Source organism: Lineus longissimus, chromosome 15 (assembly GCF_910592395.1).
Source record: "Lineus longissimus chromosome 15, tnLinLong1.2, whole genome shotgun sequence".
Lineage (NCBI taxonomy): Eukaryota > Metazoa > Nemertea > Pilidiophora > Heteronemertea > Lineidae > Lineus > Lineus longissimus.
Genome location: NC_088322.1, coordinates 12,871,791 through 12,977,217, shown reverse-complemented (window position 1 = coordinate 12,977,217; position 105,427 = coordinate 12,871,791). Strand labels below are relative to the sequence as shown.

The following is a 105,427-nucleotide window of genomic DNA, read 5'->3' as shown; positions in this document are numbered from 1 at the left end:
CTTCTCTACTAGGGTGGGGAGCACATCTGAACAACGGGGACATGTCCATAAGGGGTCTATGGACAAGGGAGGAGACCATTCTTTCAATAAATATATTGGAAATGAAGGCTGTCCTTCTTGCCGTGAGGGCTCTTTCCCTTCACCTGAAGAATCGGAGAGTAACCCTGTTCTCCGACAATTCTACAGTAGTAGCATATGTCAGGAGACAGGGAGGCACAAAGTCCGGCATTCTTTGCCAGCTTACTTGGGAGCTTTACCATCTTTGTGCCGACCTTGGAGTATCGATATGTGCCAGACACATACCGGGCAAACGCAACATCCTTGCCGACGCCCTGTCCCGTCAGAACAAACTAGTTCAGACAGAGTGGACACTCCATCAGGAGGTTGTAGACGACCTTTGTCGCCTTTGGCAATCTCCGAAGGTAGATCTGTTCGCCACCAGGCTGAACAATCGCCTTCCCATCTATTACTCTCCACCTCCGGACGAAGAGGCCCTGAAAGTCGACAGCCTTACAGCCTCTTGGGTCGGGCTGAACGCATATGCGTTTCCACCCCTCCCTCTCATCCAACCAGTCCTGAACAAGATCTTGACCAGCCACCCGGTGAGAATAACTCTCATCGCACCTTGCTGGCCAAATCAGGCCTGGTTCCCAGCCTTGCTGGAGCTCCTGATAGACCACCCCAGGAGTCTTCCTACTTGGAAGCACCTCCTGTGGCACCCCCTGGGGAGATGCTACCACCAGAACACTGGATTGTTCAAGTTTCACGCCTGGAACTTATCCAGTTGCATCTCCACCAGAGAGGCTTTTCGGACATCGCTGTCAAGCGCATGTCCGCACCTCAAAGGGGGTCTACCCTTGATGTGTATCAAGGAAAGTGGTCTACCTTCACTTCCTGGTGCAGGGAGAACGGAGTTAATCCGATCTCTCCCTCTATATACAGATTAGTTGATTTCCTTATTGAATTATTCACGGAAAGACAACTATCTGTCACGGCTATAAAAGGGTACAAGTCCGCCATCGCTTCTACCCTCCGTGTTTTAAGCACCTGGGATCTTCGTTGGGAGGACCAAATAACCCCTCTTTTCAGAGGAATGTTATTAGAGCGTCCTAGACCGGTTCACAACACCCCTAAATGGGACCTTTTTGTTGTCCTTAAGGTGCTCATGAGGCATCCTTTTGAACCCATGTCTATTTCATCCATGAAATATCTGACACTCAAAACGGTCTTTCTAGTAGCCTTGGCTACCGCCCAACGGAGATCAGAGCTCCATGCACTTTCTTTTAAGAAGCTGGCTTTTAGAGAGGGAGGGGAGGTTATCCTGGCTTTCATACCAGGATTTCTGGCAAAGAACCAGGGACCGGCCGCCTCTCGGCCCCCGGTTACTATTCCCTCTCTGTCAGGAACGATCTCTTATGATCTTCCTGACAGAACTTTATGTCCCGTCAGGGCCCTAAAGTTCTACATAAATAGGACAAAACCTCCCGGTATCCGCCAGGGGAGAGAGCGTTTATTTTTGTCCTATAAGGAGGGAAATAAACGAGAGATAGCGGCCGCCACTATTTCAAGGTGGATTGTGGAGACTATTCGTCTTTCCTACAACACCTTGAAGACTTCCTCTGATCTTCGTGCGCTAGCTAACATCTCAGCGCACGAAGTTAGAGCACTAGCCACCTCCTGGGCTAACTACCGAGGAGTTGCTCTTCAAGAAGTCGTTTCTGCTGCATGTTGGAGTAATCACTCCACATTCTCTCGTTTCTACCTACGAGACGTTTCATCCCTCGTAGATGGCATGCACACAATCGGCCCGATTGTGTCTGCGGGGCATGTTGTTTGATCCTGGCTAGATCAAAAAAGGGGGGGAAGCCCGATTGAAGAGTCAAACGCGCATCTTGCGCCATTTTTGATATGCCCTATCTTCAACAATCCAGGCAACCCCTAGTAGACTAGAAAGGACGCAATTTCTTATTGTTGTTTAGCAATAACTCATTCTACACCCTTGAACATGCCTTACTTGCTCTAAGCTCTGTTGCCGGAAAGAAGATGGTTTTATTACGCAATTCTAGTGCTTTCCAGAGAATGGGTCTATTACTCTCTATAATATGATTGTAATACCGAGATCAAAATACCGGTCCTCCGGTTCTCCCCATTTCTTTCCCCTGGCGGTCCTCCTTAGCTAATATGCCGGTGGTGCCTCCTGGATGGAACAACAGCTCAGCCTTAGGTAAGTCCTCGTTTCCCACCTCCAATAGGTTGCTGGGATTCGATGCAAAAGTGTTCCATAGGTAAGTTTGAATGACACAAAATGCCCATTTCCTTACAAGAAATGGCCATTTTGTTAGTTCATACTTACCTATGGAACACGGCCCTCCCGCCGTCCCCACAAACGGGACATACTCTTTATTAACGCTCAAGAGTAAAGACTAAATATGGCGGCATGAGATCGGCGCGATCTCGTGGGATCGGTCAGGGCGCCGCCTGGCGGCCGAGCTGTTAACTCAGTTCTCCCTTTAGAAAATTAAAGGGATACTCTTGTGTTTGAGCCCAAATGGAGTAACATGCAAAAGTGTTCCATAGGTAAGTATGAACTAACAAAATGGCCATTTCTTGTAAGGAAATGGGCACTTTGATCGTGTAAAAATACAAGTTGATAAATCGGTAGGATTACGCTATACATAGCTATATGCCTGTATGTCTATCAAAAAGGCCGTTTTTGAATATGTTATGTAAATAACTGTATCCTAAAGGCTAATCATTCACTCTTGTTCGAAATAACGATTTCGAGCTTTTGAGAAATCTTAAAGGCTTTTCGAATATCGTAGATACAAATAAGTGGAAACCCTTGATGTTTTTCTATTCAAAAAACTTCATTTCTGAGTGTGTGTGGCGGTGGTTTTAGTTAAAATCGATTTATCTTCGTCATACTTGTGCAACTATTGCATTCGAAAATAACATTTAATTGCACGTTCATGTGGCATTGTCATCGTGAATCGCATGGTCCTGCCTTTCTGTACTGTCTATACAATATTTCTTTCAGGAACAACTTTATGAATGTCTGGGTATACTTCCAGAAAATGAGCTACCAAACCGTCCGCAAACAAGAGGGCTACAAGTGGTTTGCATTATTAAGTAAGTATACATTTTGTTTGTCCAATTGCAAGTTTAAACCAGGAAATATACATACCGAGCAGGATACAAGAAGTACGGAACGATTATGGAAATTTTTCCTACGGCCCTCCTCAATCCCAACATGGTGACCTAAATGCACCGGTGCACAAGCGATGAAAAAAATCTTTGCTGAAATCACACGGGGAAATGTAAGCTAAACGTCGGTGAGATTTTATATAACTACTGAGCGTAAAGGCGATACAAAGGTATCGATAATCATCAGTGTTCACAGCTGGTCAATTGCACCCCCCCCCCCCTCGAAAAGGTGACTCGGAAAGCAATGTTTGATGCTCGTTTGAGGCGCAGAGCTGCACGTCTTCATCAGACGGTTAGGTGAACGCTAAGTTTGTAGATGTCATCACAGGTTATGTTGTTTAGTTTAGAATACGAAGGGTTTCCACTGAATGCGATTAGACGCGACTTCGCATGGCTTGCGAAACAAATTGATCTTTGCATAGTTTGGGTGCGGTTTGGCATGTGCTGTGATCGCAGTCATATTCTATAGAAAGCTACCGAGAACTTTCTTCACTTATTTCAGGTGACATAGGCGGCGCTGCTGGTCTTTTCCTGGGCGCATCAGTCCTGGTCATCCCAGAGTTTGTCTACTTTTGCGTGCGGAAGGCAAGTGAGCGCGCCCGAATCCGGAGAATCCGCCAGTCCGTGGATTCGCAGCACACGCAACATATCACCACGATTGAGGTCCAACCGAAGACACTTGGGTTGGAAAAGTCGCCGATTGATCTGCCACCCAAGCGTGCCCTGCCACAGAGAATCGATGCGCTCTGGCAAATCACATGAACGTTGTTCAATTGACCTGTGCTACTGAGATCATCAAATATCAATGTTATCTGAATTTGAAAGACTAGGACTTATGACTAACAGTGATGGTTGGTTACGGGTGTACAGTTAGTTTTGCCTGTAGATGTTTTTGTGGAAGGAAAAGACTTCCGCATGTTTTTCTTTACTATACGGTACTGTTATAGTTGAAATCAAATACATAGTTCTGTCATCACACAATATAAGAAGTCTCTATGGCCTATAGGTAAGTCAAATGCCTAATAGAAGGACTTCGTGCAACCAACGTTAAGATAAACATTCGGATCATGGACGCAACTCTACTTTCAGCGTTCGATTTGCGATCTCAAGACAGGAAATAACCACCTGAACACCATCCGCGATTCAAGGTGCATGATGAGATGGGTTTTTTTTAAATTTATGTATTTAACTCATTTGTCGTCTATTACTAGCCCTATATCTAATACTTGCCAAGTTTTTTGGTTATTATTTTTAAATGTTATTAAGTGCACATCAGGCATGTGAAAGCGACCAGTGCGAAGAGCAAAAATAAAACCTGAAGCCCGATTTGTATAGTTTTTAACGCGGTTAAGGATGAACACAATAATCCAATATCAACTGATATCAACTATTTGAAAACAGGATTTCCCAAAAAATGTAGACAATGAGTTTCAAGATTTGTGCACCCATAAATTTAATATCTTCATAGTACGGAAAGAACTCGTGCCTGAGGTGATTTTGTAAAAATATGTAGTTACAATCAGATATCTAGGGCCAGTCTGTTTGGTTTTTATCTCTTTCAAACTATTCGGCAAGTGTTATTATAGTTCATCATCTCGGGATGTAAATGCTTCATTAATTACAATTTCGGGAAATTGAAACGTGGAGTTGCTTCTTCTTTTTTCTGCAAGCGTTCATCAGTAAAATTCCCATGGTCTCCATTGATGGATGATCTGCAGCCTTCTTATCTCAGCGATGATTCAATTAGTGAAATGAAAACCTTCAAAGAATGGCGTTAATCCTTGCAATGCTAATCGGAAATTAGGAATAATTAATCCTATTAAATGAATGAACAAATCTTTGTTGCAAAATGAATGTGTAAATTGACAACTTTTCAATTTCTCTAACATCTCTGTCTGTGCTAGTTTTTCCCCTTCCTCTAAAACAGTCTTCTTAAGGGTTTCTACGTCAAAACTGGCATCAGAACTAGCCTCCCTTTGTTTCTTTCTAATGGCATTCTTCAAGGAAATGTACTTCTCCTTCTCCTTGAGGAGTAAACTGAATTCCTCTGTAGAGATGTGAGAGTCAGTTAAGGCTTTACTGACCAAATCATTGATTGTGTTAAGTTTGGAAATGGCCAATTTTGATATCTTCTCATGCTTTTAAATTTTCCTAAGTATGACCTTCTTCTGAAAACTAAATAGTGATGAAATAATGGCACTTGCTATTGTCACACCACTCAAAGCAAAACCTATTGGGGCAGTGATGAATCCTGCTACTGCTTGAATACCAGCAGAGCCAGCAGCCACACTTGTGAAATTTAGGGCATGGCTAACCCCAGTAATAACATCAAAAGCTTTCTTGTATTTCATAAATGTTTTCCGCCTGCATTCATTCTCAGCTTCAAAGAACTCTTAACTTCACTGATTTGACTAAGACTGAAACCCTGAGGGTTTAAATCGGACTTCGCCCCTATAGGCAGGTTATTCTGTTCATCGATCATATTATGATTACTCATATTTTGATTACTCATATCTTGATGATTTAAATCTGGTGTTTTAAGTAAAAAAAAACCAACGGCAATGCCATCAGTTTCCTCGAATTGTTGATAAGCTTCCGAATGTAAACTAAACGTGAGATAACCCTGCCATAAAAAAGATTAAGCTTTCTTGCCGTGATGAAACATATACAAGAACAACCTTAAAGTGACTCTGATGCACAGAGTGAGATTCCGTGGTGCTTATGCATAATTTCTATCATCAGAAAAAAAACTGTTTTGAGGACGAAGTTACAGCTCGCTTACTGAATTACAAATCAGAATGCTGTAAACTTCGCTTTAATCATAAGCAATTGAACGTTGCCACGATGTATTTTTCAGAACTTTAAAAAAAGATTTCCTATGCTCCTTAAACCTGGGTGACTCGCACAAATTTGGAAAAATCTTAGGGCAAGTACGTTGAGAGTAATTTAAAGTGCAAACCTTCCAAAAAACCGAAGTCGAAAAAGTTGATATTTTCGGTTTATAGCATGACCGCAACAGCATTATAGAGAATATCACCTTCTTTATACCTTAGTGTAGGAACACTTGTTTTAGTGTTTACTACCTTTATTAAGTTAGCGCACAGCTGTACTGCCCCCAGTTTTATTGAAAATTGGTTTTACAGAGAAGCAATGTCTTAAGTAGGAATTCTGTCGCGTAATGCGTGGGCACCATCACCAGTTCCCATTTGCTGAACAAAGCTTCGATTCGAAAAAATCATAAGTACTTCATCCTCCTTTATCTTTATGGCTTGCCACTCGGAATCTGACAGGCCCCCTATACGCAAAAATTGTCATGCAACAAAGGAAAGAGACGGCTTAAGAAAAAAATATGTTCAACCAAAAATAGGCATATTGCATGTTACCCGTTTTCCTCGAGTTCACAAAGAGCCAATGCTTTATACGGAGTTGTGGTTAAACGGAACACATATTAAAACATTTGCAGATGCAGCCGATGCTACTCTGATAAAATATCTAAGGCAACTTTACAGCGTTCGTGGAGAATAATTACACTGAAGCTTTCTAGATGCGTTTGCCAATTCTGTTTGATGATAATACGGACTTCTTTAAAGAAGTGCCCGATGAAAACGATAACTGAAGCTGAGAGATATGATGTTCCGGTTCTCCGAGGACGCTCCCCTCCGGTGGAAAGATACTTCCACGTTGGAGGGCAGTATTAGGGGAAGCACTGCCTAGCATTGCGCTAGATAGTGGTTCATAAATCAACGAGTTAAGTAGCGCTATTTTCTTTCACATTCATCAAAAGTTTTACTTGACATCGGAAAAGGGCTTCTCTATTCATAGGTACAACATCTGCAAACACAACCTACCCGGGAACGAAGGGGTCCGTACGACGAACACAGGGCATAGCGGAGCTCTCGATGCTTTATCACACTGACAAACATTAGTGACACAGTACAGCGACCGCACAAGTCCATTCAATAGATGATTACGCCCAATCCATTACACGGCGCGTTTTACACAGCCGCCTCAACGTAAAAAACAACAACATTGACCAGTGATGGATTTACTCGGTAATTGCTCCGAAAAGTTTGGATCAGCTGCTAAAATCTCCACTCAAATTAGAATTGGTGACCTTCATTCTTCATCAGTGGTGGTCACACAACAGGTGCATTTTTAAAGTGGTTTGTTGTTCTAATGATCAACAGTTAGCAAGGAATAGATTGGGTAGCACATCATGAGGAATGAATGATTTGGCGCCATTTCTTACATCCCGATTAACATGTACCCAATCATTCTTCCATTATTCAAACACTATTTAAATAATGTAAAACGAATTGTTAACACGTGGTGGTCTTCAAGATGCGTTTTACTGGACTTACATACTACTAGTATGAGTTGTCTCCTTCTGTATGTTACTGTCACCTGACGTGTGTCAATTTTTATGAAAGGCAGATTAATGACATGGTAGTACCAGTGCTGTGATAATTTTAAATCGACCTGAAAATAAACGCGAATAAAATGGTTGGAGCTATAGTTATACCAAATGCAAACCTCCAGCATTTATGAACTTCAAACAGAATAGGAGATGGGTCCTATCGCATAAATTCTTGTCCTGTACGAACGGCTAATTGAGTTACGTTATTCTGCCACTGCGCGGAGATGGTTGAATTGAAAATGACAAAATCGTTAGATTGTCATTGAATTTCTTCTTCTTGATTCTTCTGTCTTTGTTATTTGTCGTTTCATTGAGATGCCCAATACCATCTGATAGATGGGCAATTTTACATAACTTTCAAGATATCAAATGCCTTTAGGCACTTAAGTTCCGAGATATTCAAGCACTACTTGCGAAGTCAAAGTCATATCAATTTCGGCACTCAATGATATCAACAACTGTATACAGTTTCTTGTGTTCCAGTGCAAATCCAGCTCCTTTAACACTTTCAAAACGTCCGACGTTACAAAATACAGCCACCAAGATGCACGAATCGAACGGCGATCACTTTCGGTTTTTTTTCTTAACAATGCCAGCAGAATGCCACCTAAGATGAAGCTGAAGCATCTGTCTAAAGAAGAAAGTGTAATCGAAAATCTCGGGAGCAATCTACGGATAGTTTATTCACTATTTCCGAACCGGCGGCAATTGAATCACTTCCCCATTAAGACGGAATCTGCTCCTAGCAGTTCGGAGATAAACAATCCTACGAGTTTCGTGATTAGGATCTACTGTGGACGAATTTCGTCAGAGTTCTAGAATTCACGTAATTTGTTTTTTTCCATATTTGTTTCTTGTGGGGAAAAGAGTAGTGGGAATCACAACTGCTGTCCTTAGACTTATAATGATACCATTAGTCACCGCGTGATGGCGCATTGGCCGTGGGAGAAATTCTACACCATTTTACATTTTCGCTCTCCACGGTAAGATTTTGTCGTTGTACAATCTTCGCCTCAGAATGAATTGATGATTTCTGTGTTATGCATTCGTCGGGAAAAATACTGATTACTGTTAATTAGTCATAGGAGTTGCCTGTATCATTCACGATTTACGTAATTCCATCATTGATGTGAACTTTCAGATTAAAATGCCGCTGTCGTTGCGACTGAATCACTTCTTTCCAGTACGCTAAATAGAAATCACGACAATTTCAGCGTATATGACGTTCATCCTGTCCACTGCAGGTTTTCAACGGGATCTCTTCAATCAGATCGATAACAAGAGTATATCAACCAACCTACGCGCTGACAACCGGTACGAAAACTCAGCCAGGTTGAAAACAACCCATGTATCGTTAACTTCCGAAAACTGTCATGCCTCTCCATTTGACCGCTACCCAAATTAGGAAAGAAACCTGGCCAATTACCACGTGATAAACCAATTTCGAGTCGTGGGGACGTGTCAATCGAGCCTAATTGACATGAACACTCAATACAAATTTCGCGTGACAGTAACCTCCAAAATATTCTATTACGTTGACCTATTCAACCTTGAAACCTTCGTGACTTGCTGGCTAAAAGAAAGATAGTTGGCTCAAAGGAGGCTGATTTACATGAAATGTGTATTGTGCACCTAGATGACTAATGAATCTTATGGTTTTTGTGATAGGCCTGAAAAACCGTGTATATGATGACCGGCATCTCCAAGGCCAAGGGATGGGATTGACCATCACATGGTTGTCAAATTTTCTGGTGGTGACCGCAATGCGAACGAGCACAGTTAGACCAGGTGGAATTGAACTCTACCTGAGGTCTCTCCGAACCTAGAAATGTAAAGTTGTGGGGCCCAAAAACAATTTGATCTCAGCATGGATGAAAGGCGTGTCTTGCTTCTTGGTTGCCTAACCGATTATTGAGACTTGATGCATTGGCGACGCGCTTCGCGGAGGCAAGGATCAACATCATGACACCATTGAGGTGTTTTTGATTCCCCTGATAATACGACGACACTGGCAATGCGACAGCGTCGATCTATCGGGGTTTTAAACTTAAGTTCCGACCTTGGTTGCACTCGGGTAGCGCAAAGTATTTCAACAGGAGGTGCGGGTGTTATATATAAATAACCAATACTCTGTTTCTCTACATCATTGTATTTCGAGATTAGAAACAAGATTGGAAAAAAACATCAACGCTTTCAGAAAAAAAAATTACTAATGAAACAGGAGAAAGAGGAAACTGAGGTAACGATCCGCCCTCTCATTTAAAGCTCGGCTTATTCCACCTGTGTCAGTCACTCCCGGTGTACCCGTGATGGAGTAGTCGAGAATGTAAAGCAACCTTGGTAGGGAGTTATTTCATCGACCTACCTTTAACATGGTTTCGCAAATTGCAGCTGATACGTCCAGCTCTGCACTAACGGACGTTATCACCTAACTTAATGTATTCTCATTTTATCGAATAGATAACAATTCGGAACTCGGAATTCGTCAAAGTTACAAAGCATCGCTGCTGTTAGTAAGGCAGCGAATGTTTGTTTTTCGATGGCAAAAAAAGTTCTTCAAGCTCATAACATCAATGCCATGCTATGCTTTAGTTTAACATGATAACGCTTGGTTGATGGACGTACTAGAACAGGTAGACCACACGGCTATCCATGGCAGCTCTAATTATCAAGGTTAGCCACCAGTCTTGATAGACTAGTTCCTCTCCGATCGCCTGATTATTATTTATTTATTCGCTTCAAATCTGCTATGGTCGAGTCATCCATCACGCTGGGAGCTAGGAGAGATCTGGCTTTGGATAAATGAAAGTAACATAGTTCTCATGAACGAACAGTTTATTAGCTTTTATTCATGAATATCCAAGCGAAGTGCTCATTTTATTATTTCCTTTTTCAAGAAAAAACAGTATCGAGATATACAAAAAACGCAGCTAGTGACTAAAAAAATGTGCAGCTAATCAAGAATTTCAAAGTCAGGTGATCCGAGGTCCATTGACCCATTAACATTATTGTAGGCCATGCTTGTAGGGCGATTACGCTAGGGATACTAAAGGCATGGTAGATTGTCTACATGGTATCTCAGTTACCTTTTTTTAACTGGACATATAGGGGGGAAAGGAACTTCATGGCGATGGTGGCGAGACTGTGGCAGCGGGCGACAACAATACTGTTCGTTTTAGTATGAGATCGACATGGACTGGTAGCTCAACATTCGCAATGGAATTCCACAGGGGGACACATAATCTACCGAGCATAGAGTCCTCAGTGGACAACAGGGAGTTAATTTCATTGAGAAATAATGATTTATATCATGCAGATAGTCTCCTTGTGAATAGCATAACCTACGTGCAGCAACAACGCAACGAATACATTTGTTTTAATGTGTAGATATTGGTCTGATAACAGCCGGAAATTACTTTGATTCAAATGAGATGTCGGCTCTATATCGGAGTTGTTCTCCACAGTCATCAATGGCAAGGGCATCAGAAGGAAGACAACACGGTATCAACTGATAAGAGGTTAGTCAGCTTGATATGAAATAAATATTGCCATCCCTAGTAAGATCAAAGCACGTGACACGCGAATAGCCGTTTCCTTCTGGAAATAAAAAACTTTAGAAGGAAAAGCAGCCCACTCGTCACTGTCGGCAAGCAGTGGTTTGGACGGAAAAGCAGTCCGCTCGTCATTGTCGGCAAGCAGTGGTTATTCACTCAGATTTAAAGTAAGTGGTGTGGTGCCAATCTCTTCGATGACGTTGTTCGGGAGCAAAAACTGCACGCGAATTCGTTCGCTTGCTCTCGACTCGTCGAGAGCATCGGCATCTGCATAAAGTCCGAGGTCACATATCAGACATATTAGTTGCATCCAAACTATATGCATGATCTTTGATCACTGATAAAATGATTTTGGTATTGGTTTTGGTGCTCCAGATGCAACATAACATGAAAACGACAACAGTAGCAACCACAATAACAGAGGATGTGAAACAAAATTGATTAAAAAACTTCCTCTTGCACCTGCTTTGTCTCCATTGGATCATATAATTCGAAGTACATCTACTTCGCACGCGAACGTATACGTAACGGCTTCCTAAGCAACGAATGCGCAAACTCAACTCCGACGGCAGCTCCGAGCTCATAACGAAAGGCAGACGCGAGGGAGGGCTTGTCGCAAGTGGATACCTATTCGTTGCTCAAGACTTCGTAAGTTCTTTTTAGTAAGTGTATACGTCTGTGGGAAGCTTTCACGTTTAGTGGATGCTGGACTGTTATCAACAGGTCGTCGAGTTAGCAGTGTTGGATAAGTGAATAAGCGAGGTTATAGGAAACGGTAAGTGTTAGTTTTTGAAACTTTGATAATAACTTTAAGTAAGGTAACCGCACGTTAGGAAAGCGACCTGTCAAACTTGCTTCGGTCGAAATAGGAACATGGGAAAATTTCACTAATTTATCTAATGAGAAATATCAGCAGTATAAACTGCTGGAGAAATCAAGTCATTCGCCTTAAATGCGACAGCGATCTCTTTGATACCAAATTAAGGCGATTGCATGCTTTGTCTTACGTAAAATTCAGCAACCAGATATAGGTGCGTGTGATTTTGCAACCATAGCTTGATATAATTATTCCACCAGACAGGCGATAACAATTGACTGATAATCATGTCGAACTTATCCTGAATTTTGTTACCTTTTAAACATGATATAGTCATTCGCCCGGGGTAAATATTTGCTTTACGTGTTGAATAACTAACGAGCTGATTGGATAACCGACTAATTGGCAAGATACAGCGATATCGGCTTCTCAATAGCAACTTGCCGATACCAATGATATTGCAACAAAAACGGGTGGACCCATCGTTAAAGAAATAAGCAAAATTATCGTGCTCATTCGGAATATGTTGTGTTTTTTTACTGACCGATGTTCTGTTCCTGCATTACAGGGAACCTTTGAACAAAAATATTTCACGTTACAATAGTCGACTGAAATTATTCTGCATTGATTCCTTGAAATTGACAGGACCCCTCTCTCTTATTGATGAAAATATCGGAAGGCTATGTCTGGTTTGTCGAGAGATATGATAATATGAGCCAACCTCCTCCGGGTAATCTTAAAGAACAGCCAGAGGCTACTGCCATCATTCGACCTATTTTTGATGACATCCACTGCAAGAGATCAAGCATTTTGATCACGCAAGGGGTATCGCGGTGTACTCGGTAAACACATGTTAATTGCGTCAGACAACCACGGTCTTCGCCTGAGAATATTCAGATCAAGTGTGGTCCAGTTAACGCAGCAACTGGACTGACTGAAATCCCGGTTCAGACTCTGGGCAATGTCATACAATATATGACAAATATATGACTGACATTCCATTTCAGCTGTCATCGAAATGACAATTTAATTATCATTGTGATGAGGTTAATTGTGATAACTGTACGAGCTGGTAGGTCACGATCAGGAGCTTTTTGGGCGAAATGGCAGTCGTAGTCCTGTCGACCATTCAACCAACCGTGATATTAAACCTCGTCAGCAGCCTGCAGCAGCGTATGGCAATGTCTCAACGATGGCATCTTCCCTTGGCCACGACTTTGTAGACTGCATAATTGCCGCCCAGAATGCCCCTTTGAAGTTTTGTTGACACTCATTACTTGCATCTATTACCTCGTAATTCGATAACAGTAATGACCCAAGATACTCTTTAGATGTTAGTATACTACGAGTGACGTCATTAAGTTGAATGTGGGGTGAAGTTGCTTCACATCAGGGTAGCAGGCAAAAAGCGGTAAAGGAATGTATACAATTTCATGCCTTCCTATCATGACAAAAATCCATTTGTCTGTTTTTATGCACCCTGTGTACTTAGCTTAGCCTGCAGGTTACCATAACACGCTAAAGACCTATGGTTGAAAGGCATACGTAAGTGCCACGACATACGAGCGCACCTGAGGTTCCATTTCACTAGCGGGTTGATATTGCCACCCAAGCATTTTAGACACATCATCAGGTAACTTGCATTGGTGGTTCCATTGAAGCTAAAGATGAGATGAATGTAGGAAGTGGTAGGCCTGTTGATAGATGTGTTCCTTTCCTCCAAGTATACAAATGGCCAAAATCGTAAACAATTCGGAGCAAACCGTGTTTCGTTGGAATGCTTCAGAGATTTACTGGAGGAATTGATACAAAGAAACCATTATTATTTCTTGCCAAGTACCGGGGAAGCAGGTGGAAGGGGGGGGGGGATGCTGGCAGTTACCATTATGTGAATAGGGTAACTCAGTTTTGATAAACGTCAAGTTGTGGCAATGGTAAAAGTTGGTCAGACCCCAACGTAGCATTACTCGGGGCGTGGCGGAAATATGGCATCAGAAGAAAATGGAAGACACTGCTGCACCCACAGTGCACAAAATGCAGACAGCAGTAAAATGAACAATCAGTCCGCCTCAACCAGCAAGATCAGAGCAACATGCGCCTCGTTTTGTTGTGACGGGTTACATTTGTCATTCTTTTTTTATTCCAGATGAAACGAAAGTATGAGAGAATGAGATCGTTCGAACTCATTCTGTTAGTTTTATCATATTGCGGCTCCAGCAGTCTAGCTTATCGGCTTAAGTATCCAATTAAACTAATTGATCGATATCCTTCCAATAGTTTTTCTCCGCCGATACTTTATTGTGTTTTAGTTTCATTTTAATTGCCGCGGATGGCAATCATATGTCAAGATCATAAATTAATGATACGGTAGGCTTGAAAGGGAGCAGTGCTTGAGATTTCGTTCATACCGGAGGGGACTTATGCCCACCTAGTGAAAGAGCACTTGTTATAGTCTAAAAAGAGCAGGACACTTCATTTCTCAACTGAGCAAGGCTTCAGAAACCCGGTTCGCAATCGAGGTTTATAGAATAATATGCCTTCCAACACTCGTTTCCAACTATTTACTCAAGGTCCTACGGTAATATCCGATGAATGACTTTGGGTACTCGTTTAAGATGAGGACATGTGAGCAATTATTTTAAGACTCCATAACAGTGACAGTTGTGTGGCAGCACTGATTTGTGGTTAATCGCCCAAATTATGAATCACAAGAATTGAAAGGCACAAACATTTGGCGGTTCACATTAAGACTTAAAATAACCGGTTCTTTCCACCGAATTATGAAGTATCTTCCTAACCGCAAACCAGATAAGCTGAACTACGCAAAAAAGTGAAGCAAGTTATTAGAACACGTCAGTAAAGCCCCCACATTTCATGATCACCTGTGAAGACCTAGAACCGACTTCTACCATAACTGACAGAATCCTACTTTCGTTGAAGTTCTTCTGCGGCTTCTTGCTAATTCAGTGGCAGATTATCAAAGGATCTTTTCGACTGAGGGGGAAGAAAACCATACTTTGTGTAAGATTACGCCGTCTGGATGAATGAAATTATTAGGGAGGGAGCTATTTCCTGACCTCCTGTACGTTCGGTTCATTTTTTAATTGAAAGACGCGGTCGCTATGAGGTGATTAGGGTAAATGGACATTGTGCATCTTCCCCAAATAACTATCTATTATTTCATACAACCCATAGAGGATAAATCAAACACACATTTTTTATTATGGCACGCAACATCCGGTAGATTTCGCATCATCAGTTTATTGCTACGAGCAGTATTATTGGTTGGGCCGTCAATGACCAAAATGTGCTTGCCATCGGAAGAAAACATATTTTTTAGTTACAAGTGCGTCTGGCGCTCTATGTGGGCCCCAACACTGCGGGCTTTGTGGCTTATGTCATGTTCTACGAGGAATAATACCTATAAATAGTTAACACCCACAGACATAATAATCCTACTACCATTGCTCACAGGAATAACTAATAAATAAAACATGGATATGATATATATTTATTGGTTTTATCTTGCCAGTTTCATTAGAATATTTGAGTGCTGTTAAGCATATCCCCCTGGTCTAATTGCAGATAGCCTTAGGTACGCTATCTTTCCAATCGTCTACGGTAGCTAAACAAGTATTGCTACTAGCCTTTGAAATAAACAAATTTTATATGATCCTAATCATTCTGACCCTCTCAAAGTACCGCAGAGAGGCAGCTAACTCAGCAATTCATCGCATCGAAAACATCGCAATCAGTTGTTTAAGTATCCTTATCTTTCTGATAAGTTCCAGAGCAACACTATAAAAAGATACACTGCTATAGAAGCTCAAGGTAACTTGTAACTATCATGCAGTGAGTATCAATTTGCTTAAAGGTGTTGTCGTGGACATTGCGTTAATCCTTAGAGGGCCTTATTGATACTACCAGCGGTGGTGTGCAAGTTTTCGTTCTTAATATCAGTCGTCTGATTATCAATGTGACATATGCTTAGTTCTCTCAAAGTCTGATCATGAACCATTTAAAATAATATTAACACTCAGTATTGGTGACATCTTCGTTACAGTCTGAAATCAGTGTGTACTTGATAACAATTATATTGATAATGATGATAACGATAATACTTATAACACTATATGTACATGACTGAATAAAAAAGTAAATGAATAAAAAAAAGTCGTGGATATACGGAGAATCGAACCCATGACCGCCGGATCGAAGGTCCAGCATTCTAACCGTTGAACCACAGAACTTTTCATGTTAGAGTGGAGATTTTCTTCGCCTGTAATAGCCAAGCTATGGCGATATGAACTTTGTGTGACAGAGAGCGACATTTTTATTTCACACAAGCTTCAGGTCACCATAATTCGCAATCTGAAATTGCAGCATTGACGCTTGCCAGCGCGATATAATTTGGCAAATGTTATACTCATATCTTAATGGTGGATGCCTGTCTTGCACTGCCGGCCCGTACAAGTTATGCATGTAGTTTATTAAGATAGAGGGGTCGCTAAGCAAAGTTGATAGTAACGAGTGTTCCAGGTCATGCATGGGGGAGCTTATCGTGGTGATAAGCGACATCGAAATTGAAATTAACGATGCAATGAAGTATTCGATTATACAGAATAATACGAACGACAATTTAACGACATGTGCCGTTTCGATGAATTAGTTGGTGGTAATTATTTCGGTTTATTTTACGACCTTTTCAAAATTAATTGATTCGTGTCCGTTGCCATCTGCGGCAGCACGAATGATCACTGCCCGTAACTGATTTGCAATATTTCATTGACTTTCTTATTGTTATCCCATTCCATCATTATCGCATGAATGGTTGCATATCATCAAAACGTCGGCAAAAATAATAATACTCTTTCCACAAGAGATGCTTAACCATCGGCAATTTCATAACGCCATGGTCAGAATTCTATTGCGGGATAAGCTCGTGATGTAAAAGATCTGTGATTTAAAAAAGGATATCCGTTTTCTCTAGACAAGACAAATGGTTTTAACATTACGAACACTAATCCAAATTAAGACTTTATACTCACGATCTCTTTTGACTGATTCAACATTTCATTTCGTTTAGAGGAGTAGGATATAATAACACTGTCACTGAAAACTATTGCTGTAGCAGACAGAATGACGCCAAAACAAGGCACGAAAACTTCACGTGATTTTGATGAACTTCGGTGCTAGATTTGGTCGTTTCGGAGGCTGACATGTCTATGACTGTGTTTTCAAGCATTACAAGAAAACAGCACAGACATTTTAATCCATAAAATGATTTCTGATGGTGCGATTTATTCATTAATTGTTGCAACCAGGTAAATAGCGAAAATGAAAAGAAGAGCAGCAAAAATTGGATGAACGGTTTTTCCAATTCAAGGTATGGATCTTCAGTGATTATCCTTCTTCTGACAACATTTCGTTCTCGATTACCAGCTACGATAGCATTATGATAAATGGACGTTTTTTGGCACCGACTATTGATTAACTAACGTTCTTTGTGGCAAGCTTGAGAAATCATTACTTGTAATTAGAAGATGTTATTTTCTTCATCAATCGCAATAGTAACGCAAATCATTAAAAGAAACTGGTGTAATGGATGTCACGTCAAAATATACATCACTGGCCGCCGTAAATCGCGTCGTCGACGAGCTACCCAGCGCGTAGGTCGCGCGTAAGTCATGTCACTTTCCCACGGGGTGATTACGTCGCACAGTGGGGACAACCAGACGCAAAAATGAGCGGTTCTGGAATTTGTGACGCAGGATTGCTCATGTTCTAATCCGCCAGTTCAGGTTGCTCAACATCATAATGCAAATAAACATCTTCCGCTCCCTAATTTCAAAAGCCAAAAATATTGATTCTGACGGATTTATTGCAGCACGTATTACCGGTTTATAAATTTGAATCGCAACACTACATTTGGATATGAGCCTGTAAAGTTTACAGCGCGACTTGCAATTTTACCAGATAAAGAATGCCAATACGACGAATCAGACACTAGAATCTCAAAATCAGACTCAATGGGATAGCCTCCCTATGAAGTGTGACGGGTTCCTCCCTTGTCAATTACTGTTCCACCGTCTTCATTACTACTGGAAATGATGTCTTACTGATGGGAAGTGCGAAAAGCTGATATCACGCATTCGATCGTATTATACCAAGATATCATTCCTCAAGAGAGCCAAACAAGGCATTTTCCTAAATTACATGCGGATTGACATAACACTGACGACAATACGAGAAAATGCGAATATAATGAACGGAACTGTCGCCAGATATTGTTCTACCTCTTCTTGATTACTTTGAAAGGAAGGTATTTCTTTATCTCGATAGGGCAGGTATTATGAATGCCGATAGAAAAGTTGGCTACCTGTTTTTGAGAAGGGGTCTTGGGTGGGGGTAATTGTATTCCGCCTTAAGTTGTTGTTGGAAAACAACATTTTTCAATTAGCGGCTGCGAATTTTTTTATTCTTTCAAGCTGCAAGAGCATGTGTACGGAAGTAACCTATCAGTAGATCTACGTGCATTGGTCGTGTACGGAGCACAAGTTCGTTAAAGTATGCCATTCTTGAGTTGTATATTTTTTATATTTGAAAATGTTCTTTAGTTTAGCTACCGTAGGGCGAATAGATATCACGTTATGACTCCGATATGAAATCGGAGTCAGAAACTCATCCTAACTTTTCTTATATAGCGTGTGGGGGTTTATCGACCCAAACATGCATTTCATTGGTGAAGTAAATACGATGCTGGTCCTGCCGCCATTTCGTTAACCATGGAAAGCTCTCGTTTACAAAAGAAGCATATCAAACTGCGTGGTGTACTACATTACCTTGAAACCCTACACGAGGTTATCCGAGGTTATCCCATTCATCTTCAGGCATGTTTAAGATATGTGACCCGAATACTGGGTAAATATGCCACCTTCTAACGCAACAATGCTTGGAACAGGCTTGCCGCCTGTCTCTTGCGTATAGGATGCAGAGTATAGGTAAAACCGCTTCGAAATTACCTATTGCTGGGTTGCCCCCAACTGAACTTATTCTCACATAAACTTAATAAATATTATCGATACCCAATACAGCGTTGCAGTGTGAAGTAATTACAGTGAAGAAGCCAGAACGTGCAGGTTCCATTGTTGGTAGCTTTCTGCAGTATGCTGACCAGTTTTAGAAGCATTTCTGAGATAAACGACATATAATAAGTTTCATACACTTTGTACCAACATCCGATACCTAAAATGCCCTTATGTTTACTGTATCTCCATTCAAGACGCAGCCCTTACCAAAAAAAATACCAAAGTATTCCGAAAATGTCTGAACATACTACGAGCGCTGTTAATTGTGTTTGGCTAAGACTATATATTAATGACAGGTGTTGTTACTTTACGTGCACTGTGGTTGTTCAATTGCAAAATACGTATGACAACTAGGACCTCGAGAACTATCACACAGCAACAGCCCTCGACGAAGCACATCGTTTTAGAGTAAGAAAAAAACGAACGTTAATGAGTAATACTACTCGCGATCACTGCGTGAAGATTTTCGCAAACGACTTTTTTCTGTTTCACAATAATCTAGACGTACCACATTCTCACCTGGTAAACTTTGTATCTTTTAAAAAGCAAAATTGAAACCACACATTTCAGTTTAAAAACAACGATTTTAGTTAGTGGTTGCGAATTTCAGATTCTTTCAAACTGCGAGAGCGTGTGTGCGGACGTAACGTAGAGCGGTAGATCTACGAGCACTGGTCTTGTACTGAGAAACAGTTCTCTCAACAGTGCAATTCTTGTATTTTAATTGACCGACTGCGAAATTTGAATTGTCAGTAAGTTGATGAGAACCAGCTGCCGATTAGGTGGGCAACTTTTTTATGGGCTGTCGGTGTTTTATTTTAATTTGTATGGATAACATACTCATTAGGATAATTCTCGATCAGTCCGAATAGTTTAATAAAATTTGTTTTCAAAAAATAAACTTTTAATGATTTATGATTCTACGGTTTTTAAGCTGCCAGTAGCTGTAATTATTTTAGGGTGTGTCAAAAATACCTTTCCGACGCAGAATAGAGTGATTTACACTGGTGCTTTTGACACTGCTTCCATCATTGTTAATAGTAACGACTGCATACGACAAACCTTATCAACAGCAGAATAATTTCAAGGCCAGTGTTGCTTTTGTCATCACAATAAGGATTGGTTGAAAGTCGACCCAAAAACGTTTGCTCGGTATAGGCTATTTAGCAGCGTCTTAGTTTCGACCCGCGTCCGCGTTGCACGGATGATGCTGATATAATGTGGGACAGGTTCTGAGACTACGCAATGGGTGATATAGACTGCTCGTCTGTCAGTTGCCTTTACAAAATATTTTTGTGTTGAATCGGTATGGCTGGAATCAATCACTTCGCACTCGTCGAAGGAAAGATAATCGACCAAGTCTGCAGCAGGGCGGTCGAGCAGAATCAACGAGTCATCGAGATCGGTTGAAACCAGCCGGAAGTCACGGCCAGAGGATTGAGGAGAGACAGACTAATCACTCGATGGCGCCTTTGTCACAGAGAAGTGCGATTTTGCATGACTGTGCACTGAACATTTCAATATAAGGGTAAAGCATTAAAATGCCTGAAACATTTTCGCGAGATTCGTCATACCAAGTTAGTTGTGTGAAGAATAGGAGAAATTGAAAAAACCGAAAAGGAACTAAAGTTAAACGATCAAACTCGGTTTAAAAGGTGATACGCCAAAGGTCATTTGCATTCGACGCTTCACATTGTGTGACTACTGATTCCAGTTCAGTAAATTTGAACTTCAAGCGGCCTCGATGAGCCATACTCACACATACCGCATCAGAATTGAAAAATATGGCGTGACACAGCGGTTTTGTTTAACCACCCTAAAGCAACGAATGGTCAATTATATTCTTTTCGTCTGCATTGAGAAGCCAATTACACATTATTGCCGAAGGGATTTAGGCACATCGAGATGGATCGAGGGTCATCAACATGCTCGACTTTTTGATCCCCCACGACTGAGATTGCGGCAAAGGCGATCAGTGTTTGAATTATCATCTTCCCCTGTCACAATGCGTTAGACTCATGGTGCTTTTTTAAACCGGTGGTCAGAGATGTTTTCAAAAAGCTTCCATCTCTAGGTTTATTGGGTTTATTGGGTGTAACGCTTGTTTCATCAAGCCTATTTATCCATTATTCTACGCATAGGCATTACAATAGAGTTCGTTTACAAATGCACAGCTTTAGGGCCCGTTCTCATACAGGTTTCGGGCCTTATTATTTACATATAGCAGCTGACATTTTTTTTCTATTCCTGTTGTACTAGGTGACTCGAACAATGTGACTTTCCATCAGCGAAAATGAGTCCATTATGTGTATATAAATATAAAAAATCAACACAAGGCGTCGTGTTCGTGTTCGTGCACCCCCGCTGTCCACATTTTATCGAAGCATTTACTTTGTTACCAATTGTCACCAGTTTCCTTCAACGTGTAATGAACCTCCGTGTATGCTTTGACACTGAGTTGGCGTAGGTAAACGTGAAATAACTACCAGTAAATGTACAAGTGTCTGTAAAATTGTAAAATGTTGACCAAATAAAATGTTTGAATATGTTGCATTCTGTTGACATTATGCTTTAAAGATGTATTTAACCACCGTCTTTTCCCGTTTTCATCTTATATGAAGCAGTTGACTTCTAAAACGAGTCCATAGCCTGCGTAAATGCATGCATTGCAAAACAGGTATTGTATATACTGACAACGAAGACATCATTCATCACTTACGTGCGGTTTGTTAGCTGTGAAACAAGGTGAACTTAACACTACCCGGCAGAAGCATCTCCTCACGAAGTTTACTATAGATACATCCCCAGGCCCACTCCTATCATTTATCATTTGCAGAGGTGATATGTTAGTACATTGCAGAGTGCAATACAGTACCGGTGTGTAATGTAAACACAAAATGTATACAGTGAAGATGCAAAATAAATTGACCACAAAAGTTTAATTTGGAACCGACATGTAGACGATGATATATTTCTACATTGATCGAGTGAAATAATACAGTTCCATGCCAGATCCAAGTATATCTCGGTGACAGCATCAATAGCACTGTATGACTGTCAGCTGATAGGACTATACAGTTTGACATAAAACCTGGTGACGGCCACACTGAATGATAAGCAAATGAGAGTGGGCATTTACTTAGCAGGGTTTGTTAGGTTTACCATCATACACAAATCTAGGTCTGGTAGACATTGCAAAATATGAGTGTTAGTCCTGAGTGCTGTATAGCTACGGCTCGGACCAGTCCTGTCAAGAGAATGGAGCTTGAATCATGACGTATAGGCTAAATGCAAGGGGGAATAATGTGAAGGGCTTTGGGTGAATGAAACCAGTTGGATTTAGCACTATGTACATGTAAGTCTACTAGTTATTATCATTTTTATGATACTACTTTCATTTTTCTCTATCAATGCATATGCATGTATTCATTTTGGCTTCTTCTGGGTTTTTTTAACAAGATTATCCAAGTTACGTTAAGTGCAAGTACACTACTCTATCACACTCACCATCCCCACCCCACGCAACTACCCCGGGATCCTTTTTAATAAAGCTTGATTTGGCACGGCTGAGGGAAATGTCATGTTCTATCCCCCTACCACGCAAACAGTTCTTCAGAAGTAATTACCACATCGAGATGTACAGCACGCATACTCATTAGTTTTGTTTTTGTATATAGCCTTGCTCGGAAAATGTAGGGGGCAGAAAAAGCTTGGCCCTCGCATAATGAGAACGGAATCTGTATGTGCTGCAATTCATGTTTTTATGTATTTTGATGAGAAAACAGTTGTTTCCGCCCTTCGATCGCGGTGGAGTTAGCCTTTTGCGATACTTCCGACACGTCTCCACATCTGTAATAACACAATAGTTGCCGCTTTCAAAGCGAACTGCTCGAGACTATCCCTCAAAGACGATGCCATATCGGAAAACATGCATTATGTCTTTTGCCGGTATTTCGCCAAAAAATAAAATGAAAAAAAATGACTGATGATTGCATTGAATATTTTCGTGATTTGTAAATCTGGTCATCGTGCAGCTATTTTTGAGGGAAAGTTTTTATTATGCTGCGATATCACCTAATTCATCATGGCCTATATTCTTCTCTTCCCCGCAGTTGACATATTCATGTATATAGCAGATTAGATTTGCATCGTCTGACAGAGAATGTTTCACTTTCGAGTTTGGTGCCAACTGATCCGTTCTTGTGTTGTGAAAAGTGCATATACGATATTACTAATGGCACTGGTAAGATTTCCTTAGGTCATCGGAAGTAAATTCGCCGCTATATTTATATTACTTCCGATCTACAACAATATTTTCATACCATAAAAGTACCCTTAAGCCCCACTATCATTATTGGATGAAAGAGCAGAATAGGGGTGATGCTATGAATGTAACATGTCATAAAGTGCCATGGTTATGAATTAGCCCGAGGTACCTCTGGCTTTTAATGGAATTGGCAATGCAAGGCGGTTGAATTTACCACTAACGGTGACCAACATCTCTTTGTGACACATCTGTTAGAACTCTAGCCGCTTTCAAAATGATCTGCTCGAGACGAAGAACCCTCTTGATACAGTATTGAATTGCAATTGAAGCACTAAAAATACGACACAAGGCACGCGAAGGTGCATACTGATTTCAGGTTTACAATATAAAATTCAGTTTGCACCCACGTTATAACTATAAAACGTTTTTTTTTCTAACAAAATAACATTCTCACGTTCTCACATTTAATCAATAATATATCTAAAGCCAACTGTAGTGTAGCACATTAACCGTGCCATGATTACCTCATCCTGTTTTCAGATCAAAAATTCAAGCCAATACTACACACCAGTGAAATAACGAAAATAATTAGCTCTATGTGATTTCGTGGCACGCGTTACTCTAGCTATTTATTGTAAAGTGATCGTACGAAATTCACTGGCCGAAAAAAAAACTCGTAAATTTAGTAAATCGTAAAAATCAAATTAATATCAATAAGAATCAGTTAATTGTTCATTCTCAACAGATCCACGGGAATTCCATCTTTCAAAGTTTGCAACCTTTCCAATCACATTCGTTCACCACTATGATTTCAGAAACGATGTCACCATGCTTGAACCTGCTGGTTTGCATCCTTTCGCGAGAAATTAAACTTCGTTTTATTTGTATTTTACGTTTTTTTTCACATTTGATGATCGTTGAGTGGGTAACATTTCGATGGCACGCAGCTAAACGCTGCTGCCATTTTACGAAAAATCTACTCCAGTCATTACGCAGTAGCTTGAAAGGTACACTTGAACACGTGAAGAGCCATTGGAATTCAATATTGACGATGTTCCAATTAACTACTTGGATGGTCGAGGAATTTTTTCCTTCAAGGTTAATGATGGCAAATTGCATTTACCATTGGGAAAATATTGAGGATTTCTAATGAATTTGTTTGTTTGCCTTTAATTGCAACGAATTTTCTATTCCAATTTTTTAAAATCCACCATGTGTTAGCAGCAGGAGGCCGATTCCCAGGTCTACTGTTTTACGATACTCTGGAGAATAACCAAACGAACTGTAAAGGAAACAAAATGTTTCAATGTAAAACAGCATCATATTCTTCCTGTTTGCACCTCGTTGCTTTATGATCACACTCATATTTTTCAAACTTCAAACATCAAACCTTTTACGGCAGAATAGAAACAACAGCAGAGCAGTAACTAGTCACGCAAACGTGATGAAAATTGACCTACAAATGATATGAGCGTGCATAACGCGATGTTGATTAAAATGTTGACACAATATTGGAAAATTCAAATTCAAATTCATTTTCAACTTTAAGATTTTCAGCAAGAGGACCTGGCTCTTAACTATAAGACGTTCATCTATTGACAGTGTTGGCCATTTGCGTTGAAAGGATTGGGTCACGAAGTCGATTCCCAAGTGGTTCTTCTGTAGACTAATACTCCCTAATGGTCAATAACAGTAAACAAATGGCCTGCTAATGCATTCAGCATCGCCGTAATGCTATTGAGCTACCTAGAACAGTAAATCAGTAGCTTGCAGACAACAAGTATGCATTGGTCTTCAAAAATAGTTTTGCCAACTGCAATTAATACGCACGATATGAGAGTGCGTTACAGAATACTCGTTTCTCCTCAAAGCTACTCAATAATAGCAATAATAGAGAAAGAAGAGCTGTTGTGTGATGCTTGATTCAAGATATGAATACATATAACCCTGTAAGTGGACGTCTACTAGTCTCCCGGGTTTCGACACAGTAACTTGGTCTGCGACTTGAAGAAAAAGACAAGATGTTGAAAAAAACTCTTGATCCTGCGCGTATCTTAATTCGCAGAATAAGGCAGTACTAATGAGAAATTGTGTCATCGATATTTTTCCATTTTCGAAAATCGATGGTGTGGGATACCCTACTGCAGTTTTTTATACGCGGGGAATAATGGAATGAACTTTCCAACGAGTTTAAATTGAGGCTTAATTTTGTTTCGACAAAATATTGTCGAGTTATTCTACACATCGCCCAACATACATTTCAGAACTCTCCTTCAACAAATCGGTGCCAAAAGCAATTAGGAGAGTGCTTAATAAACAATGACTAATTCCATTACTAACCGTGTCTATTTCTCACAATTGCATTATGACCGCTAAAATCCCTTGTCCCTCCCGGCAGGTCCTCCCTTGATCAACTGTCGTGACCGATTTATTACAGCCAGGGCTAACTGGAAGAGGCAGAGGTGTTTTAGATGGCAAATACAATGTTCGTATAAGTCAGCGATGGAAATTGCCACGGGCTAGTCTACTTTCATGTCCGCAACATACTGGCTTGAAGTTCTTACAGCCATAAGGTCGGAAACTGTCGCCGTCGTGAATTCGGAAAGGGTCAGAAAAGTAATTACTTCAGGTCACAAAGATGAATCAAAGCTTTGCAGTATTTTCAATAAAAACTGGAATGCTCTTCAAAATATTTCATTGCCTCTTTCAAATAAACTTTTTTTCAGTCAGTCCAAAGAGACACCAAATCCCTTACCAAATCCAGGCAAGAACATTTACTTTTCGGCAACTTCCCGGGTTTGCTGGCAGTTTGGATGACACTTTGTGGTCTTTGGAGTTTGATATGACGCAATTTCAAGAAGCATCCGACTCCAGTCAATAGTTCAGGGCATCCGTTTTGGTACAACACACACATATCCTGCTTACAGAGTGTAAATAGCGCCGTAAACAGTGGATGTTGAGCCTGCAAAAGTCTGGGAAGGTTCCTTGAATAATTCATGCAATTTGTACCTACACCACAAAATATATTATTCGGAAAGGTTTACAACTGTTACATTGAATAGTATCCTCAATGGTATTCTCGTGTGTCGAATTGATCGCATTTGAATAACAATATTTCAGCAGCTTTTGATATTTCAACTTTTGCATGGAACCGACATTGTTTTCGAGAAGGTTTGTGTTGATGTACATGTACGTTCAACATTTCAATTTTGTCCAAACCGTTTTTCTTTTAATATTCCCTGTTATAAAAACGATAATGCCATGATTGCATCTGATGACTAAGAACAACTCGATTAAAATGAAAATTAGATATCTTACAGAAGTGAAAGGTGTTTACATTCTCCACTCCGATCATGCAATAAAAGAAACCACCGGGGTAGGGTGAAAGTTATCTTTGGCATCATGAATCCTGAGTACTGCATTCACAAATCATTGTCGACTCAATCAACACAGAATCACACCCGTTCGTAGATGGATAGTCGAACTAATTCCCCAGTGTCACATTGAACGATAAAAGAGAGAAGACCAGGCCATCATCACGAACAACAACAGATGAAATAATAAAGTCACAAGCTTTGCTAATTTGGCGCGAAGTCTCATCTGTGCTATGGCGCTTCCAAGGTCTAATGAACCATTTGCATCGCAGCGTACGCAAGACACGTTCACTATCTCTACACGTGATCAAGCAATTTCCGCAGATGACATTGAGTATGGGTTATAGAAATGCTCGGATATACTTCTAATCGACTGACAAATTGAGTGACAGGGAGGTAGCGTTTTACCAATACAATAGCATCGAGGTTGTTTTTTTCTTGGAAGTGAAGCATTCAGGCCATAGTCTATTCAGGATTGTGTCGATGGGGCAGCGGTAGCGCAATGGAAGAAAGTCGGCCGCATGATCAGGAGGGAGGTTGTGGGTTCGACTCCCGGCCGAGTCACCAGTTCCCCTACGGGTCGAGTTCAAGTGAGCGCCTTCTGGATGCTCCTTGAAACCCCTGATTGATTTCTGCGGAGACCGGGTGAAGCATTCTTGTCCACATTCTGTATTGTCTATTTCAATATCACTCAATGGCACTCAGATGAGTCCCTGTTTGTGGGTATGTCTTCTCCCTATTGGCTATTTCAAGAAGCCACGGAGAACACTTCATTCAGATTAGAAAAGCCAATAAAGTCATTTAAGCAAAGGTATACAGTCAATACCAAAAGCGATGAATCTTCTGCCGTATTTGTCACACACAAAGAGACGACAAGGTGGTTGACAATTGACGGTTCTGAGAATACATTTATTGGATTCCCTTAAGGCGTTCCGGCAGGTGCCAAGAGACAGTCAGTTATTCGAGTATGTGCCCAACGTCAACGGATTAGGTCAATGGCTGGTGACCACCATTTAAAATGCACACTTTTAAAAAGATGAATTCATGTTACATATCACTGGAAAATACAAAAATCGCGCCTTTTAAAGATACACAATTACTTGTGATGAGTGAAGGTACCGAGTATCTGGATGATAGGTATCATCGCTAGAACTTCGAGGTGAAGTCATTGGGCAATATGTTTGATTGGATTTAGGTAATTTCACTAAGAGCTGGAAGCACCCAACACCCTTACACGCACAATTTCATTGTGCCTTAAAGGAAGGATTCTGGACATCCCTTCAATTTGTTGATTCTCAGATAATCTGTTTCAGCTGACTGAGAAGGTCCACATTTCTAACTTCTTAAGCCAGCGAGTATCTACAAGTCATATCATGTACATTAAAAGCGAACCGTAGTTGTAAAAAAGTATTACCGTTGAGCAAACACTACACGGAACATAAGTTATCACGGTCAACCAGTCGAGAATATGAAGTGGTACGTAGGTCACTAAAGGATTGCAGAGAACTAGCCAAGCATGAGTCGAAAAGCCTAGCAACACGCGATAATGAATTTTTTGTTCACTTCTCACGTCGTTCGAGTGTGACAAGAAACAGGATATCGTGCCACTTTTTTGAAGACTCGTCTTCCGATCCAATGGATACTTTTAGACGACTATTAACCGGTTTTACTGCATGTTTGGAAGAGGTATGACGCTCCTGTCTTTTCTTTAACTAAATGATATTGGCTATGTTGCACCATGCTACGTACACACACTCACTTTTTCTGGTAAAAACGTTTATTAAAGTGTTCCCGGAAATGCGTGGCTTACGAATGATACATGTCAAAACATATTGATTTGATAAGATGGCTCCACAATAGTGCTTTATCATCATATGTTTCTTTTTTTTCTATCCAGACAGAAATAACGAGAAAGTCAAGAAGCACTTAGAACACTTACATATAAACAACATTAGGGGGTCTCTATAGTGGACAATACACTCGACCATGGTAATAGATTTTGATAATTAGACTACCTAATACAAGATGTTCTTTAATCAATTAACTTGGATGCTTATGTTGTGGCTGATAGTGGTACAGTCTGACCAGCCACACTTAAGAACCCACCAACTTGCCTCAGGGCGTTTTGCATTGTATCTATCGATAAACTAGATAAAATCTAGTTAGATACTCTTCTACAGCTGGTATTGGTAAAGTTCGATGAAGATAATGCGCATAATGATTTATTCCGATAACAGGTATCGAACATGGGGAAGGCTCGATGAGATCAATCCTCAGACAAGAATATTAGTTGATGTCTGGTTGTTCAGACTGGTAGGTCGTCGATTTAAAGAAGAAAAAAAAGGTTGAATTGAGGTAAACACTTCTAAATGTTGCAGGGCAAATGCTAGCTCAGTTGTCTGTAGCTCGGCTTCAATGAGAACTGTGTTGTACGCACACGAGGGTAGGACGGCTGACATGGAAAGATTGCCACGGAATTATAATGCACTTCCCCGTAGTGCGCACTGGGTACCCTCAACCATTGCATTTCGGAGTGACGTACATGTACATAATAGAGTATAGAGAACTGTCGTGAAACCTCGTACAGATTCTGACTTGTCATTTGATCGAAGCATTATACAATTACTGATTGAATGTGTATGAAGCTGGATGTCATTGCAACCCTTACGAATGAAGTACGAAGATATTTGGAGTCATCAAGGTCTGCGCGAAATAATGTCCCGGACACTCATATATCAGCTTTCATACGCACCAGGAATCAAGGAACATTTCAAAAACCGTCGTCAATAAAAAGAACATTCGTACTTCGTCATTCGTATAACGCTTTGTAGGAATTACGAAACCTGCCTATCAGTTTTCTGCGAGGAAGTGATGAGCGCAAAGTAATAGCATCGCAAAGAACATCTTGACGATTTTTTGTGACATAGTACAACAAGAAAGCTATCTTTCCCAACAGATTAGATGGTCTTTGATCGAGAAGATCTATCAAGGTATGATGAGGCTATCCCATTTACAATTCTCGAGGTAACTTAGCTTTCTTGCATACCGAAAAAAGGTTCAAAATGAACGCATACTGATAGAAGAGTACTGTAATTACATAAATTACAGAGAATCATTGAATGGTCTCTTGGTCGCATGGTAATAGTCCCACATGGGAGATATTCCGTGCGCATTGGTGCATTTTCATATTGGCGCGGTACAGACGCCCCTTTTATCCATCCAACTGCACGTCCAAAATGCCATTGTATTCCGCAGAAGTGGCGTTCCTGATCATCTGGCTACGTGTATCGCCAAGCTGCAAGTAAAAGCCCCTCATCTCCACAGAGGATTATGCTAAGCAGGTACACCGGAACGTAATATACTAAGTTAATCAGGGTTATTTTGGGCCATGTCCATCTTACACTATTGATGTCTCTGTTTGATGTTTCATACAGTTGATATCCCCAGGAAACAATCTTGTCAACTGAAACCGTTTGAAGTTTATCCGGTTTAAACCTACTAACACGTTAAGGTAGTAAAATGCTTAAGATTATAAAACGCATCGATGTTTACAGACAATCCTTAATCATCGAGGCAGATTTTAGACAATTCTATTTATCGAATCAGATTATAGATCGTCTACTTATCTATCGAGGCCAGTTTATAGAAATTATTTCAGTCCATAAATCGCGGTAGGTTATTGCAAATCTACTAGTCCACATACCGCCAGGTTGTAGAAACTTTTCATTTGGTCAATTGATGCACCTTATATCCTACGGACATTACTGGAGGACAGCGGCACTTCCGAACGTTTTTGTTTCGACTTCTTTGACCGAGTATGACCGGTAGTGATAAAAATGTATGCAATTCCAGCTGACGAAATCCACGAATCTTTATAATAATTCTTGTCGAAGAAGAAAGTTGGTGCGAAAATCGCCATAGATTAGCGCCAGTCAGGCGATAGCATGTGATTCGACAAGTATCGCTCCCATGGACAGTTCACTGAGGCAGAGATTGGTCAAACGCCTGATGACAAGTGACGCGTAGCCTGTTTTCCGCTGAAAAATATCAACACAATTCAACGTGAAAATCTCAATACAACTTCGACACAATACTGCAACACAAAAGTGTTGAGAAATTTTTTAATTTTCGGAATCTACACGGTTTCATTTTTTTTATTTCGGGTTGTTACCATTTCACCTAATTTCTGAAATACGGGTACATGTACGACGCAAATGTAGGTACAATGTGTGTGTTATCACACTAACATCTCAACCACAAAATACGTTTCGTTGTAAATCGCATAGTGCTTGCTGGTTGCATCTGATCTTGTTTGCAATGGTTGCTCTTGCAAGACTAGCACGAATGTAATGAAACCTCTCTCCTATATAATTGTCAGCAGATTATTGAATAAATATGATAAAGTACCGACACATCCTTGCTATTAGTTATTATTAAGTAAGTTAGGAACAAGTCCAGCAACAACGACGAATTCCAACGTTTAGTTGGTAAGAAAGGCTAAAATCAGTCACGAAAAAGCATGTCAAAGAAAAAACAGTTATGAAAGTCTCCTTCTGCTAACTGGTTGTAAAAAGTTTGAGAGATAATACTGGTAAATGGGTCGTTAAATTACTGTATTTGACCAATCCCCTGATCGAACAAACTTATCTCATCCGAAATGAGGTTTCAGCCAAGTAACACACGACCCTCCCTCACGTAATCCCGAAAGAGATATCATTTTCTGGATAGGTGACTTATCTCAATCAAATTTGAGGAATGATAATTGGCGCGTGGTCCAATTACGTATATCTCCAGTAGCTTAGAGACCCATTAAAAGCTCCCCCTCAGGAAACCACCCGTTTTTCTGATTAAAATCATCAATGTGTAAAATTGGCAGAACTGGTATTTCTGATGAGGCGATACATGAAAAACTCCACCCCGATTGAAGGTAACTTCAGGTGCTTTGAATAACAATATCTGTTTACGACACGGCAAGTTCCCGAATTACATTTGCGGATGCTCAGGAATTTTCTAAATTGGATAGTGAGTTTAACTGGTGTACTTGTATTTTGATCAACTTACATGCAGCCTATTTACGTTGGCGATTATGCTGCCAGTACAATTTGTGGGATACATCCCCCATCTGGGAACCAGTTTACCCATCAGTGATAGCAACGATCTGGAATTCAGGTCCATCGTCAGTTGTCATTCTATTTGTGGAGACGTTTTCTACAGACTTGTCACCCGTTATGATTAGGATATGCTAAACTGGCATCACCGTTCATTGAAAATAGGGATTTCGGATGCTGCCCGTATCATTTGAAAGTGGCAAAAGAAGTAAGAGGATTCGGCTATGGTCAGAATCAATATGCCAGCGTTGGGTATCGATGTCATGCTGTGGTGATTACGAATCAAACACCATAACCACAGGCTATGCCGCCCTTTGAATACCAGTAAAATGTCATGAATAGTCTGGTCCGACTACTGGCATTCTTCGATTATGGTAAGCGAAAAATATTTCTGATTTGCACGAGGTTTGACAATCTCAGCGCTTCCTACACATAGTTTCATAGCCTACTCTTTGACGTCGCGAAGAAATTGCTGTAATATTATTCCATGATCAGGCGTACGATACTCATGACAACTGACATGTTCATGACATCTAATACTAAGCGACGTCCTCATGTCTCGTCCCGCCAATAATATGCCAAGCTGTCAACACAAGCGTATTCTTCGGGGCGATTATGTATGCCAACATGACGCAAAAGGTCCAATATACATCGATGGCTTACCAATTTTTGGGTTGCAATATGTAATTCTAATCCGGCCGCAGTCATTCAGAAAATTTCAAACATTGATAACTTCAGCACGAAATCACAATCAAATATTGACTTTAATCATCCTTGATTAATCGGAAGTGTGATGTTTTTGATTATCAATAGATTTCTCATGCATTGTTTTGATTGGAAGTCAGCTGGTCGCTATTTAACTCCAAAGATCATCAGCTTTTTTGGCATTCGAGATTAATATCTTAGATCAGCTTGCAAATAAGATGTTATTCGAAACCCCAGTCAGTGTAGTGCAAGTCTCCGAACGGGACAAGATGTGATTGATTGCGTCTAGCAACAGGTTCATTAGCTTTTACATACTGTTTATCTTTCAAAACCGTTGACTTCGGGCTTTTTAAAAAGATAGAAGCACCGCAAAAGACTGTGGCAGCACTATTCTGATAAGGCGTTAAAATCTGCCAAGCTTTTTTCTGACTTCGACCAAAAGATAAAGCGTTTCTTTCTTCGGTGCAAATGTCACTGCGCTGCTAAATAACTAATAAGCCCTGAGGCAGAAATAATCATTAAAGTTCTATGCGGCTCCTCCCCCCCCCCCCCCTTGAAAATTCGGTCATGGCAATGCCACCTAAATAACACACCGGTTGTGTTGGCTTCAAGTAAATGTACCAACACTTCGATCTCAGTACTGCACAGAACTATTTTAGGACACTTAATGATAATGTGATGAAGTAAGTAAGAACATAATAAGAATAAGAATAAGAAATTAACTATCATCAAAGTCATTTCGATTCGATTGCGATATTCATATCTGCAATATACATTATGTCCATCAAAAAGATTAATTCTCAACGAGTAAATAGTTTCCTGTATCGTGTTGATTTGTCCTTTGAAACATAAATTTCTTATGCTTCTGCACTTCCGAGAAGTAGTTGACATGTTCAATAGAAGCGCTATCAAAGCGACGCGTGTCGAATATATCATATAGAGTATGGTAATCAGTGTATTGTAGTAGCTCGTCATATTCAAACCTAATAAAAGTAACAAATGCGCCCGCAGAAGTTTGGGAGGCACTTTGCAGAGTATTATGCACTTTTAGGGTGGATTTATCTATTTGACGCAAGCCCGTCTACCATCATCACGTACCAAACATTATTTGTAGACAGGGCATGTTTTTATTCAGACATTAAGCATGGCTCTGATCAGACTCAGACACACCATTTGAAGTGTGGCCTCAACGAAAACTATCTAAGGATCAGAAATTTAAGAGAGTGACACTTGCATTTTTCATTTCCTCATGTCTTTGCAAGGTGCCTTTTGGCATATTCACTGTCTGATAAAACCACCACATTATGACAAAGCATAATCTAAAGTGTAAAAGGTCACCAATAGATCTTTAAACATGTGGCCGAAGTACCCCTTGGTTTTAATCATCAATTGACCGAATACCCTTTAAACATTTCCTTATTATACGTTCGACCAGCAAATTCAAGACGTCAAAAATTAAGACATGTTCATGAAACTGGAAGAAATCATAGAAATTTTGAATATATTGAAGTCCTATCAATTTCTAACATCGCTGGTCCTTAGCTCTGCCATTGTAAAATTCACGCTTGGGATCTTTAATTCGAATCCCGTAGCCCGTCGAAGATGAATACGAATCTGAATGAATGCCTTTTAGACGAAATTCATTTGTTGATGTTGACAGAACTACATAAGGATATTGAAGTGTCACAGAAACTGACAGATTTATTGGTATGGTATCAAAGACGAGTCAAGCGACGATTTAATAACTTTGTAATGTTTGAAGTGGTCTAATAACCTTCTTCAGAAGACTTGAACCTTGTGAAATCTATGTCAGGCTGCCGTATCAAAACGATTCAAGAATGGAAACTGAATAATGGCAAAATCACATTTCGCAATAGATTGCCAATGGCACAGATGTAGTTCGACGTCCTACACTTGACATCAGTTGAATAAAGCAGATAATAAGTTTCAGGTGCGAGGTGTCCGATGCAATGACCTTACAGGTCGAAAATTATGCCTTAAACAAGGAGTAATGTAATTAGAATCACTAATGAATTGTATCGGATAGAGGACATCAATGCCAACCGAAAAGTGACTTCAGTAAATTATGCGTAAAAAAAATAGGTGTTAATATTGTCCAGAAAAATACATAGTGATATTCTCTGCCCTCGTCAGTTGATGATGGCTCCGTTGTTCGTCATGGTTCATTCTCATATACTATAGGGGTTTTCAAAACACCCCGCCTCAGAATATCAGCACGGGGTGTGGTATCCTGTATGCTGCTTTCATGTTATTAATAAGTGGATGGAATGGCATAACTTATATTACAAACACACTCAAGCAATCGCAGACAAAAAAATGAAATGTACGTGTGGCAAATGAGTTCTGTGCTTGTTGAGAGTAACCAGACTGGTTTCTCTGAGGTGCATGGCAATGAAACTGCAGCTTAAATATTTTCCTGTTTCTCATAATCAAGGTAAGAAAGAAATGTATGGGAGAATATCCCTGGGCTGTCTGTGTAATTGACAGGATGGGTTGCATCACTGCTCTTTCTTTAACTGTTGATAAAACCTGTCACATCCATTATCAAAACCATGCCCGCGCCAATGTCACAACAATATGAGAAGACAATGGAACATGAATGGACAATTGCTTACTATACCTTGCTATAATTGCCAAGTATTTTTCATTGTTTACTAAGCCACGAGCAAAGACCACCATGTTACATTTGCCTTCGAGTTACGTTGCAGCGTTCGTGAAGTTCTAAACCAAGTTTCCGGTTTTGTTTTGCAAGAATGGTGTAGATCAGCAACGAAATCATTGAGACATATATTTTTTTATGTCTGAACAGCATGAGAGCTGTGACCTTTCTTTCTAGGAAAGGATCAATTCAAAGATGTCATCCATCGTCTCGTAGTAGCAGTCAGTAACAAGGGACTGCATGGCTGGAGCGGAATGTGTAGGCACACCTTTTAAAGTGCTAGCCAAACAAAACTCTCCTCGAAATTAGAATGAGATGAAATCGTATGAGGGAGACCCAGATGTTGACTCACCAGACAAAGGCGAGGCACGTTGCCTCATAGTTATTCACTTTAAGGTGTGATGTGATGAAAAAAGTGCCAACAAAATGTTGCGGCACTCAGACGAAAGTGTCAGAGTATTTATTCACCGCGGCTAATGGAAACCTCCCGAAATCTGGTCATGTTTGCTGTTGTAGTTTTCTTCCTCGTTGTCAATACTCCTTGGCAACATATCTGTACATACTGTGGACTCACGGACCAAAGACTCAGGAAGAGGCACTGTAAATATACATTTAAGTTAGTCAATTTGTCCAATATGCATACGCACGAGCCGGTGACTTTTATTTACCGGAGGGCGTCTCCCGACAGTCGTCATCACGGAGGTAAGGTGCCCTTTTGAAATCAGGCCCCGAGTGTCATTTAAATGTAACCTCTTCTCCTTCACAACGACCATCATGCTAACAATAACTGACTAAACATTAATTTTATCTTTTAATATAAAAAATAAAGGTCAGTTATTTTCAGAGTTTATGAGAATGTTCCTATTCTGGGATTAACATATACATCAACGTATCAGTCCGTGTACCAAGTTCTTACTAAAGAACTGACTAACATAACTATCATGATATTGACAGAGCGCCACACAATAGGTTTCCGTAGCTTCAAAGACGACTAAAGTGACATAAAAGCAGTATTCGACTTTGCTGAATATGTTGTTTTTTTAATTTCCTGCATCAAAGATATTCCTGTCTTCGAAAGGATTTCTTTCACTCCGATTTCGCCCAAGGTCGTCAACACTCATGTGCAAGCAGGATATACATGAGGAAAGACATGAAAGAGGCTCCAGGATACATATGTCCCACTTCCGTGCGTGTATTTCGCCCTCATCAAATGTTCAGAGTGAAAAGGGAGTATTGACACTACGTATCAGTTTGTTAAAATTATGGTTTGTGTGATCTTCTAGGAAAAGTATCCAACCCAACAAGTGGACATTTACTGCTGCTCGAACGTTAGCTGCAACAATTTTTGATACACCCCTTACCTGCCCGTTATACTAATTGAGCATCAAACGGATGTAACGGCCATTACAACAAAGCTGCACAAGCCAGAGGGCACTACTTAATTAAGCCACTGATGCCATGACCAATTACCGTTATCAGCGTTTCGGGACGTGGTGGTATCAGAGCGGGAGCGCACTGAGAGCGGGGTACCTGACTGCGCTGACATCAGCGCCATTCGAATGAGAATTACCATGGAGGTAGTAGAGGTGAGGATTAGTATCTGATTTTCGAAATTTTTATCGTGAAATCCTGTGACATTAGTATCTGTGTCTCTAACAAGGTGTTGTTCTAGCTAAGGCCGGCTTAACAGTTTAACTTTGTCCGACTTCTTAACGATTTCTCTAGCTTTTTCCTGATTAATCCCACAAACGTTCGACATTGTCCGTCTTTTCCCTGGAAAGATCGGATTTCGAGAAAAGCTTGAGTGTGTACGAGGAAATTAAGTGCAAGGGTACACAGAAGTGCGTGTGGGTTAAAAATACAATCCGGCTTCGCTCGCTATATTCTTTTTGGCATAACAGAAAACTTTTACTTAGAATTGAAAACAACAGCAAGAGTAATGCACTCGATGACAGATTAAGGCATGCCATTAGTGCCATTAGTAATAATTCTTATACTTGTATCCTAACCATAAAAGGTTTTGAAAAAAATCGAGATGCTTTAAGCTCCGAGTCATCATCTTCGAATTTTTTGCTAATATGATGCACCAACGCGAACAATGTACTGCCGAATTGGCAATGGCATATTCATCAGTTTTTTTCTTTTTTTCCCCGAAAATAAGATCGCGAAATTTTTATTTGAAAAACGCAAGATATTTCCAAACCCGCCAAAGTAAGAATCCTAGAAATGTTCGGAAATTGCAAATCTAAAGTGGCGCAAAATTTCGGCAGTTCTCAGTCATATTTGGTTTGGTCGCTATTTCTCTCTCATCGTCGTTATATCACCGTCTGTTCTCTCAACACCAGTCTGTGATTATTTAATGATGAAATTATGTCCGTTGCGCAGGCATTGCGCCACTCTCTGAACGGGTGAAAGCTTTGACATGCTGATCGGAAGAAACCTTACAATTCATTGCATCTTCCCAGAAGAAAATTGCCAGCTGCGTTTTAATTTACAAAAAATAAGAATAACGTTTGAATGGGTAATGTTTGGGATTCAATCACTGTTAAAGGAACTATACTTTTACATCACGACGCTATGTGACACTAGTATAGAGTAGTGTTCTACCGCTACATATTGTACTGGCTTGGGCTGTTCAGAACATGTTAGCCAGGGGTCCCAATGTATCATGATATGGTCAGTTTATCTGACTTACACGAAAATGTAATTTCAAGACACCGTGTTCTTTTTTTGTTAAAATAGATTCATTCATTAGTATAGTATGGAAATAACCATGCGCATGCGAAGAACGTTAACCAAGACTTTTCATTGGTGCCCTTGGCGGAAATACATTGGCGCGCTGGTCTGCCGACACAGCTGCTGAAATCATTACAGAAATACTGTAGCGTTAGGGAGAACATTGAGGTAACTGACAGCTGTTATGAGTGTTGAGCCTTAATTGCTGCAATACAAGTACATTTTGTAAGAACAAGAAATGTGCTGGTAACGCATATGTTTAAGGTAGCTCCATTGTCATGCTTTTGGCGGAAAGGAGCATTCAAAAATCAAGGCCTTTGCTTAAAAATAATCAATTTATCAGAGAATTATCATGCGATGATCATTGTTAGTCCCAACCTTTGACTTCTTTTGTTTGATGTAGTACATAGTGTGTTCTAGTAGGGCGGAATATAGCTTTTGATACCGGCTGGCGCATTTATTAGTGTAGAGAAGATGAGCGATTTTCCGAATAGGATGGCACTAAAAAACGAAAATGCACCAAATTGCTTCACGCGTTACTTTCAACAGGCATTACGTAACGAAGTATCTAAAACCCGAAAGTAGTGCAATTACGGAAATTGATTGGTTTTTCTATATTAATTTTGCTCTTCAAACACTATCCTATCCTCCGAGTTAAGACGCAAGGTCGTTATCCCCGACGCTGTGCACAGTCTCGGCCCTGAAGCGAAATGTACGAGATCATCAATTCTGATTCCGCCAAGTGCTAGAATAAGTGGTTATTTGCATTACAATTAATTATTTGTCCATCAATCTTTGTTAACTTACACAAAGGCATGACTTGTCTTTATTTACCTGTCAGATGCATGGTAGAAAACGTGTTTTGTGTTATTGGGAGGTATATGTGGCTTTATAAAATTGTCAAGACCAATACACCTTTGCATGAAACCATGTACATGTATTAAGACATGCGATACCCACTAACGGTCAAAAACTCTAGCAAGGCTAATTGCAAACCGACCAACAAAAATGGTCTATTAGCAAACTTCTCCAAGCATTGTGCGCAAATATCACCAAACACCGCTTCATTTGCTTCTGACGTTTACACTATGAAACAATATCAAACATGGTGAAAGAAATTTTTGGCCGTGTATTTTAAATGTTGTTGATAATTTTGAGCTGGCTCGAGCTAGTCATCAAAATCTATCCGGCATGATGCTGCAAACATTTTGACATTGACGAACGTGCGATGGAAGTTTATCAGCGTTGTCTTATGAAGACAGATCGGATGGATGAGTTGTTTTTTATATCCATGTTGGCAATACCAACATGTGATTTATCTCCAATGTCATTTCCCACCTCGTGTATCAGACCTAAATATTCCCCCAGTGCGGTGGTCAACTTCACGCGTCGTTAAGCAGTTGCATGTCCTGTGGTAAATGACACATAAGTCAAAGAGCCTCGGGGCGAAGTGTCAGTGGTCGGTTCTTTAATTCATCACTTTGATAGGTATCTCACCGATCTCATATCGAAATGCATATATTCCACAGACGTATTGGTATTCAGATGTAATGGTGCTTGGTGTATCCGGTTTGAAGAGATGAATCTCTATTTCGCTCCTTAACTGCCGCATTCACCCCGATGCATACCAGGACCAATGTGCAACAAACCACAAAATGGTTTGTTGCATATGTTACCAGGAGGTAATATTTAGTCAGCAGGCACTCCGTTTGAAAAAGTAATATCATATCTAAGATTGGCAAAAGGGTTAAGCAATGTGGAGTAGCACATTACTTTTTGGTGCTTGAATAAATTAAGTAACTCCAGCATAAAGATTTGTCATAGCCCGCTCGAGTGATGAGAACGGCCTTCGGCGATCTGTTTCAGGGGTTCTTGATCTTGTGTTGAATACAACAAGCAGCCAACAAACTCATGTTTGTACTGTGATGCGCACACATCAAAGTGTTTTTTACGAAAATAAGCAAATAATGCATCACGTCGTTTCAAGCCACCAAAACGAATTAGCGTCATGCTAGTAGAAAAGCTTGGATCACCAAAATATTATTCTCTGTTAGGAGTGTGCCTTGTTAGATGTTTAACTACCATTCACATTCGATTAGTTTCAATGATATTCGTTGATTCAATTATGTTACATGTAGGCTTTAGAACAGTTTCTTCGGATGTCAAGGTTTGGACATTACTATCGGTACCAGTCGGGAGGGAATCTCTGCAGGATGTTGCCATGCTTTGACAATTTTTCCACAAAAGCGACAGTAATGTCCGACCATTCAAAACCGTCCAGGAAAAGTAATATACGGCGACTATTCCTATTTACACCATCATTGCTGCCCGCACTATATCACGAATGCCCGCAAGGGTCTAGTGAATTGTAACTACGGAAAGCTGCGATTAGCACCCGATCTATCGTTGTAATGGTTTCAAACCCTATAACGGAAGTAATCACATTCTACGTTTATTCGAAACAAGTTTAGTAGAAATAGGGACACCACTATCACTCGATTATTGTGATATGAAATAGACATAATTCGGTCATCGCCTGTTATATACCGGTATGGCTTGAAGGCATCGGTTACATAGTGTTCACTTAGTCAACTTTCAATGTATCTCTTAAGAACGAGCTAGAAATTTCCAAAGATTGGGCTTCATGGGATTCGTGATGTGACTTTTCACATACATGGCATTAAACAGCATGCCTGTGACAAGAGACAAGTGAATCACAACGACGTGAACACGTGGTTAATTCGACATCAGGAGATCGGAATTGCGTATGTTTTCCACGTCCCAGCAGACTCTGGCGTGACATTCTTTGGTCACAAAGACAATATATTACTGATAAGTATTCCGTTCCAAGAGTCATATCACTCAAAGTACCTTAGCCCAAGCGTCCTTTTAGTAAACAGTACTCAATGACTGAGTAGGGGCTGAAACTGATATTGAAACTGATGAGGGTGATCAAGTTCCTTGCAAACATCAGGCAATTGTATCGTTCTTGGTCCTATATATCAAACATCTCACTAGTTCCATTTGCCACGTAGGCCAATAATAGTTCACATATATAATTATTAGCAGTCAGTGGACCGGAGGTTCCCTGTCCAAGGCTGCAGCTCCTGTGTGGGAGTTTTCAATAGACTTTCAAAGTGCCTATCACGTACATTGTAGGTGATTGCCATAAATGGATGTTCGTATTCTAAATCTCCTTTGTAGGCAAACATGTCACAAGATGCCTAAATGTTCCTTCATGAAAAACCATTGTATCTTGTTTAACCTGCTGTGCGCTCCTCGTTGCTTCTGTTATAACCAGATGTGTTTTTCGTGGATATTCCCTGGGGTCGAAGCCATTCAGTCTCAATGGTTTGCGTTTTCTCACTTAATCTATGACCGCTGCAGCATGTGTCATGTTGGCTTTTGTCAAAAACTGTTTTATTTTCCTATACTAAAGGCCGTCACGAACGAGCTCCCCGAGTGGTTACGCCGGCCAAAAAACCTGTATGGCATTGGTTAGAGTGAAGGATCCCTTGGGTTAAAAGATTTTTTGCAGTGCCCCAGTTTCTATTTTGCGTATATCCACCTAAACCGAAAGTGGCAATGTGAATCCTATAAAGCCAGCCTAAGACTAAGAGATTAAGATATAGTGGAACTTGGCACAGTGAGATGGGAGTCAAGGGGAGGTCGATCGGTAATTATGTGACCGAGGACCGAAATTTCACACGCAGGATGACCGTTAAGTGATTAAGTTCAAATTTTTGGAAAACATGAAAAAACGTTTTTGGAAAACATTTTTTTCCAACATTTCAAGCACTGTGAAGTAAATCAAGAAAGCACAAGTGTTACTCATCAATCCGAATTGATCCCTGGATACTAGTCCTGTGTTAAATTTTGAATTTCTGACATGGGCGACTCCATTGAGAGATGCCGAGACATATGATTGATTCGCTCTGGATTACTGATTTATACTGCAAATCACGTTGGGACCATCGTTTTATTTGAAAAAAGGCCAATATAATGGTATAATGTGTTATCGACAGCACTTTTTTGCAGTTTAGAGGTTTATGAATAAAGTGTCTACAGAACTGATCAAAAGCACACTGAGTTTGGTTCCCCAATTATCCTATACGCAAACCCCTCGCCGTTTTAAAACCTGATAAGACGACTCAAATGCAAAAAAACATAAGCAAAAAACAAACAACCAGCTTTAAAATACTCGAAAGACCTGGTAAAGAATAAATTGGCGGTAATCTGACAGGTTTGTTTTCCCCATTTACCTGTATATGGCGGAAAAAAAACGAATAGGCTCAACCTGTCATTTCGTATGCCGTTATAAAAGCCATCCTACGTCTTTTGATAAATTAATTGAGACGTTTTCTCGCAAGTACAAATATCGCGTAGCGGCGTCAAAATGCAGGGGAAATGGACCATCTTAGCCACACTTAGTCTGATGGTGTTGTTTTTTGCCAATTGTAGGTTTTTTTTATGATCGCACGTAAGAAAAATCACGATTGAATTTTCTATTTTTTACAAACTGGCAGGTGGTGGCAGCTGATGGTGTTTTACCCGTTCCACGACTTGCACTTTGTTGACAGACGGAGTTGTTAACTATCTTTCGTATACGGCCAGATCCAGATTAGGTGAATACTAACCAATGCAAAAACATAAACATAATTTACTTTTGTGAGCAAATACATGGACTCATGGCAGTTAACCTCGTGTTTAGGCATGTACCCTGGTGCGATCTAAAATATTTCTGTTGGACGCTGTGGAACACGAATTGTGTAAAAAATATATATGACCGCGCCTTACAGCTCGATAAACTTCGAACACGGCCATCAAACGAAACACTTGATGACCGAGTGCACGATAAGATAGGTAGTTCGTATGAAAATAAAAAAATCTCGCCAGGTGCCAGGACAAATGCCGGAAGAGAAACGATGAAGCTAGATGGACAGCAATTTCCTACCATTATTTCTTGCAATCTTGTCTAGTTTTTTTCTCGGCGGACAAATACTTCCGCCGGAGAACAATTTGTTCCTGCCTTACTTATCACGTACTTGTGGTGCGGAGGAGACATGTTTTATTCTCTGTGTCATGTACAACGAAAAGCACTTTGCATGCCAAGTATTTTTCACGCCGACGCGTTTAGTTGCTGAACTAATGCTATATTTATGATTACCAGCAGACCACATCAACAAGATACACGACGGAATCACACTTTAACTTCCACAATATGTTGTCAAGAATATTATATAGAGTGAACCAACCAACTGGATATGTAATCCAACTTCTTATACCAATTAATCTATCCACTTTCACAAAAAAAACGATTTTAGCCTTACCTAAAACGCCCTGTGTTGCAATCCTGTTATCTCCAGTCTACCAATTTTGTCCCAGCTTGGATGAAATGGCAGGAAAATAGCCCATTTGAAGGTCACATGAAATTAGGATGTTTATCAAACGCTGATTCCTCGACACCAGTGTTTTTTTCTAAACGCTGTGCTGTGTAAGAAGCTTGCATTTGAGACAGTTGGGCTTTTTGTTTGTCACGATGGAATTAATGATATTATGGTGCAAAATTGTTTGTTTTATATGACGTTTAATCTTCGACGTTATCAACTCTCATGCGTCCACAATTGTGTGCAATACATAACTACACTGGAAACGTACTTCAGTTGTGGTGATGACTTTGTTTGTCATATGCCAAAACATGATCAATTAAAAACCTTGTGGTTTAAAACTGAGGGTGCGAATTACCACCTTGTTTTTGTCGATACTAACTACTTACACTTTATTAGAAAACTGAAAACAGCATGTTATTCTCCCGACTGTTTTGAACGCGAAGAAATCAACAAGAAAATACAAACAACGTATGGCCATGCAGACACTGGAGACTTGGTAACACTTATTTAAATTGAATCCACAGTACGTAATCATTTTGGTAAAAAGTGTGAGTCGCGACGATTTTGGTTTAAGTTTTTGAAAAACTGTAATTTCGTCTATTTCTAAGTAAGATATCAATGATGTTAAAACACCTTCGCGTTCACCCCACCAGTGTAATGGTCAAAACATAAAATGAAAGTCGCAAAGTCTCTAAACTTGTGAACAACTCGATGTATGTCTGCCGTTCAGATTAAGAGAGCACTTGGCATCTCTGGGGAATTTCTTCAATTTGAACGAATATAAAACACCAAACTGGCAGATCTTCTTGAGACTCACTCTACAGTGGCGGTGTGAAACAGGTCTTAAACCCCTAGAGGGAATGGAATAACTTCTCTTCAAAGATTGTAGTTAACATATGGGATAGATGAGTGAGGTTTTTAGTTTCTTTTGCCATGCACCTTACAAAAACAATAGTTTCATATCCAGAGGATTCAAGAAACTTCCAAGGGACAGAGTGCACTTATATACTAAGCGACAGATTTATTTTTTTCTTCAAAAATCTAATGCACTCAAATATCGCAACAGGCACAGTGACGTTCCAACCACGATTAATGCAAAATGGCTCTTGACAGTATAATTTCGAAACCAGTCGAAGGTTAAAACCACATCCAAATGCAACCATCCCCATTACAAGCTCGAATAACACCCCTAACAGAAAATAATCCAATCTAGATATGGGGTGACATGCTCCTTATTCAATCTTTTTAGGAACTGACACCATCGAATTGCCCATAATATCGGATTTCAAAGTATATTCGACAACTTTGAAAATATGGTCTTAAATGTTCATAATAACATAGACGATAATATTATGCTTAAGGCTATATTACTGATATACTTTTTCCTCTATTGCGATAATTAATGATTGTTCGAACCAATTAGGCTTTGTTTAAATTAATAACCCTGAAATTGCCTAAGGCATAAGATATGTAATCCGACATTTCGATATTATTAAATCATTGTGAACATCACAAGAATCATAATTGATAAAGTTGTTCAGTAATCGTTTCTGTTGGTTTGTAGGGATTTTCTCCGAAAAAACCCAGGTAACGAAATTTTACTTTGATTCGGGTATTAGCAATGTGATGAATATCATACCGTTGTACATTTTGAAGGCAGCTGAACTGGCAGGTGCAGTGAGTGTTTAGTGAGATTGTCCAAACACCAGAAGACGCAAATGCAGAGATCGACTACCATTTGTCATAGAGAAGGCTAAGAACACGCAGCGCGGGTCCTCATCACTGAGAGATTGATCGAAAGACGACCGTGCCGATGAAATGGCAGAAGATTGAGTGACAGCGGTTGTGATATTGCAGATAGAAACTGGACGGAGAGCGTGTCTTAACAAAAGATATATTGCAAAGGCTTGTCAAAGGAGGATAACTGGAGCTACAGCCAGCGTCATTTCACCTCAACTGGGAAGTGCGAACGGTGAAAGTGCCGGTACGATTCTTTCACCTTATCTGAAGTAGCCTGTTTATACTTAGACAACGGAACAAACAAGGCCCCAAGTAACCCATTTCCTTTACGCCATATTAGCCCTTCACAATCTGGCGCAATATTCAAGTATGATGCTCTTGAAGGAGAAAGCAAACACGCTGTGTTGGAATCTCATTGAGGCCCACTCTCCGCTGGAGGGTACTTGCCGAGGATATGGCGTGAAATCTACTTAGTCCGGGAGCACCCCCTGACTCCTCAGTTGACTTGATTTGCATCCGGAGACGGGTTGTTAAGAAAGTGTCAAGGAAGAAATTAGTCTCAACCATGCTGTGAAAAGGAAGTTATTTAGTTAGCCAGAGGGGAGTGAAATGGGAGGTTAGTTAGAATGGCTGTATGTCTTAGTTGCCACTTGGACATTTGATCCCAGGGGCAAAACAACGCAGCAGTTCACATTGAAGGACTTTCCGTCATTGTCAGTTAAGCACTGCACTAAGTCATGGAAGGAATGACTTTATGTTTATGTTCAAAATATGATACTTTGAAGTTCCTGTCGGTTACAGCCGGAACTGCACATGCAGTCACCAATGAGATATAACGATGAATCTTACGATAATCTCGAATTGAATGTATTAGGAACTTAATTTGGATTTTCCACCTGGGAGTTGACCAAATAGTTTGCCAACGCCAACGCGATGTAAACAGGTATCCTGAACAAACAGATACACCCTCCTGAAACAAGACTATGAGAATTCAATAAACACTGCGCATTATCGAGTGATAAACCGCGCAAAAAGCCATATCATGAACAAATATCTGCAACACACTAGTCACATCGCCGTGAAATATCGTCATCGATATACAAGATCGAGCAGCATAATATTTGCTAGAAACCAGACTGCGGATAACAAACATCAAAAGTATATAATCAAGCACGCCATCATCATACTCGCATTTCCTTCATTTTATAGCCGACTTGGGTAAAGGCTTTTAACAGTGATAGTGCAAAGCTAATGGGCTGAATCCAAAAGAATGATGGCTATTATTCAGACATGTGATATCCTATGGTATTTATGTGGTGTACCATATGATTGTTTCTGTAGTGATTAGTATTATCTCTCGAGACATGTGTTATTACATAAAACGTCATTGATAGATATTTTTCATGAAGTGCCGGCCCAATATTGACAAGATTTCGTTACGACTAGTAGTGCCGTGGAAGGCAATCGATGCTATAGGATATTTTAGGGGTGTGGGGGCGGCGGCGGGAGCGGGGGTCGGGGCTGTGTTGAAATCGTGACTGAATACACTGCATCATTTTGGGGCTACACAATCGCAGACCCAATAAAATGGTGTGTAAATGTCGAATATCTAGGTTTATAACGACGCAGATCTATAGACTTCATAGTAATTATGTTTTTATTGACACACCCAGAAAAGTAGTTGATCTACATCTTATTTTGTTCAGACATCCAATAACATGAAAGACAATTATGTTTATAGAGCAGTTGACCACAGAATAACCTTGTTGATGGTTTTGTTTAGAGTTTGCGAGAGGCTCTGAAGGAATCACATTTAAGGGCACGACCTAATGATACGACTGGTACCGGTTTGACAACGAAGCCAATCATCATGATTATGGAGAGGTTAGCATTGGTCTGAGGATAAGGACTAATAAAATATTTTGACAAGTTTGCATTGAACTACAATTAATCCATCTTTTCGTGGTATCAATCGGTCATTGATTTCATAGAACACGACACAAGAATTAAATCAGCTATGTAGCTGGCGGTCAAATCACAGGGGTGTAGGCCTCCAGTGACAGGCAAAAGCAAAACAGAAGATTTAATTTCTTTATCTAATAAAGAAAAATCACTGTTTTTTATTTGGAAGACCAAAAGAAATTTGCATGTCCCGCGAAAATAAAAATCGTGGATGTTTTTATTTTTGGGGAATTGTCGCAAGTTGCAAAAGTAAACCGGCCTGAAGATGTTATGGCTTCCGATACAATACTTATGGTGTACAAAAAACTGAATCGTAAACTCGTAACAGTCGATATTGTGTTGTTGACCTTAATGAACGAATTCACAATATAATGAACATTGCAGAGGACAATATCCTGACAATGTGTAAAAAGCCAAAGTCATTGTATGATATAGCCGTATCACCATTAAACGAATTGGATGACCTAATTCTTTTTCATGAAATGCTGAACTAATTAGAGCCAATTATCTTAAATATTGCTTCACTTTGCGTGCCTGTGTAATTCAAACAATTAGTAGGCTCCTCATTGTTTACTTTTATCGAGTGATGACCCAATGAAAACTTATAGAACCACGAGGACCAAAAACCATGTGAGGTGTAGCTAATCAGAAAATAATTTTGCATACATCTAGAAAATGCTCATCAATTAGAAGTGCAATTTTGAAGATTTCTCTTGTCCAATTACCCCTGTGCCAATAAAAACAACCAGACATAGCAAAATGCCTGAAAAAAAACTATATTTATTTTCCGATTCTGCTCACTCACAACTATTATTATTCAATAATAGAAAGAGGATCGCAAGACACTTGAAATCACTTACAGCAAATACACTGACATATTAATTCAACATATCACATTTCATGACTGTATGGTCCAATGTGATTTTTAGGGCTGTATGTGGGGACTAGATATAAAGTGGTCGTCGAAGTTGAAAATTTTAAAACTATTTTAAAAAAAAATCCATACGTTATTTTGGTATAATGTCAGTGGTATTGTTTGAAAAAAGTCACCATTATAGGACAGCATGTTTTGTAATTTGTCCCACGTGATTTCTGACAGACATGACATGGTTAGTACCATTAATCATCGATGTAATAATATCAGCTGTTGCAAGAGCAAATGACAACAAATAACGTTAAATTGGAATATTCCGCTCTCAACCGACATTGCCAATCCTATGACACTTGACCAAGCAAACGGTGAGGCAGAAATTACATGCATTCCCGTCCGTTTCGCGTTTTATCTCGCTCATTACAGCAGCGAACTGGACACGATACTGTGCTATCAGATGGTTGGTCTCGCTGAAAGGACTGACCATTCTGACATTTGCTGGTTCATTACAATATGTTGGCTGACTTTTAAGGATGGAGTTTGTTTGGCTTCTCTCAACCGATTAAAAGTGATCTAGGAAACAACTGGTCATAAAAGTCGGTGCGTTAATCACATGCAGCACGAACCTGTATTGAACCAATATTTTGAAGGGACAGTTGCTTTTCGGATACAGGAAGTACAAGGTACATACTAAGAAAACAGAGGTTGTCAAGGCGAGGTTGCAAATCGAGGTTGTCAAGGTTGATTACTCTTATGACTTGCATAAAAAACTTCAAATTAAAGCGCCTTCTTCTTCTTGGGAGTTTATTATTGCGTGTCCTGAAGGTGATAGTCTTAAGGGTCTGCGCATGCATTCAGGTACTTTCCCTCCAGACAGTACCATACTTTTTTCTCCATTAGTTGCTGACGTGTGTAAAAGTTCAGTTTCAAGCAATTTGAAAAAAGTACACAAAACAACCAACTCCAACTGTGAATTCAATCTTTTTTTTTTAAGACGATTAAAGTGAAACGGATTTTGCCATGGAAGAAAAACTACGGTCGTCAAACTCTTTCAAAGCTCGAACGAACCATCTGGGAACGCGAAACAAAATAAATGAAAAAGACTGGAGTAGCTATTACATTTGACCTTCTGTTTTATTTTTTTCAGAAGAACAGTTGGTATAAACGACCAAACCATTGTTAGCTTTGTTGGTAATCCACCCGGATACGGATCACACAGGAAGGGGACAATTTTGATGGAAATCGCAGGTAATAAGGTAGGACTATCCATTATTTATCAATTACTGCGTTGGTGGTAACCGTGCATCACCGTGATTGTACTCCGACTCAAATGCGCGAAGACACATTATTATGTTATTATTCCATTTTGAGCACCCAGACCTGGATGACTTCGACCTTTAGTGAGACCAAGTTTTAGTGCTTTAAATTGTTGGTGCCAACACCATTGGACACGTTGGCTACCAAACCACGGCATTGTCCGTATTACGAATGGAATGCAATGGACCAAATTCATGAAGGGCATTTAGCTTAATACAACTACTAAATAGACAGATTCAGGTCCTTCATGTAAATCTTCACAAAATATGAATAGGCCCTGAAACTAATGAGGGAGAAGTTACACACGTCTAAACCTTAAACGCCCTTTATGAATTTGGCCCCTAGGGTGGATGACAGTTGTGAAGGTTTTATTTGAACTGCAGTTAATGAAGAAGTTGCCCTATTCCCTCCCATAAGACTACAATGCAGTATCTTGATTGTGACATGAGGCATGATGCCGTCTCTTACATCACCCTCTACTCTCATATCAATCAGGCTACACTGGGTCTCTTACTTGATTGCGACATGAGGCATAATGCCGTCTCTTGCATCACCCTCTTCTTTGATATCAATCAGACTACAACGAAGGCTTACTTGATTGTGACATCAGGTATGATGCCATCTCTTACATCAACCTCTTCTCTATATCGATCAGGCTGCAATGTGGTCACTTACTTGATTGTGACATCACCCTCTTCTCTCATATCATTCAGGCGACAATGCTGTCTCTTTTCCAAGGCAGCGACGCTAATGATTAAAAAGTAAGGTGACCCCCTCATCCACACCGTTGGTCCATGGGCCATCAGTGGATAGTTGATGGAATCCGTTACAGAATCTTTGATGGGCCATCATAGATTCTATGATAAAATACGGGTAAACTTGGCCAATTTATTTTCATTTTCCATAAGTTTGAATAATGCCACTAAACGTGTTTATGTTTATGAGTTTCATAACGGTAAAGGAGTTGTAAATTAAGTTCATCGCTCAACTATTGATTTTGACTACGAAAAGATACCAAGACTTTTGAGAAGTGCCTCCACATCAAATCATGCGACCTCTGAGCCAAACCTTGTATTGTGTTCGCGATAACTACCACGGACATGCATGAATATTAGACTTCTTGCCGATAGGCTAGTAATTAGATTGTTGGATTTCTTAATTCGATCATGATCTTAGGAATAAGATTTGTCGGTCCGGTACATTGTCTGCTTGTTTCCACAACTAGTTACTCTATCCCTGTGGAAGACTACTTTACACCTCGGACAATTATATTTGAATTTGTTGATCCTTTCGAGCCAAGCCGGAAGAGTGACGTGCTTTCGTTGTGATGACGATCTTCACGAAAGAAGCAATCACCCATTATCCAGAGATTTTGTAATCCATGGAATGGAAAAAACACAAATTTAATGGAAGGTCGTATATGTTAATGGCAGGCACATTAACTCAATGATGAAGGAACATCATTCTAAGGAATCAGTGATGCTATCGGGGTAAATGTACCAGGAATGTAATTTCAGTCGCTCTATTTTTTATCTGTATGAGAGAATATATCTATCCTGTTACAGCTTGTGATGCGTAATGCGTAATGCGTTGTGTTCTCCTCTACAGCTTTTTAAAGTAGAGCATAGGAACAAAATGTCACGCCATTAGTCCTCATGACAAGACCATCATGAATCGTAATTCTTCTTCATTCTTCCTTCTGCCTACGAATCTCCCCGTTTCGCAAATTCAGTGATTATCAATATCTTGCCTAACAATTTTCCAATCGAGCCGGTTTCGAAAGAAAACCCCAGATATCCCATGAATCAATTTGAGAAGTTATTCAATCGAGCAACTTGAGCGTTATTACTGTGATCACCTGACAACCCAAATCGTTATTATTCTTCCTCTCATATATTGTCTATTCTGCTATGGCACCGTCATATGAACCCGGAATCTTGCTATCTTTCTCCGCAGATTAGAAATGGTGTTATCTTCAGAACAGGCCTCCAAGCATGCCTCGTTCTAATGCTCAAGAGACAAATAGAATTTCAGTCAAAATATTATTGAATGAATGGTTATCCCTAATCCTGCGATACTCTTGGGAATGGTTTCCAAATGGAATCAGACAATACAGTACTCACGGATAGAACTGAACTTGTTGTTCAACTGAACCCGTTGAGAATTGACCCCAAAACGGAATAAGAACATGTTGCAGTCAAGGTTGAGCCTTGACCCCATGAGACAGGATGGAGGAACTGCAACACCTTGACTATTTGAAACCATATGTCCCTTCATGAGCGTAAGAATCTCAGGACATGTTGCGATGTCAAATTTCTCGGGCTTAAAAGCGATGCTATATAATTTTGGTATTTTAAACATCGGCTTGAACATAATGCCTATTCCTAAGGGCTGGAGTAGAGGCTTGTTTTGATCCTTGGACGCGTGCCTAAAACATAAGTAGGGCTGATGGGGTGGCCCAATGATAGCATCGTCGCCTGTCATGGGGTTGCAGGTTCCATTCCCGATCGGTCCCGGTATATACATGTACTCAATCGGAGGTGAAAAAGAGGCTACCATTTTCGACAGCGTAGCTCTCTTTCAGGTTGCAGGCCTCCTCTGGACGAACTCCCGCAACTGTTGTCTTAAGTGCATATACTGAGCACAGTTATCGTTCGTACTCTTGACTCAATACTTGATTATAACACGGTAAGTACGAACAATATCAAAAGCAAGCAGTGTACTGTAGTTTGGGGTCACATTTGATTTTGAATGAACATGATTTTTTGCCGATATGTTTCATGCAGCAATCTCACAATAATATGTAATTTACCTTATTTTTCAATTTTCAATTACATGGATAGATGGAACGGATATATGTTAGGATATGATTGTCAAATATGCAATTTTATAACACCAGTAATTTGTGCTATTTAGATCAATTCGGTCTGGTGTGATCATGGCCTATCATTATCATCGCTTAATTTACAGGTTTGCACTACTGTATACATTTCTTAACTTTACAAGCAGAATGTACAATACATTTTATATCCCAAATAATGATCAGAGTTTAAGACAGTTCCACCTACATCTGCGATAAAAGGTATTGAAATGGGAACGTTTTTAGAGTAACTCGAGTACATCACCTTAAGGCTCGCAAAATGATAGTACATGTACGAGGTCGATCAGTGTGATTGCTCGTTCATTTCTCTGCTGCGATCGAGTGTCTTTCTCTATCAGCAAGTGATTTGTTTTCCCAGCCAATCACAGTCTCCTTACAAGTGTCACAAAATAGAGGGTACGGATACTCTGTCACTTCAAAACTCAGCGCCAACCACCAATACTTTACAAACCCCATCTGCATTTTTAGTTAAATGTCGGACTACTTGCCTCAGCTCTTGAACTCATGTAGATGTCCTATTTAATTTTGCGGGGTGTTTGTGAGTCCAATTAAATCAGTTTTAAAACGTATGCGGAGAGACACAGGAAATGGGATAGGCTACTCCGTCTTGCTTTACGGAAGTGACCGATTTTCAAGAAGTGTTTTCGCGTGTCATTGTAAGCTTTGTGAAAACGAACGGCAATTTGCTTCGTAAAAACAAGTGTCCTTCACTGCTTTAAAAACCAGATGTACAGACATGTCGAGTGCTCCCTGAGACGAGAGAAGTTGTACCCCATCTTCACGTGAAGTACCTTGTTCCTGGTTTTGACGATAGTTTATTTCACACTCAATAGTAATTGACTTGATGTTTGAAGAAATAAAATGGATTTAAACATAAGACTCGCGACTCACGTTTGTCCCAATCATACTTTGTGGGTTTATGTCCAGCATGTTCAGAGCTTTTTTCGAGTATATGGGAGGACGTCGTTGAACCGAACGCCCGAACGTCCGAACGCCCTGCCGATTTATTAATTTAAAAACTTGGTTTCGTTCAAAACCTGGTTTAAAGTACATCGCAGTTTTGATGATGGTGCCACCTGTCCGTTTTGGCCAATCTATCCCAGACCACTCCGAAATAAAAGTCCATCAAATAGTTTTATTTAGTTTTTCATGCTTTCGTAACGTGCAAGTTACGCGTCATTTGTTATGTAAGAGAGAGAAAACATAAAGGATCGGACAAGCTGTCAAATATATAACTGCGACATCGACCTTATTCCTGCGCCAGCCTTTCGCCCTTTGTGGCACAATTCATTGGGCGAATAAATTGACAATCGATATATAGTTTCATGAGAAATGGAAACAAGATTTCTTCGATGTTGTTGTCAGTGTATCATATCAGAGCGGTTCAATAACATTGTCTGCGGGCTTTAAGTGGCCTATTCTGCACTGCTGACTTCGTTTTCGAATAGTAGCAAGGTCGTGGTAGGCCAGTTTGCGAGTAATCGATCGGCAACTTGAACACGGCACCATGGATATTTTCAGGGAAACCATTGAATGATTAATGAAATTCTTGCGAAGGCTGGTTCGACAGTTTTATGGATGATATGGCTAAATCAGTGACCGTTGGAAAACGCAGTAAATCGAACGGTTTTAACAGGCCGTGGGTTACTTTCGATCGCAAAGCCTGTGGTATATGGGACACCGCGACGGTTTCTCGCTTTAACGATGCCAATGGGGTCAAACCCTTAGACTCAGGAAGGTCGCCTAAAATCACAATACAGACGATATTTTTTATTCCATTTGGGTCAGGCTTCATGATAAAAAAGAAAGGTAGCTTGGCTTTCCTTCATCAATCCGCCCCTGGTCAGGGATCGTAGAAGACAGGCTATCCATAAGCTAGCTTCGAAGTGTAGACAAGCTGAGACGCAACTAACTCGGCCTGTTTTATTAAAGAAAATGATAAACATCAAGCGGATTGGACGTTTAGTCAAGGAGATATCCGCCTTTTTAACTTTGAGTTCGCATCAGAGGGGTTGATGTACTCGATATAAGCTCCTTGAAGATATTTTACCAATATCAATATCAGTTTCCCTTGAAGGCGTGAGGTTTTTCGTACTTGTTGGGATATCGTCATACTTAATCTGATGAAATGCTTACTCATTATTTTTTAGAGATAAGACAGTAGGTGTCTGGCACTACATTTATTGAATAATCAAGGCCTCATTCTCTTCAAGGTTAGGGCTTGGCGTTCTTGATGTTTATATGTGTACCTAACGTTCTATTCTTACAAGTAAGCCGCGGTCAGTTCTCGAAGAAACCAATTTAATTTATCTTGGAAGTATATATTAATCAATGCTCAAATATAGTTACTGGACTAGTGACAGAAGTATTCTCCCGTGAGAATGTCTACCCCCGATAGCAAAAGCAATAAATCACCATTCTATTGGATTGGCTTCCAAAGGACCTTATTTGATAACGTATAACCTTGGGCCATTCACACTTTATTAAGGGAATTCTGCAAATACTACTGGAGAGTTATTCAGATTTACGGTTTGTTGTCAGTTGCATCGAAAGACCGTGGTACCGCTGGAAGCCGGAGTGTAGTCTTGTGACCCCCCCCCCCCCCCCACCCCCCGAGAATGATTAAATTTGACTGACTCTGCCAAAGCTCCGTTTAAATAAGCAAATCATTAATAGTTCACTCTACCCGACGCAATTGACACTTCCCGGCTCGGCCAATTCCCGAAGACAAAGATCCTTGATAAATGACACCGACCACCACCAGCTACAGGAATGAAACAATATATTTGCAATGGATACTTCCCCTTATGTGATTTTCCACAAGACCGGTTGTAGCTTTGGCGTTATTAGCATCATAGCATGCATGGACACGTAAAAAATCATTAAGGCGCGCTCAGCTGATTAATCTCTGGTCTCAAGTGAACCGGGTCTGCTTGACCCATCCAACCAAACTCTTCGTATTTTAACTTGGCTTCTACACTCGTTTCATCATGTGCGACGGCACGGCATGAGGCCCGACCGTGACTTTTGGAGGCAAAACACCTAATTTGTCTCGACCATCTAGTTATGGCCCTGGATGGACAGCTCATACGCCAAATGAATCACAATAATATGATTGCGATTATATATAGCTTTGCAGACCCTGTAAAAATAAGCTACTAGTAAATAGCATACTCTGCCAATCGAATGAATTGCCCATCTACGTTCCACGTTTTCATTAACAGATGACGTTTTTGGAATGTGCGGCGGCTAAAGCACGCTGACTGCAGCCCTTTTCGCTGGATGTAGTAGAACTTTAAATTCTTAAAATGGATGTTAGGTGTACGTACGGATGGTTTCTGCCCATGATTGTTCTGCGCTATTTCATGTTGGATTCTCTGTCACAAATTGCAGGGAGCTTGTTTGCAGATTCCGGTGATTTGATCCACTCTCAGTCAAAGACTACTGCTGCTCAGTCCATCATAGTGAATCAGCCGATAAATAGATCATCACTGTGTCTATTTTGTAAACCGCAGTGATACACAATGACGCATATAGTGAAGGCGGTGACTGCAGTATAAAGTCATGTACCAATGCATCGATACTATCTGGCAATGAATCCACCAGAGCTATTCATTAAACTTAACCGTAATCAATAGATGAATTAAAGCCACAACCTACAAGAAATCGTAAAACATTCCTAGTTCCAAAGCCAATTCACTAAATCAATGACAAAATCCCATAACATCAAAAGATACGCTGTTTGAGATATGGAGAGGTAATTCACACTCCACTGACAATATAATGAGACCTGAGAGAAACGCATAAACTGTCTCTTTTACGCAGTTTAATGGAAGTTAAATCAATAAATCGTTTCAATAGCCCAGGTAATGGATATGCAGTCAATCACACTGACAGTTGATTAAGAAGTAATTGACTCGATAAACTTCAGTTTATCGCTTCTTGTAATTAAATCTAAGTTATAACACGGTGACTGTTTGATGGGGAGTTACGAACGATTAAAACTGACACGAGTAATTCGAGGTTAGGGTTGGTTTACATATACAGGTTACGTGGTCATTTGTAAACACGGTACATATCAAGACATTTTCTAATATTTACGCTGTTGAATTCTATAAAAACAACTGTATGTAAATGATTGGGGTATTTAATCAATAAGTCATCAATAATAAAAATAAATCGTGGAAATGTTCGTTCATCCATCCACGAACAATAAAGTCCCCTTGAACAAAAATTGGAAAAAAAACGAGTATCGAAATCTATCATTTACTACAATGGTATTATATGATCCAATGGTTTCGTTTAACGTTCCATTAAACGGCAACTTTATCAACTCTCTTTAAATTACGGTATTTTTATATGTAAATTCTCAGACTGGTGTTTGAATTATAAATCATGTTGAGGTTCGTTCATCCATTCACAAACGATCCAGTATCATTAAAGAAAATGGTAATCAGGAAACAAAAGCTATCCATTACATACCATGGCCTTATATCTTCCAAGATAGTGACAGGAAAGTTTTGCCCGGCCAATGATCCGTGAAATGACTTTTCGTGTCGGATAGAATGTGCCACAGACTAATTATTGGTGTAATTTCCTTTAATTAATTGCCATTATTACTAGTTGTAGGGGAAGCGTGAAGAAATTACGCTGATTATGGTTTCAACTATAATGAGATAAATCTGATCTGCTCAAATCTTAGCAACAGCACACGTTGGATCAGATACAGCATATAGGGAAAAAGGCGAGTCAGGTTATCCCGGTCCTAGACGTGGAAGAGGAGGCTGCGGTATAGTCTTCACTCCGTGATGACTGGGTGTTTTTAGAATATCACAAAGCTTCATCCAAATCTTAGAGTAACCCTACTCTAGGTCAAAATTAAACAACATGCTGCCTTTCTTGGACAGGCCACTCATAAATCGTTGTCAAGTATGTATTGCGACATCCATTTGCCAGCCTGAATGACAGAAACACTATGGTTTGGTAATCACATGCTCATGATCAAGCTCACTGTCTGTTCTTGATCCCATAAAGGGACAATTTTCAGGATCATCCTTCTACTGTTTCACTTATTCTCTGAGTGTCTGGTCATGCAGTAGAACACAATTGGATTTATCGAGCCAGTTAAAAAGAGAGGCTTGAGAAGAGGAGGCTTGTTTACTGTCTAATGAAAACGCCAACTCGGTTATACAGCTGTTATTATTATCCCTTACGCTCTTGCTTGCGTCGTCTGGTTTTCCATAATGTCACTGATTACATCTAGAAAGATACTAAGATCACGTTCCCGACATCACTGTTCGAGAGTACTTGTTGACTTCGTTAACCTTAGAGTGGTTATCGACGATTTGTTGACTCGTAATTGTGGCATCTCCTTATTATCTGAACCCGAAACCCACAAAGATTAGAGGAAGGTTAAGAAAACAATGCTTTCTGATCAGCTTTGAAAACTGCTGTCTCAATCGGCACTATAACAGAGTTAAAGTGTCAGGTCAGGTCATTTAATCACCAGGGCTCAAGCATCGGCATGGTACCGAGACGAAATTTCCGTTGAGACTCATAGTATATTTTACTATAAGATCTTCCTCAGTTTTCTTGTGATCTCGTTTAAAACATTATGCTGATATCACCACAGAATCTTACAATATAATCATGGTAAAAATTGTAGAAGAAACAAAGGATATTTGTTCTGACTGTACTCAAAAATCAAAATGGCTGCATAATCAGGGGATTGTCGCTTTCTTTCATCATTATAATCTAATTTATCTCCGCTTCTGCTTCCGGCATTTTGCTTGCTTGGGCGGCCTGGCGACCAAGTCTCAAGAGACATGGCGTGACACTCGGCTTCAATGTCAATAGCTTCTTACGGCAAACGTTGCGATGAACTTATTGTCAATGTTCGATTGAGGCGGCTTGAGGCATGGACTTGAAGTTCTGTCGTGTCCAAGATTAAGCCCACGAAATGGAACGGACATGCGAGGTGACAAAATATCACCTTTTATGGACGTTTGTACAGTGACTGACCCAAATCGTCGAAAATCCAGATATGATTCTCATACGATTCTCACTTCATGTACACGAAACTGAAAAAGATCTGAATATGTTCATCTGAACGAGATTCGTGTAAAGTCATTGGTTAAGATTCGAGCTGGGTTGTAATGGATAAGTGGTACTAAAACCAAGGCCGTGAGAGGTGAGGGGAGATATTTTTAATGCCGAGAGTATTGCAGAATTTCAATTTTTTTAGTTTCAACTTTTATATAAACTTTTAGAGAATAGAGAATACATGTACATATATTCGCTTAGGTAGTCAATTAACTTCCGCATCATATATTTGAAGAAAAAAAACCCGTGAAGCGTCGAGGACAATGTTGGCCTGATAAATAAAGAAGTCATCAGACACGGCAGCAGAAAATTCTAACTAAAGTTACCATAACAACGTCTCTTGCAGTATCGAACATCAAAGGACTGTCCCCACACGCGCGCGGGCGTCGTGGGATAGAATTAAAAGATACATTGCCGCCAAAAGACTGTGATTTCGCATCCTAGCGACGCCTCAAACGACATCGTAGTCAGGCTCAAATGACTAAGAGGGTAACAGACAAATTGAAAGTCATTCAAAAGTAACTAGTGCAATTTATGTAATGGGTCTTTCTATAAATGATGATGCGGAACTCTCACCGCAATTCCTGCGAGGACGCTAAAAGTCTCAGAATATTCCCCGGATAGCGTTCCACATTCAAGAATTTATTACCTCGACACGGTCGTGGACTACATTGATCAATGATTTATGTCCATGGTAATTTCAGCCGAGCTGTCATTTCGTGGAATCATTTGAGTAAAAGCTTTCGTTGAAAAATTGTTTGAAACGGCTTCATCGCTAAATTCATGGTTAAATTCAGCAAAGTCATAACCAAGAAATAACCTCTTTTCAGCACCTCTTGCGGTGGGGTTGCCGATTTTTGCGAGTCAGGGGATCTTCCCTGGTTACTTTTTAAGATCATGACTGACACAATGTCCGAAACATTAGGTCGGCCATTTTGTTTCCCCAACAACTCATGCTGCACCACTAGGGGCGCTCATCTAGAAAGATGGATTTTCATACCATTCTATTAACTACTTTTTTGGTAGATAATTGACTGTTTCACTTCAGGACACTTTGCAATGTAAGGACCACGCCAGTGGTGCATCAGACAACGTCAGAAACTCTTTTGTAATTGCAAGGATACAACTTCCATGGTCACTGTCCATGCAAACAGATTGATTCATCATCACTTTTTTAAGGTCCCTGCAGTCCAGTAATACAGTATCAGACAGGAAAGGGATTAGCTAACAGTCTTATCTTAAGATAATCCGGTCAACTCGTTCCTATATCACTCGCTGAGTTTGGTCGTGAGTATGACATTTAGATGACGGGTAGATTAGATGACAATAACTTTTTTCAAATCTATACCCGTCAACTGTTGATGCCTATGAAACTCTGGACGCCTTCAAGTGACTAGACGTGTACTTTTTGGTCCGGTTACTCATATACAGTGGAACCCCGGTAACACGACCACTCACGGGACCGTGGTCGGAGTGGTCGTGTTACCGGGGTGGTCGTGTTAGCGAGGTTGGGAATCCCCAGACGAAATACATGATTATTTTTCCCGCCAAAATTGCCGACTGCATGGCGTGTGTACGCTGTACTACCATAGCAACGCTGCCTGATTGAGATGATGCACGCTCCAAAGTTTTGTTATCATGCCTCGCAAGAACAGTTCGTCGATAAAATTACATCTTACATTCTCAGAATGAGTTAGAAAAGGTAATTTTGTAACTCATTTTATCCACAAAGTTTCATTATCTGCCCGACGTGACGCATTTGCGGGCAATTTGGTGAATCATCCTCCATGTACCCGACTGTTTGTGACGATTGAAGTAAACTTGTCGTATGATTCCACGTGAATGATGAGTTGAGTAATGCTACAATTTTAATCAAATCTATTTTCAGTCAAAATATTTAAAGAAATATAAAATTATACTGTAGTAAATCAACCAAGTTCTCCATATCATAAAACATCCAAACGTCTCGCAAGCTTGTTATTGTCATAAGTGTGGTCTTCAAACTACCCGCCGTTTATTATAAGTTCATATGCAAATCACGCAAATCACATGATTTTGCTGCTGCTGAGTGCGCATGTCTGGTACTGAACTGGCTCAGTAATTAAAACAAACCATGAAAACGTTAGAAAAGGAAAGTTTATTTATTCATTTACACTTATACAATTGATCATACCTGCAAAATCACATTGTATTTTTTGTTTTCATATGTATTCCCATGGCCATTGTCCCCGCCTCAACAAAGCTTGGCAGCGAGGTGTTAATTACTATGCCGCGGTCGCGACCGATTACGGCAATTAGGCCTGGTGGTCGGGTTAGCGGGGTTGATTTTCAGTTTGGGACCGGCCAAGCCAGTGGTCGCGGTCGGGGTACCGGGGTGGTCGTCTTAGCGGGGGTCTCTTAATGGTAATTAGAGAGGAAACCATTCGGGACCGGAGAATCGTGGTCGCGTTAGCGGGGTGGTCGCGTTACCGGGATGGTCGCCAACCGGGGTTCCACTGTAATTAATACTTGGAAATATGGCTTTGGGTTTAGTTAACAGTTTATTATTGTCGAAAACGTTAATTGCAACTGTCTTACTCTCGAAATTAGTAAAATGATTTGATGAAAAAATGCATATGCAAATTGATTAGACGCCAAATGATGCTCATGTTACTTTCTGTAATCAACTCAATTACTTGTATCACGCTTTTTTTGTGGTGTCACAGCTTTAAATCTATTCTATCATGTACAACTTTTTTCTTCAAACTTTCCCAAGGCAATGATCAAGTTATGTCAAATTGACTTATGCCACTATTGACCTTATTTTGCGTGTCTGTTTGCCAGGCTGTTTACAATATTCTTTACTGAGCAGCAATATTTTACTGACGTAATGCACAGTTCAAACATGGCCGCCATCACTTTCAACCAGGGTTAAATGATCGACAGTGAAGTATCGCAAGCTGGTTCGGTTGGGTCTATCAACAGCATGTCCTTCAGCGATGCTAAGTTTTATATCCTGACGCGGACTTCTCGATCGCGAGTCAGTGGAAGCGCCAGGAGTGTTTCGTATTGAGGCGTTTAACAGGTAGAGTAAAAGCTATGATATTACACTTTCTTGTTTTGCAACATTTACGTCTGTCACACTTGCTAACGTACGCTGATAGCCGGCAACAACCTGTCTTTTTCGGTACCTATTCTGATGTATAGAAAGCGCACAAACACACTATCAGTAAAAGAATCGAATCTCGTCTCTGTGATTTACCCAGCTGATGACGAGTCAAATAATGTGTCGTTTTGGAAAATGCGTATCTAGTTTATTTTGGAATAATCTTGAATTCGCTGTCGTTCATCGAAACTGCTTTCGGTGCACACTTTCATCAATGCGGTGCCTGGGTGTCTTTGTTTTACTTTGGAGGGGAAAGTATATATCCGTATATCCATGGCCTTTTAAGTACTATTGAATTGATAGCTTTTTTTTCATTCTTTGTGGACTCAATAAATATTTAGTTTAGCTTTGGATTATCCTATCATATACCAAATATTGTATGTGTTTGTTGTGCAATGATATATAAGTAAGGTATGGTGCCAATAAAACCTGATCAGGTCACTCGTACGTAGCATGCTATTGTTTCTTTCTTTTCCTTAGATATTCATGAATGCAATCTCGACACATTAAGATACTTTGTACGATCGATACGTACTATATGTTTCGCCGGGTGTCAACTCAAATTGATTTGAAATTCTCTTAAAGGTGACCTGAAATGCTTTTATTAAAATTTTAACTTGGGTTATAAATTATAGGGCATAACATAAGAAACGCAAGTGTGAAAACCACATAAAAATCAAACTACTCGTCTTAAATTTAAATAGTAGTTTGTAATTCAAACATTCCAGGTGGTGCAGGAAGAACAAATTGATGATGTACATTGTGCTGTACTGAAATAAAGTTTTGATAGTTTCATGCTTTATCTTAAATACCTTGTCACAGGTATGAGCTTTTAGTGAACATGTTAAGGTCCAATTTTAGAATATAGGCATGAAACTATAAAAAACTTTATTTCAGTACAGCACAATGTACATCATCAGTTTGTTCTTCCTGCACCACCTGGAGTGTTTGAACTTTATAGCTGCCATAACTTGAAGATGGGTAGTTCGATATTTATGCGGTTTTCACCATTGTGTTTGTTATCTTATGCCCTATTATTTTTTCTCTAAGTTAAAAAGTTTTGCATGTGACCTTTAAAAGTGCACGTGTTTAAAAACAATTTCTGCCAAACATACAAAACACCGAAGTTTGACAAATCAATGACCAATATTTTCGGAATTAGTCAAAAGCAAATGTATACAATCTTGTTTGTGTCACCTGGTATAAGGCCTCTTGAAAAAGAATCATATTTTGAACGAAGGCGAGGTGGAATTTGACAACGGCTATCACGTGGCATGTTGTCAGAAATGCATGTGAAACAGAGTGTATTCAATGTTCGGCATACCTTAAAAACAATAATACAAAAAACTACTAGATAAAAAAAATCACTTCGTTTTCGCTCTGGGATCCATCTGTTAACATCACTTACATTTAAATTTCACTGAAAAGTTGAGTCAAGATGGAGTAAAGTAGATATTGTGACCAGTTTCCACTCCTTCAAAATTGAGTACGAACCAGAAGAGCCAGCATGATTCTCCTTTAATAGAGACCATGTGTTCAGCTCAACTTCGTTTCTGATTATCTATCGGGCGTTAAATTGTCCCCTCGGACGCATTAATTTACCGTCCCCCCATTTTGGCCAATTTCTTTGAAGATTTATGTGGAGCCTTGAGGCAAAGTCTGCGAAACATTGTCTGATCAATACAACATTGACTAGATTATCTGAGCTTTATTGGGCTTTCGGATCGGTTTGCTTAACTTCGCACTTGTCCCAGCAATGCATATCATCCTTGTTTGTCGATTAAGCGTATTTAGTGTACGACACTGGTAATGTATTAGTTTCAATATTATGGATAAAACATGGTAATCAGCAGGTTTCGGTCGCTCAAAGCGCTTCACCTTAGCATGATTTCCACAGCTGCAGAAGGTCAAGTGCATTAGTGCCTACCCTGGAATACACAACTGATTCAATTTCAGTACCATTTTCATCGATGGCATGTTTCATCACCGTCAATCTGGCCATTAACTGTTTGCCGTCACTTATTACTGAAAACATTACTGCCAAAGCCATTCCTGTCGCAAGTGATTACCGGATTGACTCGATTATAGGTTGCAGACGACCACCTGTGATAGGGAACGTCGTCCGGGAAGTGTACTGGTCGATCTATTATGTTGCGCCGACAGTGGTGTAGATCAAAGGATCAATCGTTTGTTCGAGCCTCGGACTCGTAGCTGCATTGTCTTTCAAGGCCGAATTCAAGTAAACCAAGGGGCAGATGTGCTTAATTTGATAAGCTATTTCACCTGTAGAGCTCAGAAGCAAAAACCACTTTAAAAATAATTTCAGGTTTTTCCGCCTATAATGAAGCGCAACTTTTCTGCTGTGACGCTGATGGCTATTGCATTTAAAGCTACTTCTTATTTAGTAGGATTTCGCGAGTTTACAATGAAATACTTTGGTTTTAAGATTTTCATTTTACCCTTAGTTTACATAATATATCTTTTTAAAGTAGATATTAGCGTTTATATAATTGCTTTTGAAGTAGCTGTTTTGTAAGTCGAAGCATTCCTCGAATCGGGTTCACTCACCATAGGATAATATTTCAAAAAGGAAAGAAAGCCCTATCACTTATAAGTAGGTAATGACATGCACATAGTGTTCGGTTTGAATACATGTACTATAGAAACGTATAGAAAATTCAGCTCAATTGCATTAAAGAAGTAGGGGTCATAAAGCATTATTTAATTAAACTGTATTGACACATGGGAATTGTTCAACCCTTCCTTGGTGATTCATTTCTGATGGAATATTTCACCCTCGATTTGAGTGTCCTTTGCTGAACAGCAGTGCAGAGCGTAAACGTGGCTTAGATATTCTTAGGTTGGAAGTAGCAAGAAGTTTAGGATAACTATTCTTCACTCTATCATCTTCTTGGTTGGAAACTGCCGCATAATTCAGTTGTGCCTGAAAGGATGCATTCATCAAACGAGGGAAGAGGGTGCTATGTTATGAAACAAACCAACCGAAGTCAATAAAGTCAATATATTTGTTGAAAATATTGGGACCGTAGATTAACATTAACTGGCTCGATGGTTACGCAACAACATCACAGTACTGATTGCACTCTTCAATAAGAGTATTTGATCGGAGAATCCTCTAGCACGGGCCTTTTCAGGATACTTGATGTTCCTGGAGTTTACCTTTTTCCTTCGGCCATCTTAGGATCTCAGCTCCTGTTCAGTAGAGTCTAGCGATAACACATGGACGATTTTAGTGTGGCTATATATACTATGCGCTTCTTTTTTTGCTGTAACAATCTATTGCTTACTGACTTATCTAACAATTTTCTTGCCATTTCTCTTAATTCATACTGACAAGTGCCGGTTCAAGTGCCTTCTCTTAGAATCTTAATTTGTTTTAGTGCCTGCACAAATTTGTTCAAAGCACCGTTGAACAAAGCGAAGCTTGACTAAGAACTTGGAAACATTGATTACAAATGACAGAAAATGCTTGGATTAATTTAATTTCTTCGCCAAGTCAATGCCAATAATCATAACAAGAACATGGAAAATATAAAACTTGTGTTTACTACAATAGTATGAAAACTGGGCGGGTCGCACGTTGACTTAATTGTCCTGATAAAATGAATAATCCTACATCTATGGGACATTGACGACCACGCCCATAATAGAAATAAGTAACCCGGTTCATCCAGTGCTTTACTTTGATCACATCATCATCCGACCCAGGACAGAACTATATCTAAAATTGTATTTGCCATTGTCATCGACTGAGTGCTCCCACCTCCTCCAACAATCGTCTTATGTGATATTTGCTGAAATTGGTTTGTAATGATCTGGGGATCAGTGTTGACTTGACCCATACGATCTTATTATCTCTGAGGCTTAAGGTAAATAGCCAGTGTCAGTGCGTGCTATCAATCTTACTTTTGGTTGTAAATCACTGAGCATCCCAACTCACGTTGTGGTAAGGCAAGACAAGTTGTTCTATTTGCCTGAATCTAGATCTGGCTAGCTTCTTCTCAGTGCAGAGGCTAATCAAACTTTTTGTTCAGCCGCTGCTGTGCCTTACCTTTTCGCAACATATGATGCAGAACAGTTCAAAAGGACTGTAGGAGTGAGATAAGGGATCTGTGAATTCCCAACTCGTACTGTGCTGCTGCCGGTTGCAGAGTATCAGCAGAAAGGCGATAATCTGTTCAAGTGATGATAAGTTATCAGTGCGACTTAAATGGATTTTAACTCGCTGGAAAATATGTAGTTAAAGGGACAACTTAGGCGTGAGATATATTTAGTTTTTATTCAAAATGGCTTCTAGCAGGACCGTGACTTTTCCAAACAAGATAATTGCTTAATGCAGTCAATGATTTTTTCAAAACACAAGATCGGGATGAAACCTGACATTCACAACCAATGTCCAAACCTACCTCCCATAGATCAGAATGACAGGTTTGCTTAGATTTACATTAAAGTAGTTCCCATACTCACATCAAGCTCAGTCACTTTCAGTAGCAATAATAAGGTCAAATCTAATTTGGATTATTAGAATACCCCGCCGCCAAAAAGGTCACTTCTTCGCCTAAAGGTCCATTCTATAAATGTAATTTTATTTACAGAAAAGCCATACAATTGCTTGCTGATCAGTCAACGTTGGCGTTGATGCTTCCTCCCTTGATTAAGAATGGAACCATCAGCTTTGATATCTATTAACACATTGAGGCCGCACTTTTTTCGTATTAGCGTGTCAACAGTATTTGAAAGCAAGATGCAAGGAACTTTATGCACATTCCTCTTCGTATCAATTGCCATGAACGGGGGAAAGACTGATAGTCGCCAGTACTATTTTGACTAATGCGGTTTACAAAGAGCAATTTCATCATTCTTGCTTTTTCACAAGGTTTGCACAGAGGAACCGTCCGAGAGTACGCTCAGCCCATTCATCCATTACGTAATTGTCTAATGGAAGAGAATGGAGAGATAACCAACAGCCACAACTTTGCCCAGCTCGTCATCATTCCCACAAAGGTATGACCGGCGATTAGCTATATGGTCTACGATAGAAATGAATACGTACAGATATTATAACAAACGACAAAAGTTATCATAGTCTTTAAGCTCATCACGATGAAACAACATACATGTACGAGAGTCAACCAAGCAAAGTTCATCTCATGATGGGCAAAACCCAGAGCGTCACGAACAGGCCACATGAATCTTTAAAGTGCCTTCCCACATGTCCCATGAATATTCAGTTATTTGATTTATTGATACATTTGTATCTTGCTACCCCTCCGAAATCTACGGGTTTGTGGTATGACACTCTTAATGGTGAATCATCTTTATCTATTAGAGTCTGTAACAAAGAACTTCACAACTACTGCCACTTTTATACGCCCACCCAATGATTCCTCGACTTTGGAAAGAAGCTTCTTCCGCCGTTGATCCAGTAACCGGGATCCTAAGGTCGCCCCGGGAGAACGAGGGTGGGGCTGAGTCAGCTTTGGATATCGCAACATTTCAGATATTTTGACAGTTCCGTGGTGGGAAAGGCCAGTAAATCAAACTCTGAAAACACTCCGACTTGAAAATCCGCAAGTTTCTTCTGCCCTGATGACTTACCAAGGCACACATGATGACTTGAAACGTGGACCCCACAGTGAAACTGATGACGAAAGGGAACCGCCTCGGAGTCAGGAACAATCTTAAGTTACAATGATAATATTCAAGGGTGGTGGTCAACCACGAGAGTCTCCTTCGACGGTCATAGTCTCAGTTATATTTAGGATTATTTTCCTTCCGTTAAATCACTGTTGTACTGACACCTCTGTCAGTATCGCAACTTGCATAGTCAGGTCAGCAAATACACTCTTGGATAGCTGGACTAGCAGTTCAAGTACTGCTCGCTTTAACGGGATCAGTGAGTGAGTTCCAAGACGATTGGATTATACTTCACAAACTTAGGTGAGATGATATTGTCAAATCGGCCGGGAGAAATAATGGAGTGAGAATACATAATTTTTCAACAATCACCAAACTTACTGGTGTCTCCCTCGCTGATGAACTAACTGATACCAATTATTGATCCTATTCAAGACATGACTGCGGTTAATTGACTCCGCGGTACTTCATGAAACAAACCGATACTTCTCACAGCCGAGAAATGGAAATTGTTACGAGGTTATCTGGATCAAGGCTTCTTTGAAATGGCCGTTGAATGACCATTTGTGCCACTCAACTTTCACTTATTATATCAGCCACAGAGCAACAGCTATACCTTCGTGTATAGTTGTACTCATTCGAGCAATATGTGTCACTTCTGACGCTGATACAGCTATAGAACTTGGCTAGAATATTGTGTTCAGAACCGACGCAATTTTGCTATACTCACCATCAACTTGCATGTAGAAAAAATGATTTGAAAAAAGCAACTACCCAGACAATCTCTCGGCAGGAGCAGGGGTAATAACATGTATATATATTGGATTGGTTAACATGGGTAGAGTGGCTAATATCTGTGCCCCAGGGCTACCCGGCCCCAGAGGTCGTGGATTTGATTATCGGTTGCATAACATCCCTCCCTGGTCGCCGATTTGAGGCCTCTACATTATATTTATAAACATGACAAATGGCTAAATATCGTATAGTCAGAGCTACTGAAACCGTTGTTGCCGCGAAGCTTCAACATGATATTCTTTCCGAAATGGTTTTCTCTTATTACATTGATTTGGATATAAGTGAGGGTATGTTCATCAAATCATAAAACCAGCTCTACGTTTGGCATTTTGTCTGAATCATGGTATCATCAGAGACACAGAAGTGTCAGGGGTAGAATGGTGGGGGGGGGGGGGGCAGATGGCAAGGAGGGGCAGTGGAAACGAACCATTACTAACTGGCTATGAACCTCCATCGTTTCACTCACTTAGACGATAGCATAAAAATCGTCTGTCCCACATCAAACAACCCGTCTAAACACAGCACAGTAAAGTACCTTACATACACAATAAAAATGCTTCTTGGCACTTTTAAATAAAGGAGAATCACCTCCTTCATCAAAGGAAACCCAATTTCCTTGTCAGTACGAAAATATCAGAGGCCAACCAGCGGCTTTCATCTTGAGAAGTACGAACTGAGCCATTTCCCAACATACTCCAGCAACACTTATTCACGGCAAATGTCACATCGTAGAATTGTGTGAGAGCAAATAAATGATATTTACAGTGTGGCTCGAGAAAATACTCTTTACGAGGCTGGCAAACAAAATATTACCAAATAGAAATAATCATACAGCTGGGACATGTTTCAGCCATAAATCAAGTAATTGGGGGGGGGATAGCATTTGATAAGACTAATCTCTCTCACACCATTATTTGGATTTTCCTGGCCATTTTTGCAGATTGCTGGATGAAGTGTTCACTATGTGACTTATTTTTGTTGCCACAAACTGAACATGGGGTGAGCCCTAAAGTCAAGAAGTCGTGTTGTTTCTGTAACGACGCCAAAACGCACAGACTGGGTAACCGTGTACGAAAAACAACAACCAAGTGTTTTAACAACACAGGGCCAGTGAACTGTCGATGCAATTTACATTCTGATATTGTATCATATTGATGAGATTAGGTTTGATGGAACTGGCCGACCTGATTGCGTGGCAGCAAATATCTGTGCATGTAACCGTAGTTACATTGGTTAGGCTCTGGTAGGGGGTAAGGCGACTTGGTCATATTCCCTGGCTAGGAGAATCATTATCTATCCGCAGCATTTTCCTTTGAGACGCCATGTTATTTTACACAATATTAAATCTTGTTCTCGTTCGTTATGTTAAGGAATCTGAATAAACAATTGAGTAACCGTTATTCATCCGAGGCATTTCCCTTCGAGATGTCCTATTTTTAACACGATTTCCAATAAACTTTTCATTCCTAATGTTGATGAGTCCAACTATAACTTTGACGAAGAGTGAATACAGTTTACATGCCTCGGTTGCAAATTGCCCATCGACAAACTTAGAACCAAAGCAAGCATAATCTTGAATATTTCAAAGTCAAAAAAAGTATGATGAATCTTCTTCCAAAAAGTAAGTCAAAGCAAAGGCGATTAAGCGCCAACTGTTCAAACTAACTTGGTTACGATAAATTCCGATTGAAAAACAGTAGTTCCGCCCCGAGATTGTTTAATCTTATGCTTATGTTTGCAGCCAAGAGATATCAACAAAATGTAGGCAAAATCGATCGGAAGGTGAACTGTTCTCTGGCAGACCAGTTGGAGGACGAAAAACAACGGATTGTCCGAGGTTGGTTGGAGATATTTCAAATGATAGAAATAAATCGGGTGATTGTACGCTTTAGTAGAACATGCCATGTTGGGTTCGAAGTCTTGAATTAACAACGATGATATTATCAAAAATGGTTAAAACAGTAACATTCGGTTGTTCACAAAAATAACGGTCTCTTTACATGTTTAGTTTTGGGAAAGTGTATCTGGTTGGTTGGATAATGAACAACTGAATTCAGTAATCAGGAAAGGTTCCAAAAGTTCATTTCCATCCCATTATCCAAGAACCCTGTAACCCTCCTGCCAGATCGACGTGAAAGTGACGCCGATCCGCGGGGAGTTCAACATTTTCTACTGAAGGTTTCCTGGCGACCAGTTGAGAAAATTATGATGACACAGTAGACTTATCGAAATCGACCGCTTTTCTCTCGTCGATCATATCTGTGAAGTTTTTTCAGGCGAACAATGAAATGTTCTGAATGACCCCCCAAACGATTTCCCTACTCTGTCAGACACGATCCAATGTCCGATTTAAGCTTGGCTTCGCAAATGAAAGTGCGAGTACGGTATCGCATATTTGTGCGTGACTCCGTGTGAATCTGCCCTCGGAGTGATCATAGGTAGTCAATATTGACACTGCACTGATGGTGAGAGTAATGGCCTAGTCTTCACTACTTTAGCTTGGTGATCTCGGGACAAACTCATCCCTCGGGATTAGAGAGCAGATGATCTCACTGCAAAAAGTAACGACATCATGGGTTATAATGTGTCGAATCCTGGATGAGCAAAATACTTCTAGGTGTCAACCAAGTGCTAGTCGCCTATAATGGTTTGCATTGGCCACTACATAATAGCAAAACACATATATCAGCAAAGCGCAATGAACACGATTAAAACACATTACCGCTAACTAAAGACTGCTAATATCGGTCGAAGGGCGTTTATTATAATACAATGCTATCAGTATAGATGATAGAAAGGACAGCCAGTTTGGCTACGTCTTGAACTCCAATACTCCATTCTTCTTTTCAAGGTGTTGAAGGTCAGTTTGCACTGGATGTATGATTTCTGGACCGAACCAGCCGCTAAATATTCATGGACATCCTCATAAAGAAGTACCCCCTCCTCCCAAGGGGTTAAACAAGGACGTCCAACGGCCTTATGTAGCTATCTTTATGATACCAAAATGTGTTAGTAAGAGGTAAAGAGCAAAATGAAACTCTCGAACCCCGCCCCCAGACTTAACATTTTAGTTTTCTGTGGCACTGAACTTTGAGATAGTCTCATATTGGTCGCCGCAGCAACGTTAATACATGAATATATAGGCTTATAAACGGTTACAAAATCACCAATAGTTTGATTAGAAAACGCCATAAGTTGAAATGGCACGATAGCAATGCTGTCACTTAAGAAAAATGCAATGCATGACTGACTGCGCAACAGAAACAGCCAAGAATTGAGGGGTCTACATTTATCGTCTCATGGAAACCTGTAACATGTTTGCCACAGTCACACTGTAGCGCATTGTCAATATGACAGTTTAATCATTGGTGGTCTCAGATTGTTGTATAAATACCGCTGTTGGTTGGGCAAGTTTAAAGGAAACTGGCGTTGGCTTTAAAATAATGTTCGTAATTCGCTTTGCTATTTGTGGGGAAATCTGTCACATCCGCTTGACCACGGTGAGCTGGTTCAGCGAGCGTCAACCGAATTCAAATACGTTTTATAGTTGTTGACCAATCCCAGACACGAGGCGGACACCATGTTGTCAGTGTGATAAAGGTTTTACAAAGATACGTAGGGCAAGGGGAACCGACTGTACATGTCTACGGCAGTCCGTCAAACTTTGGCAGTGATCACAGAGTGGTCTAGTGACAACGTCGATTTAACTAAACTAACCCAGGTTTTCCAATTGAAAAACTGTGTACCTGCACAATAGTATTTTGGTTTCCAATTCGGTCCAGTTGTGAATAAGGCAAAAAATAATGTAAGTCGTATTCCAAGTCGTGGCAATAGCCTACGCCTTCGATAACGACTTTATCATATCCGTCTTACACACGTGTCGAATTTGGAATTTACAGGAATGATAACACAATCTTAAAAGTAGCTAACAGTTCAGAAAAGAAAATATGCGCCAGCCGATAAAACAATGAATGAGAAAAGGTCGGATTGGAATCGGAGGGTGCGCAACCTCTCCCCGATTGTTCTTTCCTCGAGAAAATGGTTAACAGATGACTACTCTGCCATTGTTCGAAGAGTGATTACCAAGATCAGGACGTTACCAGGAAAGTCATTAACTCATAAAAATTCTACTGAGTTATCCGCTCCTCAGACATTGTCAAGAGCATAATTACGCAGAAATGACTTCCCTTCCGCCATCATTTAGTCTTGGCGATCATCACGAGATCTTACCAGGGCTGACAGTTGTTCAGCATTCTCAAAGTCACGCCGCGAGCAGCTGCTGTGCCTCGGACTTTTTCGCCCAAAATAATATTTGTTAGTCCAGAGTTTTTTTATATGGGAGAGTATAAACCAGGCCACACGCCAATTGGTCATCTTTGAAAAGCAGCTTACCGTCTTGGTTTTACCGCTTATACAACCTTTTGGAGAGTTCGCAATGCCAAGCCAATAACATATATCGAAATTAAACGACTACTGCATGGGAAAGCTGCACTTTCCAGCTTTCGCCGCTGAAGCGGTTAAGAAAAATAACACGCAGACCGAAGATAAAACGATAGTAAGCACATTTGCACATGTCTTGAAACATATATGTCATCGTTATTTATTAATACCTTGTTTCAGCAGACGCCCCTATACAACTACGACGCATATGATAAGGTGATACATAAGGGTCAATTGAAGATTTTGACAGGATTGCTGTCTAAAATGTGTGATGCGAGACCGTCTAGCGATTTATGGAAATTGCCTCTCCCCGGGTTCGGAAGCAGCTGTCACATTTGTACGGCGTCAACAGCTGGGTTGATGGCCTTGAGACGCTGACAGATGATACAGAAAGTAGCATTCGTTCAGTGGCTTCTGAGAAAGCTGATAAGTAAGTCAACATACGGCGCACATGCCGCCTAATTTTCAAAGGGATATTTAGCCAGCCTGCCATTTTAGCTGCTCTGTCATGTATGGTTAGACAGCGTTATAAAGATTGATAACAGGCTGGAAGAGTAATTTAATAAACGTATGTTGTACTTGTGAGTATTGAACGACTCTTTCAGATAAATAGATGAGGGGCCTGAAAAATTATGTTTATAGTGGCGTGCGAAAGCATTTGATGGCCAATCTTACTGCCATTACATTCTCCTCAGCCACCCTGCTGTAGTAGAGGCCCAACGTCGAGTCGGCACCAATCAATGGCTACACACGCCAGTCTGTGTTACAAACGTATAAGCAGTGAACACTTGTGTACCCGGTCAAATTCCTCCGATACCTATGTTGTTGGTCGGTTTATAGCTAACATGATTAATGAAGGGACACAGAATAATCTAGTCTGTAATAGCATATCCACTGAACAATTTTCGTCATCTTCTTACTGCAATTGATACATTTGTTGCTCACGGGATATAGATGGCTTGCTGCCCAGTGCCATCGGGGTTATATCCTATTTCCGGACACCCGGGAACCTCAGTGGTGTCGTCAGGGATCATTTGACCAATATTCTTCAGACAGTGCTGTATGATTGGATCATGTTTCAGTCCGGGTGGACTAGTCTTCTAGTTATGAAAACGTAGGAAAGATGTTCAGCAATTAATACGACACAAGATTATCAATGTACCCTCGGGTTGACCCTTGATTAATGTTGAAATAAAACTGGTGATGTTGTTGCGGACGTGATTATGCTTCGCCAATATCGTTCTCAATACTGCCCATCGATAAAAAATTGCCTTGCAATTATGAGCCTTAGATGATGATGATGATGATGATGATGATGATGATGATGATGATGATGATGAGGGGGCCAGTTGCAATTTAATGGAAGTCCTCAGGTCAAGTAAGCCACATTCCCGAAGTCATCGATAGGTGTCACTTCTTTATCAGAGCAAATTACCACTAATTTCGTTTGGGTAAAGAACTATTTCAGCCGGCCAAACGGGCCCTACTTTACAAGCTACTTTATCAGTCATCTAAAGGCAACGAGTTTGTCCGGCTGATCAGCAAAATCCATCGCCAAACCCATCACCACTTGAATTCACCAAAATCCATCACCTGCCGGCAACATGCATGTTTCTTTACGGGTTAGAAACACTAGATATCGCAGGTGATACTCCCCTTCCTCGAGACATGACTCGTGTCCAGTGTCCGTGAGATTATTAGTTAATGCGATAGTACCAGCGGACCGTGTCCCAATGAATTAACTAGAAGCCCCAAATTGTCATCATGCTCTTTTCTGTACATATCTGATGAATGTTTGCTAGGTGTCCGCGTTTGGCGAAACATGGACCATACCGCCCATATTCAAGAATGAATATGGCTGCATTATAGCGTTTTGCATTTAGTAGCTTTTATCAGAAACGATGGGGAGTTGACAACTGGCTTTTAATGACAAAATGAGTCATTTCTTTGGGAATAAATCCCATGCATATGTGATATTCCCACCCCGAGAGCCATGATCCGTGTCTAGTGTGCGTGAGATAAGTTAATGCGACAGCACCCGGACCGTTTCCTGATTAATTAACTAGTGGACTTAAACTAGTGCATGAACGTGAAAGTTGCTACTCTTTAGTCATGACCAATGACCAAAGTTGCTCTTCGGAAATAAATCACAATCGGAGAAAGAGTAATTGTTGACTTTGGACTTCCTCCGTTGACACAAAAACAGATGGGGGAAGGTCAAGCATCCAGTATATTTGATCTGGCAAGTGGCGATAGAAGGTCTTTATTTTCACAGTAGTAAGCTATAATGCGCACATGCCTACTCACTGTGTAGAGTCTCAATTTAATATCAAGAATCAGACTTGATACCACAATCTGGGACATGCATTCGACATCGTTTCGATGTTGGTTGAGAGGAACATCGGCAAGGACAGAAATTAGACGGTTGATTGTGTGCAAATCTGACTTGATTGTGTCGGTTCCAGTCAGTCATGGAGAAAAAGAGACGGGTCTAGCCCCAGTGTTCAACAGTCATATTCTGCTACGAAGAGATACATTTGTTACAAACATCAATCGGTGTCGGAATCTTCACGCCTCCGAAGTCTCAAATTGATTTCTCATTTCTACTCTCTCGCTTGAGAGAGCTGTCTTGTGCCTGTTTGAGATTTTGTATTCTTTTGTACACCGGAGTAGCCGACTGAGACTATTGGCATCTCAACAATTCTCGCTATATCATTGGATGAACAGAATAATTCAATAAAAAAACATACATTATGATAGCGTCAACGTGTGTTTGTAGACACATCAGACATACCAGTTGCGTAGCGTAATAAAAGTTTGATGCGTTTAATTATAAAAATTGGAATATTGTACTGTGATCTTTACTTATAACCTTATCTGCTAGATCAGTGCAAGTCACGTAACTTCACCTACTTGCCCAGAAAGGTCAATATTATGTTCAACTGTGACTTATCAGTGACCACCGATGAAGGCTCGACGCTCCAAGTCTGAACAGACATGCCACAAACCAGAAATTATTAGTCAGTCTAGAGTAAAAGCAATTTCCCCACTTGTTCAGAAGAGGAACCATTTAGGATATGCTTTCAACAGATAGGCATGCCCACCATTTTGATCGCCCACTGCAGACATAATACTCCTTTTTCAGAGATGCACTGTTTCTCATTAAAGCGCTTATTCATTGTAATTGTTTGTATGTTTTTAAGTACATTAGGATGAGAATAACTAACTATTTAACCAGTGAAATATCTTAACATTTTCTTCTGTTTGTCTTTACAGATATTTCGGGGTGTCCAACGAAGGCGAAACAGAACATGGATTACGAATTGATAGTGTCGTCATTAAGAAATTGTGGCTAAATGAATAAAAATGATTTGAGTGATTCGACTGTAACTTTTACAGAACGGATTATAATTAGTTTGTTTTAAAATTAATCATATCGTAATAAGTGGATTAATTATGGTGACTGTTCGCCCAACACCGTTTCCCATACCTATGGATACACACATTAGGTATGTGGACTCTAATCTGCCTCTTAACATATCAGTGAACACATCGGAGGATGCCTTGGATGGGAATGGAACATGCAAAGAACCGTATCCCAGAGACGAAAACTTGGTAAAAATCGAGATTAGTGTCACAGCGATAATATTCATTTTGGCATTCGCCGGGAACTCGATCGTTTTACTCGTGTTAGCACTGCGGAAAAAGAAGTTATCGAGAATGCATATGTTTATAATGCACCTTAGCTTAGCAGACTTGTTTGTAGCTTTCTTTAACGTTCTGCCTCAAATGGCTTGGGATGTGACCTACAGATTTCAGGGTGGAGACTTCCTCTGTAGGTTTGTCAAGTATGTACAGGTCGTCGCGATGTACGCTTCTAGTTACGTCCTGGTTGCGACGGCGCTGGACCGTTATACGGCAATTGTGTACCCACTCACCACACACACGTGGTCGCAGCGACGGATAGCCCTAATGGTTGGGGCAGCTTGGCTCCTATCCTTAGTATTCTCTGTACCTCAGCCAATAATGTTCTCAATACAAGAAGTTAAAGCCAATATGACGTGCCCTGTGTACGACTGTTGGATGGATGAACACGATCCTGACTACATACAGGCATATGTAACTGTTTTTCTCATGCTGGTCTATTTCTTACCGCTTTTAGTACTTATATTCAGCTATGGACGGATATGTTGTATCGTGTGGCACAGTATGGGAGCCCGGGAAACGCCTAGCCCTTCCGCACGGCCCAATACGCCACACATTCTGAGTAAGGAGGCCACGAAGGGACTAACCATGCAGTATGAGGAGAAACTCCTGAGGAAGAACGAATCAGCTCCCCGGGCCCATAGCCGGGGCATCTCTAACGCTAAAATGAAGACGATTAAACTTACAATGGCCGTCATTCTGTGTTACCAAATATGCTGGTCTCCCTTCTTTGTATCACAGATGTATTGGGCCTGGGACCCCGCCCCTCTATATAGCGGTAAGTATAAGAAGAAAACCGACACCATTCATTATATTTTAGTTTTGATATTTTTGACCTAATTCCAATTGGTTGATTTGGCGCTGCGGTCGCCAAAGCAGGAAAATTGCAATTGGCGCAAGCATGTAATTGCCAACTCAAATTGCCCACCGAGGCTATTGTTGGAAAGCAGACGGTTTATAGAAAGCACCCGGGATGCACCAGCATTACCTTTCAACCAAATGATTAACCGCTAATATCGAGTATATTTCGCTGACCGCAGCGGATGAACACACTTTATAATGGAATCATGTATTTGAAATCGATGTCCGTTTGTGAACTGGATTACGTTGCATATGCCTAGGTACCACTTCTCCCTCCATCACATGTCTTGAAAGAGCACATGAAGTTACCACTGGTGTCACTTGTTCATAAATATGCAAGAACTTTTTATACAACTTACAGTGTTTACAGCAAACGTGACACCTTGAACTGACGGCACAATATGTAACAAGACTAAAACAATGACCACTACGATAAAATATTTTTTGCCATGCTAGGACTATCATAAAGAACGTACCCTAACATGCTAGCTAACCTTATCTTTATCGTGCCAATCCTAAACCAATATGTACTTTTACGCCATCTTGATAATATCATACACGGAAAAAAAACCACACCGAACATTAATTATGTATCAGACAAAAATGATACATATCATACTCAGTCTGCAAACTATGATTAAGTTATGCCTTTTTTTATGGTTATAGTAGCCTTTGTTTTTCCCTAACATTGTTGATATTCTTTCAACCTTTCGCAACGTGCACGCATGCACACTTCGCTGATTGGTTACGAGATGTCCAAAATGGCCGACATGAGCAATCTTCGCCATGTGTAATCACAACCTCCTTTGTAGTCACTCTCCTTCCCTCCAACAATATCATGTTACTTTCCTCAGGCGAAAGCACATCTTCCACAGATGACTCGGGTCATCAATTAAGCCAAAACAACACAAGTATAGCAGGTATAGTTTAGGGGTTGTAAATAAGCTGTCTTAAACCTCTCGGGCATCTCATTCTATTGCTGACAAAGTAGCACGTTCATGAAAACGGTTTATAATTGTTTACCGAATTTAGCATGGGTGGGCATGATGAATTTGGGAGTGGGTCATTCTTATTTTGTGATTATGTTCCGCCTTCTTTCAATATTCATTCCACGGAATTTGTTCCAGATACTGATTTTCACGGCTCGTATTAAGAGGAAGATGCATCTTATTTGCCACCCTAATGCATTTTGTACTTTCCACATTATTACTCACAATCATCCACTCTTTTCTTCTCGGCAGTAACACGGCCTTGCCAACCTGTTCCAATTAATACTCTCTAATCAGACTATGGAGTGCATGTCGATTATTAAGATTGACTTTCATGAGTATACACTTGTCCAAGATGTGTTAATTTAATCGATGTTTTTATTTTGTGAATAGATAATGTTTGTATCGAATACTATAATACAAGAATCGACCCCTGAGAGTAGATTTGGCAAATTGTGCATAAATGTCATACAATTAGAGCTACTTGCATAAGCTTGCAGAAGAACCGGAAGTCAAACTCACTTGATATTGGGTACCGGGGATATAGACTCTTTTCAGTCCTTGGGATGCGTCTTTTATTATTCACAGTCGGTCGGTATCCATTCCTTGGTCTTGGGTTATTTTTTACTTTTATATCTGAAGCAATATGCAAGGCAGTTTCTGCCTTATTCCCCTCCTCTATCAGAATCGCCACAATGCAGTGGAACACACTCACACATGATGATACCTACTAAGCATGATAGCATTAATTATAAACTGGGGTGACTTTAACGTGCGTCCATATTCGACTTTACGATAACCAACCCGAGAAGCTTGCAGCAATGTTGAATCGATTCAGGTGCAATTCATGTATGTCGAGCCTTTTGAGCTGTAAAGAGTTAAATCTTGGTCTCACGAGTACCTAGTATATAGTTCTGAACTGGTCGTCACCAGTAATGTTCTTCGATATTCTTTGTTCTTTGTTTAACATTGCCTCAACTGTACCTATTCTGAACCTGATTGATGCAGTGTATCACCCAGACTGACCATAACCTCTTCGGTTCCAGGCTCTGCTTGTGCCTGAGTAAATCTACCGATGCTTCACCATTGCATGACCAATTCACACTTCACACGGGCGTCGTTTTGCAACAAAATTTGATAAATGTTGCCAGCTACAGTTAGATCATGACTTCACATTTGATAGTACCTCAGCTACTACTCAGTAGTATCCTCAAGAAAATACAAAGTATCTGGAGTGGGCATCTTCATGTTTCCCTGCGTTTTTTCACTATCCTAACCAGAACAATGGTCAAAACATTAACAAGACAATGCACACATGCACGCAATGATACATAGATCATGGAGGGACAGACAGTCTCGTAATAAGAACAGCTGTCGGGTTCCTCAGTCTGTAGAGGGCAATATAGATATTAACCAAATGTGTCCAGAAACAGTTGTTGAAGATTTCTGTCGCATCGCATACCTTCATCAACTTGCACCAAAAGTCCAAACGTTACAATGTAAATTTACAAAATGACTAACAAATCTATCATTTGACAAGTTCTCTCTTTCTTTCTTCTTGCACAGCCTATTTTATGACCATCTCCGTACTCTTGGGAAGTCTTAATAGCTGCACAAACCCGTGGATATTCCTAGCATTTGCTAAGACATCAACAAGAAAACCGTCATCCCCAAACATTTTCTCAACTACTTGCGGCAATATGCACCATATAGACCAGAAAAGGTAATCTAGGTTATGTTTGCGCATGTCCAGAAATGCATTTTCTATATCCAGGTCTGTCACTAACTTTCGATGTCTTCACTAGAGGTTATATGACTCCCGTTATGTATGTAAGAATGCACCGGAGCCTTCTGTCAAGATATTTATCTAACTGTTGAATTCTTTACTGAGTATCTTGCCTGCCGCACTAACACTAATTTGTTTTGTTTCAGATTAAAGAAATTCTTGTATATACTTGATGTGTTTACCTTTTTGATAAGTTGACCCCTCACCCACCCCTTCCTTGTTATGCTTGTTGGTTACTGCTAGTCCCTAATCCACACTCTTAAGATTTACCCCAGGGCTTCCAAAAGGCCTGTGATCACCCTAATCTCGAGACCAACTTCCTCATAACGAGGACCGCACCAGACTGCCATGGGAATCACGACCGGCAGAATGTTTTTACAGACAGCATCACACTTACTTTATAGCGATGATCGAAACATCACTCCCCTTTCAAAGAAATGCAAAGAAACCATAGTTATATCATTTCCCCATGTGAAAAAGCTCTTTTTTATGGTCCATGGACAATTGTCATTTTTATTAAATGCATTCTCCAATCCTTTCCCATTGCAGCCGACTTCATGACCATAACTGTGTTATTGGCCAGCCTAAACAGTATGACAAATCCCTGGATTTTTCTACTGTTCAACGATAACATCTGCCAGCAGGTGAAAGCACGCTACAGGCCCAGCCCGACCACTGCCAGTGCAAGTTACTTCACCTCCGAGTACCGTACCTCGTCCACTAAGATTGGCGCGTCTGTCGCCCACCCCGACACAGCGACACTGAACGACTCCAGTCCCCGAGACCGTACTCAGTATACGAACTCTATACCTATGAAGAACATGAACCAGAAATACTCGAAGGCAACAGACAACGGTGAAATGTAAGTGCAGCTCTCGAATAGCGTGAGTCTTATTTTTTATTCATTTTCCAAAGTAGTTTTCTGACCTTTTCTATGACGGTATGGCTTTTACCCAATTCGAAGAGTGCTGACGGTTTTGAACCGTAGCCTTATACTTAATGGAAAGAAATACTGTTGCTTTTGTATATTTTCTTGGCCTGTTGGTATGATATAAATCGTCTTCTTTTCTTTCTCTTAGGATGGGCCCATGAGCACACAGACGCAATTTTAACAAAACGCCTGTTCGTGGATAATGCATTTTATGCTACAGTGTAAGAGACAATGATGGCGAGATTTCGTTAGGTCGTCATGGTATCTGCCATTATTTCAGAATCATAAGGTTAGAAGGATGTATCAGGTCAGCACTTCACAATTTGCACGAACTTGGAGGATCTAGAGGATTCTGTGTTTGGGCTGGAATGAGCAGACATGAGATCTACTTTCGAGAGGACCCTCATGGAATGACTGTCGTAGCCTGAAGCCGTCTTGTGTCGAGTAAACGCCGGTTACTGGTGCCATGGTTCCCGCCAAACCAATGCTTTCAGTTCTCACCAGGAATTAATAAGGCCGGCTCAGGTCGGTCCACTTCAATTGTCGATAAGGAAAATCACGTGTACAAGCCCCGAGCACCAAATTCGAACAATTCAGGTGTTCCCAAGATTGGGCCTATTGTTCCGTGAGCCTAATCCCTGAACAGATAGTCGAGCATTACAATGGGGTATCAGCTCTCGGACAATGGGCGGACAAGAGCGTGCGATATGACTAACAATGGTCAAACTAAAAAGTTATAAACTCGTCATTTTTCAGTCAATTTTAAGCTGATTAGAAAAATACATTATGTAGGCGAACTGTTTAGTTTCCAAAAGCATCTCAGCAAAATGTTGTACTCTTTTTTTCTTTCGTGACTGGACGATCACACAACTGATTAATGTTGCTTATCTGAGGATTGTAAGATAACATCTTGACAATTCGTACTGCTCCAAAAGGCTGTAAACGTAATAAAATATATCGCAGAGCACCCGAAACTCGAATGCGAACGCCTATCCCATTGTTGAAAATCATAATTACGGTTCGTATTAACGTATGCGGAGCAAAGAACCATAGCGGATTCGTACCAGAGAATACATCAGCTAGTTTGGGACAAAACATGCATGCCTGCATGCACCTCGCAAGACAAAAAAGGGACAATGGTAGTCGACATGGTCTAGAGGAGTTAGATGTATACCACGATCGATCTACTTTTTTCGTCCTGCCATCTTATACTGAGTAGATCGGGTATAAACCGAGTTACTAAGTAAACTTTGGTGTGATAATGCTGGATACCAGGTTATGTATTTACTGTAAAGGGGACCGGGCATGAGACGTTCCATCTCTCACCCAACTACGATATGAAATAGGATTTGTCTTCAGTAAAAGTCGAAGGATAGTATGCGACTAAGTCGCTAGAGCAAGTGCAATGCTTCTGAGTGTACATAGTTCTTAGCGCTCCCGCTGTGGCAGCAGACGTGATTTGTCAGAGGTGCGAGGGGTTATGAATGCTCAAGCCTGTGTGTGTAGGTATTGTGTTATGGGCTCCTTTTTTTGATGTGGTATACACAATAACACAAGAAACACGAATCAATGGCTGTTATTGAGCGGACTCGGACCCCTACAATGGCGACCTTCCTAGAACACGTGTACGGCCGTAACACCTCTGTTTACATATCTGTTTACGAACTACCTGAGTTCCTTGTGTATCGTTCAAGTTTACCTTTAACTTGAGGAAAACGAGAACCTTGGCAGGTCGCTATTGTAAGGATCCAGGTTAACTCATTAACGTCCTTCATTCGTGTTTCTTGTTTTAGAACCCATCAGGGAAACATGCCTATCATGAGCATCCACTTGTCTGGCCAAAAGCTAGATGGAGAATGGGAATGCAGTATTGCCATCTGATAAAGGTTTAGAAAACTTAACTTTCATTCAGCTTTTCGGAGCGCAGTTTAGTGAAGGTACCTGCATGACATATTTTGGACTATCGTTTGGCTGTTCGGACTGTGGTGTTGTGCACGACTTTCTTGGACTATCTGACTAATCTTCGTCAATTTCTGCGTTTCACATAAGATGCAAGCCAACTTCATCAACGGCGGTCTATTCGTTATCTGTGTAATAGCTAAGTGTTGTATCAGCGTTCTGTTGGTGTTGTAAGCATCAATATTTTACGTGAACACAAACGCCGTACACAAGTAACTTGGACGAGACCTATTGTACAAGACTGCGGGCACAGAGTGGTCATATTTATTTTGCTTTCTCGCCACCTCGCTCATCATGCTTGTCAATGAGTATTTAAAGAAACAGGTTTCATCACCATGCGTTAGGGGACAAGTGCGATCGTGAGGCAAAAAAACAGGAATGTATGTCAGGATAAAGCGGCGTGGTTTTCAAGCAACTACAACTGCACAACACAACGTATGAGTATTCGAGGGTCAGATGAGATTAAAAGCCGTGGATCTTTGTGTTCTGTCACTCAGAATAAAATGCTGGCCTCGGTCAATTGGGCCTGCTTTCCTGTGTCTGTCCCTACATCATAGCAAGTGATGACGTCACGTGAAACCACTCTATATGTAATCCATACCTCCGATGAAAATTCAATAGTGTTACATAAAACTGAAATCCATGAACTGCGTATTTGGCTTGGGTGTACGAATTTGCTTTGGGTTGACTTCAACGAAAGACAGTTAAGCAGACATATGTCGTACTTTAATACCAGTTGTTGCAATCTGTACTATTTTATAAAGAATTAACCAACATATTTATATATTACAAATAAATGTACAAAATATTCAAAATGATATCATTAAATTATTGTAAATTGTACTTTATATTGTATGTAATTGTATGACGTAGATTGTCAACAGAATAAATATCAATTCTGTCTTTTTAAACAAGAGTTTTTATCGTCTGCCAGTGAATGATCGATAAACATCAACATCTTGATGGTTTTATTGGGATTGGGTAAAACATCAGTATCCTGACAGAGGGATGACCCTATCTCAAAGCTGCCAACCCCTAAATACCCCTTTCAGTATTTTCCCCCTGAATTTGTCACTTTTTCAGTATTTTTTGGGGGGGGGTCTTTCAGTAACACATAAATGACTCATTATCACAATCTTTCAGTAGGTTTTTTGTTCCTTGAGAAGCACTAATAAAGTCCAATCTCCGTGCGAACATCAAATTCAAGCCGTCAAAATCGAAATCCGCCATATTGTAATCTGAGAGTGAATCGTGCGCAACGCAGGAGAAACGCTGGCAGCATCATAATGCCAATGTATTTGAAAAAGTTAATGTGATTTGCGCGAGACTTGGCGGTGCACAGAAATCAACAAAACGAAATCGACGAAACAAAAAAAAATTGAACTTTTTTTTGAAAATCGTATTTTTGATAGCAATTCCGTAACGCCGTACTAAAATGCGTTTTTCGGCCAAAATCCGTACTAAATACGGAAAATCGTAACTGGTTGGCAGGTCTGCTTTCTGTTGATAAATCAAAAGAGGAAAATAAAAGGCATCACCAAAAAACCGGTCTCAATGATAGCTCTGCCTTTGAGGCAAATATTCGAGGAGACCGATAACTATGAACAGCCTACATTAGTAATGTAATCAAAAAAATTATGTCTTTCCGAGAGAGACGATATTTACGCAGGGTAACGACATTACATGATGAGGACCAGAGATAACAGAAAAACATACAGGCACACAATGGCCTTCCCTTTAATCGATTTTTAAAGAATAAAGAAAGAAAGAAATATCTCATATATCAGTCTAAACATCAAACGAAACTACATAAACATCGAATAATACCTGCAAGTGTTCTAAGATTTACAGATATGAATAACTTTTCATGTACTAAATGCATAAACCCGAATATGGAGCATATGGAGCGTTTTGTCTTGTAAGTGCCTGTTGTTTGGGGCTTAGGCGAATACTCTTGCCGCTCTGTTAGAAACGGTGCATATTTGATATGCGCCTCCAGCTCTAGGAACAGAATGATTCAACAGTTATCTAGCACAAAAACGAGGAAATATTTTTGATAAGTGGTCCCTATTTCTTTGTGAATTCAAGTCCCGATTTTTGTCGGTTTTTATCATATTTACGTGGGCTTGCAAAGTTAATGCCTGACATTTTGCCTGCCGTAACAATTAAGCCGCCATTGTTTCAAAGGTAAGTTGCAAGGACGCAGGTTCAATATACATACAGTCTAATGATATAAGTATATGCATATGCTACAAAAGTATCAGACAAAGAGATACCCTCCGAATTCTGTTGTTGTGCATTCTGTAGCTGCAACTACATCTGTGACTTTATGTTTACCAGAGTCTTTCAAATTATTCATTTGAAACTAGCAAGAGGGTTAAACATAACAGTTATTCGTCGACCTCAATCAAAAAAATAAACCTAAACAAATCCCGCACGAGACAGGGTTTTTGCGTGGTGATCATCGGATTATTTTGCGGATAATAAATGTTTAAAGTTAAATCTCGATAAGTCTTACACATGCTTAGTTCAGACGGGGCCATAATTCTAACACGTTTGTGACTACAATCCTTTTTTTCAGAAAGCGTCTTTTGCTCACCATGCAAATTCCGAATATATCTTTTTCTGGGCAAAGAAAATGACATCCTCTACCAGTCTGTTCCTTCAAAAATAAATGGCGAATCCATCAGGATCGCTTTTTGGATAGAAGAATACACAACTCATCCTTCTAATGATGATGATAGGAATTTCGCGCTGTTTGATTAAACTATCATTCATCTCAAATTGGTCTCATAATGTCAAAGTTACAAACAGAAAGCCGGAGTACGACATCATTAAAGAATGTAAAACTTAAAAAATGCGTTCTGCTGTTGGAAGAATTTATTCAAAATTGAAGGTATCGAGGTTATAATGACTGTCCTTGCGACGAATAAGCGGGAAATGGAAAGTACAGGACGACAAATGCAAAGCGCTGCAATTTAAGTCAGTTTATACTTAATTTTTTACCAAGTGCTGTTATGTCAAAATTGGTTTGAACCTTTTTACCCTCCCAGCATGTGGGCTACATCGTCACGACACCCAAAACCGTTTAGGGATCACTCCTTTCACAAATTTAGCAGGTCTACTGGTTTGCCGGGGGTCCCAGCTGAGCGCGTCTGTGTGCCATGGTGCACGAAATAAGGGTAACAGAGCTGCTTAATAAATCTATCGTGAAATTAGTAGTTCACGGACAGACATGTGTTCAGAGAACACCATTCCTGACATACACTTTCGAAAGACAGCGAGAAAAGGAACCGTCGAATTCTAACAGTGTTGGATATATTTCGCCTAGTATAGGATGACAAAAAAGTAACTTTGTGCGTGCAGTTGATACGAAATGAGCATTTTGATACTTATCTCGTACTAGTTTATATTTTCGTACTTGCAGGACTCGCTCACGTCGAGAATTTTCAACAAAAATATGACTGACGTTTGATTGTTAGAACAAAATTTTAAGGCGCACGGCTTGACTTCAAGATGTTCAAATACATTTGAGACCCAATTCAATCACGTATTGGAAACCTCATCAATGGCAGCCGACTACGCCTTCTTCATCCCCAGAAAACCACGAACAAAGATCATACGATTCATGTCGGATGCGAACAAACCATACAGAGACATGCCAGCAAAGGTTAATAGAGCGCCACATAGCGGCATTCCCAAAACTGCGCCAACAGGTTTCAAAGATCGTAACCAGAATGGCAGGACACAGCGTTATTACATTACTATGTCGGTTGCAAGTACACCGCGGACGGGGGAGGGGACACCTCGAGGTGGGCGGCTATGGGCTTCGTCGGCCCCTTCGACTCGGATATGCTATCAGGGACAGCTTGGACAGAACGCAGGGAGCGAAGCTCTAAGGGTAGAAGGGAGGTAAGCAACCCGTTTTTAATGTATACTCTATAAGAAGTCACTAACACTGCAAATCAAACTATCTCTCCTTTTTCATCACTCCCGGTTACAGGTTAATGTTAGACTCTGCAGCAGAAAAGGCCACCCGATGGTCAGGTTTTCATTTTGTTTGTTATTCAATATTGACGCATGAGAGGGTAGGAGAATTTGCTAATGGGCAGTAACTCACACGTTGTTTCCGCATCACAGATGATAGCACTGTCGAAACAATAACTCATCTACCTTTGTTTAGTATAAGGTAACATAAGCAAAACAATCCAAGCAGTACAGCTTACCCGTAGTTTATACCGACATTGGCAGTACGCTTTGACATTCCATGATTGCAGTCTTAGCCACAGCGGCGCCACTGATGTGCCAATATGTAGGTGACGTCATTTGAGATTTCCAGTGGTGGAATGGGTTAACTTGATCTAATAAAACTCGCCGCCGGCCAACCACCCAATGTCGGTGCACTGGTCGTAAAAAAGCAGCCGTTTCTTAAGGCTACTGCACCTTCTATTGATAGGCATCATACGAACATTGCCTTAACTGTGGTTGACAAGGCACCAGCAATCATTAAAATAAGACTGAGGGAATTAAACTTTATGGACATTTAATGACACTATTCCAGTATTGCCGATATTTTTGCTTTCATTGCATATTTAATGATCTCAGGTAAGGTTTTGTGACAATCACGGTTGAGTTCTTAGTACCGGTTTCTCTTTGTAAAATATCATCCGACCAAGAAAGAGAATTTTACGTTTCGCCAAATCTTACTTAAGCCACAACAGACAATGGCATAGTGTGGATAATTTCCCCATGGCATGACAAACCCTAAGCTCTTTGATATTTCTCACTAGAGACTAATGCACATATGCATAAACTGAGTTTATCCATGCATCAATTTACGGACGCTTTTCAATGAATCAATTTTAATGGACCATCCGATACGCACGACCAACTTATCAACGAAGAGTTGTGTTAGGAGGGGTGCAATCGAACAATCTCAACTGGGACCATCTCGAATGCTAATACGAATTTAACCTATCATTTAAAATCTACATTTGGCGAATTCTCCAATGCACCGTCACAGCAAAATACATTTACACTCTATTGCTAATTTCGACCCGATTTTCTAAGATTAGATGGTCCTAAATAGGTTTGTGCTTATCAAACAATTCACTCAATATTCAAATATCAATGTCTTTGGTATTTTCTTAATGGCCCAAAATGGCTTAGACATGTTAGATAAAGTTCGTAACTGGGTTTGGTTGGGTGACCTCACACTCAATTGTTACAACTACCCGATATGTTTATAACATTATAAAGTGATAAATCCATGAGACATAGATAGTAATCATGGTAGTGTGTGCAGGTATTTTATATGGATGGACATAACATTGGAAATATGGACATGATATTTCAGCCTTGGAGGCAATATTTCATCCCTGGACTAAATATTCCAGTAATGGACATGATATTCCACTATTGGCCATGGTATTTCAGTAATTGACACGGTTCAGTATTGGTCGTGATATTTGAGTAATGCACATGGTATTCCAGAGGAGAGCATTTCACGTGGAAAATTGTTGATTAGAACTCATAAGAACCTTTTTCTCGGATTCTTGGTGCCACTTTATGGGAGATCTGTTTTCTTGGTTAGGAATAATAATTTTCTTCTTGCTAACAATTATCTGACAAAACAAACACACTATTTCGTTTTGCATTCTGGACATCACTACCAGGAGTTGAGTTACAGGTGTTCCTGTGATCAAAGACCTTTGCAGACCACAGCAGACCAGACACAAACCATTATACGATTCATAGCTAAGGCCCAGACCTCTCTTGCAATAAGCCCTTAACAATAAGTGAAAAATGTAATGCTTACGTAAGAAAGAAAGAAGTGACACAGTGATGCGGTGAAAATACTTCTATAAGATAAGTGGCTAAGGAATTCCCCCGAAAGGCCAGCAAGGGAAGCTGTTCCTGTCAAAATTGAAAAATATACATCATGCGCTCAGCCAAATCATATCAATGGACGAAATAGCACCACCACCCTATCTCTTCACGAAATCTAGAGCGTGTAGGGTGTATTCAAAGGGATATTTAGACGGAGCAACCATGAAGCGGTTCATGCTAGCCTATGAGAGGAAGCGGGCGGCGACGGACCTTGACGAGGCCAGGATAGTAAGGTAGGGGTCACGTCTCCAGGCATAATTGGTCAGATATTTTGAATTTTTACCGCAATGCAATAATTATATTTTTAGCGAATTTTGAGAATAACTGCAATTCATGAAAATAAAAATAGCAAAAAATGCTTTTTGGGTGGCAACATCCGATAGAAATGTGTATTCTGCCAAAATAAGAATATCCCTTAAAGTCGGTGAGCTAGTTAAGTCAGCTCAATCCGAAGGGCTAAACTACTCATAACTGTCGTTCTGACATGCAACCATATACGACGACCCATCCATGTGAAGGAACTAGTGGCACTCCGAATAATGATTTAATGACCATATAACATGCACTTGTGCGCGGAAAATGCATGCCTACCAAAAATGATGGCCGTCATCAAATTTCACGAACTGTAGCTACTGTGATTGTCTTCTCATGCGGAAGAAAATTCATGTGAACGGCTATATAAGTATAACGAGATGAGTATCTCTTCTGTAGTGTTCACTGCTGACTTTGTTTATCATTCGTCAACACTTAAACAGTTAAGGAGAAATATTCATTACTACGGTCATGCAGGTAACCATCGAAACGGGTAGAAAACTTAATAAGCTAAGGTGGGGTGATATTGATCATGAGCGGGACTGTCGATACTCTGCTAACACACACCAGGCAAGCTGGATAGTTCCTTATAAGTACATTGTTCGGAAAACAAATCTTTTCTGAACGACTGGTGAAAATCTGTCATGACATCATTGAACAGTTCGAATAGCAAAGTACTTCTATTATAACAATTACAATGCATTAAAAGCAATTTTGACAATTTGACATCTACCCTTTGAATATGATTTATTTCTTGGCTAGCACTGTACTATAGATATATACATATAATAATTTGACATGACCCTAACCGAGTTCGCGCTAGTCGGAATTCATCAAGAATGACTGCCAGTACGCGAAGTCAGAAAATGAATGATGTACTGCATTAGATATCAATCGACAGCTAAGTAATTTATCATATCAATGTTGAAAGCATTTCGTAAGCGGATGGACACTTTGTCAACCATCGAGAGTACCTCACATTACCCTTGTTTAAGAAGTACAAGTTTAGGCTATGCTGGGTATGTTCAAAGGAACACCATAGTGAGTGACCATGAGGCGGTTTTCCTTTAGCTACGAGAGGAAAAAGGCGTTCTCGGAGCTTGCCGACGCCAACCTATTAAGGTAAGGGACACCCCATCACGTCCCCAGTGTTTTCTATTTCATGTCTCATTATATCGAGGCGCTGCTTAAATTTGACGAATTGGGCGATTCACAACTGCGGCCATGTGGATTTTACTAGACCTGAACAGTCCGTTCTGCAATTTGTCGTTATACGCAACCAGCAGTACCTAGAGCATCCCCTCCAGAGCATCTTGAACTATCCAGGTTGCTGTATCCTGACACAGTTGATTTTACCTTGATTTTGTCAAGATAGTCCGTGGCAGTTCACCGAATCGATGGTTTGGATGATTCAACTATGGTATAATGGTGATACATGATAGTAGTGTACATAATTACGAAATGTTCATCAGTTGTTATACCATACAATGATATTGCAAGTCTCATTCACACAAAATGTATGCTTTACGAAGGAATTGCCAAACATCGATTGCAGTGATAGGTTCTCGCTCTCATATTTCACTAACTGTGGTGTATTTTGTCATCACGCGTATTAAATCAGGAGATTGGCTCTTACATGATATGGTTGGTTCTCAGTCAAATTTATAGGGGGCGGTCGATAACAAAGCAACAGTGTTCTGATCGATAAGGTGTATTGCTGTATCGATCTTGCAGAAGGGCATGACAAGAGGCATTTTTAATAGTTTTAAATAACTTCAACAATGAGAATTTGATCAAAGGAATGTTGACAGTGTGGTGATACTTTGTCTAAAGAGACGGCGAGGTTATTATAAACTGGAACGCCTATTTTGCGATGGCGCCACGATAACATGACGATAGTGATTGAAATGAGGTCGCCGATCGGTTAAATTGCTATCATGTGTCAATGTATCAAGGCACAACCGCTGATCGCAGCAGATAGAATCGCCAGTTTGCGCGGCGCTTTAAAGTCGATTTCGACACACTGACTGCACGCGAAAATACCATAAGCAATGATAAATTACAATAAGATCCCAATGAACGACTGAAATATTTATCAGATCGAAGTTGAGAGCTTTTCATATTCATGTGTGATTGATGGCAATGTCCTACATGCTAGCTAGCTAGCCCACATTAAATGACCTTGGTTTGAAGAATGGAAGTAAACCTATAAATGTTGGGTCCTTTTAGATCAGAGCTTGTGATATTTTGACAATGTTATGGTATATGTGGGTTGGTGCTCGGCAGGTTAAATCAATCTCCTTTGACTTCGTGATGCATCCCACTAGGAGGCACAGACCACGAGACTTTGGCTGCATTTCTACTCTACATTTCATTTATTATGTGGCAATAACGTTGGTCGACCAATCAATGCAATTACAAAATAATCACATTTGACTAGTCAATAAGTTGCATCGACCTCCCTCTTTTAAATGTTGGCCAACACTTATATAAACACATCGTATTGGTGAGGCGAATTGCAGCAACATTTACTCAGCTACTGGCAGAGTTTTAATCCATTATTCGGCTCTTCGACCGCCGTAACCACACACGCATCTGAAGCTCAAATCGTTCTTTCAAATAATTAGTATTTCACTGTCTAACGCGACATTGAGGTGTGAATAGCAGCAAAAATATTATATCCATGCTGCGCAAGTTGTTTCAGTGGTCCATTGACTGCTTGTAGCTGTGTTATTCTAACGTCATTATTCAGCGATTCTAGTTCGATTCGAGAAAGTCAATCGATCTCATTGCGTATTCGATTGGTTCTCAACGGTATATTCTGTCTGGTAATGTTCTGTGTGAGATATGCTTGCCAACTTGCAGACTGCAGCTCAGTGTTACGCAAGGTCAACTCATGTCACCAACAACAAATTGCAAGTTGTCCCTCTTCTGTGGGTTTGGAACCACAAATTACTCAAAGGAATACTTTGAAAGTCTGCTTACAAAGTGTTGACCTGAGCCAAACATTGCATGTCTAAATAGCTTAACAAACCATTTGCATTTATGTCGTTATGCTTATCGACCAAATGCCAAGCTTACCTTATTGATACTGCAGGACTGACTGTATAAACAAAGAGAATCAAAACAATGAAACTAATCAAACAACTAAAATTTTGGAATTCGATTTTAATACTAAACGACAATCTTATTCCTAATACATTAAGACTTTAAGTCCACCTGAAAAAAAACGAACAAAGCTTTAACAAATTTAATTTAATGGACATTGTGATATCAATACATTTTCACCGATTGTGAGAACATTGATTTAATGGACATGACGGGTGGACTGGCGTCACTTTCGATCGATTTGGAAGGCAGCCTTCATGACATTCTTCATGAGTTACAACTTCTTACTGTGAGTTATCGCAGTCAACTAAACAGCAATGAAAATTGTAGTATCAGATAAACTTTATGCCTTCTAGTTGTTGGAATATTTTCATTGAAAGACAAGAATTGAAACTACATGTAGATGCCCCATTTGGCCTATGACTGCGATGAGGATTAACGTAAAATATAAAGATGGAAATCAAAACAAAAGGAGCACCAAGAAATAGTGACGGAGAGTAAGAACGGCTTAAAACGGAGTTACAGATCTCGAATTATTCTAAGTCACCAAGACTTGATGATGGACTACTTAAGCCTTACGAGAGCTAATGGGATCGAGACTGCAGGACGAATTATTCAGTCTTGGACATTCTAGCTAATTATGCAGATGGACTAAACTGGCTTTCATTGAATAATTTCTATAGTGAAGCGTTTACATGGACGATTGCGTTGGAACCACTGTTTTGCACGTGTTCAAGTGAGTGACAGCTAAGAGATATCGAACTTGAGATATATTTATCTTGGCATTGAGGCTTTAACTGAACCAACAAATCCGATTTTGAATTTCAGAGAAGGTACGATTATGTTTGCCATAGAGTATCAGTTTGCTGTCTATGTTGTTTTATTAAAGTGCGTTTTCAATTTGGATTGGAGCACCATTTTCGAAAGGAATGTTTGTGCCATAAGGGTTATCTTCAGATTAAATTCATCCTAAAAACTATCAAATGCAGTTTTTAAAACCGTGTATAATCTTAAAGCTCATGAAATGCTCATACATTCACTTGGATATTTCAATTAGGTAGGCTGCCGTAGAGGATAATAACACACATACGGTTCTTTATCCAAAGGATTTAGTAATAAGAAAGCACTACTGTTACCCCCAAAAAAAGATTTTCGATCAATATCACCACTGACGAAATCTTTTGTGACAATACTATGAGAAGAACTTTCCAAAGTTGTTCACCTTCATAGAATAACGGGACTGGTTTCTTACTAAGATATATATTCATCGAACATAACGTTTCATTGATCAAAATAGATTTGTAATTACGAATATTGTATTCTCAAAGGAAAACAACAACAACATATGTTGAAATATTCATTATTGTTCCAAATTGATATCGATAATGTCGACAGGTATTCAATTAATGACTGATCAAAGTGATTATTGAGTTGCAAAGTGTACAAGGCATAGTTACAAGATCAGTCAAAGGAATTCACGAAGCGATAACGTAAGCGGAGCGATTCAACTTGACCTCAAGGCGACATAACAATTATGTGCTCATAAGCTTGAGGGATCCAGATGATTAAAACTGTGACACAAAACTAACCCTTGATAATAAGGAACCATTTGATAGTGGATGAGTGTAATTCAGGGGCCTGAGTGACACATTTGCAACAGCCAAAGGAAGAAGAACATTTGTTGGGCAATATCGTTGGAGAGGGAGTTCGTGTAACAATTCATTTATTTAAGGGGATATACGAACTGACTTCTGTGTGATATGAGAACCTGTGGTCAGCACGTAGGATACACGAGGTTCTGGTAGTGATCATATTTTACTGCGAAGGTGCACACTATGCATTGCCCATGCCAAACCTTTGTTATCAAAAAAGATAGACCACGCGGATTAGTCAGGATTTGTATATAGATTATATGGATTACAGATTGCGAGATTTGATATCTGTGAAAAGCGTATATCTATCAAACGACACGGACAAGAAGTGTAACAACTGGATATATTTTCATTAAAAGAGACTTAACTAATCACTTGCCATGCATAACAGTTGGTTATATTTCTCGCAGCAGAGTGTTGCAGATAAAGTCAAGGAAAGGCATTGTGTCCCTCTGTACTGGAAAATGTAAGTACATGTAGTTCCATTGTTCATGAGTTTTAATACCGAAAAGGAGAACAGTAAAGTGGTCATATTCATTTAATGATGAAGCACCTCTTTAGTCAAGCTGTGAGAAATCTTTCTGAAAAGTACCTCTTTTCGTTATCTCGGGGATTTTACACCCTAGCTGTGAACTCAACGTCGATCGTAAAGATCAACAGCCTGGCCGACACACAGCACTAAAAATATGGTGTATGAATGCTAAAAGCATTATATATTTGTACCTTCGTGTAAAACGGGTACTATAAGTAATAATCACAAAGAAAATGCCTCGACGGCGCATGATATTTGTAGTTAAATATCAGATTGAATAGATGGCGCCGTCAAAGGCACATTTCATTCTGTATATGTAATTGAAATTATTGAAGATTGCACGCATTGCAAATTGGTGAACCGTACACAGTGATAATTGAAATTAATAATTTATAAGGCAAATTGATATCATGATATGGAATGCTAGCACCCAGTCAACTTGGTCGTCCAATACTGAATGGTATATTGAATGCCAGTGAACTCTTTCGTCCTACATTTATGCCCTGCTAGTTTCTGCAATGCAAGTGGGACGCACCAAAATCCAACTTTTCGCTCAAACCTTTATTTCTTACAGTGTCGACTATTGAAATTATCATTAAAGAATCACCCGCTATATTTGCAGATTGGCTGACCAAAGTGTCACCTATAGTCACTTTATGACTGATACACTAAATCACTAATAAAATGTCTCGAACACTGTTGTTTTATAAACTATTCCATGAAATTCCTTCTCGTGACCTATCAAAGAGAGTCACCGTGCCATGGTCATACACTCTCCGATGTGTTGTGTACACGCATTCAAAGAATACATTATATTCGTATATTTATTCTTAAACATTTAAAACATTCATTCGAAACCCGAAGGTTGTTTTTGTGCATCCATCTGAATGTCTCAATATGCCAATATTGGATTTGAGGCTTAGTGGCATGAAGACTGGATTATCATGGGCAAAGCATTAAGTACTGAATATGTTCTAGGTCTAAAGATGAATCAACATTTACTTGTAATGGGCATATCAACCTGCTGTTAGGGTAATATTTGTCTTTGATAAACGCGTCTCCTTAAATAAAGTCTTACACTGGGAATCGTCATGTGAATTCTTGAGATTTTAAGTGAAAGAATCCAACCTGCTTTAGCTAAAAAAGTTGCTCCAAAAAAATAATGAAAAAAAGGAATCGGAAAGCATGGTATGGTTTGGGGAGGGGGTTGGGTGCGTATCTATGTTCACCTGTTCACTTCGGGATACGTCTAGTACATGTACATTCACTATTTCTAATCAAGTCACCGGCTCCACAGAAGCCTTAATGCCTTAAGCCTAAGGAGTAATTCGAATTATGGTAATGCGTTTGAATATAGACAGTGTCCGTCTTTTTTTCAATAAAATAGAGAAGTTAGAGAAAAGAGAAGGATGGATACCGATGGCTAGTGATAAGCACAGTTACATGTAGCCATTCACCAAACTACGACATTTTGTCGTACTAATGCATCAATCATTTAGGTAATAGGACTTATAGACTTCAGCAGGTAGCATTCTAAGTTAAACGATATTGCTTATTTCCCTATAGCAACAGACATTTATTCAAAAGTTACAACACATCGAATGCTAAAACTGAAATCGATATTTAGATGCCTACTTTGTCGCAACATCAAACAAATACTAGTCGCATTTACGCCCTCGCGCATACCTTGCTTTTTATGCTTTTATTTGTGTTTCATAGGAGCTGCAAGCCTAAAATTCGACAACGACATTGCCACTGATTGGTTTTTGTTCACGACAGGAACGTTCTGAAGCATCATGGATTTCGACAATATCATCGCAATTTGATTCTTGGCAAACTATCATGATTACACTTAGGCTACATTTCAAGTCATGAAGTGTCTCAAGTTTGGTTTAAATCATTGTCTCAACTGATTTTACAGACATAACGTTCTCTGTCATGCCAGCTACACGTTCTTGACTCTCCGATTTCATTAAATAATGTAAAAACAAATAATCAGCTCTGGCTTTTTTTTCGTATAAAATAACAGGTAGGCGTAAATGATATTGCAACGAACGACCTAGTATGAGCAGTAAGAAGAAAGGCTTCTTGTTTTCGTTTGGCTAGTTTTTCGCACCATTCATTTTGTTTTCAATATTTACCTTAACGAATCCATTATAAGGCAAACCGGGTTTGGCAAAGTTTATATCAGTAACTTAACAAACTGTTACTTAGTTTTACAAACACATGTGAAACACTACACCTGCCATGCAATGATTGGAAGCAAGAACTAGGCATGGACATTTTGAATTAAATCTCTATAAAAAAACCACCCATATCATTTAGTCAGTCGGTTCGGGATGGCATGTATTATTCTAATGGGCGCTATCTCGACTTTATTTATTCTTGGTTATATCAACATTGCTTGTCAAACTGTGGTAGGGGAAAATGCTTTAAATATTTTAGAAACCTTCAAAATTGGCCTGGAACTTGGTGTCAAAGTGTTTACCATTTGATAATGAATTGGATCGTTGATGCATTAGCAACTGGCGATAACCCACAATCTTAGAGAGGTTAAACTCAAGAATGGCATTAGAAAAACAAATTTAAAGAAGGTTTTTCAAAATATGGATGAGCTTTAGACAGCTTCGATTGGCAGTATTAAATGCTCAGACAAAACGCGCCATATCCGTGGACAATGTGCTTGAATTGGATAACAAATATGTATTGGTTACGGCATTAAACATACAAAGAACCCACCAATATACGAAAACATAAATTATCTATTAACAAAATCCACAGGCACCATCAATTTTTATTGCAAACACTTCACTTCATAAAATCACAGCTATTCTTTTTCACAGTGGGGAGACTTTAGTGTGTTATATCGATTCCTTCATTAAAGATATGAGATATTCAGTTAATTGTGTTGATTAGGGTAGTTAGTGCTTATAATTTTGTTCATGAAAGACTAGGAAATCTCCAGTGACAGGCTTGACTATTTGACTAGAGGTTCTTTATCATAAAAACCTAACGAAGGACGTACTCTCACTGAAGGTGTTTTGACTGAGTATTTATCCTCACTTGGTGTATTGGAGAGTGGCTAACATTGGAAACCGCACTCAACATAACGGCCGGTCACACAGTACTTATGACAGCCATGGATACATGAACTCGGGAGAATAGGCGTAGGGTCAAGAATAAAAGGAGGTTTATCAATTCGTGCTTGTGTTACTACCAACAGCGGTGCTTGTTTGAAATGTGTGGTTATGATTTTCATACGATATGCTCGTTTTGAAATGATTAGTGGCAGACAGTAACATCATCTTGAAGTAATACTTAGCATGCCTACAACTTTACGTGAACATTTGCTCTAGAAATAGTACAGTTACAACGCGCCCAACATGAAAATGACGCTGTTTATCACACAGTTCTGTTTCGAACGTTGATAGTGTTATACAGACGGTTGAGTCCCCAGTGATCATATGTTTTAATCTGCTATGACAAGAAATGAATGTACTTCGATAATTCAGTTCCGATTTAAAGATTTATTATTGGACAATTTATTTCTAGTTGTAATCTCACATGTTCTTATTCATGTCCTAACAGTGAACACATCGGATGTTTCAGACAAGGAAGTAGTTTGGTGATGAATTCAAGTCAGATTAGGAAACCTATAGGGTCATTGATCCAGTTAGGACAGGTCTTAGCATGGTATTGGTCACCTTATATGTGTTTTTGCATCTATTGATGCATCTTGACAAACGATAAGAATTGCAGAATCAAACACCAATAGCACCTGACAGGGACTGCAAAGACATTGGTAAACTGGATTTGCAGTCAGTTCGAATATTATACGAAATCATATCAATTGGCGGGTGTTCTTAGAACCTTTTTTGAACTTGGTGTAGTCTTGAATTGAATTTTGTTTTATTTTTGTACATCGACAAATAATGCATACACAATAGTTCCAATGATAGAACCAGAGGATTATTGCAAAAAAAAGACATGTCTGGACGTTCGATCTTATTTATGATTCTAATCCAAAACATCGTGTGTCAAGTTATTCAAAGGCGATCATTGAAGGATTTACGATATCGGATTTAATCACAACAAATTTAGATTTTCTGTCGATTTAAACGTCCGACAAACGATTATTGTGACATGCACGGTTTGATTCATCGTTATATTTGTTTATGTGCATTCCTAAGGACTTTTGTCAGTCAAACGTTCATAATGGTATTATCATGAATGAAGGTAGTCTTCTATTCTCGATCAATGGCCTCACTTTGTGACAAATGGATAGAATTTATTGAATACGTACAAAAAATATCGGCAGGCTTTAAAATTCTTCGAGAAAGAAAGAGGATTTAACAAACCGTAGCCACAATAAAAGTGAAGAACAGCTTATTACACATCCAACAACGCTTAGCGATGCACAAACAGACCCTAAGCGGAGTATCATATTGGATTATTGGAACTTTCAGTCTGCTAAGTGAGATTTGCTTTTCGTTTGATGATCAAACACACCCAAGTTCGATTTGTCAAATAGTATAGACGATGTACACACGAAAGGAAAACGATTGTTTTCGTACGTCACACTGTCTATCTGGTATTCCTGGGCAGTTCTTTGACTAATTAGGATGGAACACGTATTCAGACGAATTATAAACACTGCAGGATTTCATTTTCGTACCATAGTCAAACACAACGGCTATTGATCAGTGCTGATCATTGATCAGCTATTCGCCAGTTAGAAGAGACGCAATTCAATTCCGTGTGACACATCTTCTAATTCTCTTACTGGACAGACACTTGTTGTTTAGGTTGTATAGGAATAATTCCATAGAATATATTCCATTTTTTGGACGGATGCAAAACTACACACTGTCTGTTACGTGGCAGAGTTGACATTTAGAACTTTGATGGATAACGCTTATAAGGTGAACACCCAATGCACACTTGTTTTCCTTTTGGAAATAGTTTGTCTAACTTCATTGGATTGTTGGACTTTTTGGATTGACTAACGGAAATAAACTCTATCGTCTTCAGCTAATCTTTCTCTGGAGCTTCTTGGAATGAACTTGATTTAACGTTTGGATTAAGGTACTATATATTACATGCTCTTGGACTACTCCTGATTACGTACTAAATCTATTGGTTTAACAGAACTAGACTAACATTTACATCCTTTAATTTCAACTTGAAGATCAACTTATTCTGCATTTGGTACGAAGCAGTGGGTGCTGCTACCATAAACATAAACATAGTTGACGATTTGAAATAACGGAGGAGACATATTTAAGTTATATCATATATAAAACGCCATTTCCTTGACATGACTATAACTGAGCTTGATTGCTATCTACAATGGACACAAAATGACTCTGACAGATAATTCTGAAGATATGATTTATCTCAATATGACGAAATCAAAAAGGATTAAATTTCTCAAGGAAACCGAGGAGATCTCGGACGGGAGTAGCTGTTGTAGTTTGCCGATGATACCACAGGCATATCATCGCATCGAGGATGTAGATACTAATAGGTATGTAAACTGCATACATCGCATAAAAACAAAAATCGTAGCAGTGCCATAATTATTTCTGAGCAGTCGATCTAATGTCCTTTTACTGTCTTATCTAATACAGGCATGAAAAAATTACATAGTAGCAGATATGCATTCTCAGTCCGGACAATTTCCTAAAAGGGTAACGTTTCTAACGTGTTAGCCATTTCGGCAACCGGTTTCCCAAACCTGCACTGCATTTACTAAACTAGCCATGCCCCGTTTCACAAGCCGAATAATTTTTGGGGGGCTACAAGCAACGATATTTCAGAACATCCTTCTTATTCTTCTTCGGGGTTCACTCTGCACTTGGTTGTGTTGTGCTCTAGGGAGTATTTCTGCTACAAGGCGGGAAGAACGTTTTTACTTGCCACAACGGTTAGCTGGGCACCACGTGGGTTTATAGGACTTTCAGAACCAGGAATTTAAGCCATGCCGGTGTAGAAGTTTAAAATGTCCTAGGATAAAATGTCCGAGAAGAAAGGATTCTATTATGCGCTGAGCTATTGACGGTCATTGCCTCTATAGAACCATATGCCATAATCTGTCAGAATACAATAGGCCCGGACACTTTTTCTAGGGGGGACACTTTTTACTTTTACACCGGTTCATCCAGAAATACAATCCTGTGTTCTCCCAGGGATCGAAACTGGGCCCGATTGCGTAGCTACCAGTTTTACCAGGCTCCTCTTTCTTTATATGATACATGAAGAGGTGGGTTTTTTAACCCAGGGCAGAATAGGTTCTCAACATTCTTTCACTTAAATAGCAATATCAAGAAGGATTTCTTACAATCAGAAACACTATGACTAATCAAAACGTATCAAATTACCGTTGCCCCAAGGGAAACATTAATTGAATTGAATCAATATAACGGCCGAAAATCAACTCAAATCGTCGTGGCAGGGGAGTAGGTTTATCGTATTCAAAACATTAATAGTTTACAAAACCATTGAACCATTCCAAACTAAATATACATGTGATCGATATTAGTCTTTACCTTCAATTCAATTATTGTAGACGTTGCAACAATATTTCATTAATGGTAGAAATTATTTCTGAAGCACATTCAATGACATGCTTTCAGATTTCTTCCACGTTTCTATACACAGCCCAAAAACGGGTGCAAATATTCCTCCCTTATATTCAGCAAGGCTTGATACGATATACTCCCTGTAGAGTATTACACTACGCTACGTAGGCCATATCTAACACAAAATGCAGTTGAGCAGAAAGTACTGTTTGTCCGTTCAAAAGCCTATAAGATCATATTTGAGAACTATTGAGAGTGACTAAGTAAATCGTCTTTACAATGAGGTTGTCAAGTGTTTTTATTGAACATATTCGCATTTATCACTCTCGTTGTGTTTTGAATCATCAACAGTAAGAAGAAGGCACTGAAAACACTTCTTGTGCTGTCGAAGTGTGGTCGCAATTATAGCAGATATATCACAACTCCACTCCATTCAAGTAACAACACTTTCAGCAATTCATGACATACTTTACATAGCACATAGAACTTGCTCATTGCCGTATGGACGAAACAGGGCACTCCCCAAATCTTTACTATCCATCAGCAGTAGGTACTATCCGGCACATTTGCAAAGAGGAGAAGAAGCTCTATATCCTCTTACGATCCTCCCCAAATTTTTCACATACAGGTGTCAGCAAGCCTCTGGTAACTACTAAGGATTGTCTCTCCTATTGCTTACGCCAATATTCACTCAAAAACTGAGAAACAAAACATCAAAATCTTCCCACTCTTCTACTTTCAGAATGATGGAAAGGGCTGGGTTCACCCGGACCATGACGAGCCAAGACACTCGCACATGGTTCGAGGATGACCGTTATACCACGCAGCGGCAGGCTGACTACCTCACGAAGCTCCGGCGACTGCGGTCAGAGCTCATCAATCAAGAAAGCAGCAACTTAACTAACGCCATGGATCGGTTGAACAACCAGCAGATCCAAGGGAAAGATTCGCGGCCGATGAAACTCAAGGGCGGGAGACGGAATCCACTTATGGACAGCGGCCCCGACTCCTTTCCCTCGCGACACATGCGGCTCATGCAGGAGAAACATCAGAGGATACTTCAGCATCGTACAAGGAAAGCATCACCGAAGTTGGAAACGATTGAAGGGAAGCAGCTGGTCGATCCGACGCTCAAGGACGACAATGGCTCCACCACGTCGAAGTCTCGCTCAGAAGGAGACGAGACTGCGCGTGATCTCGTGCGGAGGATGCATAAGGAGAAGGATATTGCTCCAGTGTTCCGCAACCTCATTCAACCTACTCATAGTATCCCGAATATCGGTACGCGCGCACTCAGACGGTCTGATAAAGAACTTAATATAGACTCTGAGCAAAATCCGAACGCGTCAGACAGCGCTTGCGTCAAACCGCTGAATATTCCAAAAAGGACACCTTACGGGCAAAAGGATTACAAACTTAGGGGACTTTTGGATGGTAGCAAAGACGAAATGGTTGTGAATCCTGCCGCCTTGCAGTATCTGAATTATCAGTACGATGAACAGAGCGGCGGATACTATGTACCTGTGTCAAGCCCAGTAGAGGGCATGACGGCAGAAGAAGCTGACTCAGTTGGGAACGGGTCATCGGAAACTCTGTTCAGACTTGAGAGAATACATATACCGAACACAGAGAGGCATGCCGAAAATTTGTCATATCACAAGCCGAAAGCGCGGCCTAGGGTGATCGTTTCTGACCCCAAGAACATCCCAGTCTACAAATCTTCTGTTGACGACGAAGAAGGGCCAGACTCACGTTTTCCCGAGATTCATACTAAAAAGTTACAACGGAATCGAGGAAATCCGGAAAATAACCCTCTCGAAGGTTTTAGATCAGAATCAAAGAAACAGATTGTTGTGGAAATGCCCAATATAATGTTTATGCCGAGCACGCCGGAGCCACCTTACGACTCCGAAGATAACTATTTGCGCCAAGGCCCTCTGACCAAAGCCCTGACCCAAAATAAAATTCGCGAACGTGAGGTTAGGAACTTGTTGCAGGATGTTAAGGATTTGAATCAAATTACTGAGCAGTTGGAGGAGAGAGCAAAGATAGAGGAAGCTAATAGATGAGACGCAGAAACGCGTTGTGGGACAGAGCTTTAACTTTAGGTCTGATCCACTGCTCCTCTATTATGTACGAGCATGCACCTTGAGTAAATTGGTCCCATGTCCTACATCCATGGTTGTTCGAAGCCTGGGTTCACAGTGTGTCGGCTTCAAAGTGGCCCAAGTTCAGCCTACTAGAGGTGGTCACGTTTTGATGACAGGTAACAGTGTGGTGTAGTGTATTCATGTTTAACCTTTCAATGTGCAGGGCCGGGTGTCTGAGTAAGAGAAATAGTATCAACAAAAACCTATTGGTAGTTTATCACACTGAGCGGTAAAGGAAACTGATAGATAGATTGATAGTGGATTGCTCAACAAGGGGCGCATGGATGTTCCAAGAAGAGTTCAAATTCTAGGCAAAATGTATTTACAAAACTTTATTTCAGTACATCAAATCAAAACCATTCGGGACAAAAAAGTATCATCTGGATGCAAATCATTCGGAAAATCACACAACCATTCATCCGCTGTTACAGAGGGCACGGAAAGAGGCCCATTCGATGGGAACAGAAGTGGTTTTCTTTTATGTGCTTTGCATTTTCTGTCTCAACGTTTTTTTGATTAAATGTACTCATGAAGATCCACACATACTAACGAAATAGTTTGACTTAAGTTGACTTATAACTGAACGAAGCCACGTGTCTCTGAAACGCCTTCATCAATGCCTTCCTCGTAATTTATCTATCTATTGACATTAGTAAAGCCGGTATATGTTACAGCGTTGAGCCAGAGCTTTCACGAGTTGTCGTGCAGGTTAAGCTCGCTGTTTTCCAAGTGTCAGGCAAACATAATGTTTATTCATTAAAAAACAAACCAAAACCACATGCATGCTGTTAGTCTTAAATTTGGTTCAGCTTTATTCGTATACGCCAGCATCTCTTTAACAAATATCATCATCAAGTTAATCTTAAATTTGATAAACAAAGTCCTGCACTCGCTGAATCCGAATGCCTCAGCTAAATCCAATCGTCATTAGTTTTTCAAACTGCCGCACTGTGACAGTTTCACCATTGCTCACCAGGATCGCATTTGTTCCGCAAGCACATCAATCCCTCGTCCTCGCAGCATTCAGTGGTATCGTAGCAATGCTTACCGGCCCTGTGACACGCCCCCCTAGAAAAAAATGAAATGCTCGTTACACTACGGTCCCCACTGTATGATCCTGACTTTCAACAAGGGGAAGTTTTTCGGTGTTAATTCAAGGGACTTTCTAGCTCACACCCTCGTGCAGATCAGCGCCGTCCATCCAAAATCTCATTTATAAGTCAAGGCCCTGTCAAGAGGATCGTAATCGCTTTGGTGTCATTATATCAAAGAAAGTGAATACATAAAACCAACATTTGTTTGAGGGATAGACATTCTTCTTCTTCCTCTTTGCATGCAATAAGATTGTTGAAATGCTGTAGAAATTATCTGAAGGCGCATTAGACCTCTTGTGATGTCGCTCTGAGTTTAATTCCAAAGCTCACCACAGGTCGTTACGTAAGTGGCTCTCTCGTTTAACCGTAGCGTGTCACACTTACATTGGATGAGCTTCAACCTGACTACGGTCCACAAATATTTCATTCAGGATATCTTTTGGTGCAGCATGGCCTAGAAGAAAAGACAAATGCGATGATCAGACAATATCATGACTGAAAAAGTCGATGTATGTAACAGAAAGGGAAGTCCCTTTTATTAAACATTTACTCTAATTTCATCGATCACCATTAACTCTAGTTTCAAGCAGGCCCCCAAAATGATCACAATATTCATTCGATGGCATGCAACATGTTCAACAACGTTCCGATTAGATAGACAATGGGTTGGCGGCACAAATTTGTCAGATGTGTGTGATGACATATTTCGTCGACGATCGGTGAAACTTGACTGAGAATAGTTGTGGATTAAGCCTATCACCTAAATGCAAATATCTCCTAATCATTTTCTACGAGAATTATACTAATAATCAATGCAATTTTTAATGATTTAATTAATACTTTTGTGGACTGGGAACGACTTATTTTGATGAACGGTGCAAGAAGTGGTCTAATCCAGGCCCTAGAACAAAAATGCCAAGATTCAACTGACTGCCGTCAGTCGATCGCCTAACCAGAGGCTAAACAGAGTTTACCTTGGCCGCTGCATTAATTTGGTCTCAGCTGAATAGAATGGCTGCAAAAGACAATATGGAACAATAATAAATGTCGAATCGTAAAACTGTTACTTACTCTGTAGAACGGCTACACTGATAACCACAAGAAGTAACGCATGTTTCAACTTCGCAGCCATTTTCAAGGATATATCACTATTCCGCTTTCGATATTCTCTCCTCGTGTCACGTTCGCTCTGATAAGTATCAATCGTGTGTGGGCTTGTGCTCATCAAAGGGCACTATTAATATGTTAGAATTACACAAGAACCATCCCATCTCATCCTGCTTGTTGCAGTCACTAGTAGATGTTGGATGGCATGTCTACACGCTTGTTCGGTTAACTTAAAATGCATACACTCGCATTATCATAAACGCGATAAACGGCACACCCTGCCCATATATTTCATTCATAATGCATTAGGGTAATAAATGTTCATGCTGACGTCCTAATTAGGCCTTCCTAGCTAACTTCACTGGCCCTATCTCAACATTTCTTATTTGCCAGGATGGGTACATGTTGGACTAATGTCACAACCAGAATGCTGGCTAATCAAAAAAAAACAACCAGGGAAAACTATTAAGCAGATTTAATTCATTCATGCTCTACGTATCATATACTGTATTTCTGTTCG

The 105,427-nt window shown here is 40.1% G+C and overlaps 2 protein-coding genes across 13 annotated transcripts; both read left to right on the top strand.

Annotated features, from left to right (window-relative positions):
• The first annotated feature begins 11,645 nt into the window (after positions 1-11,645).
• Positions 11,646-83,348, top strand: LOC135499665 (cephalotocin receptor 1-like). Of its 7 annotated transcripts, none has more exons than XM_064790559.1 (6): positions 11,646-11,950; positions 49,061-49,169; positions 75,528-76,734; positions 77,672-77,737; positions 80,142-80,454; positions 80,672-83,348. In XM_064790559.1, the coding sequence occupies exons 3-6, from the start codon at positions 75,708-75,710 to the stop codon at positions 80,682-80,684; spliced, it is 1,419 nt and encodes a 472-aa protein (XP_064646629.1). In that variant the 5' UTR covers positions 11,646-11,950; positions 49,061-49,169; positions 75,528-75,707; the 3' UTR covers positions 80,685-83,348. The 7 variants fall into 7 exon arrangements, with proteins under 7 accessions (XP_064646629.1, XP_064646633.1, XP_064646635.1 ...); XM_064790563.1 differs by having other exon boundaries at positions 80,142-80,476; XM_064790565.1 differs by lacking the exon at positions 80,672-83,348 and adding an exon at positions 79,373-79,529 and having other exon boundaries at positions 80,142-80,343.
• A 2,836-nt stretch (positions 83,349-86,184) lies between these two features.
• Positions 86,185-103,386, top strand: LOC135500023 (uncharacterized). 6 transcript variants are annotated; one of them, XM_064791152.1, is made up of 3 exons: positions 89,514-89,702; positions 98,581-99,502; positions 101,299-103,386. In XM_064791152.1, exons 2-3 carry the CDS (start codon positions 99,336-99,338, stop codon positions 102,623-102,625), a joined length of 1,494 nt encoding a protein of 497 aa, XP_064647222.1. In that variant the 5' UTR covers positions 89,514-89,702; positions 98,581-99,335; the 3' UTR covers positions 102,626-103,386. The 6 variants fall into 6 exon arrangements, with proteins under 6 accessions (XP_064647225.1, XP_064647224.1, XP_064647222.1 ...); XM_064791153.1 differs by lacking the exon at positions 89,514-89,702 and adding an exon at positions 97,990-98,449; XM_064791155.1 differs by lacking the exons at positions 89,514-89,702; positions 98,581-99,502 and adding an exon at positions 86,185-86,394.
• The last annotated feature ends 2,041 nt before the right edge of the window (positions 103,387-105,427 follow it).

Bases quoted from the DNA above. Each gene is read 5' to 3' on its own strand.
- LOC135499665 (XM_064790559.1), top strand. From the start codon at position 75,708: ATGGTGACTGTTCGCCCAACACCGTTTCCCATACCTATGGATACACAC. The intron at 76,735-77,671 runs GTAAGTATAAGA...TACTTTCCTCAG, and splicing joins CCCCGCCCCTCTATATAGCG to GCGAAAGCACATCTTCCACA. The intron at 77,738-80,141 runs GTATAGTTTAGG...TTCCCATTGCAG, and splicing joins AAACAACACAAGTATAGCAG to CCGACTTCATGACCATAACT.
- LOC135500023 (XM_064791152.1), top strand. From the start codon at position 99,336: ATGACTCTGACAGATAATTCTGAAGATATGATTTATCTCAATATGACG. The intron at 99,503-101,298 runs GTATGTAAACTG...TTCTACTTTCAG, and splicing joins GAGGATGTAGATACTAATAG to AATGATGGAAAGGGCTGGGT.